We start from the raw sequence: 144,179 nt of genomic DNA, 5'->3' as shown, positions 1-144,179 counted from the left end.
AACAGTGTGAGAGACACTGGCTACAAAATGGTCAAAAAAGTGAAATTGATGGTTGAAAACAGTGCCTGATGATGGCAAAAGAGCACATTTTCAGTAGCATATTACCATTTTTGAACATACATTACCCTGGAAGAGAGGAATGGGACATAGACTGAAAGCTGAGTATTCAAAAAGGGAAGAGTAAAGGACATTTTTGGGTTATTTAATTCAGAAAGTGTTGATGAAAATCATAATAAGTGAAGGGACTCTAAAAGAAATTGTCATTGTAATCATCTCCCAAAGAATTCCAGGAATGTTCTTCAGCTTTATAATATTTACAAAAACAGTAAAAAGGAATTGTGAGATCATTTGTAAGTAATGATAATTATTGACAGTTTTTCATATTGTGAAGGAGCTCAATGTGCTTCCAAATTCCTGGCTCTTTCCTGTTGCTTATAAGGGACAATTGATTATACATATGCAGATTTTGCTTTTCTGAAACATGACCTATGAGGACAGGTTTTCTTAAACCAGAACAACTGCACCCAAGCACTTAAATTTAAACAAGTATGCTTTTGGAAATTCAGGACTGAGCTATGACTCTCGAAATGAAGAGTGCACCACATCATCGGAAATTGACACAAAAACATCTCTGCTAAAATACAGAAATGAAGATACAATATAGGGGAAATCTAAATTACATCAACTGAAAATTTTAAAGAATACCTAAAGTTGTGAAAGGATATACTGAGCAGGAAAAACACATACTAAACCATTTCCAAAATTTAAAATCCTTTTCTTTTTTCTTTTAATGACTTATATCCACCACAAACATGCCACATGTCTAATGTCACTGATTTCATTCTTTCAATGTTAGTTCTTTCAACTGCAGGTCCTTTTGTCATTTTTTACCTTAAAATGCACAATCAAATTATTTCTACCACCATTCTAAAGATGATGACACTGCAACTTTCACCCAGTTCTACACACCATATCTTAAGAACATCCCTCAAAATTAACAATTTCTATAAAAATGCTTCATTAGTATTGAGTCTCTACCTAAAATTATTTGAGAAAACCAGGTTTTATTATACCAATGCAAAGCACAACACAATGAGAAAATGGAGGATCAAGAGCAGATCTATGTTGTCTTCTCCTCTTGGTTTTCCAGTTGATATTGAGAATAACATAAAAACACCTAGCTGTAGAAGTCTCCCACATTTGCATGGAGAATGCCTATGTAAAAATGTAGGCTACTACCTCAAAAAGACTACTGCAGTTCACATGTTGAATTTCATACCATTAAAATATGGTGAGCAATTTCTTCTTCAAGAACTTGCTGATTAAATACTGCATAGAATGTTCTTGAGACTAACATACCCAGAGTTGTCTCATCTACAGGAATACCTACTCTTAGGAAATCCAGGTCACTGGTGAAGAACTGCTGACTGCCATAGCAGCTCCATTCTGAAATCTCTCATAGGAATGACTTTCCACTTCAAGCTGGTACTTTTTCTACTGTGTTCTACTCCCTTGATATCACAAAGAAATTGGAGGGTTGGCATTTTTTGTAGAGTCTCTGTAAGGTAGGTGACTGGATCCTGTTTTTTTCTAACTCCATGAAATAATTTGCAGGAAACCATCCCAATGCAAAGACAAACAATTTCTAATGAATTTTTAAGTGCAATTTTGAGAACAATGTTCCAGGAAATCTTGGTTGCATATCAAGATTCACAGTCCCTGGGGTATTATCAGAGAAAGATTTAACCCTATATAAGGAGGAAAATGGTTGTAGATGGACACTGAGCAGATAATTATCCCTGTGATCCATGGTGGCCTGGAATATGAGGAGAGGCATGCACATGTGGGAAACATTATATGCTCATGTTATTACTATATAAAGGGTATTTTGAGGATCATTTACACATGAACCCCAAGTCTTTACAACTCCTGCATATTCATTCCTTTCTGAGCTTTTCTCTTTCCCATGATTTTCCTTTGAAGCATTCTAACCAGCAGATATCTGGTAAAATGCTCAACCGAGAGGAGGTGCAGGATCTTGCCAGTATTCTCAGGCATAGGGGAGGTGGATTAAGGGGTTTCTCAAGGGCAAAGCCAGTTCCCCCAAATTAGGGAATGCCTAATCAACTTAGCCAGATACTGTCTGTAAATATAGATAGAAAAGGGAAGAGGTGAAAGATCACAGGGTCAGTGATCCCAGGCACAATATTTACTGGAAGAAAAAATAGAAAAATTAAGATCACCCTCATCCAATATTCAGTAGTTTTGTTTGTAGCCATTCCTCTCAAGAATCATTACAGTGTGATGAGTTGCATAAAATCATATCCACTGAACTCTCATTTATTTCCTTTCAAATTCCTTCTACCCTGGTGTGATCCCTCTCAAAGAAGTGCCTAACTTGGTTACCAGTGCTTCTGAGTAGATAGAGCAAAAGACACAAGAGCTGACATATTCAAAATGGAAGGGGTTGGCATCCAGCATATCAGGCTTAAAGGGCTTGCAGTTTCCAGGCTCCTGAAGTGGAATGCACTTGGTTTCCCTCCCCAGGGTTTGTGTCTGGTTTGAGCACAACATAGGCTTACATATGTGTCTTCCATGAGATCCTCGATGTCCTGCAGATAACTCCTGATGTCAGAGAAAAGTGGAATGAGAGCACAATGACATCACAGTTACCATGGAAAAAAGGCTACTCATCCTGTCTGCCTCAGATCAAGATTCTAAGCAAGCACTATTGAGCTGTGATTTTTAGAGGGAATAGGAAGGGAGCAAGCCCCAGGGACCAACTCTTTTCAAGACACTTGATCCTAACATCGTCAACCAGGAGCAGAGAAGACAGGGTGGGTTGGTGGCACAGCCCTGAGTGCTTTTGATCTAACTAGCTCCATTCAAGAGAAGAGACCCTTCTGAAGACCAACAGCCCACAGTATTCTCCAGGACCACTAGATGACAATGTCTTTGGTTGAACAGGCCATTCTGGCCTCCTGCCAACCCTGATCCTGCTGCAAGCAATTATTCCCCAACAGGTCTAGTGGACCTTGGAGAGACAGAGGGGTGCAGGAGGGCACGTGGGTCACCCAGCTTATCACATTTCCCTGTGGTATTGCCCTCCAAATTCACTCCTGCAGGTCTAGTCTCATCTGGGATTTTGCAGTCAGGAATCTAACCAGTCAAATAGAATGTTGGCTCTTGACAGTTCAGAGCATAAGAGCAGACAGTGCAGCTCCATGGGTTTGGTGATGATTGAATTGGGAAACATCACACCAACTCTGGTGGGGCGCACCTCCTTTACTGGAATGCCCAAACAGGAGACAGTCAGAATCTGGGAAGTTTGATATCTAAGTGGAGGTGGATGGATGCTGTGATTTCTATTTAGGAGAGGAGGCAGTCAATCACTTGGTATGTGGGATGGAGGCCAGTAAAGAGGTAGCAATACAGGACAGATGTTCTGGATCACTCCATCTGCCAGGTCCTGCCCTCTTTGCTGCTGCCTTACCACTAGGCTGCACTCAGAAATTCTCTTGGTATGAGCTTCCTGGGGGCCTTTCAACTCACTTTAAATTGCAGAAATATTAGGCCAATCCATCCTCACATAAGGCTTCATCCTCTTGATCTGACTAATGCATGTCAGGAAAGGCCCCCTGTGACAATGCAAGGCTCCTTTTACCAGCCATTGTAGGATTCATACTAGAGGACAGTGTCACAGACACTGGGACAATGAGGATGCAAATAATTGAAATTGATGGATGAACAAATTGCCTGATGATGGCATGAAGAGCACAGTTTACAATGGCATGATACCATTTTGAACATGCTTCACCCTGCAAGAGAGGAATGGTATACAGATTCAAAGCTGAATATTCAAGAAAGGTAAGAGTAAAGGACATTTTCTGTTTATAAAATTCAGGTTTCACCTATATTGTGCCTTCATTTTTGTATTGTAGCAGAGATGGGGCACTCAATGCAGAAGGGTGTTTCAGATGAAAACCAACATCAATGAAGGGACACTAAAAGACATTTTCATTTTATTGAGCTCCCAAAAAAAAATCCATATTTATTGTGCTTCCTTGTACTATAGGAATACAAAAAGAAGTAATTGTGAGATCATCTATAATCATGATAATTACTGAAAATTGTTCAACATGTATAGGACATCAATGAACTTGCAAATTCCTGACTCTTTCCTGTTGCTTGCAAAGGACAGCTGAATACATATAGGTTGATTTTGCTTTTCTTGTACATGACCTATGAGGAAAGTTTTCCAGACACCAGAGCATCTACATCCAAGCACTTAAATTTAAACAAGTACAATTTTGAAAATGCAGCACTGAATGATGACTCTGGAAATAAAGATTGCACCACATCATCAGCAATTTAAACAAAAGCATGTCTGCTAGAATCCAAAAATGAAGACACAAAGTAAGCATAATCTGAATTTTATCAACAGATAATTTAAAGAATACCTAAAGTTCTAATCAGATGAAGTGAGAAGGAAAAGCAGATATTAAGTTATTTCCAAAATTCAAAATCTATTTTTTGTCTTGTAATTGGTTATATCCACCAAAAACATGTCAAATACATAAGTCTCTAATTTCATTCTTCCAATGTCTATTATTTCAAATAGGTGTTCTTGTGTCATTCATTACCATACAAAGCACAATCAAATAATTCCCACAACCATGGTAAAGATGAGAAAACCACATCTTTCAACCAGTTATCTACAGCATATCTTAGCAACATTCATCAAAATTAACAGTTTCTTTAAAAGTGCTTCATTAGTATTGAGACTCTACCTCCAATGAAGCAGGGAAAACAAGACTTATATATCCTCAGTCTCTATTGATTGATATTAGCAGAAACTAAGATATGTATTCAGTCCCAAATCATACAAATCTTTAATAATATAATACCTATCCAGATGCTAAGCAAAACAGACTGAAAAAGTGGAGGACCAAGAGCAGTTCTGTTTTGTCTTCACCTCTCATTTTCCAATTGGCATTGAGGTTGACTTGCATAATGCCCAGCTGCAGAAGTCTCCCTCAATTGCATGGAGGATGAGTGTGTGCCAAAGTAGGCCACTACCTCAAAAAGAGCACTGCAGTTCACATGTTGAATTTCATACCATTAAAACGTGGTGAGAGATTTCTTCTTCAATAGCTTGCCGATTAATTACCACTTCATCATGTTCATGAGAATGATATGACCTCTCAGATGCTTAGAGTTGTTTCATCTATGGGAATACCTACTTTGAGGAATTCCAGGTAACTGGGGAAACACTGCTGACTGCTATAGCAACTCCATCATGAAATCTCCCTTAGAAATGACTTTTCACTTCAAGCAGCTAGTTTTCCAACCATGTTCTATTCAGTTGATTTAGCAGAGTAGAAAATATGGAGAAATGGGAGGGTTAGACTTGTCTTAAAAAACTCTGAAAAGTAGGTCACTGAGTCTTGCTCTACTCTGACTGTCTGAAATGATTTACAGGAAAGCTATCCCAAGACAAAGCCAAACAATTTCTAATGAATATTTAATTGCACTTTTGAGACAATGTTTCAAGTGTTTTGAGTTTCATATCTAGACCCAGAGTCCAGGGGTTATAGTGTGAGAAATATTTAACCTTACATAAGGAGGAAAAGTGTAGCTGAACATAGAGCTGACAATTATTCCAGTGATACATGGTGTCCTGGGGCACAAGGAGAAGCAGACACATGTAGGAAATATTATGTGCTCATGCCATTAATATAAAAGATATTTTTGGGATCATGTATACCTGAAACCCAAGCCATTGTAATCACAGTCTATTCCTCCCTTCCTGACTTTTTCTATCTCCCATAGTCTTTTCCTTTTAAGCATTCTAACCAGCAGATATCTGGGAAAAATGCACAGTCCAGTGGAGGTGCTGTATCTTGCTAGTATCTCAGGTATGTGGGTGGCTGAGGAAGGTGGTTCTCAAGGGCAAAGCCAGTTTCCCTAAATTAGGGAATGCCTGAGCAACTTAGCCAGATGTCATCTGTAAATATAAATGGGCAAAGGGAAGAAGTGATGCCTTATGTGGTCAGTGATTCCATGCACAATATTTGTAGCAGAAGAAAAGAAAATCTCAGAAGATTCTCTTCCAATATTCAACATTCCCATCATTATGTTTGCAGCCATTCCTCTCAGTAATCATTGCAGTGTGATATCTTGCAGAAAATCATATGCCTTGAACTCTCATTCATTTATTTTCTTTCAAATTTCTTCTACACTGGGGTGATCCTTCTCAAAGGAATGCCTAACATGGTTACCAGTACTCCTGTGCTGATAGAAGAAAAGACACAAAAGCTAAAATATCCAAAGTGGACTGGATTGGCATCCAGCATATTGGATTTGAAGGTGGTGGAGGTTCCAGGCTCCAGTAGGGGAGTGCAGTTGGGGGTTGTGTCTGGGCCTGGGGCAAGAAGGGTTTCCATTGGTGGCTTCCCTGAGATCTTGGTTGCTTTGCAGATACCTCTTGATGTCACAGAAAGGTGGAGTGAGAGCGTGATGATGTCATGGGTGCCATGGCAACCAGAGAGGCTTCAGGTCCTGGCAGATTCAGATCAAGATTCTAAACATGTGCCAGCTGAGCTGGGATTTTAAGAGGGAAGATGAAGGGAGCGAGCCCCAGGGGCCTGCTCTTTTCAAGAAATGCGGTCCTAAGATTGACAACAAGGAGCAGAGGAGCCAGGGTGTTTGGCGGTGCGGTCCCACGGGCCTTTGATGCAACCAGCTCTGTTCAAGATCAGGGAACCTGCTGAAGACTGACAACCTGTAGTGTTATACTGGCCCGCTAGGTGGCGCTGTGTTAACTTATCAGCACCAGGCATCATGGCCTCTGGCCACCACAATCCTGCTGAAAGCAATTATTTCCCAACAGGTCTTTTAAAAAGGAATGAGACAGACAATCTGGCGGGGTTCTTTTCTCCTGCATCCACCATTTCTGCCATCCGGCACTAGGATTCGCTCTCACTTTCTGTAGTCCCCAGTTGCTCTGCTATGGTGGTGCTGAAGATCCCCAGGGAGCAGGCCTGGTTTTCGAGCACCAGGAAATGGACTAATGAGGATGGACAATCCAAGATGGTGGACTAGAGGGCGACAGCATCTCCAGTCGCTACAGAACATAGGATTCAAGAAGGGGAGGCATTGAGAGACTCAGACTAAAACAGAACTACGGGGTGAGTCTCCCCCACCCAGTGAAGCTCAGCTGGGTAGCAGGCCCAGATTCAGGTGCCTTATTAGAGTAGGACAGGGCAGATAGAGTCACCCCAGGCAGCCCTAAGCACTCTGGCGGTGGGCTCCTCCCACAGGTCCAGATTTTCCAGCTTCACAGAGCAGGTCCCCAAGTGAGAGACTTTCTGCACAGAACCAGCACGCGGCCAGCTCTGGCCACCCCGCGGCCAGCTCTGGCTGGCCCGCAGGTTGCTTCAGAGACCAGCACAGGGCAGCCAGGGACTTCCCCAAGCAGCCCGGCTCACTCCGGTGGGAAGCGCCTTTCTAGGCTAGCTTCTTGGAGCAGACTGCCCAGTGAGAGCCTTTCTACACAGAGCCAGCTACAAGTCCCCAAGCCAGCGGAGACCTCCGACCCACAAGCGGCATGTGGGACCAGGGTAGGGCAGCCAGAGACCTCTCCAGGTCTTTCTCCATGGAACCAGTAGCAGGCTAGGGGCAGTGTTCTTCAGAAGCACTGCATTATCAAATTACTCAAAGACTTCAGGCTACTGAAGGCTGGTAGGTGATACACTGGAAATCTACAGGGACACTATAGCCAATAGAAGAAATCTGCAATATCACAGAGTCCCACTGACGTCTACCAATATGAGAAAACAAGGGAAGAAAATGTACCAAGAAAACCTAGACACTATATCAATAAAACCAAATGACAGCACAGCAGAAGAAATGTCAGAAAGGGAGCTCAGAATGTACATAATTAAAACAATCAGGGAAGCAAATGAGGAGATGAAAGAGCAAATGCAAGCATTAAAGGATCGCACCAATCAACAGTTAAAAGAGCAAATATGGGAAGCAAAAGAGCATTTCAATAAAGAGTTAGAGATACTGAAAAAAAAAAAAACCAGAAATCCTTGAAAAGAAAGAAACAATAAACCAAATTAAAAACTCCATAGAAAGCATAACCAATAGGATAGAACACCTGGAAGACAGAACCTCAGATATTGAAGAAAAAATATTTAATCGTGAAAACAAGGTTGACCAAACAGAAAAGATGGTAAGAAATCATAAACAGAATCTACAAGAATTATGGGATATCATGAAGAGGCCAAATTTAAGAATTATTGGGATTGAGGAAGGCTTAGAGAAACAAACCAAAGGAATGAACAATCTATTCAATGAAATAATATCAGAAAATTTCCCAAATCTGAAGAATGAAATGGAAAACCAAGTACAAGAGGCTTATAGGACTCCACATATACAAACTTACAAAAGACCCACTCCAAGGCACATTATTATGAAAATACCTAACATACAAAATCAAGACAGAATTTTAAAGGCCGAGAGAATCAGATTACATTCGGGGGAAACCAATAAGAATATCAACAGATTTTTCAGTCCAGACCCTAAAAGCTAGAAGGGCCTGGAACAACATTTATCAAACCCTGAAAGAAAACGGATGCCAACCAAGAAGCTTATACCCAGCAAACCTTACTTTCAGTTTTGACAATGAGATAATATCCTTCCACGATAAACAAAAGCTAAAGGAATTTACAAAAAGTAGGCATTACAGAACATTCTCAGCAAAATATTCCATGAGGAAGAGATGAAAAACAATGATGCAAATCAGCAACAGGAGGAACTAGCCTAAAGGAATAGCCAAATAAAGGAGAAACCAAATCATGTAAAAAAAAATGAGTCAAATGACTGGGAATACAAATCATATCACATTAATAACGCTGAATGTTAGTGGCCTGAACTCATTAATCAAAAGACATAGACTGGCAGATTGGATTAAAAAGAAAAATCCAACAATATGCTGCCTGAAAGAGACTCATCTCATAGAAAGAGATACCCATAGACTAAAGGTGAAAGGATGGGAAAAAACATACCATGCACAGGAATAAAGCAAGAGAGCTGCAGTATCCATCCTCATTTCAGATGATGTGGACTTCGAAACAAAAGTAGTAAGAAGGGATGAAGAAGGACATTACATACTGCTTAAGGGAAGCATAAATCAGCAAGGCATAACAATCATACATATCTATGCCCTGAATATTGGCTCATCCATGTACGTCAAACAAATCCTTCTCAATTCCAGAAATCAAATAGACAACAACACAATAATACTAGGCAATTTTAACACACCTCTCTCACCGCTGGATAGATTGTTCAAACAAAAATTGAATAAAGAAACCATAGATCTCAATAACACAATCGACAATTTAGACTTAACCAACTTATATAGAATATACCATCCAACAAAGAACGAATACACTTTCTTCTCAGCAGCACATGGATCCTTCTCTAAAATAGACCATGTTTTATGCCACAAAGCTACTGTTAGGAAATACAAGAATATAGAGATACTACCTTGTACTCTATCAGATCATAATGATTGAAATTAGAAATAAATGACACAATAAAAAACAAAAACTTACCCAATACTTGGAGATTAAATAATACACTATTATACAATGAATGGATAACAGAAGACATCAGGAGGGAAATTAAAAAATTCTTAGAAGTAAACGAGAACAAAGACACATCATATCAAAATCTCTGGGAAACTATGAAAGCAGTACTTAGAGGAAGATTTATTTCATGGCGTGCATTCAACAAAAGAAGTAGAAATCAACAAATAAATGACTTAACACTGCAGCTCAAAGACCTAGAAAATAAGAGCAGACCAACACCAAAAGTAGTAGAAGACAGGAAATAGTTAAAATCAGTGCTGAAATCAACAAAATTGATACAAAAGAAACAATTGGAAAAATTAACAAAATAAATAGTTGGTTCTTTGAAAAAATAAACAAAATTGCTAAACCCTTAGCCACACTAAAAAGAGAAAGAGTGAGAAAACTCAAATTACTAAAAATCAGAATGAACAAGGAAATATCACAACAGACATGAGTGAAATACAAAACATAATAGAAGCTATTTTGAAAATCTATATTCCAACAAAACAGAAAACTTTGAAGACATCAACAAGTTTTTAGAGACATATGAATTACCTAAATTGAATGAGGAGTATATACACAACTTAAATACATCAATTTGAAGCAATGAAATAGAAGAGGTCATCAAAAGCCTACCAACAAAGAAAAGTCCAGGACCACATGGATTCTCAGCTGAGTTCTACAAAACCTTTAAAGAACAGCTCATTCCAATACTTCTCAAAGGATTCCATAAAATAGAAGAGGAGGGAACCCTCCCAAACTCCTTCTATGAAACCAATATCACCCTGATACCTCAACCACACAGAGACACATCGAGGAAAGAAAATTTCAGACCAATATTCTTAATGAACATTGATACAAAAATTCTCAACAAAATTTTAGCAAATCGCATACAAACATATATTGCAAAGATAGTGCTCCACGATCAAGTGGGTTTTTTCCCAGGGATGCAAGGTTGGTTCAACATCCAGAAATCAATGTATGTCATTCACCATATCAACAGACTAAAAGTTAAGAATCACATGATTATTTCAATAGATGAAGAAAAAGCATTTGATAAAAAGAGTATCCCTTCATGCTCAAAACATGAGAAAAATTTGGGGTAGTGGGAACATTCCTTAACATTGTGAAGGCCATCTATGCTAAGCCTATGGCCAATATCATTTTAAATGGTGAAAAACTGAAAGCATTCCCCCTAAAGACTGGAACCAGGCAGGGATGCCCTCTTTCACCACTTCTACTCAACATCATTCTTGAGACTCTAGCCAGAGCAATTAGAAGACCAAAGAATTTAAAGGATACAAATTGGAAAAGAAGAACTCAAACTATCCCTGCTCACTTATGACACGATTATATATTTAGAGGAACCTGGAAATTCCACCAGAAAACTCTTAGAACTCATAAATGAATTCAGTAAATTAGCAGGTTACAAGATCAATACTCATAAATCCAATGCATTTTTATACATAAGTGATGAATCCTCAGAAAGAGAAATTAGGAAAACCCCATTCACAATAGCATCAAAAACAATAAAATACTTTGGAATCAATCTCACAAAAGAGGTGAAAGACCTCTACAATGTGGACTACAGAACACCAAAGAAAGAAATTAAAGAAAATCTTAGAAGATGGAAAGATCTCCCATGTTCTTGGATAGGAAGAATTAATATTGTCAAAATGGCCATACAACCAAAAGTGCTATACAGATTCAATGCAATTCCAATTAAAATTCAATGATGTACCTTACAGAAATAGAGCAAGCTATTATGAAATTCATCTGGAAGAGTAAGAAACCCATAATAGCTAAAGCAATCCTCAGTAGGAAGAGCGAGGCAGGGGGTATCGCAATACCAGATCTTCAACTGTATTACAAAGCAATAGTAACAAAAACGGCATGGTATTGGTACCAAAATAGACAGGTAGATCAATGGTACAGAATGGAGGACATGGACACAAACTCAAATAAATACAATTTTCTCATACTAGACAAAAAAAAAAAAAAAAAGATAGCCTGTTCAACAAATGGTGGGGAAAACTGGAAAATCATATGCAACAGAATGAAATTAAACCCCTATCTCTCACCCTGCACAAAACTCAACTCAAAATGGATCAAGGACCTTGGAATCAGACCAGAGACCCTGCATCTTATAGAAGAAAAAGTAGGTCCAAACCTTCAACTTGTTGGCTTAGGATCAGACTTCCTTAACAGGACTCCCATAGCCCAAGAAATAAAAGCAAGAATCAATAACTGGAATAGATTCAAACTAAAAAGCTTTCTCTCAGCAAAGGAAACTCTCAGTAATGTGAGGAGAGAGCCTACAGAGTGGGAGAATATCTTTGCCATGCATACTTCAGATAGAGCGCTAATTTCCAGAATCTATAAAGACCTCAAAAAACTCTACACCAAGAATACAAATAATCCAATCAACAAATGGGCTAAGGAAATGAACAGACACTTCACAGAAAAAGATGTATAAGCAATCAACAGATATATGAAAAAATGTTCGACATGTCCAGTAATAAGAGAAATGCAAATCAAAACTACCCTAAGATTTCATCTCACCCCAATTAGAATAGTGATTATCAAGAACACAAGCAACTATAGGAGTTGGAGAGGATGTGGGGAAAAAGGTATACTCATACATTGCTGGTGGGGTTGCAAATTAGTGCAGCCACTCTGGAAAGCAGTATGGAGATTCCTCAGAAAGCTTGGAATGGAACCACCATTTGACCCAGGTAGATCAATGGTACAGAATAGAGGACCTGGACACAAACTCAAATAAATACATTTTTCTCATACTAGACAAAAAAAAAAAAAGATATCCTCTTCAACAAATGGTGCTGGGAAAACTGGAAAATCATATGCAACAGAATGAAATTAAACCCCTATCTCTCACCCTGCACAAAACTCAACTCAAAATGGATCAAGGACCTTGGAATCAGACCAGAAACCCTGCATCTTATAGAAGAAAAAGTAGGTCCAAACCTTCAACTTGTTCTTTTAGAATCAGACTTCCTTAACAGGACTCCCATAGCAGAAGAAATAAAAGCAAGAATCAATAACTGGAATAGAATATCCCACTCCTTGGCCCATACCTAAAGACTGTAGTAAAATCAGCATACTACAGAGATACAGCCACATCAATGTTCATAGCTGCTCAATTCACCATAGCCAGATTGTGGAACCAACCTAGATGCCCTTCAATTGATGAATGGATAAAGAAACTGTGGTATATATATACAATGGAATATTACTCAGCCATAAAGAATGATAAATTTATGGCATTTGCAGACAAATGGATGAAATTGGAGAGTATCATGCTAAGTGAGATAAGCCAATCTCAAAAAGCCAAAGGACGAATGATATCACTAATAAGTGGAGGATGACACATAATGGGGGGAGGGAAGGGTTAGTGTTAGGGTTAGAGTTAGGGTTAGGGAGGGGGGCAAGTATGGAGGAAGGAAGTACGGTATAGAGGGAAAAGAGGGGTGAGAGGGGTGGGGGGAAGGGAAAAATAGCAGAATGAATCAAACAACATGGTTCTATGTAAATTTATGATTACACAAATGGTATGCCTTTACGCCATGTACAGAGAAACAACATGTATCCCATTTGTTTACAATTAAAAAAATAAAAATTTAAAAAAAAATTAGTTATGATCACCAATAAAAAGTTAGGTCCTACAGTATAGAATAAAGCATACAACCATCCTCGTATAAAGCATGACCTAAAAAAAAAAAAAAAAGAAACTGTGGTATATACATACAAAGGAATATTATTCTGCCATAAAAAATGATAAAATTATGGCATTTGCAGGCAAATGGATGAAATTGGAGAATATCATGTTAAGTGAGATAAGCCAATCTCAAAATACCAAATGACGAATGATGTCGCTAATAAGTGGATAATGACATATAATGGGGGTAGGGAGGGGTTAGTGTTAGGGTTAGAGTTAGGGTAAGGGAGGGGGCAAGAATGGAGGAAGGCTGTATAGAGGGAAAAGAGGGGTGGTTGCAGTGGGGGGAAGGGAAAAAATAACAGAATGAATCAAAGAACATTACCCTATGTAAATTTATGATTACACAAATGGTATGCCTTTACGCCATGTACTAATAGAGAAATAGTATGTATCCCATTTGTTTACAATAAAAAAAAAGAATTGTAAGAAAAAAAAGAAAAAGAAACTGTGTAATATATATATACAATGGAATATTACTCCACCATGAAGAATGATAACATTATGGCATTTGCAGGCAAATTGATGAAATTGGAGGATATCATGCTAAGTGAGAGAAGCCAATCTCAAAAAACTAAAGGATGAATGATCTCGCTGCTAAGTGGATGAGGACATATAATGGGAGGTCGGAGGGGTTAGTGTTAGGGTTATGGTTAGGTTTAGGGTTAGGGATAAGGAGGGTAGTAAGAATGGAGGATGGAAGGACTGTATAGAGGGAAAAGAGGGGTGGGAAGGGTGGGGGGAAGGGAAAAAAATAACAGAATGAATCAAACAACATTGCCCTATGTAAATTTATGATTTTTAATAAAAAAATGGGGAAAAAAAGGAATGAGACAGAGGTGTGTGGGAGGGAGTGTGGGTCATCCAGCTTATCTAGTTCCAGTGGCATTGCCCTCTGAAATCACTCTACCAGGTCGGGGACCATCTGGGCTGTTGCTGAGTCAGGAACCTGACCTATGGTGCTATCATTTGTTATGGGGAGCAACTTAAGAACAGATAGATCACCAGTGAGAAGTCCATATTTGAGAGTCTTACTACACCAGCTGGCTGACTGTCTCACACAGTTCCCCAAAAAATGGCTATTGGGAGAACAGCCCTGACCATATGGTTGTAGGGGTTCTTATACCAAAAATCACATCAATCTTAAATGTCTGTTACTATGATTCAAAATTACAAACTAATATCATGAGATCATCAACAGAGGGGGAAGCGGTTCCCCCTCTGTACAAACTAAAAATGGTCACTAACATCCACACAATCACTGTTTACATGTCACATTGTTTAGGAGCAATAGGAATCAAAAAGAGCAATTTTCATTACATAAAAATTGTCATTTTATATTGCTAAATATGTTCACCGAGTAACTGACGATGAGTACAGAGGTGGTGTGTTCCCATGGGAGAAGCTTATTTCCTACATAACATGGAGTCTCAGAGCAAAATAGAGTCTGTCTGACCTATAACATTCTCATGTAACCAGATCTGTCAGCCCATCACACCATCTGCATGGGATGTTTGCTGTTGACAGCTCAGGGCAAGGGAGTATGAAGTGCAGCTCAGTGGGTTAGGTTATGATTGAATTGGGAAACATCCAAGTCTGTTGGAAAACCCCTCCTTTCCTGGAAAGTACAAACAGGAGAGAACTGGAACCTGGGAGGTTTGATTTCTAAGTGGAGGTGGGTGGATGCTGTGATTTCTAATGAGGAGAGGAAGCAGTCAATCACACAGTATATGGGATAGAGGCCAAGAAAGAGGTAGCAAGCTAGAAGAGATGTTCTATGCTCACTCCACCTGTCAAGCCCAATCTCATTTGCTGCTGCCTTACCACTAGACTGAACTCAGAAATTCTCTTGATATTGAAACCAGAATTTGGGACAGGCAATCAGTATAGAATAGGGGATTGGGTCAAATCAAGGAAATGGAGGCCATGAAAGCCATCTGCCTCTGGAAGTTGGAGACTTCCCCTGGGAGAATGGAATGTCATGGATCTCTGGAGCCCATTGATTACCAAATTAACCTGCCTTATCAAGGACCTCAGGCAAGAAGCTGCTAATTAATGCACCCTGGGCCCTTGCCTGGCTGAATCACTTTGGTCCTCCCCCACCCATCTGCTTCTCACTTTTTGAATCTCACCTGCAAAACCAGGCCTAGTCACATAGGCAGGAAGGAGATATAAGGGGAGAGAGAACTGGAGAACAAAAAAGACTTTAACCCATAAAAGATGTAGGTACACTCTCTTTTTGGGATTCTAGACATCAGCCAAGGTCCCCTTCTCCCTCTCAGGAGAAAACTGTATAACATTTAAATAAAACTTGCTTAATATGCTTGCCTTGCATGCTTCTCTATTGTTCAAACTTGAACATTAGCAGGAGCATAACTCTTCACCCATAAACGGTGGTGACAATACGAGTTTCCCATGGGCCCTTCAGCTCACTTTTAGATTAAGAAGTATCTGACCAATCCATCTTCACACAAGGGCTCATCCTATTGACCTGACTAATGCATGTCTGGCTATAGACCCTCTGTCACAATATCAAGGTTCCTTTTCCTATCCCCGATAGGAAAAGATACAGACTACAGACAGTGTCACAGACACTGTCCAAATGCTTCAAATAAGTGGAATTAATGGATGAAAAATGTGCCTGATGATGGTGGGAAGAGCACTGTTCACAATGGCTTGATAACATTTTTGAACATGCATCACACTGGAAGATAGGAACGGGAAGCAGGTTCTAAGCTGAGAATTCAAAAAGGCTTCCCTCGAGGACATTTTTGGGCAACTCAATGCATCAAGGTGTTGGAGATGAAAATCATCATCAGTGAAGAGAAATCATCATTGTTAGTGATCTCCCAAAAAATTCCAGGACAGTTCTTTCAACTTCATTATACCTACAGATACAGTAAGAAGTGATGGTGAGATCATTTGTAAGCAATGATAATTAGTGACAATAGTTCAACTTTCAAAGAAAAACAATGCCCTTGCAAATTGCTGTATCTTTCCTGTGGCTTGCAAGAGACATCTGATTACACATATGCAGATTTTTCTTTTCTGGCATGTGACCTATGAGGAATTTAAACAAGTACAAATGTGGTATGCAGCACTGACTAAGTTATGGCTCTTGAAATAAAGAGTATAACACCATCAGAAATTTAAACAAAAGTATGTTGGCTGAAATCCAAAAAGAGAAGTCACGAAATAAGCATAAACTGAATTTCATCAACAGAAAATTTTAAAGAATACCTAAAGTTGTAATAGGATGTACTGAACAGGAAAAGCAGAAGTTTTTTCCAAAACTCAAAACATTTTTTTTTCTCATAATTGCTTATACCCACCACAAAAATGCCACATAATTAATGTACCTGATTTTATTCTTTCAATGTCGGTTCTTCCAAATAGGGGTTCTTGTGTCATTTGTTACCCTACAATGCACAATAAAATTATTCCCACAACCTCGGTAAAGATGAGAACACCACATCTTTCACCTAGTTCTACACAGAATATCTTAAGGGCATTCATCAAACTTAAAAATTTCTATAAAAATGCTTATTTTTGTTCAGAATGAACCTCAAATGGTATGGGAAAACCAGGTTTTATGTACTCCCTGTGCCTCCTGATTGATATGAGCAGAAACTAAGATTTGTATGCAGCCACAAATCCTGGAATTCTTTAATAATATAATATCTATCACAATTCAAAGCACAACATACTGAGACGGTAGAGGAGCAAGACAAGTTCTATGTTGCCTTCAGCTCATGGTTTTCCAGTTGACATTGAGGTCAACTTGGAAAATGTCCAGCTGTAGAATTCTCCCTCATTTGTCCTGGAGCATGTGTGTGCCAAAGTAGACTTCTACCTCGAAAAGAAGACTGCAGTTCACATTGTGAATTTTATGCCATTAAAACATGGTGAGCAATTTCTTCCATAAGAACTTGTTCATTACATACCTCATCAGCATGTTCATGAGAATGATATAACCTATCAGTTCCTGAGAGTTGTCACATCTACAGGAATACCTACTCCTAGGAAGTCCAAGTCACTGAGGAAACACTGCTGACTGATACCACAGCTCCGTTCTAAAATCTCTCCTAAGAATGAGCTTCCACTTCAAATGGGTACTTTTCCAATCGTGTTCTATTCACTAGATTTAACAAAGGAAAATATGTTGAGAAAATGGAGAGTGGCCTTATCTGCAGAACCTCTGTAAAGTAGGAGACAGGATACTATTCCACTCTAACTCTGTGAAATGATTTGTTGGAAAACAATCCACAGGCAAAGCCAATTTCTTTTTTTTTTAATTTATTTATTTTGATTCATTGTAAACAAATGGGGTAAAACTTGTTTCCCTGGTTGTACATGAAGTAGAGTCGTACCATTTGTGTAATCATACATGTACATAGGGTAATAATGTTTGTCTCAATCTGTTATTTATCCCTTCCCCCACCCTTCTAACCCCTCTTTTTACTCTATATAATCCATCCTTCCTCCATTATTGCCTCCCTCCCACATTCCCATTATGTATCATCATTCGCTTATCAGAGAGATCATTTGGCCTTTGGTTTTTTGGGATTGGGTTATCTCACTTAGCATGATGTTCTACAACTTCATCCATTTGCCTGCAAATGCCATAATTTTATTCTTCTTTATGACTGAGTCATATTCCATTGTGTATATATACAACAGTTTCTTTATCCATTCATCAATTGAAGGACATCTAGTTTGGTTCCACAATCTAGCAATTGTGAATTGAGCTGCTATGAACATTGATGTGGATGCATCTCTGTAATAGGCTGATTTTAAGTCCTTTGGGTACAGGCCAAGGAGTGGGATAGCTGGGTCAAATGGTGGTTCCATTCCAAGTTCTCTAAGGAATCTCCACACTGCTTTCCAGAGTGGCTGCACTAATTTACATCCCCACCAGCAATGTATGAGTGTACCTTTTTCCCCACATTCTCACCAACACCTACTGTTAGAACCAAACAATTACATTTTTGTGTGTGACTGGTGCTGGGAATTGAACCTAGGGCCTTGTGCATGTGAGGCAGGCACTCTACCAACTGAGCTATATCCCCAGCCCTAAAGCCAAGCAATTTATATCAATTTTTAATTGCACTTTTGAGAAAACCTTGGTTGCATAACAAGACCTACAGTTTGGGGGGCATGATGAACAAAAGATTTAACCCTAAATAAGGAGAAAAACTGTTATAGCTGAACACTGATCAGACAAATACCCCATGATCCATGGTTGTCTGGGGCATGAGGAGATGCAGGAACATGAGGGAAATATTATACAGTTAGGAATTTTGGGGATCATTCACACCTGACTCCAAGTCATTACAATCACAATCTACTCATTCCTTTCTCACTTGCCATATTTCCCATAGCCTTTTCCTTTGAAATATTCTAACCAGTAGATATCTAGGCAAAATGCACAGCCCAATGGAGGTGCTGGGTCTTCCCTATTATCTCAGGAGTGGTGGAGGCTGAAAAAGTTTTTCTCAATGGCAAAGCCAGTTTCTTTAAATTCTAGAATTGTTTAGCATCTTAGCCAGGCCCAGTTTGTAAATATTCATAGATAAATGGAAGAGGTAATGACTCATGGAGACTGTTATCCCAGGCAAAATATTTCTTGGCAGACATTAAAAAAATGCAATTTTCAAACTTCCAGTAGTTGTATTTGCATCAATTCCTCTCAAGATTCATTACAACGTGATTAGTTTCAGAAAGTCATATCTATTGAACTGTCAATCACTTGCTTCCATTCAAATCTTTCTACCCTGGTTGTGATTCTTCTCAAGGAAATGCCTAACCTGGTTATGAGTGCTCCTGTGACAATAGAGCAAAAGATCCCAGAGCCACAATGTACAAAGTGAAAGGGATTGGCATCTGGTATTTTGGGTTTGAAGGGTGCATATGTTCTAGGCTCCGGGTAGGAGAAGGTACTTTGTTTCCCTCCCCATGGGGTATTTCTGGGCTTTGGGAAACATGGGTTTCCATGAGTGACTTCCCTGATATCCTGACTGCACAGCTGTCACCGTCTGATGTCACAGAAAGGTGCAATTACAGCATGATGATCTATGGTTTCCATGGCAACCAGAGAAGCTTCCTATACTGGGCACTTCAGACCAAGTTTCAAGACAAGCGCTGCCTCAGCTGTGATGGTAAAAGGGAAGATGATGGAAGTGAATCCCAGGGTCCTGCTCTTTCAAGAAATGTGATCCTAACATCATCCCCTAGGAGCAGAGGAGTCTCAGTGTTTCAGGGTCACAGCCCTGTGGGCCTTTGATTGATCCAGCTCCATCCAGTAAAAGGAACCCAGTGACGATTATTCCAATCTCACTCTTTGAAATGATTTGCAGAAAAACCATCCCAAGGAAAAGTCAAACAATTTCTATTGAATTATTAATTTCACTTTTGAGAACAATCCTGTAAGAAACCATGGTGGCCTGTCATGAATCGCAGTCCTGGGCAAATATGAGAGAAATACTTATCTGTATTTAAGAAGAAAAATGGTTGTAACTGAACACTGAGTAGACAATTTTCCCAGTGATTTATGGTGGCCGGTGGCATAAGGAGAGGCAGGCACATGTGGGAAACATTATATGCTCAAGTCTATAATATAAATGTGATTTTTGTGATCATTCACACCTGGATTCCAAGACATACAATCACAATCTACTAATTCCTTTCTCACTCTTTGTATTACCTTTGGCCTTTTCATTTGAAACATTCTAACCAGCAGATATCTGGGCAAAATACACAGCTTAGTGGAGGTGCTGAATCCTGCATGCTATCTGAGGTATGGGGGAGGCTGAGGACAGTTTCTCAAGAGCAAACCAGTTTCCTTAAATTAAGGAATGCCTAAGCAACTTAGCCAGACCATGTCTGTAAATATAAATTGGAAAAGGAAAGGGTGATGACTCACAAGGTCTGTGAATCCAGGCACAAAATTTGCTCTGGTGAATGTAAAACAGGGAGTAAATAATAGTGGGAGAAAAGAAACATACATGAAAAGATAACAAATTTGGATGGAATTTATTTCTAATAAATTTGTGAAACTAGGCAAGAAATTTTTGAAGAGGTCTCCTTCCTCAATGAGCTAGCTTTTTTCTCTCCATAACTGTTTCCAATGGTGTTTCAAATAGGAGTGGAAAGAATAGACATCCTTCTTTTGTTCCTAATTTAGAGAAAGTGGATTCAGTGTTGTCCTTCTTGTTATGATTTGGCTTTGGGATTGTCATATATAATCTTCATGATGTTGAGATTAGTTCTTATTAAGCCTAATGTATTCAGGGATTTTATTAAGAAGTGGCACTACATTTTTTCAAAGCCTTGCTCTGCAGCAATTGAGATGAGCAAGTAATTTCTGTTCTTATTCTACTTATATGTTGAATTATATATATTTATTTGCACATGTTGAACCATCCTTGCACTCTGTAATGAAATAAACTTGATCTTGATGTAAAATATTCTTCATGTGCCTTTTGTTATGTTTTGTTAATATTTTATCAAGTATTTTTCAACTATGTTCTGAAAGATGTTGCTCTGTTGTTTTCTTTGGTTGATGTGTTATTACCTGTTTGGGGTAGCAATGTAATACAAGTTTCATTAAATAAATTTTGAAGCATGTTCTTTCCCCTTTAGTTTCATGGAGTTTCATGGAGTAATTTGAGTAGCAAATAAATATTTTAAAAAATTTTTAATTTGCCAATAGACACAATTATTTTTCTTTATTTCTTATTCTTTATTTTTTTATGGTGCTGAGTATTGTGCTAGTATAGTGCTTCACATGTGCTAGAAAAGTGCTCTACAACAGAATTACAACATCAGCCCTCATTAATTGTTTTTAAAGTGTGTGGTAATATTCAGTTAAGTTTACATTTGATTCAGGGCTTTTCTAATTTAGATGACTTTTCAAAAACTATCTTTCACTGGGAAGAGAGCATGTTTGAATTCCCAGTTGCTCAGGAGTCTGAGGAAGGAGAATTGCATGTTCAAAGCCAACCTCAGCAATTATCCAAGGCTCAAAGCAAGTTAGTGAGATGCTGTCTAAAAAAATATATAACAAGGGACTGGGGATGTGGTTTAGCAGTTGATCACCTCTGGGATAAATCCTTCATACCAATATATATAATAGTACATTATAATTGTTAATAGTATGTTCATTCTGACATATTCTTGTATACAGTTAATGAAATTTGAATAGCCTCTTTCCTCAGTGCCTCACTATTTCCTCTCCTTATCTCTCCTCATGAGTCTCTACTCTGATCTTTATTTCTTCTTGTGTGAAATATTATTTCCTCATTCATGTTTCTTCCTACTGTTCACATGTAGGAGAAAACACTTGATCCTTGATTTTCTCCAGGTTTCACTTAGCATGATGTTCTCCAGGTTCTTTCATTTCCAAAAGTAACAAATTATTTTTCATGGTTGAGAAGAATTTGTACAGCTGTGAAGCAAAGTGTACATCCTGTGTTCTCATCAGACATTGAATCTCCTAGTGCCTTGATTTTCACACTGTGAAATTTAAGTGTGAGTAGCTTATAAACCACCAGTACCCTATAATTTATTATAGCAACTTGATCAGATTAAAAGAGTGCCCTGTCTCACTGTGTTGTCACAGTTTAAAATTAGAAGTCCTTTTTCTTAAAAGGACAAAAATTCCACTTCTGTAGCTCCACCCTTATGATAACCTCCAGGCACACCTTCTATTATCACAATAGTGGGTAAGGTCTTCAAAGTAAAGGTTTTGGGAGGACAAACTTTCAGACCACAGTAAAAAGTCGTGCCATTTCTTTGCTCAGGGTATAGTACAGATGCCTCGTGCATAAACCTCATTGCAGGTTCCCCAAAATTCTGAGACATAAAAATATCTGTAGCTATGAGTCCCATAATATCAGCATCTCTAGGTGCATTAGGGCCAAGAGACCAACTGTCAGGTCAGAGGACTTGAGCTTGTGCTGCGGAAGGAATTTGTACATGTAGCAGAGAAGAAGGGTGATGTTTACTGAGATCCCAAGGTCACTGTCAGAGAAAAATGTGTTTCTTTTGTTAATGAAATCATATTGTTTGGTCTTTTTTTATCATTTTGGCCAGGAATCTTATGTTGTATCTTAGAAGAAAGTGAAGGAAAAATCCTTTATTTCAAATAATTGTCACCTGCATCGATTGCAGCCTGTACTGTTATCAGAAAAATGTGTGGATTCACCCCAGTACACCCTTTCCATTTCATTTCTGAAGTTTCTCTGACAACATCCAGGTGCAATTTCCCTATTATTACCCAATCATGTTTGGATACTGTAACAATTGCTAGGCTCCCACTATATACCAGCTTCCCTCTACATTCAGAATTACCATATATTATTGAGGAGAGTTCTCAATTTTAATATCATCTTGAGATTTTTCCTTGTTCTCATATTCACTAAGCACCAGGTACATACTGAAAACTACAATTTTTGGTGAATTCGAGTTGGAGGATTGCATAACAATAGAGAATTCCAACCCTCTCAAGAATTGAATCTCAATGGAATAGGTGGACACATAGGAATATAATTTCAGTGCTGTCCTTATTCAGGTTTATTACCAGACCTAATATTTTTAATTCACTAACTGAGCCGACATTGAGAAGTATGCACTCTAAAGTACCGTGTGTAAATTTGCATATATTATGTTCCATTGATTTCAAGTGTGACCTTGATGCTAAATATGATCATCTATAAAATATCACCAATAAAATATGGTCAATCATAAAATATATGATATAAATATAAAGCATAAAATATAAATAAATATAATTATATATTACACTTAAATATAATATATATTTTATAATAATTATATAATAATGCAATATTAATATAAAATAAATATGAAATAAAATATATCACCTATAAAATATGGTCATATTATCAATATTCTAGAGACAGAGCAAATTTCATCTTCTTGATTATTATCTTTTTGTGTTTGAAACTTGAAAATTCTTCTATGGTTATTTTGAATTCTATAAGTATTTATCATAGACAGTAGTGACCCTATTGCACCATAAAACATAAGAGTTTCTTCCCACTCTTAACTGTTTGGGTACTTCTTGTCCATTGTATTTTTCATTCCCTTTCTTATAGATCTAGGAAACTTTTTTGTTCTCAGTTTCTCTGAGATCAACTTCATTAGCAGCAACATGCAGTACCTGTGGAAAATGTAAACTCTCTACAACAACAAGGAAAAGTCAATCTTACCTCCAAATAATGATCAGGTAAAGTGACTCAATTATCTCCAATCACTCATTCTGTTTTTTGGGGTGGTCTCTCATAAGTCTACACACACAAAAAAAGGGAAAGATATAAATCAAATGTCCATAAGTGTCCAAGATTTTATGGGTCACATTTTATCACTAGGACACAGTTTGCCAATTTTGTGGTATCTATGTACACATAAATGGCATATGCCCATACTTATAAATTTATTTCACAATAATCAAAATATTATATGTATATTTTTATATTATATGTTTAAATAAATTTAAATTAGGATGGAAAAATAACTTCAAATATTGTTTTAGACTGGGTGCACTGGTGCCTGCCTGTAATTCCAATGGCTTGGAAGACTGAGGCAGGAGTATTGGGAGTTCAACATCACCCTCCATAACTTAGCAAGACCCTGAACAACATAGCTGGACCCTTCCTCAAAATAAATAATAAAAGGGAATGGGATGTAGCTCAGTGCTTAGGCTCCCAAAAGCACTCATCCTTTGCACACATGACAGAACAATGTCTCAACTTGGCCATTACAGCCTGGCCTCCCTCATCAGTCCATCAGAGTTCATTCAGATCAGCATTCTGGGTCTATTCTCACTTCATGCCCAGCCTTCCATGCCCACCTGAGATCATGCACTGTCTCTTTTACACAGACACCCCAGCACAACTGGGGCCTAGATCCAGACAATACTCATTTGTTCCATGGGGCCCTTATATTTAAAAAAAAAATTGTTGCTAGTACTTCAAAATAACAGGTTTAGTTCAGGATGTGCAGCTCAGTGATAGAAGAAATGTGTTAACATATGTGAGGCTCTAGGTTCCGTCCCCAGCACCTAAATGAATAAAATCTAAAATATCCAGGTTCACTGACACATGCCTGCAATATCAGAGGCTCAGGAGGCTGAGACAGGAGAATTGGCAAATTTGAAATGAGCCTTTATGCTCTTATTAAAATGTATTTTGAGACCAAAAATTTTAATGACACCATTGAGGTCATCCTATATCACATAGGAGTTTTAGCCACAAATAAAATATGCTAAGTTAGCAACTGCTTCTCTTTCACCTGGATTTGTAAAATTGCTCTATTTAAAAATAACCATAGGGTTGGGGTTATGGCTTTGTTGTAGCATGCTTCCCAAGCATATACAAGGTTCTAGGTTTGATTCTCAGCAACACATATGAAAAAATAAAATCAAGGTCCATCAACAACTAAAAACAATAAGAAATAAAAATTTTTATAAACATTTGATCTCATTCTAATCAAATTATTTTTCTACCCCTCCCTCTCCCATTCCTCCCATCTATGTGATTTAAAAGGAATCTAACGATGTCACCTAATGCTAATTCTGGTGTTTGGGATATCTAGTTTTGTTGTGGTTCCCTTCCCCTGACCTGTTTTCCAGTATTCTGCTGTATAGTTTGAATTCTTGAAAAGTGCCTTTGGCATTTTTATAATACAATGTAATTTGTTTTCTAAAATATTAGCACTATTTTTGAAGGGATTTGGGTATTGAATGACATGATGAGGAAAGCACCTGGCATAGTGTGACTGAGTGATTCTGAGAAACACCGAGTTCCTCTATAGGGACTTACATGTTGTTCTTACCTAGAATGTCCTTCCCTTTGCGCTTTAGAAAATTTCTACAAATCCTTCAATTCTTGGTAGAATGTCAAGTATTTCCCAGTGCCAACACCTAGCCCATCAGAACATTCCTTTGGGAAATTAGAACATGAGCAACAATAAAGGGAAAGACTCAGAGTGTGTCATGAACCAGCAGGAGCTATGGAGAATGGTGCAGGGATTTTTGGCTCTGAGATCACCTGACACAGCCAAGCACCTCCTTTCTTGACTCTCAGTTTCCTTTGATCTCTCCAGTGTCCTCTAATATATTGATTTTATTTAAAGCACCCATATTTGTTTCTGCAACTTGCAGCCCATGTCCCCAACTGCTGTCCTGTCTCCTCTACATTGATCAGTCTGACAGAATGAACACACAGAGGTTGTTACAGAATCTCTCCTTCTGAGAGGCAAACATGAGAAAGAAGACCATGGTCAGACCCACATCCCACCTCATTCTGAGAAGCCCTGGACTGGCTGGTGAGGAGAGCAGAGATGATTCTAATTTGTAAAGAAACTGTGCCCAACCTGTGCAGGAAGGCTAAGGAAGATGCTGAATGCCACAGAGTTAGAGAAGAGCAAAGGGCAGGTCCTGTGCCAACACACACACCTTTAATCCAGGAGAGGCTACTCTGCAAGCAGGCAGGGACCTTGCTGTGTGCTCACCTGTGTCTCCTCTGCTTCCATACTCATTTTGAGTGCCTGACATACAGCGTGTACTCAAAATGTGTTCACCTTTATGCTAATCAGCTGTACTGTTCAAATGGTGAGACTGACTCAGGTGAGCACAGTTGTTCAATGTCATCCATTGATTATGTGGGTTCCCGACATGACTATACCCCAAGTTTAGTTGTCCCGCAGCCTAAGCACTTGCCACTGGGAAACTCTGCAAGACTCTTTTTATTCCTTTCAGATGGAGTTTTCCAGGAGAGTTGGAGCAGCCAGGTGGGGTAGGGGTGGAAGTTTTACAAGTGAGATTGACTGAAGAGCCAGGTGGGTGCAGAAGAGCAGAGTCACTTGGGATGCTATAAGATGCAGGTGGAAGTGGGCCAAGCCAGACTGAAGAAATTTCCAGGGCTAGAGGGGAAACATAATATCCCCATATGTTAAGCAGGCCTGAGAGGAGAAACCAAGTGGCCAGAGTACAGTGAAGCAAGGGTGTGGAGTGGGTGTGGCCCTGCAGAGCAAGCCAAGTGGGGTCCAACTTTTGGGCAGAACCTAAGAGGTGAAATTGAGTGGAGCTGAAATGATGGGCAGATAGTGTCTGGTGGAGTGAAGTGGGGCCCAGAGGCGCCCAACAAATGGTTGAAATTGGCAGGGTGGAGCACAGTGGAGCCCTGAAACCCAATTCTTAGTCTCAAGGATACAAGGTGGAGGAGCAGCTGCTTCAGGGTGGCTTAGGTGAGCTCAGTCTGGGAATGAGGAGCACAGGAGGTGAGTAGAAGGTGTGCTGGATTTATTTCCATCAGGCAAGGGAAGCCAAGGGAGCCAAGAGGGGCACAAATGCTTTGAAAATCATTTGGAACATTGCTGTGGCCAAATGGGAAAGCAGGGCCCTTGGTCTTCCCCTGCTCTAGATGTGAGCTCAGAGCCTTTTCTGTTGGAGATTCAGTTTCCCACTTTTACAATAAGGGAATGTGTGAGGAAGAAGATGCCATGGTTAAGCCTTCCTTAGTTCCTCCCTCTCACTAGATGCTGTCCACTTTCCATGTATTCGGGAAAAGATGACCCCACATAAGAGAAACACAGCAGATACCACCTTTAGTAATCAATGTTATTATCAGCAGTATTGGAGAAATTAAAACTATAGGGCACCTGATGTGATTTAAAGAGAAAAATCACAGTATCCCTTTTGTGATACCCTTGTCAAAACTGTAATCTGGTTCCAATCATAAAAATACCTATCTTAGGCAGTGGAAAAAGCCATCTTAGGCACATCCTACAAACATAATCCTTTAAAAGAGTCACATTAACAAAGATTAAGGAAAGAATAAAGAATGTTGGAATCTGAAGGTGTCTACAAAATACAAAATTATTTTATTATTTCGTGTAGCTGAATGGAACACTTTGTTATAAAAGACAAAATCAGGCAAGTAGCAAAACATGAAAAGAATCTGAGAATTCAGTTGTAGAAGACATAATGGTAGAATATATTAGTATTGACTTTTCCATTATGAAAGTGGTACTGTAGTTTTGTAGCATGTTCTGATTTGTTGAAAATATTAATGATATCATAAAGGATGGTGTATACCAGCCACTTAATCTAAAATTATTCAGTGGGAAAAAAGTACTTTACACTAGAAGCTGCAACTTCACTATTATTTTTCAAGATTATGTAAACAAAGAAAAAAGGTAAAAAGCATTAAGCACATATTTCTCACCAGGAAAGAATGGTGCTTTTTATTAAAATAAAAAATAATGCAAATTCAATGACAGTATAATTTAAATACATTAAAACATTAGTGACTACAGTAATTGGCATAACAAAATAATGTCTAAGTTTCTAGGTCCATATTTGGTAACAAAATTTTTGTAATACAATAATACATTTACATTAAATACATTTAAAGTGCACTTGCATTTTAAATTTTGTTACAGATGCAAAGAAATAGCTTCATATTTTGAGAATTTTGCCATACATGCATGATATAAACATATTTATTTCAATAAAGTTTTAAAAATATTATGGCAAATAGTCTAGCAAATGCAATGTTATCTATCATAGCTACTTTTGCTTTAAACCTCGGTGTATTCATGTGATGCTTCCACGAGTAGATCTATTCTTGATTTTTTTGGTAAATCTAAAGGCAGAGTCTTCTGTTGGTAAAGATTCAAATTCTGTAGCAAGTAGAGAGAAAAAGAATTGTATTTATAATTTTGAAGATTTCATAAGCATGAATCAGAAAAACATGTTGAAAATTTTTCGTTGTTCATAAGAATGAAAAACACATATGTATGATCACATTACGAAGTTATGAAAGAGTTTGCCCACAGAATTGTCACTGTGACTGAGTATCAGAACTTCAGGATTTCCACCCCTCCTTCATGAATACAACAATCATGTGTATCTTAATACTATGGCAAGCACTGGGATGACAAGATGGAGATAAAAAAGGCCCACTTCTCAACAATCATATACTGGAAATTTTCATACAGAATAATGGGCAGTATGATGTGTACAGAATATGGTACTACTGGAACAGAGAGAAGGGAATTCTGTACAATTTTGTGGCAGTGTAGGAGGTCCTTCTCTGAAGGTGCTGTATCAATTGACACCTGAAGGTTAACAGAGAAATTGTGATGGGAAGAGATACATGCAGACAGTGAGAGATGAGACAAAACACTTGTGTTAGTAGAAGCCAGAGCAAAATGACAATAGAGTGAATGGGAAGAGAGAAGCCTGAATAACTTGACAAGAACCCAGTTGATTTGGGTATTTAAATTTCTTGCTAAGAAATTTCAAACTTTTCTTCAGGGCAAAGATAAACCAGTGCCAAGGTCATGAACAGGGTGATTTAGATGCTTGACTATGTGCTACCAGGTGAGTCTGGGCTTTCTGTCATAAATCACAGAAAATGGGTGATGCCTTTTTTTTCATGAACATTTTCAGTGTATAGGCCAACAGTTTTATAGTACAACAGATGTGTAAAAAGAGGCAGTTTCAAACTTAGGATCTTTATGTTGTTGACTGCCCAGATTTGAAAGCAATATATAGCTCTTTAATTGTAACTGATTTCTTTTCAGAAGTTAGAACCAACATTTTTTAAACATTTGGCTCAAATATGCTTGATTAGAAATGTGTGGAAGTAATTCCAACTGTTTTGCTAAGTGTCACCATATATAGGTTTTATTTATTTATTTTTTGTATTAAAGCAACTCTCTTACTAATTCTCCAAGCAGGTTCTAAAGTAGATTATGGAACATAATAAGTACTCTTTTGATAATAATGTGATGTTTAACGACTACATTTTTTAGATGTAAAAAAAAATTTGACTAATTTCCCAGTCTTGTTCTTCTTGGTTAAGTGAAATTATTTTAAACAAAATTCTTACTGTTGCATTTAATTATACATAGTAGTGGTATTAATTATGAAATATTCAAAGATGACCATAAAATAATTTGATCACTCTTCCTCCTCGGTGCCTTTTTTCTTTTCCTCTCCTCCCTTCACATTTGAAGGCATGCTGCAGTGATTAAAAAGATATATCTGTATCTGGATAGAAGAGTGCTTTTTAAAGACTCTCATTAAGGCTAGCATGATTTGAAAAATAAATGCCCCACAGGGAAATCTACAACCTATTAAATTTCAAATAAACTAGTCTTTGAGGCAGTAAATAATAAACATTCCTTTCTCCCACAAATGTTATTGGAAAATAGTTGACACCACAAAATCTTCCATTGCATTGTGTCTACCTTTACACACTCATTCATCATTGTCTTATAAAATGATCAATCACATGATTATTCTGTTAAGAACCAATGAGACTATCTTGTGTTTGCATTGTGCTTAACAAATTACAGAAATATTAACTTTCATTTTCTTTTTATACAGTCATCCAATTTTATGACTCTGAAGCAATTTGGACCTGATTCTCCCAATTTTTCAAAAAGTATTCATGTAAGCTAATAAAGTGTTCAAATATATATCACCAACCTAAGACATTGTAATTTATGTATTAAATGTTCCTGTTCAATTAGTTCACTACAATGGTGTTTTATAAAGCTTATATTTGTTCCTCTAAGACTTTGTTAGAACACAAAGCCAAACAAACAAACAAACAAAAAAAAAAGTGAGGTCTCTTTTAACATAGGCATTTGCTGATTATTGTGAATTAAAATCATCAAAACACCATCAAAGCTCTAAACTATGGTGGAATAAAACTGACAGTTTAGTAATGACACAAAATCAAAACAAGATGCTGTCTTTTATTTATATACTTTTCAAACATATTTCATTGCTGTAATATTTCCACCTATCAAAAATATTTGAACATTAGAAAAATATCTTAAAATGCATCCAAAGTTGTTGAAAATCTTTTTCTTATCAACTCTTATATAGAGTTCATCATTTTTGGAATAAAACCTAAACATCCCAAAGAAGTGTTAGTATGAAGGAAATCACATGGTGGCACTGCAAGGTTCCTGTTACATCCCAAGAGAGTTAGGGACAGTGCTCAATGTACATAAGATGGTAGATAGGAAGAGTATAATTGATTCTTTTTAATGGTCATTGCTTTTCAAAGACTCTTGATATCACTGCCATCTTAGATATGAATCATCTAAGGGCTCCTTGTTTTACAAAATCAAATAAATGCTTAATTCAACTATTTTAAATATATTATAATAGCAGTAAGAGTTCAGTAATAAACATATTGTACCAAAAGTATGATAAATATTATGTGAGCAAAAACAATTAAAGATATATTTGCATTGAAGAACATGTCAAAACATTTTAGCAAAAGCAGAAATTAAACAATTTTAGTGTTACTTTGCTGAATTTATAAAATTACTTAATATTCCGTTATATTATAAACATTCACTGGTGAAATTTATGAGACCCATCATACACTTATGATTAGGGATGAAAACCTAGGGGTGGTGCAGGATAAATGGAAGTGTTAAAAGCACAAACTAAAATCACACAGAAGGTATGTCAATTATATCAACATCTATCTTCAATTATAGACAGTGATATTCATTTTGAAAACTAATTTAAATGCAGCATTTAAGGAAAGTTCAAATCATCACTTCAGTTTTATTTATTGAATACAGTTAACACGCATCTCTTTAAAATGAGATTCCCAGTGAGATGTCCAGCAATTTTTAAAAATTGAAAAATGTGTTTGTTTTAATATAGATATTGTGACCTTTACTTAACTTTCACAACTCAATTAAACAGCTCAGTATTTCAGCAGTCAAAACAAGACTAAAAGAAATCAAATCTGAAATCCAAAAGAGAAGCATAATGTAACTAATCTCAGCCAATTATACCTCAATGCTTTGACATGAAGACTCACAGTTTGAGGTAGAATTTACTAGATTTTTTTTAAATAAAACTTTTGTTGTTACCCAATTATATGTAATCCCAGGGTGACTTGGGACAGAACTTGTACACAGAGGACCATATGAAGTTTGACTCTGCTGTTTCTCCATAAGGAGTCTGCTAGTATAACCCTCCTGTAGGTTTTTTGATTCTTTGAGAATTGCACAATTACTTAGTATTTCAATTTTTTCCCTGAATAACATGCATTTGTAAAAAAAAAAAAAAAAAGATAAAACACCCATCCTCACACTGTTCCTGCTGTACATAAATCCTGTCACTCTCATTAGTCTGGAAATGGAAATTCAGTGCCAAATTAATGAACTATAGATGAGTGCAACTATCTTTGTGCTAGAAGAGTCTTCATCCTTTTCATGTTAGTAATTGAGTTTTAAAGAAAAGTATGAGCAAGTTATTATGGACAGATGCAAAAAATTAGATTGAATAAACTATAGTGTTGCTGCAATTCATCACATTTATCCTAATTTATGATAATAACAAGTAGATCCTTTTCAATAGTTGAGAGGTCAACAGCTATTTTGGACAGGTATTTTCTCATTTAAATCAAATTGACATGAATATAATTTAAATTACCAACTGGAAATATATAAAATTTTAGTGAAGGAAATCTATTATGAAACACAGCATCTGCATTTCAGTTCAGTTAAGAAATCTGTAAAGAAATGTTACTTGAAAGTAGGTATAAGCATTTATATGTAAAATACGGCAACAGGAAGTCATGGAGATTGTGTGTATTCCTAGTTGAGCATGTTCTTACCATATGCAAATCTTTGGATTCAATTATCAGCACCAAAAATAGTTGTTGCTGAGAATATATTACTAATGTCAGCATATATGGCTACTAAAAATCTGTAATTCAACCTCTTAGAACTTCACAGTTCTTTACTCAAAATGAAGCATCTATTAGGTTCAAGGTTTTTGATATTTTTCCTTTTTAAATTTTAAAATCAGTTTTATGTACCACTAAGTCTTCTGTGTTTAATTGGAATGTAACTGTACATATTTATGAGGCAGCGTTATTTTTGAAATATATACACAATGTATAAGAATCAAGCAGAAAAATTGGAAGGCTTCTTACTTCAAACACAGATGATTTATTTGTGTTGGAAATAAGGTATATATTGTATTGGGGGAAAACCAGGTTATGTTTTTGTGTTGAGACAGAAAACATATTTATGTGAATTTTTACTTTATCTAGATGCAACATTTAACCATAACCAAAGATCACTTCGAGTATTCCTTCAAAGATACTTGAAACAGTTTTACTTGCTTGATACTTACTTCTTTTTCTGTTTTTATTTTTATGTTGACATTTTTCCTTTAAATGATCATTTTCATTGAATAATTTCATATTTCTAGTTTTTAGCAGGAGGTTGTGTCTTTCCATCTGAGCTTGAAATCGTTTTCTAATATCATGAAATTGGTTTTGGATATTAATGACTACATTATTTTGCTTTTCTTCTTTTTTGTGAAGGTCATGCAATAGCCGTTGAAGCAGTGTCATTTTACTTTGGAGTTTAGATAATATCTCCTTTATAGAGGATTTCTGCTCACTGGTGTATTCACTCATTTTGCTTTGTTCATTTTGACACTTGCATTCCTTCATTTGGCACTTTGTTTGTTTTAGGAGGCTTTTTTCTTGTTCTGAAATCAAAGTCCTTACTCCGAGGGTATCTTTTTTCTGACCAATCTCATTTTCAAGGTCACTGTTTTTTATTTCAGACTTCGAATTTTGTTGGGAAGGAATATCACTACTATATGCATCAAAATTCTTCTTTTCCTGTGAGCTAAAGTCCCCATGTCTTGCTCTTTGGAAAGCAAGTTCTAGTTGTCTTTTTGGTGTCTGACTTTCAACACAATGATGTGGGGCAGCAGCCAGTGTGTCAGGGTATAATTTGACCTCTGTTTCCATTCTTTCTGCATTTTTTTTCTCACTCTCCAGTGTAAAATTTTGCTTTACATTTTCCACTTTTGGAATATCAAACTGTTCATTATGCTGGAATGATGTTTTTGTAAGTGCTTCCTCATTCAGTCTGTGTATCCTTTGAAAGTCATTGCTCTTTTCTCTTAAAATTTCAGTAATATCAAGGCATTTCTTTTTCTGGTTCTGATATTTTATTTTCTCTCTTTCCAGTCTCATCATAGAGCTATCCTTCATCCTGTCATATTCAGGCCACAGCTTGTTTTCTGTCATATAACTAGTAGAAACCTAAGTAAAATCAAGAATACATTTAGCTAGCATATAACAAAATGACATATCAAAATTTCCTCTGAAATTATAGACAATATCCTGTATATTTGTACAATGAAACTCGCTATAAATAGGTATCCCACTGGAGAAATATTAGTTTTAATCTTCAGAGCATATAAAAGTATTTATTCCCAAGAGTTCAAAAAGTTAATTCAAGAAAATGGATCCATGAGAGTAAAATAAAGTTATAATTTAAAGAATCTCAAAATGGAAAAAGTTATAAATTACATTAGATGCAATGCATATAAAAAGTTACTACTAAGTTTGAATGTAAAAGAAAATATTTTTCACTCTCTGACATCTTGTATATATGACCAGTCCACAGTAACAGCCTTAGCTCTACATGTACTCAGGCACACAGAATTTTTCTAAGTTTCTTTCCCTGAAAATATTCTATGCATATTCTGTTGTTTAAAAAATTTGTAGTTATGAGCATTGCACACATTAATATATGAGAAAACTAGGAAGAACACTAAGCATATCCATGTTCATCAATGAACACAATTCTGGAAGTAGGGTGAGGCCAAAAATATAGGCAAGTTGTGAGACTGTCTCTATGTCTTCCACCTCTGCTTCTAGTGCTCACCCACCAAGCCAGTTATTTCTAGCCTGTGAATGTATAAATACCAGAGGCGGCTTGTGTTGTAAAATATGCAAAGCTCTACTGCAAAAAAATCCCTGTTTCTGCTCATTATAATCTATTTCTTCTTAGTGAAGTTTGAAACATAAGTATGAAATATAAAAATAAACTGACCAACTTATTAGGAACAAGTACCAGTAGATTATTTCTAAGTACATTTTATGGTGCATCATTATTTCCAAAAGTGTTCTGTATAAAATGGGAGATTGCTTGCTGAAAAGGGTTTCTTCTTCTCAAAAGTAAGAAAATGTATTCGAATTCAGGGTCTGTGCTGGCCGCACTGTTCCTTATTACTTAACAATGGGAATAATAAGCACACCACTACATTAACACATCAAGGAAGTGATTTCACTTCCTCAAACCAGAAGATATATTGTTAGAACCAAGGGTTTTAAGATCCTTGAAAAATCATCAATTATCATGAAAAATATTAAAAGCCTTTTCTCTGAGGCCACTGTGAAAGCCACCACTTAACTGCAGCAGATAAATGGAGTTGAACATTAATTAATCCAACGGGACCAAAATGTCACCCACTTTCCCTAAATATGCAACTTATGGTTATAATACATATATGGGTTTAAAATCCTCTATAATTCTCCATGATGGAAATAGTTAATGTTTAAAGACACACATACAAACACACACACACATACACACACACACAGACACACACATACATACACACACACTTCAAAACAACATAGGAAAATAACTCAGAAATCATTTCAGTTTTTGCCATGTCTATAAGTTTTTGTTTGCAAAGATGTTTTTCTGGAATCCCATCCTGTAAATTCTGTTCTTAAGGACCTGTTCTGATGAAATCTAGAGATTCTTTTTAGAAGGTTTTGGCCTCATCCCAGTAGGTGATAGAAAGTCAAAAACCTTAATTTAGAGTGATATTTTCAAAATAAATAACCATTGAAAACAAGTAGATTTTTAAAACACATAAATCTTTATCACACATTAATTGCTCAAATTTCAACTGCATAAATGACAGGAAAAAATCCTCAAGTAGTAAAAATATTTCTTAAATACAGGTGGAGATGCAATTGTGAAAAATAATTTTTTAAAAAAATTTTATTTGTCCTAATCTGCCATGCCTGACAGTAGAATGCTTTATAAATTTTGATAGATCATACATAAGTAGAATGTTAACTCTCATTTTTTCTCAGTATATTATAGGATCACATCAGTCATGCACTCATATATGTACATGAGGTAATAATTAAATATTTAGTTTCAAATCTATTTACTCTGTATCTTAATATAAAAAGCCTCAAGTTGATATTTATGTCAGTGATTAAACCTAACGTTTTCATTCAAGAAACAAATGCTGAACATCTACCAGATGCCAAAATGTGCAACAATTAATTTTACCACAAATGTCATCACTTAATTATAGGGTAAGATAATATTTTGTTTTTAACCTAAATAATAATCTTACACCCACATTTCAATGCTGTGGGAAAAAATGCTCTGTATATACAATGAAGATACTGTGTTTATAATGCCTGGTATTGTGGGAGATATCTGAAGTTTGTGGAAGTACACACATGGATATTTCATGTTGATAAAATTGCCAAACAGTGTATTTCTCAGATCATACCCCCATCATGAAGTGAAACATGGCTGCATACAGTATGCTAAAGGGATATTATAAATTCATTGAAATAAAATAAAAAAATTGAAACTTTACTGAAAACTCATTTACCTGATTAAACTTATTTCTTGTAGTACTTAATTCTGCATCAGATTTTGTAACAGATATTTCAAGTTTCTTTTTAACTTCTTTATTGTATTCTTTTTCTTTTTCTTTTAATTGGTCCTTATTTTGTTCAAATAGCAGATAATTGTTTCTTCTCTTCTCTTTTTCTAAGGCCCATCTGTAACAAAATGTTTATCTTTAAATTTTATTTTCCAGATAAAAGTAACTTTATTCAACTTTTTATGTTTCTTTTATGGTAAGACTTTTGACTTACCTTGTTGAACATTATGTATTATAACAACTCACAATCCCTCTGGAACGAGACCAAACTTAAACTTAATATTTAATCCAATAATAAAGAGTATGAATTTTTTCAATAAAGAAAAAAGAAATTTTATTTATAAACAACAGTGAATTTGAATAAAATAATCAATAATCACTTTCCATTTCATTTTTAAATGGAAGCTAGCCTTAAAACTAGCTGAGGGTCTTGCTCAGCACTAGCATATCTACTTAGTTGAACTAACCCTTGGGTTTGATCCCAAACATCAGAAGACAAACTATAAATGTTTAAAAACATGTTTCTGGGCAGTGAAAAATACCCATTTTATTATCTTTGAGATGTATTTAAATTAACATAAGCTTTCTTGAGAGCAATTTAGAAATCTTGATCAAGTACCTTTAAAAAAAGTTGCTCTAATCAAGTAATTCTACATTGAAAATATATTCAGAGTAAAAATATATAGAAAATTATTTTTCTAAATGGCATTCCTTGAAACACTGATTGTACTCTAAAAAGAAAAAAAACTATGAATTTAAAAAATCCATATTTCTAATTGTTATACAAATAGATTCCTACTCAGATATGGTGACACATGCCTCTAATTTCAGCAACTAGGGAAGCTGCGGCAAGAGTATCTCAAGTTCAAAGCTATCCTCAGCAACTTAGCAAGGCCCTAAGCAATTTAGTGTCTCAAAAATTTAAATAAATGCATAAATTCCTATAAGCTAGGAGTCTGTACGCCCATTGAACTGTGATTTGGAAGAATATTCATTTAATTTTTAGAAGTAATGATGATTAACAGTGTGTTATCTCATTCATTAGAATTCTATATTTAACATGAGTAAAATGTTTTCTCTCTTGCAAAATGCCAAGAAATAAGTCAGCAGTTACAAATGTTCACCCAAGGACCAGTAGTATAAAGGAAAGAGTTCTAGTTTACACATACCTCAAATTTTGGAGTTCTTCTTTTAAATCTACACTTTCCTGTGCAGCCTTTGATATCACTATTTTTGCTTCAGAATACCCTTTTTTAAGTTCACAAAGCTCAGTTTCCAGTTTTGCCATTTTTTCTGCATGTAGTGAACACTGTGAGCAGTGAATATTTTTAAGTTTTGTTATGTGAAATGAAGAATCTGCATTCAGATGTCTCAATTGGATAACAGAATCTGTATCAGGAAGGAAACAAAAAAGATATAATATGTGAGTAACTTACATATACAATTGACTATATATTTTTGCAAGCATTATTCATATGCTGAAAAAAATGTAGAGTGCCTAAAACATATGTGTACTATGTTCTACAGATCAGAGAGGGTATAAGACTCCTTCTCTTGTTCAGCTTGAAGTCTTGTGGATGTGCTCCATTGTGCACAATAAATCTTGTCTTCTTTAGATAATACTTTTGATTACCCAAAACTTGAAAAGTCCACTTGTTGGGGCAAGAGGATGTCACCAGGTTCAATGCAAAGAAATGACTCAAAGATTCATCCACAATCCTAGCCAATATGAATGGAACAATTCTCATACACAAAATTTAAAAATACATAGAAACAGAAATTGTCACTGTTCACTATTTTCTACCCCCAAAAAATAACTTTTAAGCAACTCATGTTCATCATTAATGGTTTCCAAAGTAAGTAATAATTTTTACACCTCTATTGTGAACACCCTGTTCCTTATCTGAAATGTTTTTATCCAAACTTTTGACAAATATTTTTCTACTGTAAAGATTCAGTGTGCTTCATGCACCTTTACTTGATTTGTGCTCTACTTCTCTTAATAAATATTCTTTACTCAAGCCAACATTAGCACCTTATTAATTTTTCTACTGTATCCTTATGATTTAAACTGTACTTTGTTTCTTTACTTGTAAATCCCTTTTGCTTGTGAAGAGGAAATGATCTTTTAAGTCATCTCTGTGAAATTAGTGTTTATTTATTTGTCTCATTATTTTTTGAGTTACTGGTAAGTGCTAAGGTAGATAATTGATATCAGAGATAATCTTTAGTAGCAATGCCTGAACAGAGAAAAAAAAAAAAAACTGAGATTACCAGCCAGTGGGTAAGAGAGGATAAGAGCTTGAAAATCCTTAGAAATTTAGGAAGATGTCTATTAAATTGGGTCTATATCCTTCTAAATATATATGAATCTGTGAAGAGTAATGCCAGAGGAAAGGGCACAGGGAGGAAAGGGATAAAAATAATTAGGAAGAAATATTGTAGTAAAAGATTGATAGATAAGTGTAAAATGCTTTCACATTCTTGTTCTATAAGAGTGGTTCATGTCACAATTGCATTGGAAGTAGATCACCAAGCATGTGGGCAGATGAAGGTGAGGGCATAAGCAAGCATCAGTGAAAAATAAAGATGATGCAGACCTGAACTAAGGAAATATTTCCAGGACTTTGGGGATACAAAATTTTCAGTAACCTAGTGAAGAATCAAGTTTTATTTAATGAGTAAAAAATCAATTCTGGGTCTTTGGAAAATGAGACTCTCTTCATTATTGTACCAACAAAAGGAATCAAATAAGATGTAATAAGCCCCTGAGCTATTTTAGTTGCTTGTTTATCATGTGATTTTTCTTTAAACAACTTCCTATTTTGAGTGAAGTAATTTAAGTATTTTCTCTGAACAAATTAGATAAAAGGATTTTATAGAATCATCAACTTTAAAGAGAAGGCTGGCAGCCAATCTCAGTGGTAGAGCAACTGTGCAGCATGTGAAAAGGCCTGGTTTCAATCCTCCCCTTCATAGAAATGAAAAAAAAAATGTTACCTAAAGTACAACATATATTCATTGTAATTACTCAATAGGCTGGATCTTGTACTAGAAATAAACTAAATTATTTTAAGAGATGTCTTCTCTATATTTACCAAACTGAACCCTACATTCTGCCTCTAGTAAAATTTGTGCCTCAATCTTTTAGGAAGCTGGGAATATAATTTTCATCACTGCCTATCTCTGCAATAAGAATTTTTAAACCATATTATTTTTAAAAGATTATGGTCTTATAATTTACCTTGGAGAATTCATAAATGGAAAAGGGATTACATTGGAGAACATAAGACAAAGAAATCTGAGAAAAAGTTCAAATTTTAAAAATCTTTCTTATGCAGGAATATATCATTTAAGAAAATATAAATACCAATATTGACTTTGGTCTATTGGAGGATAAATCCTCTCATTAAATTGGTAAAAAAAAAAAATAGGAATAGGAAAACTGCCAGCATTTCCAATGTTTTTAGTTAACTTTTCAGACAAATTATACTTCAAAAATTTACCTGGTTTGAGTGTCCTTGTTTCCTTCTTCAGTTTTGATTTATATGGAAGAGAATCTTTGATCATGATGGTAGGCTTCATGTGCTTGGAGACAAGATATTACATAAACAGTGTGTATTTACTCCAATACCCAGTTAACAACATAAAATAATCATAGAAGATTAATTACCTTGCAGGAAGCATGTGAATCTTGAGTTACTGAAAAGGAAAGGAAATATACACTGAATAAAATCTGAATATATAAAAAAACCACCCTCATCTTCCTACTCAATGAATGTGGAGCTGAGTCCCAGTGGTTATGTATAATAAAGATGATATTAACTTTGGGGTTTCTGTGTTTGTTAAGGATTTTTTGTTAAATGGTCTCATGTATAAAATGTGGCAAATAAATATTAGGAATACTAATATTAATAAAACATATTAGAAATTATTATAATATTAGTATATATTAGAATATTAGTAAAACATATAGTTATGTTTCCAACATTAAGATCACAGTTTCTATGACCATAAACACATAGCAAAGAGTATATATAACAATGGAAAGATGCAGAATGCTGGAGAGCAGTGATCCCTATTCAGAGGAACAAAAATTTTGAAAAGTTTAACATGAAAGCTGAAGTAAAAATGTAGTCACACATCTCTTCCATGAAACAGATCAGAATTATTTAATTCATTTTATTACAAGTACAGAACTTCTCTCCATTTGTCTGGCTATTTAGTAAGTCCAAATTTGTGATGAGTTCTCAGAAGAAGGTATACATAATTTCTCATCAGAGAGAGTTTTTTGAAGTAATTAGCTCCAAAATATGCCTTTGGAATAACAGCTAATATACATGTCCTTGTTTTTCATACCCATAAGGGAAACTGGTTTTTTTTCCCTATATCCTAAGGCATAACCAACATCAAGTCTCTCTTTCCACTCTTTTGCAAAGATACCCACTCCACATAAAAAATAATGTATGAGAAGGCAGAAAGAATTGGGATTCAGGAATCTAAAGGAAAAAGGGAACTGAAAGTTCACAGAAATATCAGACATAAATAAGGCTTTGTATTTCAGTCAGTGGTATATGCACTAATAGTAACAGTCCTGTTATTCAAGGAATATACTTCATAAAAACTTTGAGTTGAAAACTGAGTCTGCTGTGGCTTATCTTGACAGCTTATCAAGTTTTTAATAAAAGGGATGACTGATCAAAAAATAGGTATCTATAGATAAGAATTTTGTTGGGTAATAGAGTGAATTACTTTGAAGCCAAAGAACTTGGTTTCATTCGAAAGCACCAAAAAAAAAAAAATAATAATAATAATAATGGTAAACATAATGATAATAATAATGATATTTAAGAATAACTTTTAAAAAGAAAACAATGATTTAAATATAGGTTTCTCATCCAAATGACTCAAATGGATGCCATGTATATCATGGAGGCTGGTAGATATAGGGAGGGAAAGTTTGCTTTGAGGAGTATACACTGAAAAGAGCTGAATTGCATTATCATAGTTTCCTCATGGTTCCAACCAAAATTAACTTTCTAACATCTAAGATTTCTGCCAAACTTTAGCTTTCACTTAGGTTTTCCAAAGAAACATCTAGAGTTGGAGGCTTGGTTCTTTCCTATTTTATTTTTTTGTATGGATTATTCCATCACTCTGTTGTGAAACTTCCATGATTATGCCTGTAATTCATGACATACACTGGTTTTACTTTCCCTGGGGCTACCAAAGACATTTTCTAGTATCCATGCTGGGTAATAAGTTGATATGTAAAGTATTCCCTTTCCTGTGTAGTCCAGCAGTTTCTATAACTGAGAGGGCTGCTTTAACATCAAATTACTGTCAACAGGTTTATTTATTGACACACATAATTGAGCTTGTAGTAAGAGCTACAGAAAATAACAGGTGCCAGGGATGAAGTATTTTCCAGAGACAGAGATAAATGGAGATTGCGAAATGAGCTTATCCACCAAAGGTAGAAAATGTACATACAGACATGGTTTAAATGGAAATGTTATCTTATGGTGATATAGGAATTGGTAAGTAGAACTGCCAGAGGAGAGTGCAGGCAGAGAGAGGATCAAGATAGAGTGAGGCAGAATTCTGATTATGATAGATTCCTACAAAATGTGAGATGTTTGAACATCCATGGTCTAGAGAGGGCCAACAGATACATAAGCAGTATATGCATAAAGAGTAGGACCAAACTTAAAAATGCTACAAGCAGAACATGAGGGGTGTGTGTGTGTGAATGGAGATGAATAGTGAGAAGGCAGGAGTGCACTAGGAAGTTGATGCAAGCCTGATTGGAGGGAATGTTTCCAGAATTACAGGGAATAGAAAAATTTCAGTCATCTGTGTGAGTGAAGATTAATTACATGAATAAAGAAAGAATGTTGGGCACACAAATATGAGACTTTGCTCCTGACTAAAACTCAAGATTTCAAATGAGATGTGTACTAAACACCACAAATATGAATGTTCCTTTCATTTACCATGCAGTTTCTCCTCTGGCAATATTTTCCTATGTTGAAAGAAATTGTTTAGGAAATTGGCGAGCAAATTTTTTAAATTTGGATGTACAAAATCCACTAGAGAATCAGAGAGGTCTGTGGGAGGAGCTCAGTGAAAGAGCAAGTAGATACCAGGCAAAAGGTTCCCACTCAGTGTACACCATTGAAAAAAAAATCAATAAACAGAACCTGGATGGAAATATGAGTAAACACTTCATTGGAATGTGCAAGTACCTTCTTGATTTATAACTCTAAGTCAAAATTTCTGGAGAGACTGTTCTCCAGCAAATAATGGATTCATTTCACAGGAAAGGAGTAACATAAATTGCACATGATCACACATTCCATTCTTACTTGCTTCAGACTGACCACATCAGTGGTGAAGGACATGAAAAAACATGGAGCATGAAACACAACACAGATTTGATGAAATTAAGCAATATACAAGGTGTCAGAGTAGAGTAGACATTCTCATGTAGATGATGGGTGTTTCATGTGACTCAGGCTGGACTTGACCTCCTCGGTTAAAGCCAAAACCATATCATTCTCCCAGGTATCTCAACTCTATCCCTGCTCCTCTTAAGCCCTTTTTAAATTTAGCAGGAGAAAGAAAATCAACCTCATAACCCAACTTATCTTTGCAGTGACTCCAATTTAGGAAATTTAATTTTAGAAATATCTACAATAAAAGATCTTTTTAAACATCTTTTCCTCATGCCTTTACAAAATATTTTGAAATGTACATTTGATCATCAACACACACATGTTGGGGGAAATCCTCCCAACCCATTGTGGAAAAAATTCCATGTCATATGTGAGGAGTTTGCTACAATTTCCAAAGTTTTCATGTAGGATTTCCAGAGAAGTTGTACCTCAAGAGTTACCTGATTTGAGTGTCCACGCTTCCTTCTTCCATTTTGCTCTTTTTGGAAAAGCATCTTTGATTTCAATCGTACGATTGATCTGTTTAATACTAAGACATTGGTACATATATCCATGCCAAGATGCAGAATGCTGGAGAGCACAGTGATCTGTGTGTAGATAAGAAAAAAAGAACCCTGAGAAGTTTAATGTCAAAGCTGAATTAAGAATGTGGCAGCACATATCTTTGTGAATCCTATCAGAATAATTTAATGTATTTTTATGAATATGTTTCCTTCCCTCATTTTTCTTACAATTAATAGCTCCAAAGTTATGATGAGATCTCAGGAGAATGTAAATTTGTTTGCTCATCTGAGAGAGCACTTTGAGCCATTAGTTCAGATATGTGTTAAAAATACAGATAATAAACATATGAGTGTTTGTTCATACTCATGTGGGAAACTGGTTCATCTTCTTTTACTGTGTTCTTAGGTTTAAACAAAATCAATTTTCTTTTTCCTCTTTTGTGTTAAGAATGTGGTCCCACATCTATGAAAAACTGTAGGATACGCCATAAAGGGGACTAACATGGCAATCCAAAAGAAAAGGTGTTCCTACGGCTTATAGAATCATTCGACAACATTAAACTATTTTGTTTCAAATAAATTGGTAAACACTGTAAGAGTAACAGTGTTGGTATTTGAGGAGTAATCTCCATAAAGATTTCTGGTTAAAAATGAGTTTTGTGTGGCATATCTAGACAGCTTTTTCATATATTTGCACAAAAAGCCCAATTGAAAACAACATTTACTTTCTAGATTTCAGAATTTATCCTCAGTGATACTGTGCATTCCTGAAATGTCCAGAAACATGGTTTCTCAACAAAGCAACAATAAAATAATAATAAAAATATTAATATTAATGGTAATAGGAAGAATGGTAAGAATGGAACGATTAGCCTTGTTTAAAACAATGAATGCTTCAAAAATGCAACATCACTCTTTCAAATGACACACACATTATGGTGCCTACTAGATAAAGAGGCGAGTAATTGGCAGCTATATGTTGCCCTGATTCTTCCAGACCCCATGGGTTACAATCTTCTCTATAACACATTTGGATTTGAAAGCAAACAAGAGTTGAAAAGCATTTTCTCCACTTCATATTTTCTAGTAAAATTCTTGTGTTCCTCCCTCATTTTCCCTTCCCTTTAGCTTTTCCAAAAGAACTTCTAGAGGAGGGGGCTTGTTTCGTTCCATTTTACATTGTATGGATTTTTGCCATTCCTTCTTGTCTGCCAATATATCAAATTTGTTCTTGTAATATACTTTATTCTTCTTGGCATTTTGAGTCCCTTTTACTCTACAAGAGATGCTCAGAATGAAAGCAATATTTATACTTGCACTTGATCTGCTTGTGTCCTAAAACATAGGAATCTGTACCAGTTTTTGTATATTTCCTCAATGGACATCTAGTTCCTGACTCCCAAACATATTTTCTATGGACCCAAATCATTGTAATCTAATTAGAATATTATGGACATGTAGAAGGACCTGCTGAGTCAGAATGAGCTTTTGAACATGTTCCCCAAGAGATGATTCCTTACAGTTTCAGAGTTCTAGTGTGATCATTGTCTGATTCCAATTCCTCTATGTTCATTTGAATGTAGTTCTGGTTTTCTCACTAGGATATCTACTCAAATTAAAGTTTAGAAGGATCTGTAATGTTTCCAATATTAATTTTATATATCTGTAAGATTTGGAGAATGCTCCATAAACATTCATGCTTCTTTCTATTATCCCAGTTGTTATTTCTATTATTCCAGTTGTTATTTCCCTATAAGTGTTCTAGCATGTATAAAGAAGCTGCTTGTCATTAAATTGTGTGGAAGTCTAGCCATTTATGGTAAATGAACATAGCTCTGGGGGATCATGTCTTCACTCCTCATTTCATTTCTAACTGGGAATAATTCAGGAAGTTTGTGAGAGTTTCTCTCATTCTACTTTGGAACTAGAAAGACATTCATTCTTTTTACATTTTGAAAACCCTGCTTTTTTCACTTTTCATGTATGGCTTGAATTTGCTACCCGCTCCTGAATAACACAGATTTTTTTCTTTTTGACCCCATGTACTTTACTGCTTTTCTCAGTCTTTGCTTCTTCTTCTGTCCTTTTCCTTATTTCAAATTTACCTGTGATATAAACATGTTTTTAATGTAATTCACAATTCAGTTCTTTAGCAATATCCTCAATTTAACCTGTGGCCGAAACCTTACAAGATTTGACATTTCTTACCTTCCTTTATTCTTACTAGTTATTTAATAGGCACACTCTTTGAATAATTATATATACTAGTGCCCATATTTTTTGGCCATATTCTCCCCAAGGTATTTTGTATCCTATGTGGTTCTTACCTTGTATGTGTTCATTTATTTTCTTTTTTGCACTTGGATGGAACTGACCAGATAAACAAGAAGCAGACACCTCTGTATATTGCTCAGAATCACTCTGGTAAATATAATGGCAATAATGAGTTGCATATAGTTTTGATTATCACTCTTTAGACATTTTCATATTTATAAATGTGAAGTCATTGGAATTTGAGATTAGATCATTACATTTGGTGATACAATAATTTCTATATGAGATAACATCCTGTGCAGTTCAGCTGAAGCTGAGCTCCTCTCTTCAATGGGGGTAAATCCAGGATTAATGAAAGGGGAAATGTATTCCATGATAACAAACTCATTGATATGCATATCCAAAACTACTAACCTCAGTGCTTAGATAGCAAAATTCCCATTTCCCAGGAAATCCAATAATACAGTAGAAAATTTATTATAAACTCTTTGGAGAAATGAACTTGATATTATACAGATTCAATAATTTAAACAAGGGAGGACCAAATTTCTAGTGTTAAAAAATGATACTTGATGTAATAAAAGACTTTCAATTTTTTCACTTTGTGTAGGAAGAAAACACTCAGGGACTTATTTCTTTTGTGTCACCAGAGGCTTGAAAAATTAATATCATTTGGCAAAACACATGGTTCCAGAAAATTTCACTTTAAAAGAAGAGATATTCAGAAAGAAGATGGGTGGAGATTGTAAAGATTTTCACTGAAGAAAGAAATAAATGGATTTTCAAGGAAGGAAGTCAGAGCACAGCATCATGATGTGTTTACTGACTGACTATTTTCAGAGATTGCATCCAGAAAAAACTGTTGTACTGCTGAATAATGAAAAGGATAGGTGGTGGAAAACATAGGAAAGCCACAACAGAGAGCCAGTAACTAGAGGAAAAACAGAAATAGTGACATTTAGAAGAAGAAATGCATTCATAGAAGGAAGAGGCTGCAGTAGTGCCATGGAAGACTGGCTGGGTAGAAGAGATAAATTTCCCCTTTGTTGAGCTGAGGAGAATCTCATCAATCCAAGAAGAAAATACAAAAAAGCAGGAGATGGACGGTTTTCATAACAATGCCAATTGCCCACAGACATACAAAAAAATTGTCAACTTCACTAGCATTCAAGGAAATATCATTCAAGATTGCATTGTCTTTTCAGGTTTTCCTAGTCAGAGTGACATTTATCAAGTATCCAAATAATAAGTGCAGTGGAGGATTGGGGAGAAAAGTACAATCTTACACCTTGAGAATGAAAATTAAGACTTCCTCTCTGGAAATCTCAGTATGGAGATTCTTCAGGATACTAGGAATATGATTGCCATATGACACAGCTTTCCCATTCCTTGACCGTCAAACCAATGTAACAAAATCAGTTTGCACACATGACATATGAATTTCAATGTTTTAGTATTAGAAGTCACAGTTATAAAGTTATGAAACTCAGATTCCCATTAACAGAAGAGTGAATTTTAAAAAATGGAGATATTTGAGACTGATTTTGAGGAAACTAGTTTTTCATGATTCACCATTATGTCAAAGTGAATCCACACAAAGGGTATGACATCAGTGTCCTAAAACTTTCAAAAATATAAAGTTGTAACAGCAAAATCTCCTTAATTTAATAAAGGAACTAATTTTAGAGCAAGATAGGAAACTAAGGTAGATTCCTCTCAATTCAAATACAACATCTTCAGCAAAGGAGAGACTTGGAATTTTGCAATGAGTCAGGCATAATTTAAAATACTGCCAAAACTCCTGGGAAGAATTAGAATCGACACCTTGGAGCCCCTCACTTGTTATTTTATATAGGTATTTGCCCTGGGATATCAGAAAAAACATACATATTAACTTATAAGACAGAACTTGGGCATAAAGTGTGGTTTTGGAGGCATTTACAACAAGATTAAGGTGGTAATAAAAGATAAACTCAGAGATCTGTTGAGAGCTCTGAGCAACTACAGCTTGGTCCTGTGGTCTGCCTAAAGATTAAAACATCATGGGCACTTTCATTGAAACATATTGATTGCAGCTCTGTGACAGTAATTGCCAGGGAGAGATCAGAAATCACAGCTTGTTTGCATTTCCAAGATATATAGCCAAATCTCTTCACAGAATGGTGGGGGTTCATCCTGATCATATGGTCTCAGGATAATGGTGGTCTAGAATGAGCTGAAAGTTTTATCAGAAATGTGTTGTGTCTGTTGAAAAGTTATTTGAATAGAAGTCCACTGAGCACTGACTCTTTAAAAGGTGGTTTAGAATAAGAATAGTGAGGGAGAAGAGTTTTTGAGAATTCAAGTGACAGAAGGACTCAGGATTGCTGAGGCAGTGTCAGGTGATATATTTTTTTGCAGTTCCTAAAAGAAATCACAGATTTGGCAAGCAGGTCATGATTGCCATGCCCCAACTCATTGCATTGAAATCCTCTGAGACATGGAATTTCATCCATCTTTAGATCACTGACGGCAGGAGTCTATCAGTGGGAACTGAATTACCTGGCTTCATGGACCAGAGTGTTTGTCAGGAAGATCCCACATTAGAAAGATCAACATCTCTGTGTACATGAACAATATGGAGGGTGCATGTTTTCTTCAAATTGCAAAGTTCCCTCATTTCCTGGGTGGGTTGGGGAACAAATAGCCGAGGAGCTTAGCTTATTCAAGAAGAGGTCATCAAAAGCCTACCAACAAAGAAAAGTCCGGGACCAGATGGGTTCTCAGCCGAGTTCTACAAAACCTTTAAAGAAGAGCTCATTCCAATACTCCTCAAAGTATTCCATGAAATAGAAGAGGAGGCAACCCTCCCAAACTCATTCTATGAAGCCAATATCACCCTGATACCTAAAACAGACAGAGACATATTGAGGAAAGAAAATTTCAGACCAATATCCTTAATGAACACTGATGCAAAAATTCTCAAAAAAATTTAAGCAAATCACATACAAAAATATATTAAAAAGATTGTGCACCACGATCAAGTGGGTCTTATCTCAGGGATGCAAGGTTGGTTCAACATCTGGAAATCAATAAATGTCAATCACCATATCAACAGACTTAAAGGTAAGAATCACATGATTATTTCAATAGATGCAGAAAAAGCATAAAATACAGCATCCTTTCATGCTCAAAACACTAGAAAAAATTGGGGTAGTGGAAACGTTCCTTAACATTGTAAAGGCCATCTGTGCTAAGCCCATGGCCAATATCACTCTAAATGGTGAAAAACTGAAAGCATTCCCCCTAAAAACTGGAACAAGACAGGGATGCCCTCTTTCACCACTTCTATTCAACATCATTCTTGAAACTCTAGCCAGAGCAATTAGACAAACCAAAGAAATTAAAGGGATACAAATTGGAAAAGAACTCAAACTATCCCTATTTGCTGATGACATGATTATATATTTAGAGGAACCTGGAAATTCCACCAGAAAACTCTTAGAACTCATAAGTGAATTCAGTAAAGTAGCAGGTTACAAGATCAATGCTCATAAATCCAATGCATTTTTATACATAAGTGATGAATCTTCAGAGAGAGAAATTAGGAAAACTACCCCATTCACAATAGCATCAAAAAAAAAAAAATACTTGGGAATCAATCTCACAAAAGAGGTTTTAAAGACCTCTACAATGAGAACTACAGAACACAAAAGAAAGAAATTAAAGAAAAGCTTAGAAGATGGAAAGATCACCCATGTTCTTGGATAGGCAGAATTAATATTGTTAAAATGGTCATACTAACTAAAGTGCTATACAGATTCAATGCAATTGCAATTAAAATCCCAATGACATTTTACAGAAATAGAGCAAGCAATTATGAAATTCATCTGGAAGAATAAAAAACTCAGAATAGCTAATGCGATCCTCAGTAGAAAGAGCAAAGCAGGGGGTATTGCAATACCAGTAGCAAGTCCTTTTGGGACTAGAGCAAATAAATAGCTGAATAATATCTGATTATATCTGACTACAGGAAACCCCAAAAAGTTATGTTTGTCAAATAGGAAATCCTGGATCTTCTTTTGTATAACACTAGTACAATAGAAATCTCAATTTTTTGTTGTTGATGTCATTGATTTTTTTGTCTGTTTTTTGTAGGGAGTTTTGAAGTTATTTCATTTTCCTCCTTCTTTCTTCTTTTTTTATTAAAATCGTTTTTATTTTTACAAACTGCATTTTGATTCATTGTATACAAATGGAGTACAACTTTTCATTTATATGGTTGTACACAATGTAGATTTACAACATTCATGTAATTTTACATATACATAGGGTAAAACTGTTTCATTCTACTCTTTCCATCCCCCACCCCATTTTCTTCTACACCATCCAAAGTTCCTTCATTCTTCTCTTCCCACATCATCCCCCCTCTTGTTATATATTGTCATGCACTTATCAGAGAAAACATTCAGCCTTTGGTTTTTTGGGGCTTGGCCTACTTCACTTAGCATATTTTCAAAATTCATCCATTTACTATCAAATGCCATAATTATTCTTCTTTATAGCTGAGTGATATTCCATTGTGTATATATACCACAGTTTCTTTATCCATTTGTTAATTGAAGGGCATCTCGGTTGTTTCCACAATCTGGCTATTGTGAATTGAGCAGCTATGAACATTGATGTGACTGTATCTCTGTAGTATGCTGATTTTAAGTCCTTTTTGTATGAACCAAGAAGTGGGACAGCTGGGTCAAATGGTGGGTCCATTCCAAATTTTCTCAGGAATCTCCACACAGCTTTCCAGAGAGGGTCCACAAATTTGCAATTCCACCAGCAATGTATGAGTTTGCCTTTTCCCCCACATCCACGCTAACACTTATTATTTCTTGTGTTCTTGATAATAAGCATTCTAGTTAGAGTTAGATGAAATCTTAGGGTAGTTTTAATTTCATTTTTCTAATTACTAGGGATGATGAGCACTTTTTCATATATTTATTGATCACTTGTATATCTTCTTCTGTGAAGTGTCTGCCCAGTTCCTTAGCCCATTTATTGATTGCATTCTTTGTATTTTTGGTGTAAATTTTTTAAGTTCTTTATAAACTATGGAGATGAGTGCTCTGAAGTGGGTGTGGAAAAGAATTTCTCCCATTCTGTAGGCTCTCTTTTCACATTATTGCTTGTTTCCTGTGCTGAGAAAAAACTTCAGTTTGAATCTATCCCATTTATTGATTCTTGCCTTTATTTCATGCACTCTGGGGGTCTTGTTAAGGAAGTCTGGTCCAAAGCCAATGTGATGGAGATTTGGGTCTACTGCTTCTTCTATTTGGTGAAGGGTCTCAGGTCTAATTCCTAGATCCTTGATTCATTTTGAGTTGAATTTTGTAGAGGGTGAGAGATAGGGGTTTAATTTCATTTTACTGCATATGGATTTTCAGTTTTCCCAGCACCATTTGTTGAAGAGGCTATCTTTTCACCATTATAAGTTTTTGACAACATTGTCTAGTATGAGGTTATTGTACTTATGTGGGTATGTCTCCATGTCTTCTATCCTGTACCATTGGTCTACCTGTCTATTTTGGTACCAATACCATGCCATTTTTGTTACTATTGCTCTATAGTAGAGCTTAAGGTCTGGTATTGTGATACCTCCTGCATCATCCTTCCAGTCCAGGATTGCTTTGGGTATTCTGGGTCTTTTGTTCTTCCAGATGAATTTTATGATTGCTTTTTTTCTGTTTCTATTAGAAATGTCTCAGGGATTTTAATTGGAATTGTGTTAAATCTGCATAGCACCTTTGGAAGTATGGCCATTTTAATGATATTAATTCTGCCTATCCAAGAACATGGGAGATCTTTCCATCTTCTAAGGTCTTCTTCAATTTCTTTCAATGTTTTGTAGTTTTCGTTGTAAAGATCTTTCACCTCTTTGGTTAGACTGATTCCCAATTCCTTTTTTTTTTTTTTTTTGAGGCTATTATGAACAAAGTTTTCCTCACTTACCTTTCAGATGTTTCATCACTTATGTATAAAAATGCTTTAGATCTATGTGTTTATTTTATATCCTGCTATTTTCCTGAATTAATTTATGAGGTCTAGAAGTTTTCTGGAGGAGCATTTTGGATCCTCTAAATAGAGAATCATGTCATCAGCATATAGTGACAGCTTGAATTCCTCTTTTCCTGTTCATATCCCTTTAATTTCTTGTCTGTCTAATTGCTCTGGATAGTATTTCAAGGATGATGTTGAATAGAAGTGAAAGAGGACATCCCTGTCTTGTTCAGTTTTTAAAGGGAATACTTTCAGTTTTTCTTCATTAAGAATGATGTTGGCCATGGGCTTAGCATAAACAGCCTTTACAATGTTGAGGTATGTTCCTACTATCCCTATTTTTTCTAGTGTTTTGAGGATGAAGGGGTGTTGTATTTTATTGAATGTTTTTCTGCATCAATTGAAATAACCATATAATTCTTATCCTTAAGTCTATTGATAAGATGGATTACATTCATTGATTTATGGATGTTGAAACAAACTTGCATTCCCAGGATGAACACCACTTAATTGTGGTGCACTATCTTAATATATTTTTGGATATGGTTTGCCAGGATTTGGTTAAGTATTTTTGCATCTATATTTATCAAGGATATGGGTCTAAAATTTTCTTTTCTTGATGTATCTTTGTCTGATTTGGGTATGAGGGTGATATTAGCTTCATAGAATGAGTTTGGTAGGGTTCCCTCCTTTTCTATTTCCTGGAATACTTTGAGAAGTATTGGGATGAGTTCTTCTTTGAAGGTCTTGTAGAACTCGGCTGAGAATCTGTCTGGTCCTCAGCTTTTCCTAAGCTTGGCAGGCTTTTGATGGCTTCTTGTATTTCATTGCCTGATATTGATCTGTTTAAATTGTGTATGTCCTACTGGTTTAGTTTCAGAGGATCATTCTTTTTGATGAGAAATTCATTCCATTTTTTTAGTTGCTATCCAAAAACCTTTTAAGATCTCATTTTAAATTCTTTCTTTTCTCAATTTTTATTGAATTTCCTGCTCATTTCTTCTTCTATCTCTGTTTACTCCCATGTCTTTCATTCTTATTCCTTATAAAATATGTCTTAAAAATTTTATTATAACAAAGATCTCATTTTGTCAGGTAAAAATTGTTACTTCCTACCTAATCTCTTCATTTTGTGGTGTTCTAGAGATCATTTAGAGTATACATTTTATTTACAGGTGATAAATGTTTGCTTTAAGCTGTGATCATTGATGAATTTTATTTTCTCCCCATATGGAGATGCTGGTGAGTGAAATGGCCATGTAGAACATGCTCATTCTCAGGTGTGATACTCAGATATAAAACTTGCCCAGGACACATCCCTATGATAAACATACACACTAGGAGGAAGCACAAGTAACAGTAGAAGATAAATCTGTGAAAAGCATGTAAATCCTCCACCTAATAACAGACCACATGAAAGAGCAGACAAAAAGACACTTTTGATGTGTCATAATTTTATAATAATTTAATCCAAGGTCTTTGAAGAAACACTGAACAAATAGGTATAATAAATATGTTTAATTAATTCATTTCCTTTCACTCATTCATTTCTTTCAGGAAATTTAAATAGATAATGTTTGCAAATAACAGAAAATACTCATTCTTAATGATTTTGATTCCATTAACATGCACTTTTGTGTCCAATTTGACCTCGTTATCTTCCTCCAAAGACACTATAATGCATGGAGAATGATACCATTAACTCTGGAAAGGATGACAGGTAATATGACATCAAATGTTGAGACTTTGAGAATGAAGCTGTTTTTACATGAATAGGTTCAAGGGTCATTGCATTTATGTATGTTGTTGGTTTTAACTGCTTTCCCCTAAGTCTCCAATTTATCCATAAGTTAAGGATATCAGAGAAGAAAATGCAAATATTATTTCAAAAACATCAGTGCAATTGCTTGCATAAAGTATAAAATTAATCTACCTTGGTTCCTAAAACTATTTTCATGTTCATGACCAGTTAAATATTACACTATGAGGTCACTAAGTTTGTTCTAATTTACCTTCTGGAAGCAAAAAATGGGAAGAAATTGGGAATTTAAATAGACACAAGTGAATACCTGTTGCCGACTAAATCCAGTGCTATCAAGTATCTCCTTCTCTTCCTTTGATGACATGTCCAACAGTGACTCTGTTGAAAAATGCAGATATACATAAAATAACAAAAAATATAGTGTGAATGACAATTTATCCAAATGAAAGGGAAGAGTAGCTATGATCCTAAAATATTATTTTTCAAATGATAGCTTTGAATTAAGCTTATCATGGAAAGTGAAATAAGCCAATCCCAAAAAGCAAAAGTCCAAATGTTTTCCCTGATAAGTGGATGATGATACATAATGGGGGGGGGTAAGAGATAAATGGAGGAATATTGGATTACATAGAGGGAACTGAGAGGTGCAAGGGGGTGGGGGTATAAAAGATGGTGGAATGAGACAGACATCATTACCCTATGTACATGTATGATTACATGAATGGTGTGAATCTCCATCATGTATAACCATAGAAATGTACCCTATTTATGTACACTGAGTCAGAATGCAGTCTGTAAAAATGAAAAAAAAATCTTAAATTAAAAAAATAAGCACAATTTTAAGAGAATATAACTATTATTTGAAATTATTTCCTTAGTGTATGTGTGTGTGTCTGTGTATTTTATGTACTGAATGTGTATCCTTGGCAAGAAAAATAGAAATTATTTCAACCACATATCTTCATATTTGGAGACAGAGGATCTGTAAATGCCCTCATTTGCTGGCAACCTGACAGGGGGTTTATCTCTGCCTCTCAAGGACCTGCAATTACAGGTTTGACCCTCTGAAAGCAGTACATAGAGACATCATTGAGGTGTAGCTTTACTGATCCAATATTTCAGAACACCATTGGGAGACACTAGGTGTCACCATGTACAAGACCTATAATAACTCACAGGTTGATCCACTCAAGGTGAAAGAAAATTTCTCCGAAAAAAAATTAATTACAAGGGAACAAAGATGCATCACACAGTTTACTATTTCAAACAATAAATTTTAAAAATCTTGGACAACATGTTTGGTGTCCCACATAAATGATCACATTTACACCATTATAAATGAAATCCATGTTGCTTTTTCCTACATTCCTTTAATTTTCTTCTTTTTTCTAATAGGAATTGGTCTTGTAAATCTTCCATGATTATGTCAATTATTCTGGGTATAATCTGGTTGTACTTTCCCTAGGATTTCCTCAGATATATTCCAGGTTCCATACTGGATGATAAACATAGGACCTGTAAACATTTCTTTTTCTGTCTAGTCCATCATTTTCTGGACTTGAGGGGATCACTTTTACATCATGTTTCTCTCAAGAGTTTTATTTCTTTCCCCTCATATTTGAGTTTGTGGAAAGAGTAGAGAAGTTAAAATGTGCCATGGGTGATTCTGTTCTAGATGGAAATGAATGGAGCTTTCAAAATTGAGGTTATCAGCCAGAGACAGGAAATTCTGAGAGAATGAAAGCCTGTGTACAGAAAAGTTTTTAAATGCAATGTTTTTATCTCATGATATGGGGATTGGAAAAATAACTTCCAGAGGATGGTGCAGGGAGAGAATGAACAAGATGCAGAGTGAGGCACAATTTGTATTAAGAATGATTCATAGGAAGTGTAAGATATTTGGACATCCAAGTTCCAATGAAAGCTGATGGTCATATGTGCAGCATATGTATGAAGAGCAGGATCAATATCAATGCTACAAGTAGGTGGACATCAGGCCATATGCATGAATGGAGATGAATAATGAGAAGGCATCAGTCATCTACAACGTTGATGCATGACTGGTTGAAGATAATGTTTCCAGAAATATAGAGCATAGAAAAATTTTAGTGACTGTGAAAAATTTAAATTAAGGTAAGTTTTAGGTGAATACATCTAATGTTTGAATTTTTTTATTGTTGTGTATTTTACCCAGAGACATGTGTTTCCTTGGCAAGTTCTGTAGCTATTCTTTCAAAAACTACTCATTTATATTTGAAGAAATGGTGTCTGTAAATTCCTAAGTTGGCTGGAAACCTGAGAGGAGACTGTCTCAGCCCTAAGGTAGCTACAACTACAGGTGTGTCCCTCTGGACCAAGGCCATACTGATATCACTGAGAAGTAATTTTACTGAAACAATAATTCAGAAAGCCACATGGTAGACACTAGGTATCTCTACTCACAATTGGTTTGTGCTAAGAACCAGAGGAGATGCAAGGAGACAGGGATTCACTTTTTTCTAGAGATAGACATGAATGGATACTTCAGTAATGAGGTGGTCAGCCAGTGACAAAGAATGCTGAAACCATGAAATGTTGCACATAGAGACAGGGTTAAAATGGACAGAGGCCATTCATATAGGGAATGGCAAGGAGAATTGAGAGAAGATATTGTAGGCAGAAAGAGAGGGATAAAAATACAGATGAGGCAGAATTTTCATTATGAAATTACCTATAGAAGTGAAGGTGAAGAGACTTCCACGTTCTAAACAGACTTGATGGTCCTATATGCAGTAAAAGCAAAAGACCAGGATCATCCTAAAAACTACCAGCAGGTAGACATCAAGACCATAGGCATGAATGGTAAAGAATAATGAGAAGAAATCAGTAATCTATGAAGTAGATGCTGGACTGATTGGAGGGAATGTTTCCAAAATACAGAGAATAGAAAACTTTCATCATTCTACACAGTTACCAGTGTAGAATGATGTCTAATTAAAGAACAAAAAAAGAAGTTGGGCCACAGGAATGTGAAACACTGCTCCTGATCATATCTCAAAGTTTCCACTTTATCATGTAAAAAAATGGAGCAATTGTGAATGTTGCTTTCATTTACCATGTAGTTCCTTCTAGGGCAATAGCTTTCTATTTTGAGGAAACTCATTTAGGATCTTGGTGAGCACTTTTGTGCAACTTGAACTTGCATATTAATAATACACATGAGAATTAGAGAGATCTGTGGGAGAGTTTCAGTGGGAGGACAACTGATTAGCATGCAAGTTGATCTCCCTCATTGTTCACCTTTGAGAAGATAAACAAACAAAACATGTCAAAGAAATACGAGTAAATATTTCATTGCTCTGTGCAAGGATATTCTCAATTTATAACTTTTACTCAAAATTTCTGGATAGACAGTTCTTCAGTAAATAAGAGATGTGATTTACAGGAAAGCAATAAATAAATTATATATGTGTTGACAAAAGCCACAAGACTCAAATATTCTGAATCAGAGTCAGGAATAGATGTTTTGAAAAATTTGCAGTCAAGTATCCAATGGTAAAAACCAGTCTGCAGTGACCATTAACACAAAGATATTGGCATATATAGTAATGGCAAGATAGAGAATGCTGGAGAGCACAGTGATCTGTATTCAGAGGAGGAAAGAGGGACGCAGAGAAGATCAATGTCAAAGGAGTATGAAAATGTGGCAGCTGGCATCTTGAGTGAATCTTCTCAGAATCACTTAATCCATTTTATGATAGTACATTTCCTGTTTGTCATTTGCCTTATAATTGCTAAGTCCAAAGTTGTGATGAGATTCCAGGGGAAGGTACACTTGTTTATTCATCTGAGACAGCTTTCTGAGCTATTCAGCTTAGATATGTGTTTAGAATAACAGCTAATACACATTTGGTTGTTTATGTTAGTTCATACCCATGCTGGCAACTGATGCATCTCCTTTTCCTGTGTCCCCTCGTTTCACCACCATCAAGTTTCTTTTTGCTCTTTTGTGTGAAGTGTATGGTCCGATATCTGTGAAAAAAATTTTGATAATGCATAAAGAGTTCAGGGAAGCAGTCCAAAACAAAAGTGTTCTGAAAGCTTACAGAATTATCAGATATCAATAAACTCTTGTGTTTCATAGTAAATGGTAAATTCACTAAGAGTAACAGTGATGGCATTTTAGGAATAATCTGCTTACTGGCTTCTGGTTAAAAATGAATCTGGAGTGGCATTTCATGTATTTGCTCAAGTCTCTCAGGTGATAACATTTGCTTTCTTGAGTTCCAAAGATATCTCACTAATATCCTGCTATTCTGGCATGCCAAAGACCTGGTTTTCCAACAGCACACCAATAAAGTACTGATGGAAACAAAACAATTCATGATGATTATAAGAAGAGTACCTAAGGAAAATTAGCTTTCTTTTAAACAATGAATGCTTCAAAAATCCAAGTTCTCTCACCTCAATGACACATATGGAAGCCTCACACATTGTGGTGTCTATTAGATAAGGAGGGGACAAATTGGGAGCTGTGGGTTGCCCTGATTCTTGCAGTCCCCATGGGTTCCAATCATCTCTACACCAGATTTGCATTTGAAAGCAAAGTGAAAAGAGCTGAGGAACATTTTCTCCATTTCATCATAATTCCCGATTCCTCTCTCATTTCCCCTCCCCTTTAGGTTTTCCAAAGAAAAATATGAGGTGGGAGCTTGTGTCTTTGCATCTTTCATTCTTTGTATGGCTTTTTGCCACTCCTTCTTGCCTGCCAAACTAACAAATATATCTTAGTCATATGCTTTTGCCATCTCATCTTCTGAGTTGCGCCCAGTCTTCAAGAGACCTGCTCAGAATGAAAGTCAGATTTATGCTTGAACTTGATGTGTTTGTGTCCTGAACAGTAGAAACCAGGAAATGTTCTTGTGTATTTCCCAAAAGGACATCCATTCTCTGGCAACAAATAGTGTTTTCTGCAGACCAGGATCAATGGAATCACCTTAGAATGTAACGGACACGTTGAAGCCAGGACCGGCTGAGTCAGAAGCTTTGGAACATGGTCCCCAGAGATGATTCCACACAGTTTTACAGTTCCAGTGTGAACTTTGTCAGCTTCCAATTCTTCATCTATGTTAATGAGAATGCAGCTCTGGATTCCTCCTTTGGAGTTCCCTCAAATTAAATTTTCAAAGGATCTGTAATCTTTCCAAAGTGAATTTTAGATACCTGTGAATTTGGGGGATTCCCCTTGACTACTCATATGTCTTTTTAATTTTCCATTTGCTGTTTCTATCTTATATTTTTTTGTCATAGAGTGGCACCATGTTGCAATCATTAGATTTTATATATTTCCTCTCAGTGTTGGTCAATGAACTTAGTTTTGTGGATCAGGTCTTCATGCCTCAATCCACTTCCAACTGTGAAAAACTCACCAAGGTTGAGACAGATCTATATTCCCTTTCATTAATCTTGAGAACTTGAAACTCATATGTTCTTTCCACAGTGTGAAAAAACTGATCCTTTCCCTTCTCATGTGGGGCTTGAATTTCCCAACCTCTCCTAAGAACCACTGATTCTTTTTCCTTTTTGACTCTGTGTACTTCCTGAAGTTCTCAGTCTTCCTTTCCTCTTTTTCTTTTTCTTATTTCTAATTTACCTGAGATAAAAGCATATCTTAAAGGAAATTCACCATTCTCTTCTTTAGCAATACCCACAATTAAACCTGTGACTGAAACCTAGTATGTTATGCCACTCCGTACCTTCCCTTTTGTTCAATAGCTAGGTAACAGACACACTCTTTGAGCATTTACTACATAATAGTGCCCATATTTTTGGCAATATTCTCTGCAAGGTACTTTGGATCCTATGTGGTTCTTACCTTTTGCATGTCCACAAAAAGCACACACCTCTGCATGTTGCTCAAAGTCACGCTGGAAAACAATAATAGTGATAATTACTTGCATATAGATTTCATCATCACTCTTTGGACATCACCTTCTCATATATGTGAAATCATTGGAATTGGAAATAAGACCATTAAATTATATGCAACAATACTTTGCACAGGAGACACAAGCATATGCAGTATTGATGAAGCTGAGCTTTCCCACTCAGTCCCTTATTTTGTGGTGTTCTTGAGATCATTTAATACACACATTTTATTTATATGTGGCAAATATTTTTATGTAAGCTGTGATCATTGTTTGAGTGTATTCTTTCTCCTTGCAGAGATACTGAATGAAACTAGCATGTGTATCATGCTCATTTTCAGACGTGATGCTCAGATATAAACAATGCACCAGACCCATCTCCATGACAAACCTGCCTATTACAAGAACCCACATGCAGCTGTGGAAGAGAAATCCATTGAAAGGCATGCAAATCTTCCACTGGCTGACACATACAATATGAGAACCAGGAGGCAAAATGACACCTCCAATATTTCATAACATCCCAACAATTGTATCAAAGTACTTTAGTCTAACATCATGTAAAGAGGTAACAGATAATGTTTAGTAATTCTTTTGCATTCTTGAAGGGAAAGAACATAAACCTGATAGATACTTTCTGTAAATTATCAGTAAAGTATGCATCCTGAATGGTTTTGGTTCTATTAACCAGAAGGTACATGTTTGCTTTGTAGTTTTTATCTTCTTTAATCAGGACACTAGAAATCATGGAATATGATTTCTTTAACTATGGCATGGATGGCAGGTAATGTGAGATTCAGTGGTGATCCTTTGGAAATGAAGATGATTTTACATGAATGTGTTCATTGGTCATTACATTTACGTATGTTCATAGTGTCAACTGATAACTTCTCAATCTCCATCTCTCACCATTTAAGGATGTTACACAGTTCAAAACAAAACAGTATTCTAAAATATTGGTCCAATTTCTTGCATAAAGTTTATCTTTAATCCACCTTGATTTCTAAAACTATTTTCAGATTCATGACCACTTAAATGTTGTACAATTAACTATGAAATTGTGATGTTGGATGCCCAAAGTGTATTAGGTTATGCCATTTGCCCTAATTTCCCTCCTGGAAACAAAAGAAGGAAGATATTTGGAATTCAAAATGACATGTATGCATACCTGTTGCTGGCTAAATCCAGTGCCATGGAGTCTCTCCTCCACTTCCTCTGTTGAAATGTCTAAGTGTGACTCTCCTGAAACATGCACAGATTTATTTAAACTACCTTATAATATTGTTAAAGAAAATGTATCCAAATAAAAAGGAACAGTAACTATAACTCTACGATTTTACTTTCCCAATGATAATTTTAAATTAAGCATGAGTTTAGGTGAATATAGCCATTATTTCAAATATTTAATTGTTGGAGTGTGGGCCTTTGTATTTTAGGCAGGAACACGTGTATCCTATCAAGCACCATAGAAATTATTTCAAACCCCAAGTCTTCATATTTGGGACAGAATGTCTGTTAATTTCCTTGTTTGCTGGCAACCTGACCGGGGCTTACATCTGCCTCTCAAGGAATTGTATGCCTGTAATTGTCATGCAATTATAGGCATGCCCCTCTGAGTCCAGTACATATAGACATCATAGGAATGTAGTTCTACTGATCCAATACTTTAGAACACCATTGGGAGACACTAGGTATCACCATGTAGAAGACCTACAATAACTCACAGGTTGACCCACTCAAGGTGAAAGAAGATTTCAGAAAAAAAATCACTCAATTTCCAGTGAAACACGAAACATCACACAGTTTACTATCTCCTCTTCCTTCAAATATTAAATTTTAAAAATCCATTTAAACCCATCTTTAGTGACCCAAAAAAGTAATCACACTTACATCTTTATCAATGAACTCCTTTTGCTTTTTTTATACACTTGTTTGATTTTCTTTATCTTAAATTTTTAGAAGTTACTTTCTTGTGAAACTTTCATGATTTTCATAATTTTCTTATTCCTGTCAGAATCTGCTTGTGTTTTCAATAGGGCTATCTCAGATACTTCCAGTTATCATACTGGGTAATAAACATGGGACCTGTAAACATTCCTTTTCCTTTCTATTCTATCAGTTCCTGGACTTGATGGGACAAATTTTACTTTCTGTTGCTGTCAACAATTTTACTTATTTCCTCTCATATTTGAGTTTGTGGTAAGAGCTAGAGGAGATAAAAGATGCCAGATATGAAGTCTTTTCTAGGTTGAGATGAACGGAGACTTCAAAAGTGAGGTTATCAGCCAGCAGCAGAAAATGCAGAGAGTATAAAAGGCTGTATAAAGTAAAGTTTTTAAATGGATTGGGTTTATCTGATGATATATGAATTGGGAAGAACTTACAGAGCATGGCTCAAACAGAGAAGGGGAGCAAGATACAGAGTGAGGCAGAATTTGTATTAGGAAAGATTCATAGAAACCTTAAACCCATGTCATTATATTTGTAGAAAAGTTGTCAATAAATTTCTTGGTTGGCTAGAAACCTGACAGAAGCCTGCCTCAGCCTCTCAAGTACATGTAAGTACATGTGTGCCTCTCTGAACCCAGTACATATTGATATGATTCAGGAGTAATTTACTAGTCCAATACTTCAGAACAACACTTGGGGAGACACTACATGTCTCTCCCCATAATTCAGTATACAGTAAGATCTAGAGGAGAAAAATAATGTCAGGGATGCAGTCCTTTCTAGTGGTAGAGATAAATGCCCACTTCAAAAGTGAACAAAGTCAGGTTTTAGCCAGTGACATAAAATGCTGAGAGCATGAAAGGCTATACATTGAGGACAGGTTTAAATGGAAAGTGTCTGTCAATACAGGGATTAGCAAGGAGAACTGGTAGAAGGCATTGTAGGCAAAGAAAGGGTTCAGAATAGAGAGTAAGGCAGAATTTTTATTGTGAAAGAGTCTTTGGAAAGTGAAGATGCTTGGACATCCATGTTCTATGTACAACTGATGGTCATATATGCAGTATATGCATAAAGAGCTAGACCAACCTCAATGATACAAGCAGGTGGAAATGAGGGGCATGTGTATGAATTGTGATGTGTAATGAGAATTGCAACAGTGCACTAGGAATTGATTGCAACCTGACTGGGGGAGTATTTCCAGAAATACAGAGAATAGAAAATGTCTAGTGACCTGTGTTGAATGAAAGTTAATTAAAGGAACAAATAAGAAGCTGGTTTACAGAAATGTGAGATTCTGGTCCTAACTGGAACTCAAGGTTTCAAATGCATTATGTAATAAAATGCAGCAACTGTGAATGTTGCTTTAATTTACCATGTCGTTTCTCCTATGGCAATGTCTTCCTATGTTGAGGTAACTCTTTTATGATCTTATGAACACTTTTGTGCAATTTAAATACATTCAAACCCTTCAAGAATTTGAGAGATCTGTGGAAGAACCTCAGTGGGAGAGCAAATTCTTAGCAGGCAAAAGTTTCTCTCTCATTGTTCACCATTGAGAAGAAAATAAATAAAACATGTCATAGACATATGAGCAAACACTTCATTGCTAGGTGCAGGTATATTATTGATTTACAACTCATCAAAATTTCTGAAAAGAATGTTATCCAGCAAACCATGGATTTATTTATAAGAAAAGAGTTAATAAAATCACATAGCTATTTCATAAAGTTTCAAGTCTCAAGTGTACTAAATCAAAATCAGGAATATTGATTTGGTTAAATTGGCAGTTAAGTTTCCATTGGTAGAATAATTTTTGCAATGACCATTAATACAAAACATTGGTAAGTATACCAATGTCAAAATGCAGAATGCTGGAGGGCACATTGATCTGCATTCAGAGGAGGAAAAAAATCCCTTATAAATTCCATGTCAAAGCTGAATTAAAATGTGGCAGCACATATCTCAATTGAATCCTGTCAGAGTCATTTAATCCATTAAATTATAAGTACATATTCTGTCCCCCATTTGCCTTATAATCAATAAGTCCAAATTGTGATGAGATTCCAGGGGAAGGGACACTTATTTGCTCATCCAAGAGAGTTTTCTGAACTAATTAGTTCAGATATATGTGTTTAGGATAACAGCTAATATGCATATGCATGTTTGTGTTTGTTTATACCCAAGTGAGAAAGTGGTGCATCTTCTTTTCTCATATTCTCTGTTTTATCCAATATAAAGTTTCTTTTTCCTCTCTTGTGTGAAGATAGTGTTTTCATATCTATAAAAAATGTACGAGAAAACATACAGTTCAGACAAGCAATCAAAAAATGCATTCTGAAGCTTGTAGAATTATCAGATATCAATAAACTATTGAGTTTCAAAGAAATTTTTACATGCACTAAGAGTAACAGTGTTGGTATTTGAGTGGCAAACCACATAAAGCATTCTGCTTAAAATAATGTATCTAGTGTGACATATCTTGGCAGCTTTTCAAGTATTTTCATCAGAGGGCTAGTTGACCACGATGTTTTGTATGGATATATCAGAATTTTTCTAGTAATACTTTGCCTTCCTGACACACCTGGGAACATGGTTTCACTACAATGCACTAACAGACAAATACAATAATATTAATGAGAATACTGAAAATAGAAACAAAATATTAGCTGCCTTTAAAAATTGATGCTTCAAAAATGCTGCGTTGCTCATCTGAATGACTCATATTGACACCTTACCTATGTTGGTGCCTACTGGATAACAAGGGGAGAAATTTGTAGCGCAGTTTGCCCTGATTCTTCCAGTCCCTACTGGTTCAAATCATCTCTGGACCAGGAAAATTTCACTTAGATTTGAGACAGATAAACTGAATATAGGTGAATAGCATTATCTCCATTTCCTCATTTTTCCTAAACTGCTTCAGTCCTCCATCATTTTCCTTTCTCTTTAGCTTTTCCAAAGAACTCCCAGAGTTGGGAACTTAATTCTTTTGATTTTACATTCTTTGAATTAGCTCCACTTTCTCTTGCCTGCCAACTTAAAAAATTCATCTTAGCTATTTAAATTCTTCATCTTTGTCTTTTGAGTCCTTCCCAATTCCCAAGAAATATTCTCAGAATGAAAGAAAGATTTATGCTTGCCCTTGATCTGCTTGTGTCCTGAACTGTAGAAACTGATACTTTTCCTTTTTATTTTCCAAAAGGACATCCATTCCCTGACTCCAAAACATTTCTGTGAACCAGGATCTTTGGAATCACCTTAGAATTTAATGAACATGTAGATTCAAAGACCTGCTGAGTCAGAATGAGCTTTTGAACATGGTCTTGAAGGGATGATTTCTCACAGTTTTGGATTTTGAGTGTGAACTTTGTCAGCATTCAATTTCTGTAGGTTAATTTGAATGTAGCTCTGAATTCCTCCCTAGGCTATATCCTCAAATAAAATGTAGAAGTATATGTAATCTTTCCAAAGTGAATTTTAGAAATATTTTTGGGGAATATCCCATAACAATTCATACTTCTATTATTGCATTTGCTGTTTCTGCCCTATATTTTTGTCCTAGGTAGTAGGAACATGTTGCATATCATTAAATTGTATATATTCCTAATCATTTATGGTAAATTAACTTAGCTCTTTCGGATCAGGTCTTCTTTCCTCAGTTCATTTCCAACAATGACTAAACCAGGAAGTGTGAGAAAGTTTGACTCTCTCCTTCACTCATCTTTGGAACTTGAAACACAAATTCTTCCCACAGTTTAAAACCTCTGCACTTTTCCCTTCTCATATGTGGTGTGAATTTCCCACACTCCACTGAGTTCCACTACTTTTTTTTTCCTTCTTCAACTCCTTGTTCTCATTAAGAATCTCAATCTTCATCCCCTCCTCTTCTCTCCTTTTCCTTATTTCCAACTTTCCTGTGATGGAAGCATATATCAAATGCAACTCAAAATTCAGTTCCTTTAGCAATACCCTCACTTTAACATGTGGCTGACACCTATTATGCCTCCTATTTTCTTACATTTTTCTTATGATATTTGATAGGCACATTCTTTGAATAATTATAACATACCATTGGTTGTTATTTAAGGCACATTTACTTTAAAATATTTTTAATCATATATGGTTCATATATTCTACATGTCTATGCTTTGCTTCTTTGCTCTTGGATGAGACTCACCAGATATACAGGAAGCACACACCTCTGGATGTTGCTCAGAGCCACTCTGGTAAAATAATTGCAATAATGAGATGCATATAGCTTTAATCATCACTCTTTAGACATCACCATGTTTCTACTTGTGAAATCACGAGAATCAGAAATTAGACCGTTATTTTTTTGCACCGTATTTTCCATAAGGAATACTTTCTAATACACTCCAGATGAAGCTGAGTTTCTCTCTTTATCTGGCTACTGGTGGGGTAAATCAAGATGGATGAAATAGGAAATATGTTCCCTGATAACAAACTCACTTAAGCAGATATGTCTAAAACATGTTACATCAATGCATAAGTAGCCCATTTTGCATTCCTCAGAAAGTCTATGAACACAGTAGAAAATGTACTTAAATCTCTTGTGAAATGTATTTGATGTTATACAGCATTTAAAAGTTTAAACACCGCAGGACCATTTTTAGAGTTAAAATATAATACTTGATGTGATAAGAAAGCTTCAATTCTGTCACCTTGTGTAAGACTGAAACACTGCTTCACTTGCTTCATTTAAATCATTAGGGCCTTCCAAAATTTAGTGACTTTCAGCAAAATATTTACTGAATAAAATATGTAATAAAGTGTATTTAGCACAGGAAATACATCTACATTTTAATTGGATATACAAGCACCCTCAGTTTGAGTAAAGTGCACAATACTGTTCATTGAAGAAAGAATTAGAAAGAATTCCATGGCCCAGTCACTGTGCCCAGCACTGAGACCTGCCCCAGCTTGCATTCTGGCACCCATGCTCTGCACAATTTAGCGTCTGTACTGCGGTTGACCATCAATCAACATGTGAGGTCACCTCTGCCTGCTAACATAGATTATTCCCAACCTGGAAACCATCATTCCTCCTGGGGCAGCACCCTTCTTGGGACACTGAAATATGAAGTTCCTCTCAGGCATCAGGCTACTGAAGAACAGGAGGTTTGAACACTATAGAATAGTCTTATTGTAGAATTTTTATTAGTAACATTATTATGATTATTCCTAGTATACCTTTATTATTACCAGTTTTACTTTCTTTTATTAATATTTTTTCTCACTCTACTTTCCTCTTATCTATTTGTTTCCTTGGAGACTCTTTCTCCCTTTCCTCATGCTAACAACTAATTTTTTAATACTGTTTTCACTATTCCTACCACATAGTACCTCTATAGACTCACTTATTATCTCATTAATGTTATATTCTACATCCCTCCCCATCTGCTCTGTCCACCATTAGAAATTGTAGTCCTTATTGCAAACCTATGGGCTATGTGGTAGACAATAATTGAACTCACCACTTCTGTTTATTAAAACAATATGGTTAATACCTTAATAGGGACTCTTTGTGTGCTGCTAATATTGATCTCTCACTTCAAGGTGAGGTATTAGAAACCTACAGGGACACTATAAGTGGTAAAACTGTCATGCTTGGATTCACACAGAAGGGAAGTACATGAACAACATGAGAAAACAAGGAAGAAAGTGTGTCAAACAAACCTAGATACTATATCAATAAAACCCAATGACATCATGGCAGAAGAAATGTCAGAAAGGGGTTCAGAATGTATATAATTCAAATAATCTGAGAAACAATGAGATAAGAGAGCAAATGCAGGCCAATAATGATAACAACAATACACAGTTAAAAGAGCAAATGCAGAAAGCAAAAGATCAATTCAATAGAGATATTCTGAAAAAAAAAAAACAGAAATCCTTGAAATGAAGGAAACAATAAACCTAATTAAAAACTCAACAGAAAGCATAATAAACAGGCTAGCTCACATGGAAGACAGAACCTCACACACTGCAGACAAAATATTTATTCTTGAAAAAAATAGTTGACCACACAGAGGAGATGGAAAGAAATCATGGACAGAACCTCCAGAATTATGGGATATCATGAAAAGGCCAAATTTAAGAATTATTGGGATTAAGGAAGGCATAGAGAGACAAATCAAATGAATGAATAATCTCTTCAATAAAATAATATCAGAAAATATTCCAAATCTCAAGAAAGAAATGGAAAATCAAATACAGAGGCTTACAGGACACCAAATGTACAAAATTACAACAGATCCATACCAAGGCACCTTATAACAAAAATTTCTAATGTACAAAAGAAAGATAGAATGTTAAAGGCTGCAAGAGAAAAATATCAGATTACATACAGGGCACAAACCAATACAGGTATCACCAGATTTCTCAACCCAGACCCTAAAAGCTAGAAGGGCCTGGACAACATATTTCAAGTTCTTAAAGAAAATGGATGCCAACCAAGAATCTTCTGCCCAGCAAACTAACCTTCAGATTTGAAGATGAAATAAAATCCTTCCATGATAAACAAAAGCTAAAAGAATTTACAAATAGAAAGTCTGCACTATAGAACATTCTCAGCAAAAGAATTCATGAGAAATAAATGAAAATAAAACAATGTAAGTCAATAAAGGGAGGAATTAATGTAAAGGAATAGCCAATTAAAGTAGAAACCAAGGCAAGCTAAAAACCAGAAACAAGACAAAATGACCAGAAATACAAGTCATATGTCAATAATAACCCTGAATGTTAATGACCTAAACTCATCAATCAATGAACACAAAATTGCAGATTGGATTAAAAAGAAAGACCGAACAATATGCTGACTTCAAGAGACTCATCTCATAGAAAAAGATACCCACAGATTAAAGGTGAAAGGATTGGGGAAAACATACCACACACACAGACTCAGTAAAAAAGCGGGGGTTTTCATCCATATCAGATAAAGTGAACTTCAATTCAAAGTTTTTTTTTATTTTATTTTTTATTTTATTTTATTCTAAACAAATGGGATACATGTAGTTTGTCTGTACATGGGCTAAGGCTTTCTACCATTAAAGGTATAAAGGTTAAAGGATAATACCATTTGTATAATCATAAATTTACATATGGTAATGTTGTTTGATTGATTCTATTATTTTTCCCTTCCCCCCACCCCTCCCACCCCTCTTTTCCCTCTATATAGTCCTTCCTTCCTCCATTCATGCCCCCCTCCCTATCCCTAACCCTAACCGTAACACTAACCCCTCCCACCCCCCATTATGTGTCATCATCCACTTATCAGCGAGATCATTCGTCCTTTAGTTTTTTGAGACTGGCTTATCTCACTTAGCATGATATTTTCCAATTTCATCCATTTGCCTGCAAATGCCATAATTTTATCATTCTTTATGGCTGAGTAATATTCCATTGTATATATATACCACAGTTTCTTTATCCATTCATCAATTGAAGGGCATCTAGGTTGGTTCCACAATCTGGCTATTGTGAATTGAGCAGCTATGAACACTGATGTGGCTGTATCTTTGTAGTATGCTGATTTTAAGTCATTTGGGTATAGGCCAAGGAGTGGGATAGCTGGGTCAAATGGTGTTTCCATTCCAAGCTTTCTGAGGAATCTCCACACTATTTTCCAGAGTGGCTGCACTAATTTCCAGCCCCACCAGCAATGTATGAGTGTACCTTTCTCCCCACATCCTCGCCAACACCTGTTGTTGCTTGTATTGTGATAATCGCCATTCTAATTGGGGTGAGATGGAATCTTAGGGTGGTTTAGATTTGCATTTCTCTTATTACTACAGATGTTGAACATTTTTTCATATGTTTGTTAATTGCTTGTACATCTTCTGTGAAGTGTCTGTTCATTTCCATAGCCCATTTGTCAATTGGATTATTTGTATTCTTGGTGTAGAATTTTTTGAGTACTTTATAGATTCTGGAGATTAGGGCTCTATCTGAAGTATGAGTGGCAAAGATATTCTCCCACTCTGTAGGCTCTTTCTTCGCATTGCTGATAGTTTCCTTTGCTGAGAGAAAGCTTTTTAGTTTGAATCTATCACAGTTATTGATTCTTGCTTTTATTTCTTGTGCTATGGGAGTCCTGTTGAGGAAGTCTGGTCCTAGGCCGACATGTTGAAGATCTGGACCTACTTTTTCTTCTATAATCTGCAGGGTCTCTGGTCTGATTCCAAGGTCCTTAATCCATTTTGAGTTGAGTTTTGTGCAGGGTGAGAGATAGGGGTTTAGTATCATTCTGTTGCATATGGATTTCCAATTTTCCCAGCACCATTTGTTGAAGAGGTTATCTTTTCTCCATTGCATATTTTTGGCACCTATGTCTAGTATGAGAAAATTGTATTTATTTGGGTTTGCATCCATGTCCTCTATTCTATACCATTGATCTACCTGTCTAGTTTGGTACCAATACCATGCCATCTTTGTTACTATTTCTTTGTAGTAAAGTTGAAGTTCGGGTATTGTGATACACTCAGCTTCATTTTTCCTGCAAAGGATTGCTTTAGTTATTCTGGGTTTCTTATTCTTCCAGATAAATTTCATGATTGCTTGCTCTATTTCTGTAAGGTACATCATTGGGATTTTAATTGGAATTGCATTGAATCTGTATACCACTTTTGGTAGTATGGCCATTTTAACAATATTAACTCTGCCTATCCAAGAACATGGGAGATCTTTGCATCTTCTAAGGTTTTCTTTAATTTCTTTCTTTAGTGTTCTGTAGTTCTCATTGTAGAGGCTTTCACCTCTTTTGTGAGATTGATTCCCAAGTATTTTACTTGTTTCAATGCTATTGTGAATGGGGTAGTTTTCCTAATTTCTCTTTCTGAAGATTCATCACTTATGTATAAAAATGCATTGGATTTATGAGCATTGATCTTGTAACCTCCTACTTTACTGAATTCACTTATTAGTTCTAAGAATCATCTGGTGGAATTTCCAGGTTCCGCTAAGTATATAATCATATCATTAGCAAATAGGGATAGATTCAGTTCTTCTTTTCCTATTCATATTCCTTTAATTTTTTTGTCTGTCTAATTGCTCTGGCTAACGTTTCAAGGATGATGTTGAGTAGTAGTGGTGAAAGGGGGCAACCCTGCCTTGTACCAGTTTTTAGGGGAAATGCTTTCAGTTTTTCACCATTTAGAATGATATTGGCCATTGGCTTAGCATAGATGGCCTTTACAATGTTAAGGAATGTTCCCACTATCCCTATTTTTTCTAGAGTTTTGAGCATGAAGGGGTGCTGTATTTTATCAAATGCTTTTTCTGCATCTATTGAAATAATCATGTGATTCTTGACTTTAAGTCTATTGATATGGTGAATGACATTTATTGATTTCTGGATGTTGAACCAACCTTGCATCCCTGGGATGAAACCCACTTGATCATGGTGCACTATCTTTTTAATATGTTTTTGTATGCGATTTGCTAAAATTTTGTTGAGAATTTTTGCATCAATGTTCATTAAGGATATTGGTCTGAAATTTTCTTTCTTCGATGTGTCTCTGTCTGGTTTGGGTATCAGGGTAATATTGGCTTCATAGAATGAGTTTGGTAGGGTTCCCTCCTCTTCTATTTCATGGAATACTTTGAGAAGTATCGGAATGAGCTCTTCTTTAAAGGTTTTGTAGAACTCGGCTGAGAACCCATCTGGTCCCGGACTTTTCTTTGTTGGTAGGCTTTTGATGACTTCTTGTATTTCATTACTTGAAATTGGTCTATTTAAATTGTGTATGTCCTCCTCGTTCAGTTTATGTAATTCATATGTCTCCAGAAACCTGTTGATGACTTAGAAATTTTCTTTTGTTGGAATATAGATTTTCAAAATAGCTTCTAATTATGTTTTGTATTTCAATCGTGTCTGTTGTGATATTTCCTTGTTCATTCCGAATTTTAGTGATTTGGGTTTTCTCTTGTCTTCTCTTTGTTAGAGTGGCTAAGGGTTTATCAATTTTGTTTATTTTTTCAAAGAATCAACTATTTTGTTAATTTTTCTGATTGTTTCTTTTGTTTCAATTTCATTGATTTCAGCTCTGAGTTTAACTATTTCCTGTCTTCTACTACTTTTGGTGTTGGTCTATTCTTCTTTTTCTAGGGATTTGAGCTGTAGTGTTAGGTCATTTTCTTGTTGATTATTACTTCTTTTATTGAATGCGCTCCATGAAATAAATTGTCCTCTAAGTACTGCTTTCATAGTGTCCCAAGATTTTGATATGATGTTTCTTTGTTCTCATTTACCTCTAAGAATTTTTTAATTTCCTTCCTAATATCTTCTGTTATCCATTCATCATATAATAGCATATTGTTTAATCTCCAGGTGTTGGAGCAGTCTCTGTTTTTTACTCTTTCATTTATTTCTAATTTCAATCCATTATGATCTGATAGAGTACAAGGTAGTGTATCTTCTTGTATTTGCTAACATTACCTTTGTGGCAATAATATATGGTGTTTTTTAGAGAAGGATCTATGTGCTGCTGAGAAGAAACTGTATTTGCTCTTGGTGGGATGGTATATTCTATAAATGTCCGTTAGGTCTAAATTATTAATTGTGTTATTGAGGTCTATGGTTTCTTTGTTCAAATTTTGTTTGGAAGATGTGTCCAGTGGTGAGAGAGGTGTGTTAAAATCACCTAGTATTATTGTGTTATGGTCTATTTGGTTTCTGAAATTGAGAAGGATTTGTTTGACATACATGGATGAGCCACTCTTTGGGGCATAGATGTTTATGATTGTTATGTCTTGCTGATTTGTGGTTCCCTTAAGCAATATGTAATGTCCTTCTTTATCCCTTCTGACTAACTTTGGCTTGAAGTCCACATTATCTGAAATGAGGATGGATACCCAGCTTTTTTGCTGAGTCCATGAATATGGTATGTTTTTCCCCATCCTTTCACCTTTAGTCTATGGGTATCTCTTTCTATGAGGTGAGTCTCTTGCAGGCAACATATTGTTGGATCTTTCTTTTTAATCCAATCTGCCAGTTTATGTCTTTTGATTGATGAGTTCAGGCCATTAATATTCAGGGTTATTATTGAGATATAATTTGTATTCCTGGTCATTTGGCTCATTTTATTTATTCATTTATTTATTTATTTTGACACGACTTGGTTCCTCCTTTATTTGACATTTCCTTTAGGATAGTTCCTCCTGTTGCTGATTTGTTTCTTTGTTTTTCATCTCTTCCTCATGGAATATTTTTCTGAGAATGTTATGTAATGCTGGCTTTCTTTTTGTAAATTCTTTTAGCTTTTGTTTATCATGGAAGGATTTTGTTTCATTGTCAAATTTGAAGGTATGTTTTGCTGGGTATAAGATTCTCGGTTGGCATCCATTTTCTTTCAGGGCTTGAAAAATGTTGTTCCAGGCCCTTCTAGCTTTTAGGGTCTGGATTGAAAAATCTGCTGATATCCGTATTGGTTTCCCCCTGAATGTAATTTGGTTCTATTCTCTCACAGCCTTCAAATTTCTGTCTGTTTTTTATATGTTAGGTATTTTCATTATAATGTGCCTTGGTGTCGGTCTGTTGTAATTTTGTATATTTGGAGTCCTATAAGCCTCTTGTACTTGATCTTCCATGTCATTCTTCAGATTTGGGAAATTTTCTGATAGTATTTCATTGAATAGATTGTTTATTACTTTGATCTGTTTCTCTAAGCCTTCCTCAATCCCAATAATTCTTAAATTTGGCCTTTTCATTATATCCCATAATTCTTGTTGATTCTGTTCATGATTTCTTACCATCTTCTCTGTTTGGTCCACTTTGTTTTCAAGGTTAAATATTTTGTCTTCAATATCTGAGGTTCTGTCTTCCAGGTGTTCTATCCTATTAGTTATGCTTTCTATGGAGTTCTTTATTTGGTTTATTGTTTCCTTCATTTCAAGGATTTCTGTTTGTTTTTTTTTTCAATATCTCTAACTCTTTATTGAAATGATCTTTTGCTTCCTGTATTTGCTCTTTTAACTGTCGATTGGTGTGATCATTCAGTGCCTGCATTTGCTCTTTCATCTCATCATTCAGTGCATGCATTTGCTCTTTCATCTTGTTTGTTTCCCTGATAATTTTAATTATGTACATTCTGAACTCCCTCTCTGTCATTTCTTCTGCCATCCTGTCATTGGATTTTATTGATGTAGCATCTAGATTTGTTTGGAATATTTTCTTCCCTTGTTTTCTCATACTGTTCAGGTATCAATGGACTGCTGAGATATTGCAGATTTCCTCTATTGACTTACAATGTCCCTGAAGATTTCTAGTATATCCCCTCTTAGCCTTCAGTAGCCTGAAGCCTTGGAGGAAGTTGATAATGCGGTGCTCCACAAGGAAGCTGCCTCTCTAGGGGTGGTGGCCTTACGGTGGGGTATATTCCCTGCTAGTGGGCAGAGGTACCTCCACTTGCTGACGAATGGTCATCCAAAGGGGAACTAGGATGTAGGCTGAGGCAAGGCCAGTTTTGACCTGTGTCTCTGGTTTTACAGTCCTTGTGGGAGAACCTCACCGGGCAGGGAAGACTCACCTGGTGGGGAGGTCTCGCTGGTCAGTTCCCCTCCTAGAGGTTCCGTTCAATTCACAACTACTGCCTGGGCTGGGCAGCCTTCTTCTGCAATGTTCCCAGGGACCCGGACCTACCTCCTGGGCCTGGAAGCCTCGCCCTTCACAGACGAGTCTCCTTAGGTTGCCTCTTCTCAGAGAAGCTGCCTGCAGTCCTGAAGCCTTCACTCTGCCCCTCAGCTTGTCTGTGCAGCTCTTCCACCAAGAAGCTGCCTAGGTCCTGGGACCCTGCTCTGCACCTAATCACCTGGCTATGCGGCCCCTCCTCTGAGCAGCCACCTGGAGCCCCTTACAGTCACTCCGAGTCCCAGTGACCCACCTCCGGCAGCCACCTGATGTTCCGTGCGGTCGCTCTGAGTCCACGTGACCCACCGCGCACCTCCTTCTCCTCCAGGCAGTCACCCAGAGTTCTGGTGTGTTCGCCACGAGTCCCAGCAACTCACTGTGCACCTCCTCCTCCTGAATGCCACCCGTAGCCCTGGTGCAGTCACTCTGAGCCCAAGGGCCCCGCCGCGCTCCTCCTCCTCCTCCAGGCAGCCCCCTGGTGTTCAGGAGTGGTCGATCTGAGTCTAAACACCTCACGACGTACCTCCTCCTCCAAACAACCCCCTGGAGCTCTGGTGTGGCCGTTCTAAGTCCAAGTGACCCACTGCGCTCCTCCTCCTCCACCAGGCAGCCCCCCTGTGTTCAGGAGTGGTCGCTCTGAGTCCAAACCACTCACCACGCTCCTCCTCTGGACAGCCACCCGGAGCCCTGGTGCGGCTGCTCCAAGTCCAAGCAACGTGCTGTGCCCATGCTTCTCCTCCTCCTCTGGGCAGCCCCGGGTGTTCAGGAGTGGTCACTTTGAGTCCACACAGCTCTCCTTGCCACTCTTCCTCCTTTGGGCAGCCTCCCAGAGCCCCGGGGGGTTGCTCCGAGTCCAAGCGCTGTGCTGAGCGGCCTCCTCTCCGATGCTCCCAGTTGTCCGAGTTCACTGCTCCAGCGGGGGAGGGGTGTCTTGCTGGGCAGCTCTATTTCACAAAGTTCCCTGCGTTCTGGGACTACTGCCCCATCTGGGACGCCTCTCCAATGGGAGAGACTCACCCGGCTGCTTTGAGTTTTTCCCAAGTCTCTCAATATCTCCTCTTCTTGAGTCCTGAGTCCTGGAGCAACATGAAACTCAGCCACCCTCTAGTCTGCCATCTTGAATCTCCTCAATTCAAAGTTAGTCAAAAGGGATAAAGAAGAATATTTCATTCTGCTTAAGGGAAGCATAAATAAGCAAGACATAACAATCATAAATATTTAAGCCCCAAACAATGGCACATCTATGTACATTAAACAAATCCTTCACAATTCCAAGAACTAAATAGACCACAACACAATAATACTCGGTGACTTTAACACACCTCTCTCACAATTGGACATATCTTCCAAACAAAGATTGAACAAAGAAACCATAGAATTCAATAACACAATCAATAATTTAGACTTAACAGACATATGTAGAATATTCTATCCATCTATGAGTGAATATACTTTCTTAGCAGCAAATGGATCCTCCTCTAAAATAGACCATAAGTTATGTCACAAAGCCACTCTTAGAAAATACAAAAAATCAGAGATAATTCCTTATATTCATCCTATTAGATTATAATGGAATATTAGAAATCAATGACAAAATAGAAAACAGAAACTACTCTAATACCTGGATATTAAATAATATGCTTATTGAATGATGCATGGATAACAGAAGACATCAGGGGGGAGATAAAATAATTCTTATAGATAAATGGGAACAATGATATAATACATCAAAATCTCTGGAATGCTATGAAAGCAGTAGTAAGAGGAAAATGCATTGCACGGAGTGCATTCAATAAAAGAAGAAAAAGTCAACAAATAAACAACCTAACATTACAGTTCAAAGCCCTAGAAAAAGAACAGATCAACACCAAATGTAGTAGAAGAGAGGAAATAATTAAAATCAAAGCCAAAATCAATAAAATTGAAACCAAAGAAACAATTCAAAAAATTGACAAAACCAAAAGTTGATTCTTTGAAAAAATGAACAAAATTGATAAATCCTTAGCCACACTAATGAAGGATAAAAAACTCAAATTACTAAAATTTATCATGAAAAAGGAAATATCACAACACACACTACTGAAATACAAAACACAATTAGAATCTATTTTGAAAATCTATATTCCAACAAAATAGAAAATCTTGAAGACATCAACAAGTTTCTAGAGCCATATGATCTACACAAACTAAATCTGGAGGACATACACAATTTAAATAGATCATTTCAAGCAATGAAATAGAAGTAGTCATCAAAAGCCTACCAAACCAAGAAAAGTCAGGGACCAGATGGATTCTAGGTCAGGTTCAACAAGACCTTCAGAGAAGAACTCATTTTAATACTCTCCAAAGTATTCCATGAAATAGAAAATGAGGGAACCTTTCCAAACTCAATCTATGAAGCTAATATCATCCTGATACTAAAACAAGACAAAGACACATTGAGGAAAGAAAATATCAGACCAATATCCCTAATCAACATAGATGCAAAAATTCTTAACAAAATTTTAGCAAATCCCATACAAAAACATATTAAAAAGATAGTGCACCATGATGAAGTGGGTTTCATCTGAAGGGTGCAAGGTTGGTTCAACATCTAGAAATCAATAAATGTAATTCACCACATCAGTGGAAAACTAACCCATTCACAATAGCCTAAAAAAATACTCTGGAATCAATCTAACAAAAGAGGTGAAAGACCTCTACAATAACTACAGAACACTAAGGAAAGAAATCAAAGAAAACCTTAGAAGATTAGAAAGATCTGTCATGTTCTTAGACAGGTAGAATTAATAGTGTCAAAATGGCCATACTACCAAAAGTGCTATACAGATTCAATGCAATTCCATTTAAAATCCCAATGATGTACCTCATAGAAATAAAGAAAGCAATTATGAAATTCATTTGGAGGAAAAAGAGACCCAGAATAGTTAAAGCAATCCTTAGCAGGAAGAGCGAAGCAGGTGTTATTACAATAGCAGAACTTCAACTATACTACAGAACAATAGTAACAAAAATGGCATAGTATTGGCATAAAAATAGACAGGTAGATCAATGGTACAAAATACAGCACACAGATAAGCCCACACAAATACAGATATCTCATAGTAGATAAAGGTGCCAAAAACATGTGTTGGAGAAAAGATACTCTATTCAACAAATGGTGCTGGGAAAATGAAATTAAACCCCTATCTCTCACCCTGCACAAAACTCAACTCAAAATGGATCAAGGACCTTGGAATTAGATCAGAGAATCTGTATCAAATAAAAGAAAAGGTGGGTCCAAATCTTCATCATGTCAGCTTAGGACCAGACTTCCTTAACATGACTCCTAAAGCACAAAAAATAAAAGTAGGAATCGATAATTGGGATAGATTCAAACTAAAAAGCTTTTTCTCAGCAAAGGAAACAATCAACAATGTGAAAAGTGAGCCTACAGCATGGGAGAAAATCTTGCCACACACACATCTGAAGAGCACTAATCTCCAGAATCTATAAAGAACTCAAAAATGTTTTCACCAAGAATACAAATAATCCAATCAATTAACGGGTTAAGGAAATGAGCAGACACTTCACAGAAGATGATCTACAGGTAATCAATAGATAAATGAAAACATATTCAACATCTTTAGTAATAAGAGAAATGCAAATCAATACTATCCTAAGATTTATTCTCACCTGATTAGAATGGCTATTATCAAGAATACAAGCAACAAGAAGTATTGGCAAGGATGTGGGGAAAAAGTACACTCATACATTGCTGGTGGAGTTGCAAATTGGCACAACCATTCTGGAAAGCAGTATGGAGATTCCTTAGAAAACTTAGAATGGAACCACCACTTGAATCAGCTATATCCAAAGACTGAAATCAGCATACTACAGTCATGCAGCTACATCAATGTTTATAGCAGCTCAATTCACAATAGCTAGATTGTGGAATCAACCTAGATGTCTTTCAATAGATGAATGGATAAAGAAACTGTGAGATATATACACAATGGAATATTATTCAGCCATAAAATATAATAAAATTATGGCATTTGCCAGTAAATGGATGGAGTTGGAGAATATCGAGCTAAGTGAAATAAGCCAATCCTAAAAAATCAAAGGCCAAATGATTTATCTGATAAGTGGATGATGATACATAATGTGGGCTGGGGAGGAGGCAAGAATGGAGGAAGAATGGAATGTACAGAGGAAAAGGAGGAGTGGGGAGGGGTGGAGGGATTAAAAAAATAGAATGAGACAAACATCATTACCCTATGTACATGTATGTGTACAACAAGAGAAATGAAATGTACACAATTTGTGTACAATAAATCAAATTATAATAAAATGAAATGAAACAAAAGGAATCCCAAGGGAAAAGGGTAGCAGCACAGCATCATACAGTGCTTACTGACTGCATTTTTTCAGAGATGGCAGTCAAATGTTCTGGTTTGTGGCTGTATGATCAAAAAGATGGGCTGTGGGTAAACACTGGAAAGCCACTATGGATAGCTTGTGATCAGGTGAAACCAGAAACAGTGGCTTGTAAAAGGAGAAATGCATTCATAGAAGAAAAAGACTTCAGCAACTTCAGGGAAACTAACTGGGTGGAAAAGTGCAATCTTTCCTTTGGTGTCTGATGGAAATGTCACCAACCGAATTAGGAAATGGAGGAAAGGAATAGATGAACTGGTCTCAAAATAAGAAATATGAATTGCCTACAATCAAGTGAAAAAAAGTTTTTCAACATCTGGCATTCAGGAATATACTGTTCAAAATTCCATTGAAATTTCAGCTCATCCTGTCAAATGACATTTATCAAGTATTCAAATAATAAGTTCTAGAGAAGATGTGGGAGGAAAAGTAAATAATATTCTGTGAGAATAAAATTTAGCATTTCCACAAATCCACATATGGGGGAGAAAAACAGTTCCCTACAAATTTCTATAATGTAAAATTTGTAACATCAAAATCTTTCTAAATTTATAGAAGGATATTTTATAGAAAAAAAATATGAAACTTATGTAAATTCTTCTCAATTCAAATACATTTTCTGCAAAGTAAAAATTTGGATTTTCCAAAAGATATCAAGGAAAATTCTATGTACTACCAAAATTTCCAGGGAGAATCAGAGTGTCTGTTCAGGAGACTCTTCACTAAGATTAATTTATGTGGGCTATTTCCCTAGGAAATCAAAAAAGAAACACGCATTTGTGTTCTTAACTTTTGTAAGACTGAACTGTAGCATAAAACTGTAGTTTGGAGGCACCCACAAAAAGAATCGGGGGGGTATAGAAAGAGTCAGGCATAGATCTACTGATAACACTGGGCAGCTACAGCAAGGTCCTGTGTTCTATCTAAAGAATAGAGGCATATAGCACATTCACTGAATCCTGGTATTTGCAGCTTTGTGACAGCAAATGCCAGGAATAAGTCTGATAGAAAACAGGATGCATGAAGAACACAGGAACAGATGTACAGGTGAACACACTCTGCTGAGAGTCATTTGGATATGTTGTCCCATTTTCACCACACTGGAGTTTGGAGGTACCCTCCTGGAAATTACAATAGACTACTGGGATAAAAATCTTTTAAGAAGGGTATCATTTTAGCAACACTGTGTGAGAGATTACAAACCACTGTATGTCTTGTGCCTTGAAGACACATAGACAGCTCTCCTCACAGAATGTTGGAGGTTCACCATTATCATATAGTCTGAAGACAGTGACTGAGAGGAAGGGGCTGAAAGCTCTCATAAGAAAGACATTGTTGTTCTTGTTGGAAAGTTTGTAGATTACAGTTCAACAGGGGCATTGCCACTTTCAAATATGTGCTTTGAGAATAATGATACTGAAGGAGAAGTGCTATTTCAGATTTGAAGCGACAGAAGATTCTCGAACTGCTGGGGCAGGATCAGGTGGGATGATACTTTCAGGAAGTTCGCAGAAGTAATCAGATTCTGCAGGGATGTCATGTTAACAATGATTCAAGACTGAAAATTCTTAGGAGACTTGGAATCATCCACACTATATTATCACTAACTGCAAAATTCTGTAATGGGATCTTCATTACAGACTTGTCCCCAGTTTCCACAGACTGGAGGGTTTATCAGGAATATTCTTAATTAGAGAAACCCACATCATTCAGTACAAAACCAAGTACTGAGATTGCATTTCCTCTAACACTTGCAGTGTTCCCTCAGCATTCTCTAGATGGGGTAAGGGAGAAGAAAGCAGGTGAGCTAAGGTTGTGCTTTCCACCATGAAGAAAGGCCTGGTTAAGCTAGAGCAGAAAAGAAAACTACTGGACCACATTTGCTTCCTCAAATCTCCTGAAAACTATATGTTTCCAAAATTAGAAATCCTGGACAGAGGTCCCTCTATTTCAGTTACATTAGTATCAAAGAAATGGGAAGATTTCAGAGCTTTATAGTGTTTTTTGTTTGTTTGTTTTCTTTTTCTTTCTTTGGTTTGTTATATCTTTGGATTTCCCAATTTATTTCTTTTCTAATTATATATCTGATTTTCTGAGATATGTTCATTCATTACTAAAGGCCCCTTAATCTCTTTTTCTTCTTATTTTAAATCCTTTCTATTCTAATTCTTCTTGAATTTCATCCTTATCTCCTGCTCAGTTTCTGCTTACTCTCAGCACTTTTAATGTCATTTCTTTTTAAAATTTATTACGATAAATTTATTGTCCCTAAGGCTCTTATTTCTGAGAGGTGCATATTGTTATTTTTTACTGATCCTCTTCAAAGTCTGGGCTTATAAGAACATTTGAAATATACATATAAGAAGTATACTATGGATATTTTACTATGTTTTGTTTGGCCTAATTTACCTTCTGGAAGCAAACAAGATAAGCTGACCACAAATATAAAGAGACACATTTACATACCCATTGCTGGCAATTTTCAATGCCATCAACCCACTCCTGCTCTTCAGCTGATAACAGGTTCAAATGTGATGCTGCTAATAAACATAAACATGTACTTAAGCAACATTAAATTGTCAGAATGAGCAAATACTGGACCAAAGAAAGGGATAACATGAATAGCACTATAATTTTAATTTCAAAATCATAATTTTAAAATAAGCTTAAATTTCAGTGAATGTTTATGTTGTTTGAAAATGTTTGATTGTTGTCTGAAGGGCATAGAGACTGTATACAGGCACAGGTGAATCCTTGCAAAGAAATGTATCACTGCTTCAAATCCCAAGCCTTTTGTATTTGGTAACGGGGGTATACAAATTCCCCAGCATGCCTGAGCCTCCCAAGAATCGGCAAATACAGATGTGCCCCCACATCTCCAAGGGCACACTGAGTTATATAGGGAAAAATTACACTGATCCAAAACTCCTGAGGCACTATATTTCATCAAGTTCAATGCATATGATGATGCAAAGGTTCAGCCATTCAAGGAAAAAGGGTATTTTGAAGAAAAAATATAAAATTACAAGAGAAACAAGAGCCAACATAGAGGCCCTTCAACAGATGGATAAAGAATCAGTTAGATATACATACACATGGAATACCATTCAGTCATACAATGAATCAAAATGCAGTCTCTAAAAAGTTGAAGAAAATAAATGAAAGAAAAAGAAACTTCACTCTCTTTACTATGTCTTTATCAGAATAGTAACTTTTCAAGAACCACTGCACATCATTACTAGAATTCAATATCAACAACAACAGCAACAAGAGGTCACTGTTCCACTTTTACCAGTGAACTGCATGTTCCTTTCCTTTCCTTTGTCTTCATTTCCTCTATTAGTATTCACTTGACCTCTGGAAGCAGCAATCATGGTTCCTGCTACTCCTGACATAAACTGGATTTGTTTCCCTGGTGCTACCTCACTCATGTACCCTCATTTTGACTGGGTAATAACCACTTGATCTCTAAATTATTCCATTTTCTCTCTATTCCCCTAGGTCATAGACTTTCAGGGGCTGCTTTTATATCTCATGGGTGTGAATACTTCATTTTTTGGCAATCATAATTGAGTGTGAGGTTGGATTATGAGGCCATAACAGGTTCATGGAAGGTCCCTTTTTCGAGGTAGGAATGAATGCAGACTTGAGGAGTGAAGGTATCATACAAAGGCAGAAAATGGTCATGGTATGGAAGACTGTAGCATGGCATAGAAAAAAGGCTTAAATGGGACAGTCTTTGATGATATAGGGACTGCTGAAAACTGCCAGAGAAGTGTGTACTCAGAGAAAAGGCTAAAGATGCAGATTAGGCACAGCTGTATGGTGAAACATGCCTAGAAATGTTGAGGTGTTTGGAAACCCACATTCCAAAGATGGTAACATATGCATAAAAGGGGGGTATGTCTCCAAAAGGACCTGGATTCTGTCATCACCATGGAGAGGTTAAAAAACAACAAGCAAAAGAGTGATAAGCAGGGCTGGAGATATAACTCAGTTGATAGAGTACTTGCATTACAAGCACAAGGACCTAGGTTTCAATACTCAGCACCACAGGAAAAAAAAAATGATGAGCAAACACTCTCTGGCAGTGTGCAAGTATTATGTATTGACTGATCTGGGTCGAAATTTCAGGAAAGAGTATTCACCAACAAATGTTCATTTTCCTAGCAAGTGATAAATTAAAGTACACATGATCATATATTTTCTCATTTCCTGCTACAAGCTGACCACAAAGAATGTGGAAATCATGAAGTAAAGGGGAATATGAACCATAACAAAAGTTCAATGCATTCAGGCAGTACACTGGATGTCACAGCAGAGCGGACACTGTCTTATAAATGAGTCTCTCCTATGTTTCACAGAATGACCTTGACATTCTGGTCTCAAGAAAAAAAGTTCCTCCTGTTGCCAGGATTCTGGACTCTAGCACTGCTCCTCTGGACCTAAATGGAAAATGTGGGTGGCAAGGGAATCAGCCACATAATCCATGTAACTGGTGCAATGACTCCAATTTGGGAAGCTTCCTTGTACCAATGTCTATGATACGATATTTGTAAACACCTTCTCTTCGGGCACTGACAAAAATAATTTGAACCTGGATGAAAACAACTACACAGTCATCATGGGGCAAATCCTACCAACACATAGCAGGAAACATAAATCATGAGTGAGAATTTGCCTATCATTTCATAGGTCATAATATAGGTCTTTTCACAGAAGTTGCACTGCAAATGTTGACTGATTTCAGTTTCCTTGTTCCCTTCATCTAGTTTCCATTTTGGGGAACTGCTATGTTTCCTGTTGGTGGCAGGCTTTATGTCCATGGAGACAAGGGACTTTGTAATGTTTCCTGTTTCACCCACCATTCACTCATTAATGAAACACAAAAGCAGACAATGATTTACCTTGCAGGAAGCATGTAAGTCCTTAGAAACTGACAAGAAAATTAGCATGAAAATTAGAAACTCACAAAAACTGGCATGTATCAATACCACCTCATATTCCTACTGAATGAGTATGAATTTCAGCCTGAGTGATAAAAAGTTTAGATAGCAGTGATAAAGTTTTCATTAGCTTTGGGTTATCTCTTTTTTTGTTTGGGGATTTTTGTTGAATACAACCACAGGAATGAAATATACTAAATTGATATCAGAATTACTGCTTTAGTAAAACTTGCAGTTAAGTTTCCAATGACCATAAGTACTTAGGCAAGGGTAAAAGTACCAATGTGAAGATGCAGAATGCTACAGAACTCAGAAATGTGTATGCAGAGGAGCAAGCAAGGAACCTAAGAAATTCAATGCCAAAGCTGAAGTAATAACATGGCAGCACATATGAGGAGTGACCTGTCAGAATGGCATTGTCCATGTTATGGTAAGCATGCAACCCATCCCTCATTTGTATTACGGTCTAAAAGTCCAAAGTTTTGATGAGAATCCAGGGAAGTTATAGTTTATTTCTCATCAGAAAGGATTTTCTGACTAACTGGATCAGATATATGCTTTCAGAATCAAAGCTAATATATGTAGGGTTGTTTGTTTCATACCCATGTGGGACAGTGGCACATCTTCTCTGCCTGAATTCTCTGGTTTCAGCCATTTCATGTATCTTTTTCCACCCTTGTGCACAGATGCAGGTTCCACATCTAAAAAGAAAAATCAAATAAAAACACATGATAAGGAAAAAAGAATTCAGATAAGCCAATCCTAAGCAAAATGTGTTCTGAAAACCTTACATATTGGACAGACTGCAGAGAAGGAATTTGCATCAAAGTCTTTGATATATATACAGTGAGGAACAGTCTTCATGTCAGAGGAATAAAGAAAGAATTTCATCACAAATTCTGGTTCAAAATGAGTCTACCAGAGCATAGCTAAAAGTGATTTCAAATATTTTCAGAAAGGGCTGGCTGTGCAGAAAACTATGTATCTAGAGATCAGAATTTAGCACCCCAAGAGACCGCACATTTGCCATACCCACGGATATGGATTCTTTCCAATGCAGCAATAGATTAGTACTAGCAGTAGTGGTGGTGGAAGTAGTAGTAGTAGTTTAGTTGTAGCAGTAGTAGTTGAAGTAGTAGTAATAGTTGAAGAAGCCCACATAATAATGAAATAATCACTGCATTTCAAACAACAAAAGCTTCAAAATACTCAGTCTCTCATCTGATTCACTGATATGCTTGCCATACATATGAGTGTGGACCTGTTAGCTATGGAGGAGAAATTCGTATCTGCTGGTTCAACTGACTCTTCCAGTCCATACTGGTTTCAATCATCTGTGCACCATGATGATCTCACCTTTGAATTTAAGGCAGCTACTCTGAGAGAACCTGAATTGAATTCTTTCAGATTCTTCACTTATCCCGTCCAAAATTACCTAGCTAATGTCTTTGGTTTTTCCCTCATTTTCCCTTCCCTTTAGCTTTTTCAAAAGACCCTTTAGAGCTGGGTACATGATCCTTTCCATTTCAGAATCTTTGTAAGCCATATACCAACTCCTTGCTTCCCAAAGGAGAAAATTGATCACAAAAACGTGATTTCTAAATCTCCGTCTTTTGCACTCTTCACATTACTCAAGAGACATGCTCAGAATTATGGCAATATTTATGCTGACATGTGAGCTGCTTGTGTTCTGATGTGTGGGATCCACTACGATTCTTCAAAATGCACCAAAGGAACCTCCTTATTCTGGTGACAAAAAAAAAAAAAAATCTGCACAACCAGATCATTGCAATCACCTTCGAACATAAAGAAATGATAAAAGCAAAGACCTGCTGAGTCAGAATGAGATTGAGAACATGGCCATATCACATGATTCATTACAGTTTGAGAATTCCTGTAACAACTTGCTCGCCTTCCAGGACCTCTACCTTAATTTGATACAGCTCTGGGTTTCTCCCTAGGATGTCCTCCTCAAATCAAAGTTTAGAACAAGCTGTAAGCTTTCCAAAGTGAACTAGAGATACCTGTGGTTTTGTGGCTCCTTCATGATCATTCAAATTGTGTTCTACTTTTATAACTGATGTTTCTCCACTACACATTTTTTCACAGGTACTAGCAAAATATTTGGTGTCACTAGATTGTATACATGGACAATCATTTGTGGTAAATAAATGTAGCAATGTGGGATCATTCCTTCTCTACTCAATTCCTTTCCAACTGCCACTAAGTCAGGAAGGTTGGGTATGTGGTACTATATCCCTCCTTCAAATTTGGACCTGGAAACTCACACATGCTTCCCATGCTTTGAAAGCACTGCTCTTATCCCTGCTCATGTGTGACTTGAATGTCCTTCCAGCTGCTCAGTACAACTGCTCCTTCTTCCATCATTAACTCCTGGGAATCAGCGCCTTTCTCACTCTTTGATCCCCCTTCCTCTCTCCCTTTCTTTATTTCAACTTTCCCTTGGTTGAAGAATGTATCAAAATGCAACTCACAATTCACTTTCTTCCACACTACCACCCATATAACCTGTGGCACAAACCTAATAAGATATGACTCATTCTATTTTTTGTCCTTGCTAGACATCTCAAGGCTGTGCCTTGGAACAAATAAAATACAGTAATGCACATGTTTGAAGGCCACAGTCTCACCAATATAGTTTGTGTCATCTGTGGTTCTTACCTTCTATATGTCCAATTATGATACTCTTTGCTCCTCGATCAGATCCTCCAGATATGTCAGAAGCACACACCTGTGGATGTTGTCCCCAAATACTCTGTGTAACAGAAATATCAATAATAAGTAGCTCAAAGATTTCATCAATGCTCATAACTCATCACCATATATGTCAGGGTGAAATCACTGCAACTGGAAATAACATGAGTGCCTTCTGAGCGAGAATATTTCTGGTAAGTTACACTACCCTATGCACTGATGCACAGTATGAGCTTTAGTGTTTTTCTGACTACTGTTGGAGTAAATCAGGATGAGGAATCTAGGAAATGTCTTTCCACTCAACGAACACACTGATGTACATATATCCAAAACAAGGAGCATCTATATCCATTTCGTCAACTTTGTAGTGCCCCGACAAATCTACAAACGCTCTATAAATCTTCTTTGAAATGTTTTGAGACTTGCACTTGACATTATACACCTTCAAATTTGTAAACACCAAATGGTGAAAATTGTAGTCTTAAATTATGATACTCAATTGGAGGAGAGAGTTTCAATTCCATTATATTTCTAAGACACCGTATACTGTGAAACTCACATGTCTTCTGAAGCTGTTCACATCTTTGGATGCACTTAAAATTCTGAGACTTGAACAGTACATTATGATGCTTGATTTCCAAATGGATATTGCCTAATTTCCCTTCTGGATGCAAAGAAGGTCAGTTGACAAGAAATTTAAATGGACACTTTACTCACCCATTGCTGGCTCTTTCCCATGTCATCAAGCTGCTCCTGCTTTTCTGCTGGTACCATGTCCAAATGTGACTCTGCTGATGAACATAAAGATGTATGTAACTAACTTTAAACCCTTAGAATGAGAAAAATCTGGACAACTAAGAAGGAGTAAAGGTAATCCTTCAATAATTTTAGTTTCACACTTACAATTTTCACTTGAGCTTAATTTTAGGTGCATGTTTATGGTGTTTGAAACTTTTGGATTGTTGTGCATGGGGCCCTGCAGATTGTACACAGGCCCAGGTGGATCCTTCAAAAAAACTGTTTCCCTACTTTAAATCCCAAGCCTTTTGTGTTTGGAGAGGAGGTTGTGCACATTCCCTGGCTGGCTGAAAACCTGTCAATAGCATGCCTCAGCCTCCCAGGAATCTGCAAATACAGATGTGCTGCTCTTCAATAAGGGGATGCTGAGTTATTTAGGGAGTAATTAGGCTGATACAAAATTCCTGAAGAACTTAAATTCATCAAGTTTAATGTACAGGAAGACACAAAGGTTCAGCTGTTTAAGGAAAAAGGATGTTTTGGAGAAAACATATAAAAATTACAAGGGAAACAAGAGACAACCTAGAGGCCCTTCAATACATGAATGGATAAGGAATCGGTCAAATAAATACATACACAATGGAATACCATTCAGTCATACAATGAATCAAAATGCAGTCTCTAAAAAGTTGAAGATAGTAAATGAAAGAAAATGAAACTTCACATTCTTTACTTGAATAGTAACTTTTCAGGAACCACTGCACATGATTTCTGGAATTCAACATCAACAACAACAGCAGCAACAACTGGTCACTGTTCCACTTTTACCGGTGAACTGCATGTTCCTTTCCTTCCTTTTGTCTTCATTTCCTCTATTATTATTCAGCTGACCTCTGGAAGCAGCAATCATGGTGCCTGCTATTCCTGACATAAACTGGTTTTGCTTCCCTGGTGCTACCTGACTAATGCACCCTCATTTCGACTGGGTAATAACCACTTGACCTCTAATTTATTCCATTTCCTCTTGATTCCACTAGTCCTGGCCTTATAGGGGCTGCTTTCATAGCACATGGGTGTGAACACTTTATATATTGACAATCATAATTGAATGTGAAGTTGGAATTTGAGGGCAAAACAGATTCATGGATGTTGCTGTTTTCGAGGTAGGTTTGAATGCAGTCTTAAGGAGTGAGGGTATCACGCAGAGGCACATAAAGGTCACAGTGTGGAAGACTGTAGCACATCATAGAGAAAAGACTGAAATGGGACAGTCTAAGTCTCATTATCTAGGGACTGGTGAAAACTGCTAGAGAAGGGTGCAGGCAGTGAAAAGGCTAAAGATGCACATTAGGCACAAGTGTATGGTGAAAGAGGTCTAGAAATGTTCAGGTGCTTGGAAAGCCACATTCCAAACATGGTCACATATCCCTGAAAAAAGGGCATGTCTCCAAAAGGATCTGGATTCTGTCATCACCATGGAGAGATTAACAAACAGCAAGTCAAAGAGTGATGAGCAAACAATCTCTGGCAGTGTGCAAGTTTTATGTGTAGACTGCTCTGGGTCAAAATTTCAGGAAGGAGTGAGTATTCACCAGCAAATGTTCATTTGAAAGGAAGCGATAAATTAAAGTACACATGATCATACATTTTATCATTTCCTGTTACAAGATGACCACAAAGCTTGTGGAAATCATGAAATAAAGTGGAATATGAACAATAACAAAAGTTCAACACATTAGTCAGTACACTGGGTGTCAAAGCAGAGTGGACACTGTCTTATGAATGAGACTCCCCTATGTTTCTAAGACTGGCTTTGACATTCTGGTATCAAGAAAAAAAGGTTCCTCATGTTGCCAGGATTCTGGACTCTAGCACTGCTCCCCTGGACCTAAGTGCAAAATGTGGGTGGCAAGTGAATCACCCACATAATCCATGTAACTGGTGCAATGACTCCAATTTGGGAAGCTTCCTTGTACCAATGTCTATGATACGATATTTGTAAATACCTTCTCTTTGGGCACTGACAGAAATATTTTAAAATCTGAATGAAAACAACTATACAGTCATCATGGGGAAAATCCTACCAATGCATTGCAGGAAACATAAATCATGAGTGAGAATTTGCCTATCATTTCATAGGTCTTAATATAGCTGTTTTTATAGAAGTTGCGCTGCAAAAGTTGACTGATTTCAGATTCCTTATTCCTTCATCTAGTTTCCATTTTGGGGAACTCTATGTTTCCTGTGGTGGCAGGCTTTCTGTTCGTGGTGACAAGGCACTTGGTAATGTTTCCTGTTTGACCCACCATTCAGTCAAAAATGAAACACAAAAGCAGATAATAATTTACCATCCGGGAAGCATGTAAGTCCTTAGAAACTGACAAGAAAATTAGATATGTACTCACAAAAACTGGCATGTATTAATACCACCTCATATTCCTACTGAATGAGTATGAATTTCAGCCTGAGTGATAAGAATGTTAGATAGCATTGATAAAGTTTTCATTACCTTTGGGTTTTCTCTTTTTTGTTTTGGGGATTTTTTTTTTTTAATACTACCACAGGACTGAAATAGACTAAATCCATATCCGAGATACCACTTTAGTAAAACTTGCAGTTAAGTTTCCAAAGGTAAGAACACCTTTCCGATAACCACAAGTACTTAGGCAAGGGTACAAGTACCAATGTGAAGATGTAGAATGCTATAAAACTCAGACATATGAATGCAGAGGAGCAACCAAGGAACCTGAGAAGTTCAACATCAAAGCTGAAGTAATAAGATGGCAGCACATATGAGTGACCTGTCACAATGGTTTAATACATGTTATGGTAAGCATGCAACCTGTCATTCATTTGTCTCATTGTCTAAAAGTCCAAAGTTTTGATGAGAATACAGGGAAAGATATAGTTTATTTGTCATCAGAAAGGATTTTCTGAACTAACTGGATTGTGGCATATATATACAATGGAATATTAGCCATAAATAATGATAAAATTATGACATTTGCAGGCAAATGGATGAAATTGGAGAATATCATGCTATGTGAGATAATCCAATCTCAAAAAACTAAGCACGAATGGTCTTGCTGATAAGTGGATGAGGACATATAATGGTGCGTACGAGAGGTTAGCATTAGGGTTAGGGTTAGGTTAAGGGTTAGGGATAAGGAGGGTGATAAGAATGGAGGAAAAAAGGACTGTATAGAGGGAAAAGAGGGTTGGGAGGGGTGGGGAGGAAGGGAAAAAATACAGAATGAATCAAACAACATTGCCCTGTGTAAATTTATGATTGCACAAATGATATGCCTTGAATCCATGTACAAATAGAGAAACAACATGTATTCCATTTGTATAAAAAAAAAGTTTCAAAGGTAAGAACACCATTCCGATCACCATAAGTACTTAGGCAAGGGTACATATACCAATGTCACAATGCACAATGCTAGAGAACTCAGACGTGTGTACGCAGAAGAGCAAGCAAGGAACATGAGAAGTTCAACATCAAAGCTGAAGTAATAAAATGGCAGCACATATGAGGAGTGACCTGTCAAAATGGTTTCAACCATGTTATGGTAAGTATGCAACCCATCCCTCATTTGTCTTATGGTCTAAAAGTCCAAAGATTTGATGAGAATACAGGGGAAGATATAGATTATTTCTCATCAGAAAGGATTTTCTGAACTAACTGGATCAGATATATGCTTTCAGAATTAAAGCTAATATATGTAGGGTTGTTTGTTTCATACCCATGTGGGACAGTGGCACATCTTCTCTGCCTGAATACTCTGGTTTCGGCCATTTCATGTATCTTTTTCCACCCTTGTGTACAGATGCAGGTTCCACATCTGAAAAGAAAAATCAAACAAAAACACATGATAAAGAATAAAAAATTCAGATAAGCCAATCGTAAGCAAAATGTGTTCTGAAAGCCTCACATATTGGACAGATTGCAGAGAAGGATTTTGCATCGAAGTCTTTGGTATATACACAGTGAGTAACAGTCTTCATGTTAGAGGAATAAAGAAATGAATTTCATCACAAATCCTGGATGAAAATGATTCTACCATACCACAACTAAACCTGATTTCAAGTATTTTCAGAAAGGGCTGGCTGAGCAGAAAACTAGGTATCTAGAGTTCAGAATTTAGCACCCCACGAGACCGCACATTTGTCATACCCAGGGATATGGATTCTTTCCAATGCAGCAGTACATAAGTACTAGCAGTAGTGGAGGTAGTAGTAGTAGTAGTAGTAGTAGAAGTAGTAGTAGTAGTTGAAGTAGTAGAAATATTCGAAGAAGCCCACATAATAATGAAATGATTGCTGCATTTCAAACAACAAAAGCTTCAAAATGCTAGGCCTCTCTTCTGATTCCCTGATATGCTTGCCACACATATGAGTGTGGGCCTGTTAGCTATAGAAGAGAAATTCCTATCTGCTGGTTGATCTGATTCTTCTAGTCCATGCTGGTTTCAATCATCTGTGCTCCATGATCTTCTTCCCTTTGGTTTCAAGGCAGCTACCCTGACAGAAGCTGAAATGCATTCTTTCAGATTCCTCACTTATCCCCTGAAAAATTACCTAGCTAACGTCTTTGGTTTTTTCCTCATTTCCCCTTCCCTTTAGCTTTTTCAAAGACCCTTTAGAGCTGGGTACATGACCCTTTCCATTTCAGTTTCTTTGTATGCCTTATTCCAACTCCTTGCCTGCCAAAGGACAAAATTAATCTCAAACACGTGATTTCTAAATCTCTGTCTTTTGCACTCTTCACATTAATCAAGAGACATGCTCAAAATTATGGCAATGTTTATGCTGACATGTGAGCTGCTTGTGCTCTGGTGTGTGGGATCCACTACGATTCTTCAAAATAAACCAATGGATCATCTTATCCTGGCTACAAAAAAAAAAAAAAAAAAAAAAATCTGCACAAATAGATCATTGTGATCACCTTTGAATATAAAGAAATGATAAAAGCAAAGACCTCCTGAGTCAGAATGAGATTGTGAACATGGCCACATCACATGATTCATTACAGTTTGAGAATTGCTGTAACAACTTACTTGCCTTCCAGGACTTCTACCTTAATTTGAACACGGCTATGGGTTTTTCCCTAGGAAGTCCTCCTCAAATCAAAGTTTAGAAAAAGCTGTAAGCTTTCCAAAGTGAACTGGAGATACCTGTGGTTTTGAGGCCACTTCATGATCATTCAAATTGTTGTCTACTTTCATAACTGATGTTTCTGCCCTACAAATTTTTCACAAGTACTAGCAAAATATTTGGTGTCACTAGATTGTATACATGGACAATATTTGTGATAAATAAACGTAACAATGTGGGATAGTCTCTTCTCTTGGCTACTCCTTTCAAACTGCCACTAAGTCAGGAAAGATCTGTATGTGGTACTGTATGCCTCATTCAAATTTGGACCTGGAAACTCTCACATGCTTCCCACATTTTGAAAGCACTGCTCATTTCCCTGCTCATGTGTGACTTGAATGTCCTTCCAGCTGCTCAGTACAACTGCTCCTCCTTCCATCATTAACTCCCAGGAATCAGCGCCTTTCTCACTCTTTGATTCCCTTCCTCTCTTCCTTTCTTTATTTCAACTGTCCCTTGATTGAAGAATGTATCAAAATGCAACTGACAATTTAGTTTCTTAGGCAATACCACCCATTTAACCTGTGGCACAAATCTATTAAGGTATGACTCATTATTTGTTTGTCCTTGCAAGCCATCTCATCTGAACAACCTTGGAACAGATAAAATACAGTAACACTCATGTTTGAAGGCCACAGTCTCACCAAGATAGTTTGCATCATCTGCGGTTCTTACCTTCTACATGTCCACTTATGTTACTCTTTGCTCCTCGATCAGATCCTCCAGATATGTCAGAAGCACACACCTGTGGATGTTGTTCCCAAATACGCTGTGTAGCAGAAATGTCAATAATGAGTAGCTCAAAAATATCACCAATGGTCTTTACTCATCACAATTTATGTCAGGATGAAGTCACTGCAACTGGAAAAAACAGGAATACCTTATGAGCAAGAACATTTCAGGTAAGTTACACTAACCTAGGCAATGCTGCACAGTATGAGCTACTGTGCATGTTCTTCTGGCTACTGGTGGAGTAAATCAGGATGAGGGAACTAGGAAATGTCTATCCTCTCAACAAACACACTGACGTACATATCTCCAAAACAAATCGCATGGATACCAAAGCAGTCAACTTTGTAATGCCCCAACAAATCTACAAACGCTCTATAAATCTTCTTTGAAATGTTTTGAGAATTGCACTTGACATTATACACCTTCAAATTTGTAAACACTGAAAGGCCAAAATTTTAGACTTAAATTATGATACCTGATTGGAGGAGAGAGAGTCAATTCAGTCACCTTGCTAAGACACAGTATACTGTGAAACTTACATGACTTCTGAAGCTATTTCCATCTTCAGGTGCATTAAATTCCTCAGATTTGAACAGTAAATTATGATGCTTGATTTCCAAATGGATATTGCCTAATTTCCCTTCTGGATGAAAAGAAGGTCAGTTGACAAGAAATTTCAATGGACACTTTACTCATCCATTGCTGGCTCTTTCCCATGTCATCAAGCTGCTCCTGCTTTTCTGCTGGTACCATGTCCAAATGTGACTCTGTTGATGAACATAAATATGTATATAAGTTATTTAAACCCTTAGAATGAGAAAAATCTGGCCAAATAAGAAGGGTAAAGGTAATCGTTCCATAATATAATTTCAAACTTAAAATTTCCAATTGAACTTAATTGTAGGAGCATGTTCCTGGCGTCTGAAACTCTTGGATTGCTGTGCATGGGGCCCTGCAGATTGTACAAAGGCCCAGGTAGATCCTTCCAAAGAACTGTTTCACTACTTCAAATCCCAAGCCTTTTGTGTTTGGAGAGGGGGGTGTGCAAATTCCCTGGCTGGCTGAGAACCTGTCAATAGCATGCCTTAGCCTCCCAGGAATCTGCAAATACAGATGTGCAGCTCTTCACCAAGGGGACGCTAATTTTTTTAGGGAGTAATCAGGCTGATCCAAAACTCCTGAGGCATTACACTTCATCAAGTTCAATGCACAAGGTGACACAAAGGTTCAGGCATTCAAGGAAAAAGGAAATTTTGAAGAAAAAATATAAAAATGACAAGGGAAACAAGAGCTAACCTAGAGGCCCTTCAACTCATGAATGGATAAAGAATCCGTCATATATATATATATATATATATATATATATATATATATATATAGAATGGAATACCATTTAGTCATACATTGAATAAAAATGCAGTCTCTAAAAAGTTGAAGATAGTAAATGAAAGAAAATGAAACTTCCCATTGTTTACTAGGTCTTTATCGGAATAGTAACTTTTCAGGCACCACTGCACATCATTTATGGAATTCAACATCAACAACAACAGCAGCAACAACTGGTCACTGTTCCACTTTCTCCAGTGAACTGCAGGTTCCTTTCCTTTCCTTTGTCTTCATTTCCTCTATTAGTATTCACTCGACCTCTGGAAGAGCAATCATTGTGCCTGCTATTCCTGACATAAACTGGTTTTTCTTCCCTGGTGCAACCTCACTCATGCACCTTCTTATCTACTGGGTAACAACCACTTGAACTCTACATTATTCCATTTCCTCTCTATTGCACTAGGTCCTGGCCTTCCAGGAGCTGCATTTATAGCACATGTGTGTGAACACTTTATATATTGGCAACCATAATTGAGTGTGAGGTCGGAATTTGAGACCTTGACAGGTTCATGGATGGTGCCTTTTGCAAGGTAGGAATGAATGCAGACTTGAGGAGTGAGGGTATCATGCACAGGCATAAAACCGTCATGGTGTGGAAGACTGTAGCATGGCATAGAGAAAAGACTTAAAAGGGACAGTCTTTTTTCAGATAATTTAGCTACTGCTGAAAACTGGCTGAGACAGGTTCAGACAGTGAGAAGCCTAAAGATGCAGATTAGGCCCAAGTGTATGGTGAAATAGGCCTAGAAATGTAGAGGTGCTTGAAAAACCACATTCAAAGATGGTAACATATGCCTGAAAGGAGGGCATGTCTCCAAGAGGATCTGGATTCTGTCATCACCATGCAGAGGTTAAGAAACAGCAAGTCAAAGAGTGATGAGCAAACATTCCCTGGCCATGTGCAAGTTTTATGTGTAGACTGCTCTGGGTCGAAATTTCAGGAAGGAGTATTCACCAGCAAATGTTCAGTTTACAAGCAAGCGATAAATTAAAGTACACATGATCATACATTTTATGATTAACTTTTACAAGCTGACCACAAAGCTTGGGGAAAACATGGAATAAAGTGAAATATGAACCATAGCAAAAGTTCAACGCATTCAGTCAGTACACTGGGTGTCACAGCAAAGTGGACACTGTCTTATGAATGAGTCTGTCCTATGTTTCACAGATTGGCCTTGACATTCTGGTCTCAAGAAATAAAAGGTCCTCCTGCTGCCAGGATTCTGGACTCTAGCACTGATCCTCTGGACCTACATGCAAAATGTGGGTGGCAAGGGAATCAGCCACATAATCCATGTAACTGGTGCAATGACTCCAATTTGGGAAGCTTACTTTTACCAATGTCTATGATATGATTTTTGTAAACACCATCTCTTCAGGCAGTGACAGAAATATTTTCAAACCTTGATAAAAACAACTACACTGTCATCATGGGGCAAATCCTACAAACACATTGCAGGAAACATATAAATCATGAGTGAGAAGTTGCCAATCATTTCAGAGGTCTTAATAGAGATGTTTTCATAGAACTTGTACTGCAAAAGTTGACTGATTTCAGTTTCCTTGTTCCCTTCATCTAGTTTCCATTTTGGGGAACTCTATGTTTCCTGCTGGTGGCAGGCTTTATGTTCGTGGAGACAAGGCACTTTGTAATGTTTCCTGTTTCACACACCATTCACTCATTAATGAAACACAAAAGCAGACAACCATTTACCTTGCAGGAAGCATATAAGTCCTGAGAAACTGACAAGAAAATTAGATATATACTCACAAAAAATTGCATGTATCTATAGCACCTCATATTCCTACTGAATGAGTATGAACTTCAGCCTGAGTGATAAGAATGTTAGATAGCATTGATAAAGTTTTCATTAGCTTTGGGTTTTCTCTCTCTCTCTTTTTTTTTTTTTTTCCTTTGGGGATTTTTCTTGAATACAACCACAGGACTGGAATGGACTAAATCGATGTCAGAATTACCACTTTAGTAAAACGTAGAGTTAAGATTCCAATGGTAAGAACATCTTTCTGATCACCATAAGTACTTTGGCAAGGGTACAAGTACAAATGTGAAGATGCAGAATGCTAGAGAACTCAGATAGGTGTATGCAGAGGAGCAAGCAAGGAACCTGAGATGTTCAACATCAAAGCTGAAGTAATAAGATGGCAGTACATATGAGTGACCTGTCAGATTGGTTTGATCCATGTTATGTTAAGCACGCAACCTATCCCTCATTTGTCTTAAGGTCTAAAAGTCCAAAGTTTTGATGAGAATCCAGGGGTAGATATAGTTTATTTCTCATCAGAAAGATTTTCTGAACACACTTGATCAGATATATGCTTTCAAAATCAAAGCTAATATATGTAGGGTTGTTTGTATCATACCCATGTGGGATAGTGGCACATCTTCTTTGACTGAATACTCTGGTTTCAGTCACTTCATGTATCTTTTTCCACCCTTCTGTACAGATGCACGTTCCACATCTGAAAAGAAAAATCAAATTAAAACACATGATAAGTAGTGAACAATTCAAATAAGCCAATCATAAGCAAAATGTGTTCTGAAAGCCTCACATATAGGACAGATTGCAGAGAAGGATTTTGTGTCAAATTCTTTGGCATATACACAGTCAAAATCAGTCTAATTTTTTAAGGAATAAAGAAATGAATTTCATCACGAATCGTGGTTCAAAATGAATCTACCGCAGCACACCTAAACATGATTTAAAATATTTTCACAAAGGTTTGGCTGTGCAGAAAACTAGATATCTAGAGATCAGAATTTAGCAGCCCAAGAGACTGCACATTTGCCATACCCAGGGATATGGATTCTTTCCAGTGCAGCAGTAGATTAGTACTAGCTGTAGTGGTGGTAGTAGTAGTAGTAGTAGTAGTAGTAGTAGTAGTAGTAGTAGTAGAAGAAGAAGTAGTAGAAGTAATAGTTCATGTAGTAGTAATAGCCAAAGAAGCTCACAATGTAATGAAATAATCGCTGCCTTTCAAACAACAAAAACTTCAAAATACTAGGCCTCTCATCTGATTCACTGATATGCATGCCACACCTATTAGTGTGGGCCTGTTAGCTATGGAGGAGAAATTCCTTTCTGCTGGTTCATCTGATTCTTCCAGTCCATACTAGTTTCATCATCTGTGCACCATCATCATCTCACCTTTGGTTTTAAGGCAGCTACCCTGACAGAAGCTGAATTGATTTCTTTCAGTTTCCTCACTTATCCCCTCCTAAATTACATAGCTACATATTGCATTGAGGTATATAGTTGAGATTTGTATACATTTAAACAAGTTTATTGCTTCCTTCTCTCTTAGCAATGTATTTCAATTACTACCTTAAACTTGATATTTCTGAGTCATTTATCAAAATGGCATTTTAGTTTTGTATTATATATTACTAAAAATGCTACTCTAATTTTACTCTTTTGAATTAGTTATACTCTTCTGCTTGTTTTATGTCAAGGAAGAATTTACTTGAGTTTATAAAAGTCATTCTCAGGGTGACAGGTCATGAAAATTCTGTCCCTTATACCTTGCTAAAATTTTATTTTCCAGTTGAAAAATAATCATGTTATTTCTTTTTAAGTGCACTTAAAAGTATATAAAATATTAACTATATTTGGCTAATTTCTGAACCTTTTCAGATCTTCGACTTTCTTTCTTTGACTTTAAATCCATTGGAAGAAAAGGTTCAAGAGCTAACTAAAGAAGAGACTATTTGTAAACAATTGACAGCAGATTCTGATAAAGGAAAAGATCCAATATTTGGGTAACATATTTTAGTTCAAAAGAATTCCTGTAAATAAGTTAAAAATGCATGCTTTTACTACTTATTCTAAATATAATGATGTATTTAAGATATATGATATTTTATATTTGATAAGCATTTTTAAATATCACTTAGAAATGTCTGAGTTTTAGGTGTATTGTTCTCCATAATTTTAGAGAGTTTTGTTTATGTGTACCAATATTAATCATAACAACTTTGATTTTAAATGTAAACTTAGTAAAATATAAGTAAAATGTATTTTAAGGGATTCAGCATATGTGGTTAGTATTGAAACTATATTATCCCTTGCTTTCTGAGTATTTTAAGCACATTACTAATTGTTTAAGCTAAAACTAAAAATATTTTTCCTGAGCACTATTGTTCATTATACAATTAGAAACCATTTTCTACCCCATATAAAGTTGTTCAATAATTCTTACTTATCAAAATTAAAGAGATTTTTACATGCAGATATTGAATATTTTCATTCTTAGGAAAGATGAGCAACACTTTGCCATCACCCATTTCCTCTGATATCATTGCTTAGGAAAGCCTGCTTTGAGTTGAGGAGAATCGCTCAGTGGTTTGCTTTGCTTAGTATTTACAAAGCCCTGGATTCAGTTCCAGCCCAGGTGGATGAGAAAAGAATTAACACTTGCTCAATCCTTGATACAGCATCAAATCTGGAGTGTACATTTACAAATATATTCTATATTCATTCCTACTTTTCTAATTTTTTCTTTGAAATATGTGTATATTTATTATTTGTACATTGATAGTCTGTTCTGAAATTGACATTGCTATAAATATGTATAGTTCATACACAGCATTTGGGGATCTGGAAATATTTTTACATGGTCTTGGACTGGAACATATGACAGACTTACTAAAGGTGAGATTTATATATGTTTATTTGTTTGTTAATATAACATTCAATTGTAATTCATAAGGATGCGTATGAATGAATGCTGTACATTTTCTGCATAATTTGTAATATATCCCATCTGAAACTTGAAATAAATATCCCCAAATTTTATTATTATATTTACATAAAATATAAGCTAGTTGAATTTAACAACTTTTTCCAACAGTCCAGTGCCTCTGTCAACAAAGCCATTTGTTTTTGCAGTTGCTGATCATCTTGCATAGAAGACTAGAAGCATGATTTTAAACCAAACATGACATAAGATTCTTCCTCTGATTTTTGACCACAATATGTTACTCAAATGTTTATTCCCCTTAAAGACAATAATAGCTAATGTAAAGTTGTCTTGAATATTAAATTAGACCCATACACCAAGCATTACCTAGGTACTTTAAGCATACGTTGTGGATTTGAGTAGATGAGAACTATGAGGATACTGTAGCAATAAATTAGTACTTAAAACAGATCCCCCTTAAGAGAATGGAAATTTTGTTCAGGTGTTTTATTTTGGGGGGGCACCAGGGATTGAACTCAGCGACACTCAACCACAGAGTCACATCCCCAACCCTATTTTGTATTTTATTTAGAGACAGGGTCTCACTGAGTTGCTTAGCACCTCGCTTTTGCTGAGGTTGTTTTTGAACTCTTCCTGCCTCAGTCTCCTGAGCCACTGGAATTAGAGGCATATGCTACCATACCTGACTAGAGTTGGGATTTATTGTACAATTTTGAAACTATTTCAAAATTTTGAAACTATTTTTCTATTTGGAGTAATCTTTAGCATAAATATAATTTCTATTCAACTTTATAGAAATGTTTTCATGTGATGTAAGCAAAATTGTAATTTGAAAATAATCATGTTATTTGAATCTGGAAAACTAGCTATATTTATACTTTTTGAGGTGAATATATATTATCTACACAGTAGTGTAGTTCTCTATCTACATCTCTTTCCTCTCTGGAAAGTTGTAAGTTGTTTAAGAGAGCAGCAGTTAGCTATCTTATGTACACTTAACTACTTCCCTTCATACTATTTATATTGAAAGGTAATAGGGTTTTTTTTTACATTTTTTACAGGAAAGGGTTATAGCTTTAAGACACCTTTTGATCATGAAAAAAGATGAATTTGCAAAGTTAGTATCATTTTCAAAAACTCTAGCTATACTAATTTTTTTTTTAAATTGGACCTCCCTTTATTTTCTATTTCAGTAATCCTAGGGTTACAAACTGATTGATATTTTATTAGGTTCTTGATTAAATATGATTAATGAAAAACTCAAAAATCTGATTATAGTCTTAAGTTACTTTAAAAGCATTTAAAGACATAAAGTTGTAGTTTTGTTCCTTTAGGTGGTCATGATATCACAGTTAAAACCAGTCCTTCATTTCCAAATGTGAAATAGATTTGCAAAACAGACTTCTTAGAAATAAGAGGTATTTTTTAAATGTATGTGGATATATGTATGTGTCTTACAAATACTACCACTATTATCATTTTCTCAAAACTATCAAGATATTATTTTGTTCACATACGAATATACAACCAATGGAATCCAAATCATATAGAACCACAAGAATGGGATCCTAATTAGGGTAAGTTATGCTCCATGTATGTACAATATGTCAAAATAGTCTACTATCATGTATATCTAAAAAGAACAAATAAAAAGTCATAATTTTGACATCTAATATTATTAATAATTAAAAAATAGTGTGAGAAATATTAGAGATATTTTAATAAATAGGCTGTGTAAAAAAGCAATGAAGTTTGTTACCTAAACGCATTAGAAACTTGAAATTATTGTAATCACTAATTTTGATTAAAACCTGAAATTATTATTAGAATCACTAATATTGATTATTACAAAAATCAAAATAAGCATACTCTATCAACTTGTACTCTGTTGTTTTGACTATTATGTATTAAACTCTAATAATTGGGTTTGAGATTCTATCACAACTATTATATATTGCAAAAATATTTTAATAGTGTAAATAGCTATATCATCACACTTATAAGCAAACCATATATTTTAGTATATTATTTTCTAATATGTCTGTTTTTCAAGATGCAGATTTTAGCAGAAAACCTCTTTAATGATTTTGAAGATTAAATCATTCCAGTATAATTATCTTAACTACAGCTTAAAATTATTTTTACTTAGTTTGGGATTACCAATAAAGATCAGCAGAAAATTCTGGCTGCTGTTAAAGAACCGGAAGTAGAAGAGATAAATTTTGTAGAGTTACCTGAAGTGGCAAAGTTGGAAATCAGGTAAAGTTAACTTATCAATTTATATTAATATTATGTAGAATCAACTGTCCTTTTTTAGTTTAATTTTGATAATGTCTATGTCATTTGATTTTATAACATTTTCTCAAGGAAAGAGATTTTGAAATATTCTCTGTTCAGAAATAGGACCTTTATAAAGTCAATTTTTATAGTTATACTAAGAAGCAGAGCAGCACACCATCTTAACTCATGTTGAAACATTAATGCTTTATTTTTTATTGCATCTTGTTAAATCAGACTATATAAGAGATACCATGCTTTTCCTAGTATAGTTCTTACACTCTTTAAATTCTTTTAGATGTGAAACAGAAAAAAATTAGAATAGTTATATTTTCTCTTGTTAATAAGAAAGCATTTCTCACATGCACTTAGCTATATTTTCAACCTTTATTATGTGAGATATTTTATTTTGAAGATATAAATTTCATTTCCAGTAATATAAAGTTGTTAAGCACTGATTACTAATAATCCAAATCTATTTCATTTTATTAATAAATTATAGAGAAGTGAATGTGTTTTACCTTTGTATTTTTAAATAATTGTAGATTCTCATGATATTTCAGAGATAAAAAGGGAGGTCCCATGCATCCTTCATGCAGTTTGACCCAGTGTTCATATCTTACATAGCTGTAGTATAATATCCAAACCTAACAATCTGCAGAGCTTATTTGTATTTTACTGGTTATGCATGCATTCATTTGTGTGTGTATATTTAAGTATGTAATTATATCATGTATAGTTTCATCTAACCACTCTCAACACTTTTAATATTCCTGTACTACTGGCTTCCTCATCCAACCCCATTATAGCCATACTCATCCCTTTCCCCATTTTAACACCTAGCAAACAATAATTTATTCTTCATCTTTATGATATTATTTCATGAATGTTATATAAATAGAATCATGCAGTAAATGTCTTCTAGAAATTGACTTTTTGTGATTATTGTTAAGTTCAGTCAATGTTTTTGCATGTATCAGTACAATACTTTATTCCTTTTTGTGGATGAGTAGTATTTCATGGTATGTTTTTACCATATTTTAACCATTTACCCATTGAGGGACATTTAAGTAGATTTTAGAATCTGATTATTCCAAATTAAGCTGCTGTGAATAAGATTATTTTCTAAAGTAAGTTTTCATTTCTCTTGGCAAAATGATCAGAAGAGCATTTTAAAGATTGCATGGGCCTTGTAAGAACAAGGCCCTAGGTTCAATCCCCAGCAACCCCCACCCCCCCCCAAAAAAAAAAAAGGTTGCTTGGGAGCTACCCTTTAGTTGTTTTGTTTTTATTACCAAGTCTCCTTTTTTCCAAAATGTCAGTATTGTTTTATGTTCACCCAACTATATATTAGTAATCCAGTTTCTCTGCATACTCATCAGCATTTGGTGAAACACTAATTATTTTTAGCCACTTCTACAGGTGTGTAGTGATGGATCATTTTGATTTTATTTGCATTTACTTAAAGGATAAAGGTGTTGAATAGCTTTTCATGTCTTATTTTCCATCTGTGTATCCTTTCTGGTGAAATGTCTGTCTCTTCCCCATTTAATTTTCTATGTATTGTTTTTTAACATTGATATTGGGAAGTTGTCTATATTCTAGTATTTTGTTGGATTTGTGCTAATTTTTTTTTTAGTCTGTAATTTTTATTTTCATTTTAATGGGGTCTTGCATAGAATAAAATTTAAATCTTCAGGGCTAGCATTTCACTCTTATAGATCATACTTCTAGTGTCAAGTTTAAGAAAATTAGATTCTTAAATGTTTTTCTAAGTCCATGGTACATTTTCAGTTCATTTTTGTGACTGTATGGTGGAGGTTGAAGTTCATTTGGGGGCTCTGGATGTCCAATTGTTCAAGCACTGGTTGTTAAAAAGGTTATTCCTTCTTCAGAATTGTTTTTCATTATTTGTTAAATTTTAATTGGACATATTTGTGTAGAATCTTCTGGGTTCTCTATTCCAGGTTCTTCAAGTGTCTCCCTCTGTAAGAATATGTAGACTATCTACCCTCATCCGAAATGCTTGGGATCAGAAATATTACAGTTTTTTTTAAGTGTTTTTGGATTTGGGAATATTTGCATAGATGCTACCTATTGAGCATCCCTAATCCAAAAATCCAAAGTGCTCAGAAATTTGATTCAGATTTCAGATTTTCCAGTTAGCAATGTTCAATTTTTATCGTACTGTCATGATTATTCTAACTGTATATGGTCAGACTTAACATTAGGAAAAAATATTCCTATCATTTTATTCTTTCCCACAATTGTCTTGGCTATCATACAACCTTTTTCTTTTCATATATATTTTAAATTAAGCTATTCTGTGTCTACAAAAAAACTTTTCTGAGATTTTTATAGTAATGACACTAATCCTATGCAAAGTTGACATCTTAACTATATTAAGTCTAGTAAATCCATGAACATAGATATGGCTACTATTTCAAGGTTTTCTTTTAATCATCATTTTGTAATTTTTTACTGCATAAATCTAACAATATGTACAGAATTTAAGCTTTCATTGTCTTTAGAGCATTCTTGGTGGTATTGGCTTTTTTATTTGTTTCCACATGCAGTTTATTTCTATCCTCTGACTGTGAATATTTCAGCTTTGCCAAACTCACTTACTAAATCTAGGAGGTTTGTTTTCTAGGTTCTTTGAGATTTTCTATAGAAATGTGGTGTGCAGAGAAATCTGAAAATTTCTTCCTTTCCAATCTTTGTGCCTTTTCTTTTTCTTCTTTATTACAGTGGACAGAAATTTTAGTATTTTGTTGAATAAAAGAGGTGAATAATGGGCATTCTTGTCTTCTTCTCATTCTTAAGGGAAAATCACTCCATTTTTTTTTTACAACTAACCATGATTTTAACTATATACGGATTTTTGTAGATAGTATTTTGAGACAGAATATTCAGCTCTGTTCATATTGTTCTAAAATTTTTCATCATGACTGTTGAATTTTATCAATGCTTTTCTCTGTCAGTTGACATAGTTACACAGATTCTTCTGTGGTCTGTTGGCAGCTTGACGCAAATCCTCCCAAACTTAACAGGATCATATTTAGTAAGGATAAATGAAAATTTCAAAATTAATTGTACTACTACGGGATGGGTTATATATAATTAAATGCACCTGAAGAATCACCAAAGTTTTAGTGGATTGCTAATTTTATCTTCATAGTGTCACAGCCTAGCCATGAAAAGCTAGCACTGTTAGACCAAATTAATAGAAATATGATGTCAAGAATAAATAAGGTAATAGTTTCATTGTACATAATACTTAACATCTGGAGGGTATTTGCTTATAGAAGGATTTAACATAGAATAGAAAATTTATCACGTATGTATGTATATATATATCATGTGATCCTACAATACATATAATCAGAAAAATGAGAAATTACACTTAATTTATGTATGACTTATCAAAATACATAAATGCATTCTACTGTTATGTATAACTAAGTAGAAATTTTGTTTTAAAAAGAAAACTCATAAGACTTCTTTTGCTTTAGATTATGATTGTATATTTAGTAATTTTTATAAAAACATTTTTGTATGTAGACATTTCCTATAGTAAAAACCTTGATTTTGGAATTCTGAATAACCCATAAAAATTGTTTTTCTTCTACCAAGTAATCGTGAGCTTCTCCTACTTAACCATACTACCTGATAATTAAATTATGAAATTTTCTTTTGTATCGTATTTTTTCTTCACTATTTGGAGTTTTCTTACCAACTATGTTTTCCCTCATCTTCTGCTTCTCATTGTACATGGTAACAGTGTTTTTTCTTATGTATGCTTCTCCTAACTCATTTTTTCCTGTTTGTTCTTTTAATAATTAGAAAATTCTCATCCACTTCTCCCTTTTGGTTTCATTTGGGTCAAAAAGCAACCATTATTATCCTGGTGACCCAGAGGCTAATGCAGGAGGAACACAAATTTGAGGCTAACCTCCTAAACTTGGTGAGGACCTAAGCAAGTTAGGGAGACCCTGTCTCAAAATAGAAAGGACTTGGGATGTAGCTCAGTATTAGAGTTACCCTGGGTTCAAACTTCAGTACCAAAAAAAAAAAAAAAAACAAAAAACTATTATTACATCCACCAAATTTAGTAATAATGTCTTTGCAGAGGACAAATACAGATTTTTTCCTCTAGAGCCCTTAAAAGTGCCTAGCAGTAGCTAGGCATGATTTTACATGTCTGCGAATCCCAGCTACTGGGATACTGACACAGGAGGATCACAGGTTTGGTGCCAGTGTAAGTAACTTTGTGAGACCATGACCGTCACTAAAATTAAAAAACAAAGCTGGGGATATATTATATAACTCCACTGTAGAGTGCTTGCCTAGCTTGTAGAAAGCCCCCCAGTTCAATCCCCAGAACCCCCTGTCCCTACCTCAAACCTACATAAAGTCCTATGAGTTCCCTATAAAGAATCTCATTTTTCTGCCTCCTCAGAGTCCTCTAATCTTACCTTCAATACCAGGGTATTATTGTTTCTAATATTCACAGTCACCTCAAGAAAAAAAAAAAAAAAAAAAAAAAAACAACTTGGGAATCAATCTATCAAGAGGTGAAAGACCTCTGAAATAAAAACTACAGAACACTAAAGAAAGAAATTGAAGAAGACCTTAGAAGATGGAAAGATCTCCCATGCTCCTGGATAGTCAGAATTAATATTGTGAAAATGGCCATAGTACCAAAAATGTTATACAAATATAATGCAATTTCTATTAAAATTCCCATGACAATCTTCATAGAATTAGAAAAAGCAATCATGATATTCATTTGAAAAAATGAGACCCAGAATAGCCAAAACAATCCTTAACAAGAAAGCGCAGCAGGAGGCATCACAATACCAGACCTCAAACTACACTACAGAGCTGTAGTAATAAAATAAGCATGGTATTGACACCAAAACAGAAATGTAAATGGTATCCAATAGAACAGACAAAAAGCCAGATAAATACAGATATCTCATACTAGAAAAAGGTGCAAAAAACATTCACTGGAGAAAAGATAGCCTATTTAAAAATGGTGCTAGAAAACTGGAAAGTCACATGCAACAAAATGAAATTATCTCACACCATGCCTGAAACTCAAACTCAAAGTGTATCACAGACTTAGGCTGTAAAGCAGAGAACCTGTACCTACTAGAAGAAAACGTTGGACCCAAATCTTCACCATGACAGCCTGGATCTGACTTCGTTAATAAGCCTCCAAAGTACAAGAAGCTAAATCAAGAATCAATTAATGGGATGGACTCAAACTAAAAGATTGTTCTCAGCAAAAGAAACAATAAATGTGAAGAGAGAGCCTACAGATTGGGAGAAAATCTACTACATGCACCTCAGATAAAGCATTAATCTCTAGCATATACAAAGAATTTTTAAAAAATCTTAACACCAAAAAACCAAATAACCCAATCAATAAATGGGCTAAGGAACTGAAGAGACACTTCACAGAAGAAGATATAACAGTCGATCAACAGACATACGAAAAAATGTTGAAAATCTCTATCAGTTAGATAAATGAAAATCAAAAGTGCTCCGAGATTTCATTTCACTTAAGTCAGAATGGCACTTATCAAGAGTAAGGGCCAAGGATGTGAGGAAAAAGTTACATTCATACAGTGCAGATGAGAATGCAAAATTGTGCAACTACTATGGAAAGTAGTATGGAGATTACTCAGAAACTTGGAATGGGACCATCATTTGACTCAGTTATCCCACTTCTTAGTTTATACTCAAAGGGCTGAAAAATCAACATACTACAGTGACACAGTCACATCAATAATTATAGCAGCTCAATTCACCATAGCTAAAGTATGGAACCAACCTAGATGCCCTTCAACAGATGCATGAATAAAGAAAATGTGGTGTGTGTGTGTGTGTGTATACACACACACATACATAAATACACATACACACATACATACAATGGAATATTACTTGATTTTAAAGAAAAATGAAATTTTGGCATTTGCTGATAAATGGATGGCGTTAGAGAATATCATGCTAACAAAGTAAGCCAAACCCAAAAAATTGAATGTCAAAAGTTTTCTCTGATATGCGGATGCTAATTCACAATATGGGGGGTGATAGGGAAGAATTGAGTTTCTGTATATTATGTAGAAGGTATTGAAGGAATGTGGAGGGGAAGGGGAAGGGGTATGGAGGTAGGAAGGATAGTAGAGTGAAACAGACATTATTCACGTACATATATGACTACATGGCTGATGTGATCTTACAATATGTATAATCAGAAAGATAAGAAATTACCCTATTTATGTATGAGAATATCATTTGAGAAGACTTTAAAAGCAATAAACTTTGAATATATTTGTTCATTTTGTTTACATTTTTTCATTATTGTTTCTGTGAAGGAGTATGCCAGGCTCTATAAACTCACTTGAAATTAAATTTTTTGATATTATTTGTATACTGTAAGGGTTGCCAGTATGAAGTTTCTTTGTGGGATTTAATAGACTTAAGAATGTGTAGAATTCTGAATGAATTACTTATTAAAACTGCTGAATTAAAAAAATAAAACTAGCAGACATATATTCCAGGAATTTGACCTTATTATTAAATCAAAGACTTGTTTTCCATGCTGTTATGAAAACGTACTTCCCATTTGTTCAAAGTCATTTTTAAATGAAAAAAATTGTCATTAAGTCGAACAGCAGGAAAAATTGAATTGATTGAATATAATCTCTTGGTAATGTTAACTTCAACAATTTAGCTATTCATTTATTTTAAGATGCTTTTCTTGTATGTGTAAAAACTTTTACAATTTCTGTTCCAAGAATGTATATGCTTACTTCATTTACTGTTTTCCTACTTTGGTAGATTTGTAGAATAAAAAGGTCAGTTTTTAAAAGTTGCCGTTCCACAGCAACTTTGAGATATTTTGAACAGAAACAATGAATTTTCATTCATGTCTGAAATTTTTATCAATTTCTGCTCAGATATTTTTTCTTAGCTCTGAGCTACATGAAATCTACTTGAATGTGTCAAGTTTCTCACAATTGTGGTTATGGAGAAACTATTCCTTCTCAAAAAAGAAAAATCTACATAGATAGATAATGTTACTTGTAATGTATTATTCACCTCTATTGTTTATAAATATTCTAAGGAGTGAAGGGTGGGGAGGTAGTACAGGGGTAGGAAGGATAATAAAATGAATCAGACATTATGACGCTATTTGTATAAATGATTACACATCCAGTGTAATTCTACATCATATACAACCAGAAGAATGAAAAGTTATACTCCATTTATGTATGATATGTGAAAATGCATTCTACTCTCATGTATACTAATTAGAAGAAATAAAATATTCAAACTAAATATGTAACATCCCAAAAAATTGTTGAAATAGATTACATCAGTATAGTTTTTTTTCACCAAGATTATTTTGAACCTTGGTGTCATAGAAACAGAATAAGCATAAAAAGTACAATGTAAAATAACATGTGAAGTATAATGTCATTTGTGTACATTCCTAACACAAATACTTGAATAAAATGTGTACTATAAGAAAATATTACAGTAGAATATTTTCCAGTTATTTTCAGTTATTAATACCAGTTATTATCTTTGAGTGGTAAAAATGTTGATGCTTGAATTATTTACAGATATTCTACAATGAGTACATAGTACCTAAATATAATGTTTTTATTATAGATTTTAAATTTTATCTTAATACTTGACTTCAAATTTTAAATATGGAGTATTAGTCTGCTTACATCATGTTATAACAAATAATTTTTAAATCTCTCTCAGTTCAACAGTGAAGTTTATTTCTTGGTTATTATTGATTAGCTGTGTAGCTCTCCACATTGTTAGATGAGAACAGGCTAAAGGAACAGTCCCAGTATGTGATAAGCTCTTTCTATGGCAAAGGAAAAAAAGAAGTGCACTAGTCACACAGCAGAACCAGTAGGCCAGTTGGTGCTTTTTAAATGTGTGTTCAACAGTCACACAGTGACTTCCAATCATATTTTATTTGACGAAGCAAGTCGTGGCGAGGCCTCATGTTACCGGGCCTAAGGTAAAATCTGACAAGGATGGGCCTGGTTATAGTTAGCTTAGTTAAAACACACACACACACAAACACACAAACACAGCTAATTTGATTAAATAAACCATACCTGTGTCATATTTGCTTATTTTGAATAAATAGGTGCAAAATTATTAGGGCTGTCATACAAAGTTTTGTAGGTTATATAATGTGTGGTTCTGATGGGGAGGCACCATTCACATTATATAATAAAAATGGTACTCTGAAGAATTACATAACTGATATCATTTGATATTTCCAATGGCAGTTCTGAATGGATCATAATTTCCTTGAGTTCATGAAAAATATTTCACATTAATGAATTATTTGTTGAGTAGTTATTATTTTTAATTGGTAATAACCAAAATTTCCATATTTAAGGAGCACAAATATCTAAATTGTAAGTATATATAAATATCACATGGAAACAAAAATACAAGCAATTAGTGTTACTTGCTTGGGTAGCAATAATGTCTTATATTCTTTAAGTTCTGTCCTTTCTATAGTAAAGATCAGAAAGAAAATAGAATAAAAATTACTTGTATTTTGAAAATGCTTTTATAAATACTTTCTTTTCCCAAGTAGTATAATTTTTTTTAATTTTCAATTTGCTTATCAAAAGCAACTGTAAGGTGTTTTTCATTGTCAGTGACATATATATACATATTATGGTCATAAAGTTTATATTTTATAAACAATATTTCCAACCTAATTTTTTCAGGCTAACAGATAAGACTTTTCTTAAATGAAAATGTTATATACTTTCTTGTAAGGGGTCTTAAAGAAAAGTTTCCTATTAATTTTACTTAAGGCTTACTTTGCTTGATAACCTATTCTAGAAATGGTGTAAAAGAAACATTATATGCACTATAATGAAATAATTCTACATCTAAGAATTTGGATTTAAAAGTATCATTTGGTTCTGTAGTAATAGATTTTGTGTAAATTTTTATTTTAGTAGATACTATTAAAGCCTTTTCCACAAAGATTAGCTCATGAACTTGTCAACTCTCAATGTTAATGATCTACTTAATTCTTGTCATTTTGCTAGAATATAGCATTTTGTATTCCCATATTTATTATCATTTCAACTTTTGTTTCTTTTTCTCTGAATTAGTTGTTCACATCCTTTGCTAACTCATTGAATTGTGTCTCTTGGTACTTTTCACTGTATATTAGATTGTGTTACTGAAACTAATCTAGTCAATAGCATCTTCTCTTAGTCAAAATCAGTAGTTACCTTATTTAATGTGCTTGACCTTTTCCTCTTGAAATCATCCCCTGTACTGTAATTCATAGCCACTTTTAACTCCTTATTTTCTTCTACTTCTGAAGTTACATTTTCTTTATTGTCTTTTCTTTTCAGCCTTGATCAATTCCCCTCTCTTCACAGCAATGCCCTTTTTCTCTAATGATCTTCTTTGTGATCATAGTTTTGATTTCTAATGTTGACCAAATCACAGACATTTCTAATTACTCTTGTGATTTGTTATTATGTTCACAAGAAAGGCTGAATTCCAGTTAATGGTTAGTGAAAATAAAAATGTAATTTTTTTCCCACGGAAGTCACTGAACCTCTGAATTGTGTGTATACTCAGGAGTCTGTAGACCTCAGAATAAATACCCTTGTAAGACCTGCATTATCTACTGCTTACTAGTGGTTACCACCTGCCTCTCATCCTAATTGCAGTCATTACCATAATTAAGTCTGCTTGAATGCCAGCTGTTTGGAAGACAAACGCTTTATAATCCCTCCTGCAGTCCTTCTGAAAGTCCTGTTGTCACCATTCTAGAGATATGGAAACATTTGGCTCAAGATTAGGCTTGTGCGGGATTATAAAGCTAGTAAGTGTGGAAGTTGATTCCAAACTCAGCTTGAGTCTTGATGCAAGTGTCTGTGCTCTTAATTATTATGCCATGGTGTTTTCTCTCCATCCCTTATTCTCACCACCCATGCTCAAATTGAGTTCTCTGCTTGGCACCAACTTTGATGGAAAGCAAACAACTGAGAATCATTCTAGATTCTTCCTATTATTTTGCATGCAATCTATCATGAGATTTTTCAATTTATTATCCTAGAAGTTTCTTACACTACCACTCAACCTCCTCCTTCCAGTGAGACTGTCAGATCCTAAGTTTAAGCTTTCCTTCATCATCTCTTTGATGTATCTTTCTATTAGTCTCCCAATGATTCTATCTACTTTTGTTTTTGTGTTCTTCTAAGTCACATCACTCTCCCAATAAACTTTCTTCTACAAAAGCCTGACATTATACTTTTTTGTTTAAAATCCTTTAATAACTCACTTATAAACTAGTATTAACATTAGCAGTTGTTGGTGAGGATTGGAAGAAATAACATATGTAAAAATAACTAGTGGTGTCTTCATATAGGAGATACTCAAATATTGGTTGTTTTATCTTCCTTTTTGTGTGTCCCTTCAGGTAACAATGTTATAGTTGTGTGTCCACATTCGCCTTGAAATATGAGATCCTTAAGATTAAAACTTATTTTTCACCTCTTTTTAATTGGTATAGTTCAGGGCCTAATTTAGTTCCTAATACATTTTACCTAATCTATAAACATTTTTAAAGGATCTATTAATTTTATAACTAGATTTTGTATCTAGCCCCGTAGAAGGGAATAAATTGCTCTTAAGTGATTTCTGTGTATTTATTTCCTTTCTTTAGTTGTGATGAGTTCCTCAACTTCCTTATGAAATTAAGCACACAGTGTGTCCATTTAATAACAGCTGTAAAGAATATCATTACTGAATTACCTGTAAATCCTCATAAGGTATTCTACCAAAATTATTAAGGGATAAAGTCTGAATGCTGAAGAACACTCCAAATAAGTTCATGATAATTCAGTTAAGAGTACTGATTTGGTAAAATATCAGTTTTTCAATATAATATCAAATTAAGTAAATTAATTTAATATTATTCCTTTGCATACTAGTAAGTTGAAAAATACTGTGTTCTCACCCACAAGCAAAGGAAAATGAATAAGACCAAAAATTAAGCCAATCCCTGTAATGAACTTCCCATTTGTTCTTAAAGGAAATGTAATTGTTGAAAATATAAAGTAACAGGAGACCCAAATGAAAGTTGAAACAAAACAGTGTGTTGAGTGTTACTAAAAACTATTATCAATATAAAGTTGTTTTAGTAAGGAAGTTTTAGTGAGAAAAAAAAGTGACCTGCGAAAACAAACTTATGTTTTAGCTATTCACAGTTGTTTTAGCTGTTGATTGTAATAAAAAAATTAATTAATTTGTTTTCCTGTGATCTTATGTAATATTAATATGGGAATCATTTATTCAAATATTATATTAATTTCCATATTATATGTACATATATTTAGGAAATACATTTAGCAAGCTGATTCAACTATTTATACAAAATTACTGAATTATTTATATAAAATTACTATGTATATAAAATTACTGACTTATTTTGGTGTCAGGATTTTTCCTGAAAAAAAAAAAACCTCAATTATATAATTTAGAGTTTAGAAATTTTGTGTAAGCATTATGTATATAAAGTTGAAAAATTTCTTTCCATTAATTAAAATGTGACTTTTGAAAATATTAACAGACAGTCCTGGAATGGGCTTCTTCCCAGAATTTTACTTCAGTTTGTGAAGAACTTGTTAGTAATGTTGAAGATCTGAGGGAAGAAGTTTGCAAACTAAAAGACTTAATTCAGCAGGTATATGTTTAATATTAAAAGGGGAGGAGGGTAATTATGCAAAATTTTTACAACAAAAGATGCTAGACAGTGGAACAGCTCTGACGAGAGCAGCGAGTGGAACATGGAGACAAGCGGAAAAGGACAGTTTCCAATGGAAGAAATTCACACAGCAAACAAGCTTTGCTGGTCATTAAAGAAATGCATACTACAGAAGCATGCTGCTTTCATGTTTTTGGTCAGCAAGGGAAAAGGTGTTACCCCAGTGATATTCTTTCTAGTTGAGTTCACCAGGCTAATATTCTCAGTGAAACTGGTGGCAAACCTTTCAAAAACATTGCAGCAAGATGTGCCAAGGACTATAAAGACATTTCTGTCTTCAGTAGTAGTTTATTCCAAAATTGTCTAAACCATAAGTGTTGTGTACTAGGACAATAATTCGATAAATTATGGTATACTTGTTTGTTATAATGTGCACACCCAGGGACCAGGTAGGTAGCTTTGGGCTGTAGAGCCCATGCGCATACATAAGGCTCTTGGTTCAATTCTCTGCACCAGAAACAGAAAATGATGTTCAGCCAGTTGAAAAATTAATGAAGGTCAAATTATAGAAATTTCTATACATTATTTATATGTAACTATGTAGTTGCAGAAGGCCAAAATGAAATATAGCTCTGTTAATACAATTGTGGATGAAATATTCCTTCTATTGGCCAGACTCTATAATAATTTGTAATTTGACTTGTGTTTTTTAAAGAGTGTGGTGCTTTTTGGTTCTGCTTTTGTATTCATATAGGTGTGTATATTTGCTTTTATGAACAGGTGATTTAAAGAAAATTGGCTATACCAAGATCTAAACTGCTGAAATAGGACTTTGTTGAAGGAGAAGAGAGTAGAGGAAAACATTTAGAGGCATCTAAGGAACTCACTTCTGAGTTCTGAGTTTTTCATGTGTATTTAATTAAAAAAATTATTTCTATAAAGATTTTGTGATGTATATTTTGTGAAAATTAGGTTATATATTAAATTTTACAGCTTCATCCTGTAATTCAATGTGTTCACTAATATTTTATCAAAAAAGGTATTTTCCTCAAAATAAACTTTATACATGTCCCAGGTAATTTGTCATTCTGACTATAACATAATATTTAATCAGAATGAGTCCTTAAAGTGAGAATAAAAGAAGTTGTGAAGCAAAGTCTACAAAGTAATAGTGGGGAAAATATATAGTAAATGGGAAAATGAGCAATAAATTTTATAATTCTCTGAGAAAGTAACTCCTTAACAGTGAAAGAGGTATCTTAGAAGTTGTGCTCTGACTTTATTCATTCACCTAACATAGGACTGCCTGCTGTATGTCAGGCCTCTCTTCTGCCTAAGCTAGATAGAGCCTGAACTGGCTGAGGACAAAAAATTATAGCTCCATTCATTTTCACTACCTCTAACTTATCTAGAAGAATTTATTTTAACTTAATGTAATACTTTTCGGGGGGATTCAAGGAAAATCTGGAAGGATTTGTGTACAGAAATTTCCTACAAAGCATCAGCTTTTAAAAATATTTTCTCAGTTGTAGATGGACAGAATACCATTATTTTGTTGTTCTATTTTTATGTGGTGCTGAGGATCAAACCCAGGGCCTCATGTGTGCCAAGTGAGCCTCCTGCCACTGAACCACAACCCCTGTCAAAAGTATCAGCTTTTAATGTAGGGAATTCCCTAAGACATACTTTCCTCAAGGTTGGTTATTAATTTGGTTTCTCCAGTTCAAAGTTAACAAAGATGGAGTGGATAAGTGGGGAGTGCATATGGAGTCCTTGATATAAAATCGGAGAGAGAGAACCAGAGTTTTCTGAAATGAAGGAAATTAAGAAGCATTGCTTTAGAGACTTGTTGACTTTAAAACATAGATAATGCAATCAGGTACCATAACTTTTATTTTGATAATGTGTACTGTACTTGTAAAGAGAATTTTTTTTTCTTTTTTTGGTACTGGAGATTGAACTCAGCGGTCCTGGAGCACTGAGCCACATCCCCGGCCCTATTTTGTATTTTATTTAGAGACAGAGCCTCACTGAATTGCTTAGAGCCTCACCATTGCTGAGGCTGGCTTTGAACACTCAATCCTCCTGCGTCAGTCTCCTAGCTGCTGGAATTACAGTCATGCACTACTGTGCCTGGCAAGAGAATTTTCATCATTCTGTAGGTGCATAGAAGGCCTTCTTTTTCAGTGTCTTTGTGTATCTAGAATTTACAGATTTCTGTATAAGGACTAGACTTGAGAACACATTTATTAGTTTATAATAATATCAGATACAGTTCTTTGGGCAGGAAAAAATTTTTGAGCAAGCTATTGAATTTTTTTCTTTTGATTAATTTTCAAGTAATAATTATCATAATGGGAATTAACTTAGGAATCAATATGACTTCTTGGTTTTGAACATATTGTTATGCTTGTCAAAATTTTAATGTTTCAAAGTTTACCATAATAACTGAAAGAGTTTTAAAAAAGAAACATGAGTTATCACAGATAAGTCTGTGGAGGTAACAAAGAGAGTGGTGGGGGAGGTCAAGGCTAGACTTTAACACCACTCAACCTCTTTAAACCAGCACAGTGACAGCTCCCGTCAGAAAGGGTCATCCTATGTAATTGGTTAAAAAAAGGAATGACTGCCTCAGAATTCAGTAAATGGAGCAAAAGTGTCAAAAGGAATCTTGCTGAGTGAAGCCATTTGGAAGTTACACCAAGATGACAGTCTTAATGATATTGGCATTGCACTCTGTCTGTTTGCTATAAGTTTAAAATTAATTTTGCAGGCCTTGTAATTTAAATATTTACACTGTCGACATTAGAAGTTATTACTTCTGCCTATTTGAAAATATTTATATCACTACTCCCACACAGGATGTTTCTAATAAATAGTGCTCTATAAATCCACCTGATTCTTTTTGTCTCCAGGATCTTTTGGTTTCTGCTTATTCTCTTCTTGTTGACCCACCCAGCAGCATTTCTCCTTTCCTTTCTTTCTCCTATTTCTGCCCTCCTTCCTCTCTGCCTCCCTCCCTGTCTCCCTATCTCCCTTTTTCCACACTGAATGAGGCTTCTTTTGCACATTATTTGTAAAAGGACCACTTCAGTTTTTGTTGACATGTGTTTCTGCAATTATATTTAAATAAAGTATTTCATTTCCAGCACAAACATCTTTTCTTCCAATTTTTGTTCACTTTCATCTATTGTAGATTTGTTACAAGAATGGTTCACTCTTTTTTAAGACATTAGTTGATATTTAATATGAAAGGAAGTAAGTATCAATTGTTATTCCTTACAGGTAAAATATGAACTTTAAGTTATAATTAAAGAAACTTTATCTCAAGACTTAAAAGCACCTTTTTAAAATTTGATAATCTATGAAAGCATTTATTTTTAATGTAAAACTAATGTACAGTTATGGAATGATGGTGAAGAGCTCTCTTTCAAGATGTGTTCACTTTAAATCTTCATTAGAATCTTGAGTTGCCTCCCTCTATATCAAGTGAATTAATATGGACCCATTTCTCAGATGTTAAAAAGATGTCATTTTATTTTATTTATTTATTTTTTTGTATATTAACTCTATCCTTTTTTCCATTCTAAATATTAGCTGCAAAATGAATGGGAAAATGATCCAACTCGTATACCATTAATGGAAGAAGTATCCACATGGAAGAGTAGAATTTTGAAGAGGACAGCTATTACAATATGTGGATTTGGGCTGATTCTTTTCATTTGCAAGCAAAAATTTCAGAGAAAAAACCCTAATATTTGTTTTTAAATTATGTATGTACATCTTATTCAAATCATCCTCATATTGCTTTTAATAACCATCTGTGGTACAATATCATTTCATTCTTTGCCTATAATCCATAGGAAAATTATGATAATATAAAGCAGAGACTTTTTCTTTAGAAAGTGATTTTTCAATTTGAGTTGTAAATATAGTTTATTATATTTTGTTAATTTTGATCAAACAGTAAATTATACCTAATCATTTAGTTTGAACATTCAACTAAATCACATTCAAAATAAAAGTTTCATCTAATATTTTATTTTAAAGTCTGTTCATCATAGATAATCTTAAGAGACTTTGTAAAGAATTCATAAGTCAATAACTTTAGTTCTTATTTACCCCTTCTATTACTACAAAATAAGGACTTTTGCTGCATTTTTTGAGTTATATTTTTAGGAAATTATTGATTTTGAAAACATTTCATAAAATGCAAAGGATGAAGGTAGAATGTAAAAGTTTATAATTGTGGATTAAGTACATAGGAAAAATATTCCAGATGCAAAATACAAAAGCAGAAAATCAGAATAGTGTGAAAAGCATAGAGTACATTAGAATTTTCCATGTAAAGTATTTCTGAAATATAACCTAACATAGGTATAACGTTCTGAGGGATTTTATGAAAGTGGAATTTGACAAAAATTTTCACACATGTAAAACAAGATTTATTTTATCATAATCAAAATATTGATATTCAGATTTTTAAAATGAAGTGAATAAAAGGAACAGTCCCAATTTAGCAGGCAAAGTGGTATTTAACTCTTCCATATTTAAAGCTGATGCAGTTATTTAAAATTGCTTGAGAAGTAAATATGCAAAGGGAAAGAATTCTTGAAAAAATCTGTGATGATTTTAAACTCGTATTTCTGTAAATTTGTTGAAAAATGTGGAAATTGTACTCTTCAAAAGTAAACTGATCATACTGCAAAAACTATTGGGTTTTTCTTGAAAAGGGGCTAGACAGATCAATATCTGAATGTCTGTGATAAGCCCTTCATAAACTTTTTATTTATGTCATAGGATAGTGCCATGAGAAATATATTCTACTTTTACAGAAATTGAATCTTACAGACACTGTTGAAGTAAATTGTTGAAATTCACATCACTAAAAATACCAAAACTGGGAGTTTGTTCAATTTCTACTGTTTAAATTCAGATCCCATGCTCTTTCCAGCATTCATTCATTCATTAAAGTACTAAGCACTTACCATGTGCCCCCATTTTAGGAAACCAATGATCCCTACCCTTAATGCAAAACTTACATTTTAATAGAAATAAACTACAAAGCATAAGATACCATAAATACTTTTTATAAAAATTATACGAGGTGAAACAGGAAAGTGTAGGATGAAGATAGTATTTTAGAGAGCAGTGATGAAAGACCTCACAAACTTCAGGTCTTCTGTGAAAAACAAAATATTACAAAACAAGGGCTGGTGTTGTAGCTTAGTGGTGGAGTGCTTGCCTGACTGTGGCACTGGGTTTGATTCTCAGCCCCACGTGTAAGCAAGTAAATAAAATGAAATAAAGGTCTACTGACAAATAAAAATATTACAGAGCAAACCATGCAGACATCTGGATAAACCCATTCAAGAAAAAAAAAAACAGGCAAAAATATCACTACAGTGCTGAAATGCTCCAGAAACTGCAAGGAACTCTGAAGGTCTGCAATCAGTGTGACTAAAGCAAATACTAACACAGAAACAAGAGGAGCCTGTATTATTTGAACCTCTTAGTTTTAAATTAACTGAACTTAAAAACCTTTGGCACATTTTGGATAGAGAAGATATCTGATGTATATTTTAAAAGCACCTCTTCTACTTTTAAAACAGACTGGGGATACAGTATGGAAGCTGTGGGACTCTCTAGGAGGCTGCTACAGTGAGTTAGCAATGCAAACAGTGGAACCAGCTGTGCCCAATATAGGCTTTTAAAGAACCGATAGGATTTACTTACAAGCAAAAACCAATAACCTAAGATAATTTTTTGGTTTAAATACCCAGAAGGATAAAATTGCCACTTACTGAGATAAGGAAGTCTCTGAAACAAAGAGCAAGTAGAAGGGTGAAGGAAGTGATCTGAATAAATAGAATATATTAGAAATTCAGGAGAGAGAGCAGAATATAAAAATTAGAAATTTATAACTTTGAAAATATGCCTGAATTAGATAACAAGGGAGTGATGTAGACCAAGAACTGAGCTCAAAGGCACTGACATTTATAGGACAGGGAAACAGGAAGAACTGGGGAAGACAGAAGAGTGGCTAAATGATGTTGTTAGACAGAGGCCAACAACTTCAAACTTATGGGTCTAATTCAGCCCAACAGGTGGTTGGCAGCATTAACAACAGAGAAAAGTAAATTAAAACCCAAGGAGATAAGGTAGTATGGATATAGAATACAACTCACATATTGATAGTTAAACTGTAAATTGGTGAAAACCACCTTGGAAAACATGGTATCTACTAAGTTTTACACATTTTCCTGATGACCCAGCAGTACTACTCTTAAATATATGCCCTAGAAAAATGAGATGCACACACCCACAAAAAAACATCAACAAGTGTTCATAGTAAGCTTATCAGTAGCCCAAAATTTCTAATCACCAAAATATTCTTCAGCAGTAGAATGGATAAATAACAACATATACACAATGGAATACTGCATAGAGCTTAAACAGCAAACTGTCTACATATAAAAATGGGTGAATCTTATAATTTTTAAAAGCCAATCAAAATTTTGTACTATATGAATACTCCATCTATATAGGGTCAAAATAGGTCCATCTTATTCATGGAGTAGACGTCAAAATAGAGATGTCTTTAAGGTAGATATTAACTAGGATAGGAAGCAAGAATGCTGGAAATATCCTGCATCTCAGTTTTGCTAGGAGTTACTTTGATATTTGCATATAAATTCAGAAATACATACAATATCTAAAATTCTAAGACAAAGGGGTTATTAAAAACTGCATGTGTTAACAAAATGGGTTTTGGAGGTCTGTAGAGTAGAAAAAGGGGAATAGAAAGGAGGAAGGGAAAGGGGGTCACTAGAGACTTAAAGTGGAGTAAATGAAATTCCTGCATGTATGATCATCTCAAAATGATCCCAACTATTAGGTGCATCTATAATGCACCAATAAAAGCAAAAAATAAAGTAGGATATGAAAAAATAAAACTTAAAATACTGCACAACAACCTAAATTTGAAAACAAGTTTGAAATGTAGGTCTTATTTTTCTTTTATATCATAGTATTACAGATGCAATATTGGGGTTCATTTCTACACAATCATACAAGTATAGAATATAATTTGCTCCAGGTTACTTCCCCTTTCCCACCCATCCCCTTTCCTTTCCTTGACCTTTACTTACTTTCCCCTATTATAATGTTTTAATTATATGTAAATTTGAAATTTACTTTGGTATAGTCATATATGTGTATGGGATAGTTTGATTATTCTCTAAACTATAGATATTACTGAAAAGAAAATACTAAACATGTTTTTAGGAGGATTGTAAAACAATTTAGATCTCATCTCCCTGTCATGTGATGCCTGAGGTTACGAGACATACTCAGCATCCTCAGTGGCAGCGATGACTCAGCTCCAGGGTCCTGGCATCTGCAATGGAGCTCTGGGCTCATCCACCTGGACTGGAACTGAGCAGAGTTATTTGAAAACATGATCCTGCCCTCCAGAGCTCACCTCCAGTTGGGAAGATAAAACACACATATAAAAACCATTGCCCATATTTCCATTGTGGCTTGTGGGGGCTGCACAGGTCTGAAGGTAGCATTGCCCACTGTACTGGTCAGGCTAGGTGAGCAGGATTGTAGGGTGAAAGGGAAGGTGAAAGAGAGAAGGTAGGAGACATGATGCTACTTAGGGCAATTCCTGTGCCTAGGGGGAATATCTAAGCTCTCAGTGCTGGGGTGGATGTGTCCAAAGGAACCCTGAGCTGGAGGATCAGGGTTTGTGTCCTCTGGAACACTAGTAAGACCCAGAGTGACTGTGGAGGACATGAGGAATGTCCATGCAGGACCAGCTTAGGCCATGTGGGTTGACATCCTTTGTCACAACTTCCTTCCCTGAGGCCTGCCAGCACTACCCATGGGGCACAAAGTGTGCAGAACCTTCTGCTGACTCCAGGGCCCATAGAGACAATTTTCACCAGGTGAGTGGGTTTTGACTGGCTCTGCAGACACTTTGGACAGGTCCACAGCACCACCCCATGAGTTATCAGCATGTCCCCAGTGATGGCAGCTCCCTGGAAGGATTCGGCCTGGGCTCTTACCTCAGTTTAGGAACTTGTGTCACTGCAGTGTCCCTACTCTGGAAGAAAGCTCTGTAGTGAGTTGGGCTTGGGCACAGGCTCCTTGAATCAGCTGGTGGACAGAGTGGGAAAGGCTGGGTGGTGGTCTTCTTTCCAGCAGCCTCACCCACAAATCACTACTAGAATAGGAATGGTACAGCAGGTGCTGAATCATGTACAAAAGGATAGGCACTCAAATGCAAGAGCCCCCAGGCTGTGGAAGGCTCTGGAAACTGCCAAGGTGTCAGCAATCAGATTGGTGTCTGAGGACTGTGAAATGCAGCTGAGAAATATCTCAGCTGCGTGTCTAGCAGTGGGCCCAGGACTGAGCAGGCAGCTGAGCTGTTCACCTCCACTACAGCTTGTGACCCAAGTTGAATACTTCTGAGCATGCACCATGGCCCTAGGCCCATGTTCCAGGCCCAGGACTGCCCATATGATACTTCCCCTGATCACCTCTGATAGGGTGAACTGGCATGGTGAGGCTGGAGGCACAACCACCCCAGGCAGTGTGCAGTCAGGGCTGCCCCTGCCCATCAGGCCTCTGGGGTGAGTCCACCCAGAGACCAGAAGTGTTTTAAACAAGACTTTCCCCAGATGATGGTGGATCCCAAGAAAGCTGGATGAGGCCCACATACATCCTCTCTTTCCATTCAGACTTGGCCTTCCTGCTTGGTCTCTGCAGGCTCCACAGTCACAGTGTACCCAACACAGAGGTACCTAACTTGACTTGAATATAGATTTTCATGCCCTTCTTGTTTCTTCTGATCAGTGATGCCTGTTTCCTTCATTTTCCTCTCTTTAGGCAGAAGAAAGAGATACTAGCCATGTGGATGAAGCTGGTTCTGGAGATGAATTTGTGCCCATGTGCATACTTTTCTCCATCCTGCTAGCCATGGAGAGAGCAGATAGGAATTCCCAGAATAGCCATAACCCCAGGAGCCCAGGGAGCCCTCACTTTGCCCCTCCTAAGCTGCTCACCTGCAGCCCTTCATTCACACAAAGACCTTGTCAGAGGAAGTGAGAGCGAGGCTCCTGCTGTTGACCACAGCTCAAGCCAGGACATAAAGTAGGTACACTCTTTGCTTGTCCCACATCTGGACAACATCTAGGTTCTGTTTGCTTTCTCAGGTATCAGATGGATCCTGGATTTGGGGTTAAGTCATTGGGTAAATCACTGAAGCTCAATCTTATTTCTTATCTGTGAAATGGGGGAACTGCCTCCCCCAGTTTGTGGAAGGAAAGACCCCAGAACAGGAACTGGTCACTGCAGTTGTTCACTGCAGTCAGTTCTGACCCCTGCATGGACTAAGAGGAAGGGATCCGAGGCCCAGGTCTGCAGTGCCTAGCTCTGTAGGCCAAGGCCCAGTGAGAGGGCAGCAGGAACAAAACAGAAGCAAGAGCACCAGAAGCTAACAGTGGCTGGCTAACAGGGACTCAGTCCTAGTGTTTGGAACTCAAGCTGCAGGGCTTGTGTAGCCACACCCCTCCACAGTGTCCACCTAGCCTGCACAGGATCAGTGGGGAGTGGTACCAGTGATCAACTCCACTTCAGATGCCTCTTGATGTACATTATAAAATCATAAGCCTAGGTAGGAAAACCTATGACTAGACCATTTGTACCATTTTTGATCTCAGACATGTGATTACCATACATAAAGTTGGAAAAACATAGATTTGGGAACATGAAGAACAATGTGAGGCTGTGCCTCAGTTTCCCCATGTGAAACTGGAGTGGCCATGAATTTCCTCCATGAACATGCTGTGTGTCGGCACTTGTGGTTTGTTGTTGTGTCTGATCACTGAGTTCTTGCTTCTGTTTCAGCAAAGCCAGCAGCCCCAGATTCATGTGGCAGTGTCCTTAGCCAGTCATCTTCCCAGTCACCCAGGCCCATGTAAGCATCTGTTTTGAAGGTTGGGGAGAAAGAGAGATGAATGAACAGTTTTTGACCTGAGGGTCAGGAGGGCTGGACATGAACCACTGTTGCTGTTGACTCATAGGTCTCCTGAGGCTGGGTACCTTGGTTCATGAAGGGGGACAGTTGTATTCCAGTCAGATCTTACTTTGGGGATGGTATGAAGCTCAGGCCAGCTGGAGCTCAAAGCATGCACCTGAGACTCCTCCTCATCCTTCCACAGCAACTGCAGGTCTCCAGTTCCTCTCAGAACCTGTGCACCCCCACACAAAGTTCCACCAGCCTGCACCTGGGACCCAGTGAGGGAATGCTTGTCCTTGCCATGAGCTCCCCAGGGCCCATTCCCCCATTCCCTGCTCCTTGTGACTGCTTACCTGCCTTTGTCCAGGCTCCCTAAGGCCCTTGGGGTAGTCTGGCTGAAAGTCCTTCCTGGGCACAGGGCTCCATTTACTGTAGGAAAGGCATGCTTCCCAGGGAAGTCTCAGAATTCTGACTGTAGTGCAGATAACAGGATCACTGCCTTCACAGGGTGGTGCTGGAAGCAGAGAGGCACAGGGTGCAGTCCACAGTATGTGGTGAGCACAGCAGAGCATGGGGGTCCTTCCTGAAATCCTGGCTTACAGGGCGCAGCTACTCAGCACCTGGTCACAGAATACAGGCTCCACCTGTGTTATTGCATGGGACTGCAGGAGAATACTACATATATGTCCAGGGGTCCTTGGAGGAGTCCAGGCTGCGCCAGTATGACCACCCACACTATGCCACAGGTGGGAGTGTCCAATGAGCTGATTTAGAAATGCCACAGAAACCCTACTGAGCTCACCCAGAATCAACCTGCTGTCTTCCTGTCTTTAAAATAGCAGGTGAGAAGCAGGCCTGGGGCCATGGTTGCATAGCTGTGTCAGCATGGACAGGTCACTGCACCTCTCTGAACCAGACTCTCCATGTTTTGACCAATACAAGCAGCATCAGAGTCTGCTACAAAGGCACACCAGGGACTTGTGGATGGGCAGTGCTGTACCACTGTGTTCACTGACTGCCTTTTCTTTCTTGTGATAGCAGAGCACAGGGGCAGCAGCTCCTGCTCCCTGTGATCCAGCAGCCCAGTCCCTGAGAAGAGCCCTGTCAGTGTCAATTGTGTGGTCCTGGACATCCAGCCGAGTGACCCAAGTGCCAGCCACAAGGTGCCTGGAAGATAAGGGCTTCAGGGAAGTCAGCCCTTGATGTCTCTCCCTATACACACTTCCTCAGAGACTTCACCTGCTTTAGCTGGTATCTCCTTCAAGGCACAGGGTCTGTCTGTCTGCACTGTCTCTCACATGCATACAGAACCCCAGCTATCTCAGGGTTATGGAGTCAGTGACAGTAGGAACTCAGGGCCCCTTCCTCATTATCTGAGATGTTGTCTGAGGAGCACTCAGTGTGGGGCAGGCTTTGGGGCACAGCATCTAGAGAAGAGACCAGGCAATCAGTACAGGAGGACGGAGCTCTCTCTTTCAAAGTTGAGGGCTCTCCAGGGAACACACAAATGGCCCACACCTCATGTCTCCTCCCCAAGGACGAGTGCTGGAGGGATAGGCTTGGGCTCATTTCCACAGCCAGGTAGCACAGAGATCCTGCACCCTGAACCTCATCCAGATGGATGATGTGGGCAGAGATGGTGGCACAGGATTATCCAAACCATGGAAAGACCTAGTACCTTCAGGCAGGACCTTAGACTACTCACAGGACCTGTCTCCTCGAAAATGGGGACAGTGTGCTTTGAGGTCAGACTGAAGCCCATGCTCAGTAAAAGAGGGCTCCTGAGGCAGGCAGGGCAACCTCCTCTCCCCTTCATCTGGGACTACCCTGCTTGACCCATCTCTGCCTAACTACTCTCTCAGCTACTCTCTCCACAGACATCCAGGTCATCTGCTGCTCTGAGGAAGACAACTACATTGAGATGTACTGAGAGAAGACCCAGGCCCTGCAGCACACCAAGAAAGAGTGGGCAGCCATGGGACAGTACCCATCCCTGCCAAGGGCAGCAATCTATGCCTGGTCTTTGCCCTCCACACACCCCCTGCCCACTCAGCTTCAACTTCAGGGACTCAACCCTTGCCTGGGAGGTCATGGCTCACCCAGGAGTTTCCTTGGCCACTCAAAGCCAGACCTCTGCCACCACTCAGTCCACCATCCTCCAGACCTGAATATTGAGAAAGGACAACCTATCAGTCCTTGATGTCAAACGAGAATCTCCATGTTAACCCCTCACTTCCTGATGTCCTTTTCCTACAAAGGCTCTGGGGGTTCAAAGGTGGGACTCAAACCCTTGGCTGCATCTAGAGTAAGAGAAAAATGACAGAAATATGGATTTATTTGCAGTTCAGTCCAAACTGGGAGACAGTTTCTGCCTTCCTGGAACCCACAGAGGCCTGAGAATTAACCTGAGAAGATCACAGCAGAGCCCAGAAAGTTTGTTTGGGTCCTGCTGGCATTAATCTCCTGTGCCAGGGCTTTGATGGGCAGTGTCGACTCAGTTCTGTTCTGGGCATCAGGATGCTGGTAAGGGGCTGAGATGGAAAAGAGCTTTAAGAACATGTTGGCACCATGCTGTGTCCATCTAGACATCCCACTTAAGAGAGGGCTGCTGGGTAGAGGTGATGGGTCACATTGCAGGCAAGCAGGAATATGCTTTCCCAGGTGGCAACCTCACTCTGGGTTGCATAAGCTCTTCTCATGCTTGATGTTCCCATCCTGACTTTTATACTGCCCTCTCCCCACCTCTCAACATGCATCCTGCTGGAAGGAACCCAGTAGATGAGGCACCAACCCATAGTTGCAAAGGGTTTGGACTTGGCCCTGAGCTTTGTTGATGGTTGTCAACAGAGCTTCCTGTGGATCAGTCTGCCAGCTTGCAGTGCATGTCATAATGTATGCTTTTCAAGAAAAGTCATACAAACTGGAGTTACTCCTGGCAGCCATAACCTATGTGAACTCTGTGTGTCCATAGCTGGGTTCGAAGCTTTGTTAAACCAAACATAACTGACCCTTGGAAATGTGCTCAATCTCTCAAACTTCTAGTTCTCTGTGTGAAATGAAGGCAATAATAATGATATTATAGGTGTAATGAGAGTTTTAAATTAAATTATGTGTATAAAGCACCCAGAATATTATAGGCATCAAATAATTGTTAGTTATACTATTTAATTCCTTTTTTCAAATCAAATGAAATCCCAAAATTATTATAGAAATTAATTTGTGACCTTGTGCAGAAATAATTCCTGCAGCTCCATAGACTGCATCTGTAGGAAAGTTCAAATTTTCTCTCTGAAGATTCAATAATTGAATCTGCTCAGAAAGACAATAGAGGGATTCACGGGAGAAAAGGCACACAAGTTCAATAGCATGCACATGTGTACAGGAGCCACACAAATATGAAATTCAAAAGGAGGAGCAGAGAACTGAAAGTGTTATGCCCCATGGAAAGGAACGGTGCAATCTTCCAGCAGCGGTGTCCACAAGCCACCAGGATGTGGGAGAAAGACCCTGAGAACTGAAGCTGTGGCCCTATTCACAGATCAGGTGATTGGGCAGCATCTCTTGTAGGTCTTCAGAAGCAGGGAGACCTTGCACCTTCACTGTTCTTGACTCTGTTGCAGGAAGTAACTTAAGGAGTAGACAGGTCTTAGCAGCTGAGAAGGAATGTGAAGAGAAAGTGTCAGCATGCACCCTCAGAAGAATGTGGGCGGCCCCCAGACCCGGGGGCCACTAGGGCTTGCGGTGCAGCTTTCATTAGGGTGTGGAATCCAGTGGGTGTGTGGTATCCACAGGACTGGGCTCCTCTCCTGGTTGGGAAGTGCTGAGCACGGGCAGGCCCCCAGGAGGGGTCTGTTTGGTATATAGGCTCCACTCTCATTCATGCCTCTGGCAATTAGGTTTGATGGTGGGACCTGATGGGGCAGAGAGTCCTGGTGGTCAGGGTCCAGTCAGCAGTTAGCCCAGCCTCACATGGGTAGGGTCTATCTCTATTGAAGTCTCCTGGCTTGTCTACTCCCAGGAAACATAGGGAACTAGAAAGTGACCAAGTAATTCATGGGCCATTTAGAGCATTCTTCGGTTCTGGTACCTTCCTGACCCTTATTTGCCCTTGCTAGCTCACGTATTATTATAGACCTTATGAGCTGTTTGTTCTATGGTTTAACAGGGTGTTTGTTTTTCCTTTAGGGACCCTGTGTCTTCTCTAAGTTTCTCTCTGTGGCAATGGGGTTGATGTGGTCTTTCCTACACCAGAGAGGCAGACAAGGATCCTCGCCAGGGCCCACGGTTGGCCTCACCAGGGTCCATTTCCTCTGCAGCATCCATTTCCCCTAGAAGTGGACACTTCAGGACTGTTGCTGTGTCTGCAGCCGTCCGAACCAAAACATTGCAGACCAGCATGTTTGGGGCGTAGCATACTTTACTTTTCCACACATACCAAGAAAAATAAAATGGTTGCTGTTCAGAAAGTGGTGTTAATGTCTTAATCTTTAAGGATTTTCCTCCTGTGGGAAATTTTAAGCACTTTAAATTGATTTAATTATGTTATTACTGAGAGAAAGTCATTTAGTTCTTCAGGAGCATCTGGAGGAATGCTATTCTGTTAACTTCTACTGATATCTAACAGTGTGCACGTGGTCGGGTAGATTACAGACAGGGAGAAAGATGCAGAAGGGAAAATGAAAGAGAATATATATGTTTTTATTTCCATAACAGCTTTCTCTAATCCCACTGGTTTCTGACCTTCTGAGTTACAGGACTAAAATTTCACCAAATGTAATTTACAGTTCACTATGTGTAAAATATATTCTGAATGTGAGTCCCTTTATTTTCTGCACAGTAATTAGTGGGGCCTAACCAACAAATAAAAGTTGACTGTATTCAAAGTTGCCACGTGTGTATATTGTGCACCAGTCACCATGATCATGCCAGTCCATGTGTCCTCTGCCTCGTGGGGACTGCGTATGGACATTGTATGCATGTGTGCTGAGCACATGGGAGCTGCCCTCTAGAGCGCCCAACATGCCATCACTGTGTCATCGTCAGCAGTGGTCCCTGTGCTGCACCTCAGACCCCAGGGCAGATTTATTCTTTCTTGTGCACATCACACCCTGGAACCAGTATGTCCTGTGCACATCACCCTGGCCACAGCCATCCTCCTGTCTGCTCCTGTGAGCCAGCTTTTCTAGAGTTCACATACAAGTAGGATCATGTGGTTTGCCTGCTGCCATTTAACAGAATGTTTTCCAGACTCATCATAGGGTCACAATGACAGGGTTTCCTTCTTTTTAATGCTGAATAACATTCCATTGGACCTATATACCTTGGCTTTCTAATCTACTCATGGGAGGGTGGATGCCTAGGCTTTTCCTACCGTGGGCTGCTTGGTGGATTCGACCTTGAATATGGCACTGCAGGCATCTCTTCAACACATTGACTTGGATTCCTCTGGTTCTATAGCCTGAAGCAGGATTTACTGGACCCTGCAGTGGTTCTATTTTGAAGTTTTTGAAGACCTTCCATGCTGTTTTCCATAACGGCTACACCAATCCATATTCCCAACAACAGTAGCCAAAGTGAACTTTTCTCCACATTCTTCATAATAGCGATATCTTTGACCTTTTTGACAACAGTTGTTGAACCAGGCGTGAGATGATGTGGTCTTTCCTACACCAGAGAGGCAGACAAGGGTCCTCACCAGGGCCCACGGTTGGCCTCACCAGGGTCCATTTCCTCTGCAGCATCCATTTCCCCTAGATGTGGTCTTTCCACATCTAGGTGTGAGATGACACCTTCTCCTGTTGTGAATTTGTGTTTCCATAATGACTAACAGAATGCTGTGTTTTTCCAAGAATGGCTGGCTGTTGTATGCCTTCTTTTGAGGAATGTCTGCTCAGGTCTTTCACCCATTTTCCTCAGGTCACTTGTTTGTATGATGTTGTGATGTTTCCATTCCTTTGTGTTTTGATGATTAACCACTGTAGATGATGGGTTGTAACTGTGTCTGCAGGGTCCAGTAATCCTGCTTCAGGTGTGTGGATCCATTTCTGGGCTTCCTGTGGATTTCCGTTCTTTCCAATGATCTACCTGTCTGCTCTTATGCTACCACCAGGCTAGTTTGCTTTTGATAGCTTTGTAATACAATATGAAATCAGCAAGAGTGATGTCTCCTGCTTTGCACTTTCCACTCAAGGTGTCTTTGCTATTAGGCATCTTCTGGGGTTCCATGTGAGTTTTAGGATTGTTTTTTCCTATGTCTATGAAAATTGTCAGTTGAATTTTGATGGGAATTGCATTGAAACTGTAGATGTTGTGGATAGTGTGCACATTTTTTTAAATATTAATTCTCCTAATCCATGAACTAAGCTAAATTTAATTTTTAGTACTTTGATGCTATTATAAGGGAGATTAAAAAATTCTTTCCTGATACTTCATTGTGTATAGAAATGTTATTGATTTGTGTATGTTGATTTTGGACCTTGCAAATTTGTTTAATTAATTTTGAAAATTTTTGGTGGAAGCTGGGCATTGTGGTACATGTCTATAATCTCAGTGGCTTGGGAAGCTGAGGCAGGAGGATCTTGAGTTCAAAGCCAGCCTCAGCAAAAGTGAGGCACTAAGCAGCTCAGTGAGACCCTGTCTCTAAATAAAATACAAAATAGGGCTGGGGATATGGCTCGGTGGTCAAGCGCCCTTGAGTTCAATCCTCAGTACCCTCCAAAAAAATTTTTGGTGGAGTTTTATGGGTTTTTGATATGTGCGATCACGTCATTTTCAAAGACAATTTTATTTCTTCCTTTCCAATTTTGATGACATATATTATTTTTTTCTTGCCTAAAATTGTAGGAGCTGTCATACTCACATTATACCTGAATTTAGGGGAAATGTATGGTATTAGCTTTGGACTTGTCATATGTCTTTACCATGTTAAGGTACTTCCTTCTGCGTTAGTCAGCCTTCATTATTACAATGAAACACCTGAGACTCACTAATTTATAAAGAAAAGAGGTTTATTTAGTTCAGCTTTGGAGGCTGAAAATTCAGACAGCATAGCTTGGGACCCCCTGGGTGTATCACTTTATGGCAGATGGCATCAAAATATCAGGAGTGCATGTGAGAGGAGGAGATCCTGTAAAAAAAAAAAAAAAAAAAAAAAAAAAAAAAAAAACAGGGAACCAGGCTGAGTGGAGGCAGCCTGGAACCTCTCACTAGCCTGACCTTTTAAACCCCCCACCAACTCTCAGTCTTACACTATGGACACCAGCCTTCCAACATGTGGACTTCAGGGAACACACTCAAGTTGTACCATCTTCTGTGCCGCCTCAGTGGGAACTTGATGGTGATGATGAAGGAAGCTGATTTTGCAGGTGCTCTTTCTCCCTCTGTTCAAGTGATCCTGTGTCCATCATTTTCACTCCATATGTGCTGTATCACACATGTTGATACCAGGTGTTAGACCAGCCCATATCCCAGGGATGGTCACAATCGTTCATGTCCTGTGAGCCTTGGATCTGCTGTGTTCAGATTGCACTGGAGTTTGAATCTGGAATGTCTCCTGAAGGCCCTGTGTGGAGGCTTGCTCTACAGCTGGGCAGTGGAGAGAAACTCTAAGAGGAGGACTCAGGGGGAGACCTTAAGGCCATGGCACATGCCCATGAGGGTACCATCCTGAGGGGTCCTCCTCTTAATCTCTCATCTTCCTGGCCACCAGGTGCCTGTTTCTCTCCACTGCATGTGCTGCCATGATCTGCTGCATCTCCACAGGCCCACTACATGGGCAGGAGCCTCAGAGCATGTGAGCCAGGACAACCTTCTCTCTTTGTAAGCTGGTTATCTCAGGTATATTTTATAGTGATGGAAAGCTGACTATGACAGTTTTAGTATTTTGGTGAGGAGTTTTGCAGCTATGTTCATCAGAGATATTAATTTATAATTTTCTTTTCTTGTAGTGACAAGTCTGACTTTGATATCGGGGTAACATGTGCCTTGTAAATGAGTTTTGAAGTGCTCTCTGCTCTTCAGCTTTTGGGAAGAATTTTAGAAGGGTTGATTTCAATTCTTTAAAATTTTGATAAAATTTATCTGTGAAGTCAACAGATCCTCAGATTTTCTTTTTTGGAGGATTTTTGGTTATATATTCAATCTACTTACTCATTAATTGCCTGCTTAGATTTTCTATTTATTCATGATTCAATATTGACATCTATGTTTCTAGGAATTTACCCTTGCTTCTAGATTATTCATTTTGGGTGGCTTATAGTCAATCACAGGAGTCTTTTACGTTCTTTGTATTTTTGTGATATCCATTATAATGTCTGCTTTTTCACTTTATGGTTTTATTTATTTGAGTTTTATGTTTTCTTAGTCTAGTTGAGGTTTGTCAATTTTTCAGAAAACTGACAGTTTTCTTGATCTTTTGTATTATTTTTCTCTTTTTATTTCACTTATCTCTGCTCTGATTTTTGTGAATACCTGATTCTGTTACCTTTGGCAGCAGTTTGTTCTTTACTAATTCTTTGAAATGAAAAGTGAGACTGTCCACTTGAGATCTTCCTTTTTTCTTAAGGTTGACATTTTTTACTCTGCACTTCCCTTGTAGTATGGCTTTGGCCTCATTCCAGAGATCTTAGTATGTGTTTCTATGTCCATTTGTTACTCAGTATTTTATTTCCCTTTTGATTTCTTCTTGAACTCATGGACTGTTCAGAAGTGCAATATTTAATTTTCACATGTTGGTAAATTTTTCAATTTCTTTTCCTGTTATTTGTTTCCAATTTAATAGTAATGTGGTCAGAAAAGATATTGATATGTTGATTTTTTTTTTAACTTGTTAAGACTTGTTTTGTGGCCTAACATACAATTTATTTTGGAGAATATCTGTTTGTACTTGAAAAATAAAGTGCATTCTTCTGCTATTCGGGCAATGCTCTGCATAGGTCTGCTAGGTCCATGTGGTCTACAGTTTTCCAGTTTGCTGTTTCCTTGATGATTTTCTGTCTAGATGAGCCATCCACTATTAAAAATAGAGCCTTGAGGGCCTCTGTTCTCATTGTATCACCATCTACTTTTTGCTTTGGTTTTGTTGATATTTGCTTTACTTTACATATTTAGGTGCTTTGGTAATGCTACACATACATTTACAAAAGCTATTTCATCTTGAAGAAATTGCTAATTTATCATTACATAATGGCCTTCTTTACCACTTGTGAGAGTTTTTGACTTAAATTTAACTTTATGTTATATAAGTATAGCCATCTCTTCTTTTGATTGCCATTCCTATGAAATAGCTTTTCCTTTCCTTTGCCTTCAGTGTGTCCCTCAATCCAAAACAGTTGCCAAACACACAGAATATAAGTGGATCTTGGAACTCGGACAACTGGGAGCATCGCAAAGGCGGCCGCTCAGCACAGCGCTAGGACTCAGAGCAACCACTGGGGATCCGGCAGCTGCCCAGGGGAGAAGCGGCGAGGAGAGCTGTTTGGACTCAGAGCGACCACTTCTGAACACTCCTGCCCTGAGGAGGAGGAGGAGGAGTGTGGCCGCTTGGATTCGGAGTGACTATACCAGAGCTACAGGCGGTTGCCAGAGGAGAAGTGGCGCGGTGAGCTGGTTGGACTCAGACCACTTCTGAACACCGGGGCCTGCCCGGAGGAGTAGGAGGAGGAGAAGCAGGAGCACAGCGGGGTGTTTGGACTTGCAGTGACTGCATTAGAGCTCCAGGCAGCTGCTCAGAGGAGGAGGCGATTGGTGAGTTGTTTGGACATCAAGCGACAGCTCCTGAACACAGGGGGCTGCCTGGAGGAGTAGCGCAGTGGGTCCCTTGGTCTTGAGTGGCTGCACCAGAGGTCCGGGCGCTGCCCAGAGGAGGTGTGCAGCAGGTGACGTGGATTCAGAGCCACACAGAGCGACCACTCCTGAACACCCCGGGGGTTACCTGGAGGAGGAAGAGGAATGGGGAGGGTCACTTCGACTCGGAGTGATTGCCCAGGGCTATGAGCGGTTGGTGGGAGGAGGAGGCACACAGTGAGTTGCTCGGACTCCTAAGTGACTACACCAGAATACTGGGTGGCTGTCTGGAGGAAGAGGCATGTGGCGGGTCTCTGGGATGCAGAGCGAATGTAGGTGGCTGCTCAGAGGAGGGGCCACATAGCCAGCGATTAGGTGCAGAACAGGGTCCCAGGATTTAGGAGGCTTCTTGGTGGAAGAGCCGCACAGAGACACGCATAGGGCAGAGCGAAGGTTCCAGGCCTGCGGGCAGATTCTCTGAGGAGGGGCAGCCTAAGGAGATTCATCTGCGAAGAGTGAGGCTCCCATGCCCAGGAGGTAGGGCCGCACCCCTGGGAACTTTACAGAGGAAGGTAGCCCAGCCCAGGCGGTAGCTGTAAATTGAGGGGAACATCTAGGAGGGGAACTGACCAGTGAGACCTCCCCACTGGGTGAGTCTTCCCTGGTGGGTGAGGTTTCCCCACAAGGACGGTAAAACCAGAGACACAGGCCCAAACAGGCCTTGCCTCAGCCCGCAGCCTAGTTCCCCTTTAGATGACCATTGGTCAACAAGTGGAGGCACCTCTGCCCACTAACAGGGAATATACCCCACCTGAAGGCCTCCACTCCTAGAGAGGCAGCTTCTTTGTGGCGCACCACATTATCAACTACCTCCAAGACTTCAGCCTACTGAAAGTTAAGAGGGGATATATATAGAAATCTTCAAGTACATTGTAAGTCAATAGAGAAAATCTGCAATATCTCAGCGGTCCACTGATACCTGAAAAATATGAGAAAACAAGGAAAGAAAATGCCGCAAACAAATCTAGATGTTACATCAATAAAACCCAATGACAGCATGGCAGAAGAAATGACAGAAAAGGAGTTCAGAATGTACATAATTAAAATGATCAGGGAAGCAAACGATGAGATGAAAGAGCAAATGCACGCACTGAATGATGAAATGAAACAACAAATGCAGGCATTGAATGATTGCACCAATCGACAGTTAAAAGAGCAAATACAGGAAGCAGAAGATCACTTCAATAAAGAGTTAAAAATATTGAAAAAAAAACAAACAGAAATCCTTGACATGAAGGAAACAATAAACAAAATTAAGAACTCCATAGAAAGCATATCCAGTAGGATAGAACACCTGGAAGACAGAACCTCAGACATTGAAGACAAAACATTTAACCTTGAAAACAAAGTTGAACAAACAGAGAAGATGTTAGAAGTCATGAACAAAATGTACAAAAACTATGGGATATCATGAAAAGGCCAAATTTAAGAATTATTGGAATTGAGGAAGGCCTAGAGAAACAAACCAAAGGAATGAACAATCTATTCAATGAAATAATATCAGAAAATTTCCCAAATCTGAAAATTGAAATGCAAAATAAAGTTCAAGAGGCTTATAGGACTCCAAATACACAAAATTACAACAGACCCACACCAAGGCACATTATTATGAAAATGCCTAACATACAAAATAAAGACAGAATTTTAAAGGCTGTGAGAGAAAAGAGCCAAATTACATTCAGGGGGAAACCAATAAGGATATCAGCAGATTTTTCAATCCAGACCCTAAAAGCTAGAAGGGCCTGGAACAACATTTTTCAAGCCCTGAAAGAAAATGGATGCCAACCAAGAATCTTATACCCAGCAAAACTTACCTTCGAATTTGACGATGAAATAAATAAATCAGCCAGATATAACAATCATAAACATCTATGCCCCAAACAGTAGCTCATCCATGTATGTCAAACAAATCCTTCTCAATTTCTGAAACCAAATAGACCATAACACAATAATACTAGGTGATTTTAACATGCCTCTCTCACCACTGGACAGATCTTCCAGACAAAAATTGAACAAAGAAACCATAGATCTCAATAACACAATCAATAATTTAGACTTATGGACATTTACAGAATATACCATCCAACCAAGAGCGAATACACTTTCTTCTCAGCAGCACATGGATCATTCTCTAAAATAGACCATATATTATGCCACAAAGTTAATGTTAGCAAATAAAAGAAGATAGAGACACTACCTTGTATTCTATCAGATCATAATGGATTGAAGTTAGAAATAAATGAAAGAGTAAAACACAGAAATTATTCCAACATCTGGAGATTAAACAATATGCTATTATATGATGAATGGATAACAGAAGATATTAGGAAGGAAATTAAAAAAAAATTTTAGAGGTAAATGAGAACAAAGAGAAATCATATCAAAATCTCTGGGACACTATGAAACCAGAAATTAGATGGAAATTTATTTCATGGAGTGCATTTAATAAAAGAAGTAAAATTCAACAAATAAATGACCTAACACTCCAGCTCAAAGCCCTAGAAAAAGAAGAACAGAGCAGCACCAAAAGTAGTAGAAGACAGGAAATAGTTAAACTCAGAGCTGAAATCAATGAAACTGAAACAGAAGAAACAATACAAAAAATTGACAAAATAAATAGTTGGTTCTTCAAAAAAATAAACAAAATTGATAAACCTTTAGCCACACTAACAAAGAGAAGAAGAGAGAAAACCCAAATCACTAAAATTCGGAATGAACAAGGAAATATCACAACAGACAGGATTGAAATACAAAACATAATTAGAAGCTATTTTGAAAATCTATACTCCAACAAAATAGAAAATTTCAAAGACATCAACAGGTTTCTAGAGACATACGAATTGCCTAAACTGAATGAGGAAGACATACACAATTTAAATAGACTAATTTCAAGTACTGAAATTAAAGAAGTCACCAATAGCCTACCAACAAAGAAAAGTCCGGGACCAGATGGGTTCTCAGCCGAGTTCTACAAAGCCTTTAAAGAAGAGCTCATTCCAATACTTCTCAAAGTATTCCATAAAATAGAAGAGGAGGGACCCCTCCCAAACTCATACTATGAAGCCAATATCACACTGATAACTAAACCAGACAGAGACTCATCAAGGAAAGAAAATTTCAGACCAATATAGTTAATAAACATCAACGCAAAAATTCTCAACAAAATTTTAGCAAATCGCATACAAAAACATATTTTAAAAAATGCACCATGATCAAGTGGGTTTCATCCCAGGGATGCAAGGTTGATTCAACATCCAGAAATCAATAAATGTAATTCACCATATCAATAGACTTAAAGTCAAGAATCACATGATTATTTCAATAGATGCAGAAAAAGTATTTGATAAAATACAGCACCCCTTCATGCTCAAAACACTAGAAAAAATAGGGATAGTGGGAACATTCCTTAACATTGTAAAGGCCATTTATGCTACCCATGGCTAATATCATTCTAAATGGTGAAAAACTGAAAGCATTCTCCCTAAAAACTGGAACAAGGCAGGGATGCCCTCTTTCACCACTTCTATTCAACATCGTTCTTGAGACTCTAGCCAGAGCAATTAGACAAACCAAAAAAATTAAAGGGATACGAATTGGAAAAGAAGAACTCAAACTATCCCTGTTCGCTGATGCCATGATTATGAATTTAGAGGAACCTGGAAATTCCATCAGAAAACTCTTAGAACACATAAGTGAATTCAGTAAAGTAGCAGGTTACAAGATCAATGCTCATAAATCCAATGCATTTTTATACATAAGTGATGAATCTTCAGAAAGAGAAATTAGGAAAACTACCCCATTCACAATAGCCTCGAAAAAAATAAAATACCTGGGAATCAATCTCACAAAAGAGGTGAAAGACCTCTACAATGAGAACTACAGAACACTAAAGACAGAAATTAAAAAACACCTTAGAAGATGGAAAGATCTTCCATGTTCTTGGATAGGAAGAATTAATATTGTCAAAAGGGCCATACTACCTAAAGTGCTATACGAATTCAATGCAATTCCAATTAAAATCCCAATGACGTACCTTACAGAAGTAGAGCAAGCAATTATGAAATTCATCTGGAAGAATAAGAAACCCAGAATAGCTAAAGCAATCCTTAGCAGGAAGACTGAAACAGGGGGTATTGAAATATCAGATTTTCAACTCTACTACAAAGCAATAGTAACAAAACGACATGGTATTGGTACCAAAATAGAAAGGTAGATCAATGGTACAGAATAGAGGACATGGACACAAACCCAAATAAATACAATTTTCTCATACTGGACAAAGGTGCCAAAAATATGCAATGGAGAAAAGATAGCCTCTTCAACAAATGGTGCTGGGAGAATTGGAAATCCATAAGCAACAGAATGAAACGAAACCCATATCTCTCAGCATGCACAAAACTAAACTCAAAATGGATTAAGGACCCCGGAATCAGACCAGAGACCCTGCAGATTATAGAAGAAATAGTAGGTCCAGATCTTCAACATGTCGGCTTAGGACCAGACTTCCTTAACAGGACTCCCATAGCACAAGAAATAAAAGCAAGAATCAATAACTGGGATAGATTCAAACTAAAAAGCTTTCTCTCAGCAAAGGAAACTATCAGCAATGCGAAGAAAGAGCCTACAGAGTGGGAGAATATCTTTGCCAATCATACTTCAGATAGAGTGCTAATCTCCAGAATCTATAAAGAACTCAAAAAACTCTAAGAATACAAATAATCCAGTGGACAAATGGGCTAAGGAAATGAATAGACACTTTACAGAAGAAGATCTACAAGCAATCAACAAACATATGGAAAAATGTTCAACATCTCTAGTAATAAGAGAAATGCAAATCAAAACCACCCTAAGATTCCATCTCACCCCAATTAGAATGGCGATTATCAAGAATACAAGCAACAACAGGTGTTGGCGAGGATGTGGGGAGAAAGGTACACTCATACATTGCTTGTGGGGCTGCAAATTAGTGCAGCCACTCTGGAAAGCAGTGTGGAGATTCCTTAGAAAACTTGGAATGGAACCATCATTTGAACCAGCTATTCCACTCCTTGGCCTATACCCAAAGGAGTTAATATCAGCATACTATAGAGATACAACCACATCAATGTTCATAGCTGCTCAATTCACAATAGCCAGACTGTGCAACCAACATAGATGTCCTTCAATTGATGAATCGATAAAGAAACTGTGGTATATATATATACAATGGAATATTACTCAGCCATAAAGAATGATAAAATATGGCCATTTGAAGGCAAATGGATGAATTTGGAGAATATCATGCTAAGTGAGATAAGCCAATCTCAAAAGCCAAAGGACGAATGATATCGCTAATAAGTGGATGATGACATATAAGGGGGGGAGGGGAGGGTTAGTGTCAGGGTTAGAGTTAGGGTTAGGGAGGTGAGCAAGTATGGAGGAAGGAAGGACTGTATAGAGGGAAACGAGGGGTGGGAGGGGTGGGGGGAAGGAAAAAAATAACAGAATGAATCAAACAACATTACTGTATGTAAATTTATGATTACACAAATGGTATGCCTTATGCCATGTACAAACAGAGAAACAATATGTATCCCATTTGTTTACAATAAAAAAATACATTATTAAAAAAAAAATATATATATAAGTGGATCTTGCTTTCCCCTCTCCCAAATCCATTCAGCTACTCTGTGTATTTTGATTGGATGTTTAAATTGATTTATATTGGATTAAAGTAATTATCAATAGGTAAAGACTTAACTATTACCCTTTAAACTTATTCTGACAGTTTTGTACTTCTGCTAATCCTTTCTTCTTCTCTTTATGTCGTTTTTTGTTATTTTATCCCTTTTTTTTTTTTTTTTCTACTGGTTTGCTTTGATTCCTTTCTTTTTGTTTCTGGTGTTTTTCTACTATATATTTTTTTCCCTTTATAGGATTACCACAAGGTTTATAAAAAACGTGTTATAATGGTCTGTTTTAAGTTGACAACTATGCACATAAAAATTCTATTCTAAATTCGATATTTAAACTCCCTCTTCCCGCATTTTATGCATTAACATCACAATTTTCATCTGTTATAGGGTGTTCATTAACAAATAATTTTAACTAGCTATTTTTAGTATATTGGCATCTTTAGTTAAAAGTGATTTATACAACACCCTTTGCAATATGAGCGTTTTCTGAATTTGACTCTATTCTTACCTTTATAATGATTTTAATGTTTTTGTATTTTTTTGTTACTACTTATAGTTCTTTTTTTCAATTCAGCTTGAAGAACTTCACTTTTTTTCTTTTTATCTTTTTCTTTTTTGGAAAGGCAAGTCTAGCAGTGAACACTCACTGTTCATGCCTCCTTGGGAAGTCTTTGTCTCTTCTTGCTTTCTGAAAAACAGACTTGCTGGATATTGGCCATGCTGCCCCCTTTCTCTGGTCATACAGGGTTGTGAAGGTTATCTGAGGTTCCCTTGTATGTGATGAGTGCTTTTCTCTTGCCATTTTCATAATTCTGTTTTTGTCTTTGACTCTTGAGAAAGTATAATGTGTTGCAGTGAAAGTCTCTTGTTTTCTTTCTTTCTTTCTTTCTTTCTTTTTTTTTTTTTTTTTTTTTGCGGTACTGGGGATCGAACTCAGGGCCTTGTGCTTGTGAGACAAGCACTCTACCAGCTGAGCTTTCTTCCCAGCCCATGTTTCTTTATATTCATTCTATTAGGTGTTCTTTAGAACCTGGATGTTCACTTTCTTTCCAGATTTGGGAAGTTGTATAACATTACCTATATAAACTTTTCTCCCTTTCTCTTTCTCTGCTCCTTGTAGACTTCTGCAATGCATCTCTTAGCTTGTTTGGAAGTGTCATATAAGTCCTGTAATCTTCTCCACTCTTTTTATTCTTTCTTCTTTTGTTTCTCTGGTAATTTCAAATTACCTGTCTTAGGGCTCACTGACTCTCGTGCTTTATCTAATCTGCTATTGATGCTCTCTACTGAATTTCTCAGTCCAGCCATTGTGCATCTTAATTCCAGAGTCTCTGTTTGGTTCTTCTTCATTGTTTTTATCTCTTCTTGAACTTCTTTTTCTCATACATTGCTCTCTCACTTCCTTTAATTATCTGTCTGGGTTTTCTCCCTGAGGCTCTTTAAGTCAGTTATTTTTACTTTGTCAGCAGAGATCTCTTTAGGGTAAGTTTCTAAACTCTATTTCATTCTTTTGCTGGTGTCCTGTTTCCCTGATTATTCATAGTCCATGTGACCTTGCATCAGCGTACAGCATTTGGAAAGTAGGCAACCCTTTAGTCTTTAAACACTGGCCTTAGCAGGGAAAACCCTACATTATTTGGCTGCTCCTGTGATTCTATGCAGGCAGTCTGGCAGTTGGTGGGCAGCAGGTGGAATAACCTGCTGCCCAAGTATGAGTGGGTGGACCTGAATCTTGGGCCCACAGGAATGGTCCTGGATTCCAGGTCCATAAGTGTCATGCTGACTCTAGAGAGGTCCTTGCACTTATACTATAGGTATGGACTTTGTCCTGAGTCTTCAGGAAGTTGGGGACTAATGTCAGTTCATGGATGGACTTGCCTCTGAGTCCAGAGGCATGTGTCTGGTTTCTTGGTCTTTGGGGGACAGTCTGAAACCTGGGTCCAAAGAGTATGGTTTATCACTGCTATGTACTGGATGGGGATGGCTTAGTGTCTTGGTTGTGGATCTGTCCTGAAGTCTGAGCCTGTGAGTGCTGGTCTGGGACCTGGATCTATGGGTTCTAGCCAGGAGGCTGAGACTATGGGCTCTGACCTGGAGCTTGGGGCACTATGTGCCATTTGGTACTGGGCAGGTCTAGAATCTGGGCCCCTGATGGCTGGTCTAGCATTAGGGCACAGTGGGTGGGCCTGTGCTAGGGTTCACTGTACAGTTGGATTCTAGTTCCACCTTCCCTGTCTGTGTAGAGGGAATTGCTGTGCTACCCAAGTGAGAGGGAAGGGACTTGAGTCTGTGGGGCAGTCCAATCATCTGCACAGTGCAGTCCTACCATCTGCACTGTATCTGCTATCAACTCTGGGCTTTACTTCAGTGTTGCCATCTCCCATCTGAATTCCTTGGCTTGTGAAGGTATTTTTCTTGCATAAGTAGTTGTTCTAATCAGTGCTTCTGTGAGGGTTGAAGCATTCAGTCTTAATTTTCTTATGTCTCATGTTGTGCCAAAGTGAGATTTAACATGGTTATAGACATAAAATAGTATAAGAAAACAAGGTGGGAGGAAATGTGTTCTGGGCCAAGAGGAAGAGGAAAGCATAGTTGAATCATGCTCCTAGCACTTGCTGAGTGACTGAGGAAGGCAGCCACATGCTGTTCTCTTACCTTTTTGTTTTGTTTGGTGTTATCTTGTGAATCAGTGCAAGCTATATCATCCATGATTTACAAAATAATAGTAATAATGATTAATATTGTCCTAGAAAAGGACAGTTCTTTGAGGACAGAGACCTATAGACTAATTCCCTAATAGATCAAAAAATATCTCTATAGTACTCCACCTGGCAAAATAATTGTTAGTTGAACTTTTATCCCCATCTTCTGGGTGATTCACATCATCTTATGGAATTTTAGTTTCAAGGAAATATGCTGTTTCACTTGGATCACAGCTCACTGAGTCCCATCAGGTGCTTTATTCTGATAAGCCTGGTTCTTCACCATGGGAGAATCCCAGTGCACATACACCTGGCTTTTCCCACCAATGGTCCCTGTGCTGTGTGATGTTCCATCAAGAAGCAGCATTCCTCTGCAGTTTGTGGTATTAAGACCACGACATCCCCTGAAGGTGATTTCTGTTTGGTGTTTGAATGAATGTGAGTGTTTTCCTGTTTTCTTGTGTGCTTAGGGTGATATGAATTTAGTCAGTGTTTCTAAGCTTCAGGGAAGGAAAGTGTGTGGGACCATCCTGGGCAACCGCCCTCTCTGGATCTTAAAGCATATATGCAATAGTGCAATAGCATGTCACCAAGAACTGGAGGCCAGGAGAGCTCCCACTGTCCAGGGGCTTGATCTCCTCTGTGCCTGCATACACAGCAGTGCTTCCTGAGTGACACTTCCTATTACTTATTTATCTGTGGATACTCGGTAGTGAATCTGCTCAGAGGTTTCTCTGAAACAGGGAAGGCAGCAAACAAGGTGTGAATTTGGCTAAGGTATGAGTGGAGCCAAGAAAACTGGATATTCTATACTCCAGTGCTACTTTATTCCTTAATAAAAAAAGCAATTTAGAAAACTACTAATGTTCCCTAGGTTCACTCCTTTCAGTAACTAGATTCAGAAACTCTGATATGCGTGCATCAACTTACTTAAGAATACATCATTAAACTAATCAAATAGTTAAGGGTGGGAAGCAGATGATGTATAATAACAAACCTCAAGATTCATGATAAAAGTGGATGCCCATTAAATCCATCTTTCAGGAAGACAGCTGGAAACAATGAGTGAAAAGACTCAGCAGGAAGAAATCCTAAAACAGTGTCCATGGTTCTCTCTGCACTTGGGTTGTTTTAGCCAGAACCTACTTCTGAGTTCAGACGGTGTGGATGGAGTCTGATTCTGCTCTGAGAATTGGGTAGCTTCCGGTGTCAGGCCTCCATTTTCCTCTCTCTAAAGTGGAAATGATAATAGTGTTTGTTAAGCTCTTAATATTAAAGGAATTGGTAATATAAACAATCCAACTAAACAGTGCTGGGCACAGTTAGCACTCAATCTGTCAGTTACTGCTCTTGCTCTGAGATCACAATCGTTGATGCATGATGATGTGAAGAAGTCAGCCTAAATCCCAGCAGCTCAGGAGCTGAAGCAGGAGGAGCACAGGTTCAAAGCCAGCCTCAGCATCTTAGTGAGTCCCTAAACAACTTAGTGAGACCCTGACTCATAATAAAATATATATAAAAAGGACTGAGGCTGTGGTTCAGTGGTTAAGTGCTCCTGGGTTTAATCCCTGGTACCAAACAAACAAACAAAAAACAAACAAAATCAGCCTTATCAAACAAACATGTAGGAGTCAAGAAGAAATAAGACCACACAGGGAATTCCAAGACACAGAACCATGCAGTGTGAGCTAAAAGGCAACTGAGTCACACAGCTGACCTCCTGTGTTATAGACAAAGGAATAAATGCTCATGAAGGAGGGGGAGGAGGAAGGGAGGAGGGGGAGGGATGGCTCGTGCAGCATCGTACAGCACCTTGAACTACCTGAAGCCAAATTAACATTGAGACATTTTATTATTTTAAAAAATTACTCTTATTAGTGTATTATTGGTTATGTACAATAGGGTTCATTCTGACACATTCAAAAATGTGCATAACCTGTTTTGCTTCCTTTTAATTTCTAGTACTCCCCCTCCTCCTCTTCCTCTGGTGACCCTCTTCCTGTGCTCCATTGGTTTTCATCCTATTTATTTATTGTTTTTATTGGCATATGAGTCATATGTAAAAGCAACATTTCTCGTGACATATTCATGCATGCACACAGAATAAATTGCTCATTTTGTTCTGCAGTTCCTCCCCTTTCCACCCCTTCTCCATTCCCTGACCCCTTCTTCTGCCCCACATTTATTCCTTCTATTTTTCTCCTTATTTTTATCTAGTTTCTACAGATGAGAGAAAACACTCGACCCTTGACTTCCTGAGAACCTGCACACCCAGAGTCATTTTAAAACTGGAATGTGGATAGCAAAGTTGCCACTCAAAATCCAAAAGAATGATTGGAGCTGAATTTATTGCTAACTTAAGAAAGGGAGAACTGGATGGGACACGTGAAGAGTCATCAACATGTTGCTGGTCACACGGAGGATTTGGGGGAAGACTCCAGTGTTTGTTTGCAGGGCAGGATTGGGTAGACATCAGCCAAGAGGTGTTGCTGAGCTCCAAATGTGGTTAAGCGTGTGGCTCAGCCAGCGTCAGCCTTGGGAGTGGGTTCCATGCAGCCCGGCTGCTGGCAGGCTGCCTTGCAAAGTACAAGGCTGTCACTTGTTGGTGGGCTTTAGAGGAAAGCCACTGATTGATTAGATGTGAAACCATCTCTGCTGGCTCTTTGTCACCATGGCCACAAACCAATCAGTCTTTTCCTATGAATGTGGAAGTTTTAATTGATTTAGAAACAGTCTTCCAGGGGGAAATTGTTCAGGATAGAGAGAAGGCAATCACCATGGAAGGTTTGTCTGTGTCCTGTCAGGTAGAGGCATATCACACCGAGTGGCAGGGAAACCTGCGGAGGCAGCCAGGAGCTTGACAAAGCCTATTCTCCTGGAGTGGTCCACTGGGCTGCAGGAAGCAATGGGCTTCTCCTCCTCCCAGCTGGAGCTGACACTGGGACCACACCCAGGTCTTTCTCACCTTGGCACTCAGTGCTCATTCCCCTCCTGTCTGTGCCCACTTGAGGAGGCTCTCCTACTTTACGGGGCCCCTTTGGAATCAAGAGCTCCCAATGTTTCCCAGTTTCTGTATTCTTCCATCACAGCCTCTTTATGCTGACAGCAAAATCTTACAAATAGCCTCCAAAGGCCAAATTTTGCTGGGTTTGCCACAGATGGCATTAGGCCATTTGTTTGCATCAGACTGAGAAGAAACAACATAAAAAAGAAAAATGAATCTCATCAGTTTGACCACTACCAGGAAGGCAGCACACCTGCCCCTGTCTGCCCAACAGTTTGGGGAGCCCACATAGACTTGGTGGATACATTGGTGTTTTCCTGCGTTCTTCCCAGAGGCAGCCCTAGTTTGTACAAATGCCAGTTGCCAGGAAGTAGGAAGGAGGAGACCAATTCAGGCCCCTCATTCAAAGGCCATGTTACACTTCCTCATTGTGGTGTCCCAAGTCCTACTCTTAAAAGAGGGCCTGGGGCCACAGTGCTGGGTGACCACAGCGTGTTCTACCAGGAGGGAAGGCAGGAGCCTCTACCACACCTGAGCTTCCTCACCTG

General features: G+C 36.9%; 2 protein-coding genes across 2 annotated transcripts; one reads left to right on the top strand and one right to left on the bottom strand.

Annotated features, from left to right (window-relative positions):
* Positions 1–27,692: 27,692 nt before the first annotated feature.
* Positions 27,693–92,962, bottom strand: LOC306652519 (ankyrin repeat domain-containing protein 26-like). Its single transcript, XM_079125370.1, has 16 exons — positions 92,894–92,962; positions 92,142–92,234; positions 90,056–90,154; positions 86,289–86,362; positions 85,539–85,632; positions 83,459–83,557; positions 60,067–60,140; positions 58,847–58,898; positions 56,905–57,003; positions 53,300–53,370; positions 39,469–39,550; positions 37,331–37,351; positions 37,132–37,288; positions 35,909–36,080; positions 32,588–33,515; positions 27,693–28,083 (listed from the first exon to the last, which is right to left on the bottom strand). Exons 1-16 carry the CDS (start codon positions 92,949–92,951, stop codon positions 27,998–28,000), a joined length of 2,259 nt encoding a protein of 752 aa, XP_078981496.1. The 5' UTR covers positions 92,952–92,962; the 3' UTR covers positions 27,693–27,997.
* Positions 92,963–96,408: 3,446 nt separating this feature from the next.
* On the top strand, positions 96,409–116,148 carry LOC306652515 (ankyrin repeat, SAM and basic leucine zipper domain-containing protein 1-like; the record flags this gene model as incomplete). The annotated part of the gene is made up of 8 exons (XM_079125368.1): positions 96,409–96,456; positions 97,241–97,365; positions 98,182–98,257; positions 99,368–99,424; positions 100,456–100,565; positions 111,340–111,445; positions 112,246–112,359; positions 115,978–116,148. 8 exons carry the CDS (start codon positions 96,409–96,411, stop codon positions 116,146–116,148), a joined length of 807 nt encoding a protein of 268 aa, XP_078981494.1.
* Between the last annotated feature and the right edge of the window lie 28,031 nt (positions 116,149–144,179).

This window comes from Sciurus vulgaris (assembly GCF_902686455.1).
Source record: "Sciurus vulgaris genome assembly, contig: HiC_scaffold_261_arrow_ctg1, whole genome shotgun sequence".
Classification (NCBI taxonomy): Eukaryota; Metazoa; Chordata; class Mammalia; order Rodentia; family Sciuridae; genus Sciurus; species Sciurus vulgaris.
Note: the sequence above shows the minus strand (reverse complement) of the source record. Positions and strands in the feature narration are given on the sequence as shown.

Coding starts and splice junctions, on each gene's coding strand:
- LOC306652519 (XM_079125370.1), bottom strand. CDS start 92,951: ATGGTACCAGCAGAAAAGCAGGAGCAGCTTGATGACATGGGAAAGAGC. Junction 92,235..92,893: donor GGGAAAGAGCCAGCAATGGA/TGAGTAAAGTGT, acceptor CTGCTACACAGC/GTATTTGGGAACAACATCCA. Junction 33,516..35,908: donor CAAGAAATAAGTTTAATCAG/GTAAATGAGTTT, acceptor GATTTTACTTAG/GTTTCTACTAGTTATATGAC.